General features: G+C 44.3%; 3 protein-coding genes across 8 annotated transcripts in view; all 3 read right to left on the minus strand.

Annotated features, from left to right (window-relative positions):
• Window positions 1–10,208: 10,208 nt before the first annotated feature.
• Window positions 10,209–24,761, minus strand: LOC102937755 (glyoxylate reductase/hydroxypyruvate reductase). 2 transcript variants are annotated; one of them, XM_043547284.1, is made up of 9 exons: window positions 24,507–24,761; window positions 20,741–20,871; window positions 19,618–19,690; window positions 18,882–18,998; window positions 18,016–18,104; window positions 16,538–16,642; window positions 15,269–15,404; window positions 14,004–14,134; window positions 10,209–10,964 (listed from the first exon to the last, which is right to left on the minus strand). In XM_043547284.1, the coding sequence occupies exons 1-9, from the start codon at window positions 24,569–24,571 to the stop codon at window positions 10,786–10,788; spliced, it is 1,026 nt and encodes a 341-aa protein (XP_043403219.1). In that variant the 5' UTR covers window positions 24,572–24,761; the 3' UTR covers window positions 10,209–10,785. The 2 variants fall into 2 exon arrangements, with proteins under 2 accessions (XP_043403219.1, XP_037758119.1); XM_037902191.2 differs by having other exon boundaries at window positions 10,209–10,500; window positions 24,507–24,756.
• An 8,285-nt stretch (window positions 24,762–33,046) lies between these two features.
• LOC102937531 (glyoxylate reductase/hydroxypyruvate reductase-like) lies at window positions 33,047–57,565 on the minus strand. The gene is made up of 9 exons (XM_007068705.3): window positions 57,318–57,565; window positions 48,564–48,694; window positions 46,772–46,844; window positions 45,252–45,368; window positions 44,327–44,415; window positions 41,733–41,837; window positions 40,095–40,230; window positions 39,437–39,567; window positions 33,047–33,727 (listed from the first exon to the last, which is right to left on the minus strand). The coding sequence occupies exons 1-9, from the start codon at window positions 57,482–57,484 to the stop codon at window positions 33,606–33,608; spliced, it is 1,071 nt and encodes a 356-aa protein (XP_007068767.2). The 5' UTR covers window positions 57,485–57,565; the 3' UTR covers window positions 33,047–33,605.
• Window positions 57,566–109,582: 52,017 nt separating this feature from the next.
• The window catches only part of ZCCHC7 (zinc finger CCHC-type containing 7), a 160,715-nt gene continuing 126,118 nt past the window's right edge, over window positions 109,583–144,179 (minus strand). For all 5 annotated transcript variants that reach the window (XM_037902195.2, XM_043546338.1, XM_037902196.2 and 2 more), the window contains exons 6-9: window positions 143,958–143,993; window positions 124,749–124,844; window positions 111,984–112,101; window positions 109,583–111,097 (exon numbers count right to left, since the gene is read on the minus strand). In XM_037902195.2, coding sequence (XP_037758123.1) covers window positions 110,637–111,097; window positions 111,984–112,101; window positions 124,749–124,844; window positions 143,958–143,993 — 711 coding nt within the window. In that variant the 3' untranslated portion in view covers window positions 109,583–110,636. The remainder of the gene's footprint in view (window positions 111,098–111,983; window positions 112,102–124,748; window positions 124,845–143,957; window positions 143,994–144,179) is intronic.

Here is a 144,179-nt window from a genome sequence, read left to right on the forward strand (position 1 = left end):
GGTTGAAGGTATGATTCCTAGAAAATGAAGTGTCTGAAAGGAGGGTGTCTGGCTGCCTGAGTTCCCATTCACTTGATTATTTTAATTGTACTGCTAATGCTATGCTAGGGTACTGAGATCCTTGCTCAGGTGTCTCTTGGTTATTTAAATAAAAAACAAATACAATCCTGTAATATTACCAACACGACCTTATTTGTCTTGAAAACGATGCTACTTGTTGCCAACTCTTCCTCTCTTGGGCAGAATGCTATATGGAAGTAAATAGCTGGAAATATCTGGTGAGGCGCCTATAGTGGAAGAAAAAGATTTTGAATCAGTTGTGAGTTCCTTAGGGTGCAACGTGAATTACTGGTCTGTTATGTCCCCTTAGATCTCCAGCCTGGATTGCCTTTTACACTGCCTTACTGTCAGAACAGCAACCTTTCCAGGCTCTGTTCACTCACAGCCCCCAACATGTAAAGTCATTCCTAGTTGAACACGAGTGCTATGCCCAGCCAGCCACGAACAGATACAAGGTGACACCAGCATATCCCTCGGTCCCAGCCTTGCCCCCCCAAAAGTCTTGTACTATTCAGTGGCCCACTGGAATGTACTAGCTCATAATTAGTCGTCATTCCAACAGTGGATAATGAATATGCACCAGCCTTGTCTCAAGTGTGGGTTTCCCAGACACTTCAAACAAACACACTGGTTTAGATAAAACAGTAAATCATATTTAACTAGAGAAAGACATATTTTAAGTGATTTACAGGTGATAAGGCATAAAAGTCAGATTCAGTTACAAAAGAAAAAGATAAAACCACAATCTAATTTCTAGACTTTACCTAGGCTAACTCTAAAAGCAACATCAGTTGTCTTCCCATTAGATGCAATATAGGTCACAGGCTGCTGCTTTTTCCAGCCAGGAACTATACTCCCCTTCGTTCAGTGTTCTTCAGATATTTAGTAATGTCATGGGAGAGGAGAGGTGGCCAGAGGCTTTCTCCCTCCCACTTCTTCTACTCTAACCCTTTGTACTGGAAAAGTCTTTGTGGGGTCAGCAGTTCCATTGTGAACTTGTTCTGCAATCTGTCCTGTGGCACTGTAAATGTCAAGGTTCCTCCCCCAGTCTGAACTCTAGGGTACAGATGTGGGGACCTGCATGAAAAAAAACCCTCCTAAGCTTATCTTTACCAGCTTAGGTCAAAACTTCCCCAAGGTACAAAATATTCCACCCTTTGTCCTTGGATTGGCCGCTACCACCACCAAACAAATACTGGTTACTGGGGAAGAGCTGTTTGGACACGTCTTTCCCCCCAAAATACTTCCCAAAACCTTGCACCCCACTTCCTGGACAAGGTTTAGTAAAAAGCCTCACCAATTTGCCTAGGTGACCACAGACCCAGACCCTTGGATCTTAAGAACAATGAACAAGCATTCAGTTTTCTTACAAAAAGACTTTTAATAGAAATAGAAGTAAATAGAAATAAAAAAAAATCCCCCCTGTAAAATCAGGATGGTAGATACCTTACAGGGTAGTTAGATTCAAAACATAGAGAATCCCTCTAGGCAAAAACCTTAAGTTACAAAAAAGATACACAGACAGAAATAGTTATTCTATTCAGCACCATTCTTTTCTCAGCCATTTAAAGAAATCATAATCTAACACGTACCTAGCTAGATTACTTACTAAAAGTTCTAAGACTCCATCCCTGGTCTATCCCCGGCAAAGACAAAATATAGACAGACACACATACACTTTGTTTCTCTCACTCCTCCCAGCTTTTGAAAGTATCTTGTTTCCTCATTGGTCATTTTGGTCAGGTGCCAGCGAGGTTACCTTTAGCTTCTTAACCCTTTACAGGTGAGAGGAGATTTCCTCTGGCCAGGAGGGATTTTACAGGGGTTTACCCTTCCCTTTATATTTATGACAGTAAATAATTCGTTTATAGCTCCCCTTCTGGTGAATCTGTTATTAAGCAGGCAGAATGACAGCATATTTCAGTAACAATCATAGTAAAATCTCATAGCTCCATGTACAATCTTGATATGTTAACAGGACAATGTTGTTCTGTAGACTGAGTTTTCAAATGATACAAGGCATACTTCAAACAAAATATATCATGACCATACAAAAGTGGTGAACATGGGGTGCAGGGTGTCACATGGGGTACAGTATATTCCACCAATTTAAAAAGTCCCTTGGTGTTACAATAATTTTTTAAACTTGCTCTCCTCTGTCATGGGAAAAGGTCTTAGACCGACTGATGCTAGGTTAGCTACTGGAAAAGTTTGACAAGTTAGAACACATTTGTTGAGTTCTCTGTCTAAACATACATAACACCATTGTTTGTCACTTGGTTTATCTGCCTGTAGCTTCTCTATAGTGATACCAAGAGAAAGTCTTACATTTAGATCCATCTGCCAGTGTCAATTTCTTATAATGCAAACTTGGCTTAAGCGCAACACAAACAAGCCAATGGTGTCTCTGTGCACTCCACACCAGGGTTATGGTGCAGGTGATGGTGGTTTAAACACCAAGAAATCCTTGGACATTTAATGGCAATGGCTGTGATACTCCCACTTCTTATTTGATCAGCTGCCCCTGGGATGACCAGATGCCTATGTCTACACTACAAAATTAGGTCAATTTTATAGAAGTCAATTTTTCAGAAGCAATTATATATAGTCAATTGTGTTGTATATAGTCAATTGTATAGTCAAAGCATATTAAGTTGGCGGAGTGCGTCCACAGTACTGTGGCTAGCGTCGACTTTCAGAGCGCTGCACTGTGAGTAGCTATCCCACAGTTCCCACAGTCTCCGCTGCCTATTGGAATTCTGAGTTGAGCTCCCAATGCCCGATGGGGCAAAAACATTGTCCCAGGTGGTTTTGGGTACGTCATCAGTTGCCCCTCCCTCCCTCCCTCCCTCTGTGAAAGCAACGGCAGACAATCGTTTTGCGGCTTTTTTCCTGGGTTCACTGTGCATGGAATAGAATCATAGAACATCAGGGTTGGAAGGGACCTCAGGAGGTCATCTAGTCCAACCCCCTGCTCAAAGCAGGACCAATCCCCGACTAAATCATCCCAGCGAGGGCTTTGTCAAGCCTGACCTTAAAAACTTCTAGGGAAGGAGATTCCACCGCCTCCCTAGGTAACGCATTCCAGTGTTTCACCACCCTCATAGTGAAAAAGTTTTTCTTAATATCCAACCTAAATCTCCCCCACTGCAACTTGAGACCATTACCCCTTGTTCTGTCATCAGCTACCACTGAGAACAGTCTAGAGCCATCCTCTTTGGAACCCCCTTTCAGGTAGTTGAAAGCAGCTATCAAATCCCCCCTCATTCTTCTCTTCTGAAGACTAAACATCCCCAGTTCCCTCAGCCTCTCCTCATAAGTCATGTGTTCCAGTCCCTTAATCATTTTTGTTGCCCTCCGCTGGACTCTTTCCAATTTTTCCACATCCTTCTTGTAGTGTGGGGCCCAAAACTGGACACAGTACTCCAGATGAGGCCTCACCAATGTCGAATAGAGGGGAACGATCACGTCCCTCGATCTGCTGGCAATGCCCCTACTTATACATCCCAAAATGCCATTGGCCTTCTTGGCAACAAGGGCACACTGTTGACTCATATCCAGCTTCTCGTCCACTGTCACCCCTCGGTCCTTTTCCGCAGAACTGCTGCCGAGCCATTCGGTCCCTAGTCTGTAGCGGTGCATTGGATTCTTCCGTCCTAAGTGCAGGACTCTGCACTTGTCCTTGTTGAACCTCATCAGATTTCTTTTGGCCCAATCCTCCAATTTGTCTAGGGCCCTCTGTATCCTATCCCTACCCTCCAGCATATCTACCACTCCTCCCAGTTTAGTGTCATCTGCAAACTTGCTGAGGGTGCAATCCACACCATCCTCCAGATCATTTATGAAGATATTGAACAAAACCGGCCCCAGGACCGACCCCTGGGGCACACCACTTGATACTGGCTGACAACTAGACATGGAGCCATTGATCACTACCCATTGAGCCCGACAATCTGGCCAGCTTTCTATCCACCTTATAGGCCATTCATCTAGCCCATACTTCTTTAACTTGCTGGCAAGAATACTGTGGAAGACTGTGTCAAAAGCTTTGCTAAAGTCAAGGAACAACACGTCCACTGCTTTCCCTTCATTCACAGAGCCAGTTATCTCATCATAGAAGGCAATTAGACTAGTCAGCATGACTTGCCCTTGGTGAATCCATGCTGACTGTTCCTGATCACTTTCCTCTCCTCTAAGTGCTTCAGAATTGATTCCTTGAGGACCTGCTCCATGATTTTTCCAGGGACTGAGGTGAGGCTGACTGGCCTGTAGTTGCCAGGATCCTCCTCCTTCCCTTTTTTAAAGATGGGCACTACATTAGCTTTTTTCCAGTCATCTGGGACCTCCACCAATCGCCATGAGTTTTCAAAGATAATGGCCGATGGCTCCGCAATCACATCCGCCAACTCCTTTAGCACTCTCGGATGCAACGCATCCGGCCCCATGGACTTGTGCTTGTCCAGCTTTTCTAAATAGTCCTGAACCACTTCTTTCTCCACAGAGGGCTGGTCACCTTCTCCCCATGCTGTGCTGCCCAGTGCAGTAGTCTGGGAGCTGACCTTGTTCGTGAAGACAGAGGCAAAAAAAGCATTGAGTACATTAGCTTTTTCCACATCCTCTGTCACTAGGTTGCCTCCCTCATTCAGTAAGGGGCCCACACTTTCCTTGACTTTCTTCTTGTTGCTAACATACCTGAAGAAACCCTTCTTGTTACTCTTAACATCTCTTGCTTGCTGCAAGTCCAGGTGTGATTTGGCCTTCCTGATTTCACTCCTGGAAGCCCAAGCAATATTTCTATACTCATCCCTGGTCATTTGTCCAATCTTCCACTTCCTGTAAGCTTCTTTTTTGTATTTAAGAGCAGCAAGGATTTCACTGTGAAGCCAAGCTGGTCGCCTGCCATATTTACTATTCTTTCTACACATCAGGATGGTTTGTCCCTGTAACCTCAATAAGGATTCTTTAAAATACAGCCAGCTCTCCTGGACTCCTTTCCCCCTCATGTTATTCTCCCAGGGGATCTTGCCCATCAGTTCCCTGAGGGAGTCAAAGTCTGCTTTTCTGAAGTCCAGGGTCTGTATTCCGCTGCTCTCCTTTCTTCCTTGTGTTAGGATCCTGAACTCGACCATTTCATGGTCACTACCTCCCAGGTTCCCATCCACTTTTGCTTCCCCTACTAATTCTTCCCGGTTTGTGAGCAGCAGGTCAAGAAGAGCTCTGCCCCTAGTTGGTTCCTCCAGCACTTGCACCAGGAAATTGTCCCCTACATTTTCCAAAAACTTCCTGGATTGCCTGTGTGTGCAGATGCCATAGCACTGCTAGCCGTGCTCATCAATAGTGGTGTGCTTGCTCCACCGCTTCCGCTGCAACTCTGCTATTCTGATCTCCTGTGAGCTGGAGGCTTCTGCCTCAGGCTGCTCTCCCAGCTGGCAGCACCTACCCCTGCCTACCCCTTGCTCCCACGGCTCATGAAGCCTGGACAGTAGTAGGAGCAGTTCAGCTATAGGCTGAGCAAGTGCAGAATGGTGGTAGAATGTGCCTTTGGACATTTAAAAGCTCGCTGGCGCTGTTGGTCAGACCTCAGTGCAACCAACATTCCTGTTGTTATTGCTGCTTGCTGTGTGTTACATAATATCTGTGAGAGTAAGGGGGGAGATGTTTATGGCAGGGTGGGAGGTTGAGGCAAATTGCCTGGCATCCGATTTTGAGCAGCCAGACACCGATTCGAAGAGCACAGCAAGGCACGCTGCGCATCACAGACTTTAAAAACCAGTTTCATGACTGGCCAGGCTACAGTGTGACAGTTGTGTGTGTTTCTTTCTCCTTGATGCAAACCCACCCCCTTTGTTGATTTTAATTCCCTGTAAGCCAACCACCCTCCCCTCTCCGAAATAAAGTAACTATTGTTTTGAAACCATGCATTCTTTCTTTATTAATTTCAAAAAATTGAGATAACGGACAAGGTAGCTGCTGGTGGTTTTGGGTACATGTCATCAGTGACCACTCCCTCCATCCACGAAAGCAACGGCAGCCAATCATTCCTCGCCCTCTTTCCTAGATTGCCCGCACATATGCCATAGCACTGCAAGTGGGAGCCCACTCAGATCACCGCTGCAGTTGTGAGCATTGTAAACACCTCGCATTTGCCCTTGGAGATTTTGGCATATATATTGGCATTACGTCTTTTGGAACGGAGTTTGATAGCACGGATTCATCTGCCCCTACAGCGATCAGATCCAGTTCCTCCTGTTTGGTCCATGCTGGAGCTCTTTTGTGATTCTGGGACTGCATGGTCACCTGCACTGATGAGCTCGCCGTGCTGGCCAAACAGGAAATGAAATTCAAAAGCTCTCGGGGCTTTTCCTGTGTACCTGACTAGTGCATCTGAGTTGAAAGTGCTGTCCAGAGCGGTCATAATGGAGCACTCTGGGATAGCTTCCAGAGGCCAATACCATCAAATTGCATCCACATTACCCCAAATTCGACCCAGCGATGTCAATTTTAGCTCTAACCCCCTTGTCGGGGAGGAGTACAAAAATCGATTTTAAGAGCCCTTTAAGTCAACCAAAATGGCTTCATTATGTGGACAGGTGCAGGGTTAAACAGACCTAACGCTGCTAAATTTGACCTAAACTCGAAGTGTAGCCCAGGGTTATGATCTAATTAAGCAGTGAGATTTGCCAGCTGCTGAATATGTTTCAACCAGGAGCTGAGGCTAGCAGAGCATAAAAATATCAGATCCCTTAGAGTTAATACTCTACTCCATGGCTCTACTTATCCCGCACCACTGGTTCCTTGATATGTGGCAATTTTAAGTGTGCTTATAGATTACTGTTTGAGGTTCCAAACCCTTTCTGATGGACTCAATTTCTCAGACTTTCTCCTGTTTACTAGGCAACAAGAGATGGAGGGACTATTCCACTTCCTCTTCCATTTTCAGGGGGAGAGAAAGCCCCTCGCACAAAAGGCTGTAAAAAAGAGCAGGAAGACAAAGAGATCAAGAAAGGACTCTGTAGCTTCTCATTCCTGGGAAGGACAGTTTTCTAAATCTGAGCTTAAGCCCCCAGAGGAGGAACCTCAAAACAAGTTGTTTCAAGAGGAGTGTTTTGTTTCCATCCTGGCAAGTAGTGTCAGGCACTGAACAACCACTGGAAGAACCTCAAAAGGAGGAGGCATCAAAAGATGAGATGAATACATAGAATAGATCTAGACGGAAAAGGGAGTGAAACCACTCAAATACTTTCTCTCAGTTCAACATCTCAGACCTATCTCCCTCTACATGCAACACTGGAAGATGTAATTAGGGCTGAATGCAAAACCCAGCAAGAGCTCAGAGGTTGGCCAAGATGCAGTATCACGTTCATAGATCCAATCCAGACCTAGTTACTCTACCAAATGTGGATGCAGCCCTGTCATCCCTTGTCAAAGACAGGATGATCCCAGTTAAGGGTGATTTCTTCCCCAAGACCAGACAGAGAGGAAGACAGATTGCTTAAGGAGGAATTCAGAAGCTTCCTCTGACACCCTCTAGGTATCCACAGCCTCCATCTCTTCTACTTGAGCCATCCTGGCATGGACTGATTCTCTTTCAAGATCAGAAAATATTTTTGTGTGGGAGCCATTCTGAGAGAGCTTGCATAGCAGCAGCCTCTGTAGCAGGCCCCTGTATGACAGCCTCAGATTCACTGTGAGGACAACGTGCTGTGACCCTGCCTCATGTAATCACTTATGGCTAAGGTCATGGACAAGGCTGATGCTCATGGCAGACGCTCATGGCAGACAGATGCTGGCCAAGGCTATTCAGTGAGCCTCTTGACAAATCCACAGCAGGATCCTCTAAATAAATCAATGACGACTTTCCTGACATCCAGGTCCTCGAAAAGAGAATGTAGGCCTTATTTATTACAGATCACATTACTCCTTTTGTTCCTGCTCTGCTAAGTATCTGTGGAGGGACACCCAACCAGCCCTTGGCAGATGGAACAGGTCCAGGGGCACAAGGGGCAGTCGTGATCATTCTGGAAAAACCCAATTTTTAATCAAGCATGACCTGGGGCTGACCCCATGACATGGTCACTCAGACAGGGAGCAGGCAACAAGAATCTGCAGCTGGTTGCATCCACACCACGTCAGACAAACGAGTCCTGGATGGAGTCTGCCTGGGTTATGCATTAGAGTCATAGGTGAGTCCCAAACCTAGGTTCTTGATCTCCTGAGCTTCCCCCAACTAGATGAAACACAGCTGCATGAAGATGGCTATAGATTACCTTGCAACCACCCCCAGACTATTTACCCAGGTGCTAGTTATCCCAGCCTCTCAGAGAGGAGGGTGCACGCATATCGTTTCCTGTATGGTCTTCTGATCAGGTCCCACTCCTTGGAATGAGTACAAGAGACAATTTTCTGCAGAGCCGAAGTTCTTGAGCAGCATGGCTTCATTATCCACCATACAGACAGCCCATTGAGTCCAGCACAGCCCAAGTTACACTTGGAAGTCATGAGAGATACTGAGCTACACTAAGTTTTTCTAACAACAGACAGGATATGCAGGATGATAGATACTATCCCCCAAGTCAGCAATCACTGAACTTTATTACAAGGTTAATATCATCCCTCGATATGATGGTATCCTGCACAGATGTCCTGCAATAGTTCTTGGTTTCTCTGGATCCAGAGGACCCATCAACTCTATCTACCTTAATCTCATGGCCCAAAGCAGTATTCAAATCTCTATCCTGGTGGCTGCAAATCAGCTACGCGGCAGACCACACGGTGGCAGAGCCAGAGAGAATTGTGGTGACAACCAATGCCCGTCTCAAAGCATGGGGAGCTCATTCAGGGAACAAATCCATCTAAGGATCATGAATGGACAAGGAGCTTCAACACAGTATCAAATGGCCTCAAACAATCAGGAATGCCTTTAAATAGTGCTAACCACAGAGTTGAACAACTGAGATGTTCTAGTGATGTCTGACACCACAGCGGCAGTAGCTTCTGTCAGCAAACGAGGATGCACCAGATCCACAGCCATCCTACAGGAATCCAACTTCCTACATTAATGGGCAGAAAACAACCTTCTGTCCCTTTAAGCTCCCTATATTAATGTGGAGTTGAACACCCGGGCAGATTGGCTGGGCAGACAGAAGATAGAGACGGGGGAATGGAATCTTCACCCAGTCCTTTGACTCAATAGTCAGAGCCCTGGGTCACCCATCATGAGACCTAGTTCCAGTTTCTTCTCTAGAAGGGATCTCTGAGCCATAGCCAGGGATGCACTTTCCCCCGCAGTGATCAGGACCTGCCCTTCCACTTTTTGCAACACTCTCCAAGGTAAATCAGAGCATCAGAGTCTAAATACTCAGTTGTATAAAGTTAATTATATTATACCCTCCCTGACTACACGCTTCTATTTGACATCCCACTCTAAGGGATACGCAGACCTTCTCTGGCCAGAATAATAAAAAAAAAAAAAAATCATATCTTACCAAAAACCTGCGGATCCCATCCCATGCGCTGAAAGTCATTCCTGGGAGACTAATTTTCCCTCTCACAACTATTCTGCCCACATGGGTTAAGGCAGAATTCATAGTTGCTGCATAGTAGGAAATGTTCGTATTGGAAATTCTGAATTTCACTCTGTTCAGCCACCTGTTAGCTAATCCAGAGATCTGAATGTCTGAGTAGCCCCCCTATGGAGGCGTTTGACATACGCTGATGTGACACCTGCCCTCTGGGCTGACAACCTGGAGACTGAACTGGGGACCCTCACTGCTAAAATCGTGAGCTGCTACAATTTGAGCTACAGAGCTTTGCTCTCAAGTTGAGAGCGATAACAGACCCATATCCTCTGCAGAACAGGCATGGAGGGGGTCACGTAACATGCCGGCCATTGGGTCACATCTGACATTAAGTATGTTTAAATCTTTTGCTTTATCAGAGCCATAAAGAATAAAGCCACCCATCTGATTATGATTGTTGCCTTCTTGTGAAAATAGGACCAACTGATGCAGGAAAGGCAGTGATTTCCTTTGATCTCTGAGTTTCCATCCACATACAGTTATGTGCTCTCCAGAGTCCCACAAGCATTCAGTTTTTCCCTTGAAATAGCACAATATACATACTGCTTCCACATAACCACCACACAGCTGTGCGTTACTCAAGCCTGGTTTAATAAGTTCTACTTGCAGAACGAGAGAGGCACATACACCAACTTTACAGCAGGAACAAGTCAGGATCTGTGCTGCTTCTCTGGGCTAAGAGACAACGGTCATTTCTAAGGTGTGACCTGGCCTAGCCAGCGATGTTCTTGGGATTCTCTTCACAGCTGGAGTTCACTTGGCATACTTTCCTCTTTCAAGCCAGCCAGAAGGTTGTTAGCAGCCAGCACAGACATGGCGCTTCTGGTGGCATAGGTAGCACTTCCAATGTGAGGCAAAATCACTATACAGGGGAGAGAAGACATATTTCAGAGATTGGTCTGTGCACCAAAGCAGTACGCTTGTTTACTCTAGCATGTACACTTTCCTTTTGTGGTGGCACGTCTCTGTAACAAGTCTCCATGTGGGATGGGTCTGAAGTTTACCTGGGTTAATGCACCAGCCATGGAGTAACATGGGAGAAGAGTTTGGTGAGGCTATCCTAGTCACCATGGGTGAAATCCTGGCTCCAATGGCAGTTTTCACCCTGACTTCAATGGGGCCAGGATTTCACCCCAGGTTTCCAGAATTACATCATCTCCCCAAACCATAGTCTATTAGCAGCGCTGGCTGTAGCTTCACCCGTGAACAGAAGAGCAAGGTGTTTCTGGTCAAGAGAGCGAGGGAAAGTGAAAGCCAACTCCAGAATGTCCTTGCTTTTGTTGGTGTCACGGCTACATGCCAGATGAGTTTGGTATCTGAGCAGCTCTGTCAATTAAATTAATAATACATTTTAAGCTTAATGCTTTTATAGGGGAGATGAAAAGCATTTGTGATCTTGTACCCTTAATGTAGTATAAAAGCTACCTCTTTAAAACTAAATATTAGAAAGCATAAAGTCATGACCTCTTGTTCCTAACACAGAATCACAGAACTGGAAGGGACCTCGACAGGTTATCTAGTCCAGTCCCCTACACTCAAGGCAGGACTAAGTATTATCTAGACCATCCCTGACAGGTGTTTGTCTAGCCTGCTCTTAAAAATCCCCAGTGATGGAGATTCCACCACCTCCCTAGGCAATTTATTCCAGTGCTTAACCACCCTGACAGTTAGGAAGTTTTTCCTACCATCCAACCTAAACCACCCTTGCTGCAATTTAAGCCCATTGCTTCTTCTCCTTTCCTTAGAGGTTAAGGAGAACAGTTTTTGTCCCTCCTCCTTGCAACAACCTTTTATGTACTTGAAAACTTATGTTCCCTCTCAGTTTTCTCTTCTCCAGACTAAACAAACCCAATCTAACATCTCACAGTTTGACAAGAACATAGGACTGGAAGGGTCTTCCTGGCTCACTAACTCAAGTCCCATGCTATCCCATTCCTGAATTTAGGAAGGGTTGTTTTTATATAACATAAAGGAACAAATTATAACCATAAATTGTTTTAATTAGGGCTGTCAAGCGATTAAAAAAATTAAAAACTGTTTAACAATAATAGAATACAATTAAATATTTTTGGATGTTGTCTACATTTTCAAATATATTGATTTGAATTACAACACAGAATACAAAGTGTACAGTGCTCGCTTTACATTTAGTTTTGATTACAAGTACTTGCACCATAAAAAAAACAAAAGAAATAGTATTTTTCAATTCATTCAATACAAGTACTGTAGTGCAATCTCTTTATCATGAAAGTTGAACTTACAAATGTAGAATTATGTACAAAAAAAATAACTGCATTCAAAAATAAAACAATGTGAAGCTTTAGAGCCTGCAAGTCCACTCAAACCTACTTCAGCCAATCAATCAGACAAAGAAGTTTGGTTACAATTTGCAGGAGATAATGCTGCCCGCTTCTTGTTTACAATGTCACCATCTGAAAGTGAGAGCAAGCGTTCTCATGGCTCTGTTGTAGCCAGCGTCACAAGGTATTTACATGCCAGAGGCACTAAAGATTCTTATGTCCCTTCATGCTTCAACCACCATTCCAGGGGACATGCGTCCATGCTGATGATGGGTTCTGCTCGATAATGATCCAAAGCAGAGCGGACCGACCCACGTTCATTTTCATCATCTGAATCAGATGCCACCAGCAGAAGATTGATTTTCTTTTTTGGTGGTTCGGGTTCTGTAGCTGCTCTTTTAAGACTTCTGAAAGCATGCTCCACACCTCGTCCCTCTCAGATTTTGGACAGCACTTCAGATTTTACACCTTGAGTCAAGAGCTGTAGCTATTTTTAGAAATCTCACATTGGTACCTTCTTTGTCAAATCTGCAGTGACAGGGTTTGTAAATCAAACAACGTGTGCTGAGTCAGCATCCGAGACTGCTATAACATGAAATATATGGCAGAATGCGGGTAAAACAGAACAGGAGACATACAATTCTCCCCAAAGGAGTTCAGTCACAAATTTAATTAACACATTTTTTTAACGAGTATCACCAGCACGGAAGCCTGTCCTCTGGAATGGTGGCCGAAGCATGAAGGGACATATGAACGTTTAGCATAATTGGCACGTAAGTACCTTGCAATGCTGGTTACAAAAGTGGCATGTGAATGCCTGTTCTCACTTTCAGGTGACATTGTAAATAAGCAGGCAGCAGTATCTCCTGTCAATGTAAACAAACTTGTGTGTCTTAGCAATTGGCTGAACACGAAGTAGGCCTGAGTGGACTTGTAGGCTCTAAAGTTATAGAGTTTTGTTTCAGTGCAGTTATGTAACAAAAAACAAAAGAAAAAAATTTATCTTTGTAAGTTACACTTTCATGATAAAGAGATTGCACTACAGTACTTGTATTAGGTGAACTGAAAAATACTATTTATTTTTTTTACAGTGCAAATATTTGTAATAAATAAATATAAAATGAGCACTGTACACTTTGTATTCTGTGTTGTAACTAGAAAAGGAGTACTTTTGGCACCTTAGAGACTAACAAATTTATTTGAGCATAAGCTTTCGTGAGCTACAGCTCACTTCATCGGATGCATTCAATGGTTTTTCCACTGAATGCATTCGATGAAGTGAGCTGTAGCTCACGAAAGCTTATGCTCAAATAAATGTGTTAGTCTCTAAGGTGCCACAAGTCCTCCTTTTCTTTTTGCGAATACAGACTAACACGGCTGCTACTCTGAAACCTGTGTTGTAACTGAAATCAATATATTTGAAAATGTAGAAAACATCCAAAAATATTTAAATAAATGGTATTCTATTATTGTTTAATAGCGCAATTAATTTTTTTAATCACGCGATTAATTTTTTTATTGGCTTGACAGCCCTACTTATAACACGCTCATCACCTCGGTATCTGAGCACTAAGGTCCCAATCCATTGATGTTAATGAGACTCCTCATGCTCAAAGCTAGACAATGTGCTTAAGTCCCTTGCTGAAATGGGATCTAAGTTCTCTGATGGAATACTGAGATCAGTCAGTGAGATGTTTGCAAATGAGCAAATACATTTTAATTAACACACACACAGCTGACAAGGTTTTCCCTCCTCAGTGCCCCTCATATCACACTGCCTTGCTACGGCGCAATGCTATGAGCAGCTTGCTTAAGGACACATGGTTTGACTTTCCCTTGCCTGTGACTAATTAGCCCCTCATATTAAACCCTTGCTAGACATGAACCATGCCAAGCTCACCAGGACTGAAATTCCTTGTCAGGTCAGTGTGGCAAACAGAATAGCAAGAACTACATGAGCCCCCTCCTCTAGCCACTAGAAGCCACTGCCTCCCCATTAGAAGTGCAGGAAGTGGAATGTCAAAGAAGGTGCAAACAGCTGCTGTTTGCAAAGACGGTAGCTTACCACAATTCTTCAGGGAAAGGAGAGGGTGGTCAGTAGGCAGCGGCTCCGGGGTTGTGACATCCAGACCAGCAGCTGCAATCTGGCCACTAACCAAAGCCTGGTACAGGTCTTCCTGGTTCACCACCGCTCCCCTAAGAAACACAGTTTAAGCTATACAAGAGCTAGATATTGTTACTGGTAAGCCAGACAAGCATGGGATACAAACACTGCCACGTGCTTAACTTTACACGCTCGAGTCATCCCACCGGCTTCAGTGGAATGACTCACCTGCCTGAGCGTTTGCCCCATCAGGGCCTTAGGCACGAATAATCAGCTCTGTATGTCACTCTGTGCCCGTTGTTCCATACCACTAACCATCAGGTTCTGCTTAGCTGTTCTCTCCATGCTCTGTACCGGGTTATCGTAACAGTCTCTGTACTCAGGTACAAACCTGGCTGTAGTCCAGGGGTTCTCAAACTGGGGCTCAGGACCCCTCGGGGGGGGGGGGTCACAAAGTTATTATATGGGGGGGGTCGCGAGCTGTCAGCCTCCACCCCAAACACTGCTCCACCTCCAGCGTTTATAATGGTGTTAAATATATAAAAGAGTGTTTTTAATTTATAAGGGGGGTTGCACTCAGAGATTTGCTTTGTGAAAGGGGTCACCAGTACAAAAGTTTGAGAACCACTACCATAGTCGCCCATTGCATTCTAATCCCATTTGGACACACATAATTTGAAGTGTGTTTAAGCACCGTTTTAACCCTCAGCTGTAACATCCATGTAGATGGGACCGTAGCATCTGGCCAATCCCCAGGCGGCTCCTATCTTCCCCGGTGACAGTCCGCACACCCATTCCTGGGAGAAAGGCCGTTTGAGTGTCACCACCAACACACACAAAGCTTTTCCACCCTGGAGAACAGCCGCAGCCACTTCCTCCCAGGAAGGAGAGACTCTAAGATGGCACCCGCTTTGCAGCGTTTAGAGCGGCAATAATCCCATGATGTTCGCTGAACTCCACCCTAATGGGGAGAAAAGTTACTTTCTTGTGTACATTAATATAGAATATCCATTTAAAAGATAGTCGCAGCAGGCCAAGCTACAAGGCTAGCAAGCACAAGCTCAGAGCTGGTGCCACAAGCCAATACTTGCCCCCCATGGCTATGGCAATTTCAGCATAATCCCTTGACCTCCATAACACCCGTGTATCAGGTACCTGAATATCACCCGCTTTTCCTTTTGCACCCACAATCTAGTCTTGTTTAAGATGACAGTGAAGACTTTCACCTGCTTGTGTTGATAAACACAGACGTTTTCTTCATTCGGCTGAAGAAATCCTTGTTGCACACTCCTTTAGTGTCAGGAGTTAAGGAACAGGTAACAACCACAAAGTCTGATTCCTCTGCTAGCTTGGCGAGTGGGACTGGGGGGAAAAAAACCAAAAAAACCCACATGTAATGAGTCTCCTGGGGGGGGAGGGGGTCTTGTTTATTTTCACTAGTTTGGGAACTACCCAATGTCCAGTAAATAGTCATTAGTGAGGGACTAGTGCTTCAGGAAGACCTTGCTAACCTCACCCCATGACTGGGTTGCCAAACCCAAACAAAAACAACATATAAACAAGGTGCCATATTTTAAAGGACCTTTAAAAAAAAATAGACCAGGTTTCATCAACCAAAAGAGGAAATTTACCTGTGCTTAGCAAGTCCGTCTTCCACCCCAGAGGTGGCTGCATTGTGCATTTCAGTGGTGGTACAGATTAGTTAGCAAAATATTACCATAATATTTTAAACAAACATTTAGAAGTTTAGGGATCTGGGGCAAAAATTGGGGATTGGTCCTGCTTTGAGCAGGGGGTTGGACTAGATGACCTCCTGAGGTCCCTTCCAACCCTGATATTCTATGATTCTAAATTCTGTAAGGCCTGAAGACAGATTTGACAACTCTTTCAGCTTTCACCCAAGGAAGGGAGGAGAGAAATAGGTAGAGTTCACTGGATTTACAAACCAAAAGACTGACCCCAACAGAAATTAATTTTTTTGGAACCGTTTATTTTTCAAACACAAGTCACAGCTGGGCAGCAGCTTAGGACTTTGCAGGACAAAGTCTATCAATGAGTTTGAACATGCAGAAAGGCACAGTACAGAGAATGTGCATTATTATAGGTAGGAAAACAGATACTTGATATAAACGTGACTGTATCTGAAGAGAGTCTCATTTGGGAATTGCCAGTTATTTCTAAGAGGTCTGGGATGAAATCTTGGCCCCACTGAAGTCAGTGGGGTCCAGATTTCACTCATGACATCGTCACCACTTTCAATCAACAACATACGAAATGCGGTTGTGCTCTACACTCAAACACCAGCCACTCTTTGGGGCCTTAATAATACTTCAGCACTGCTACCCTGCGCTTGAGGAATCCTTCCAGTTTCCAATCACCACACCCAAGGACAAGATCTTCCCTGCATCAACTCATTTGTGGGCTTTGTTATTCTGCACTTACGAAGAAAGTTTTGTTTCCAGAGCTGTCTTTCCAGCTTCATTTATGTCTCTTACCAAACTCGGCTTGAAACTCCACGGCGTTCTCCGGTTTTGGGCGACTTCCCGTATACAAAAATTTCTTGACCCCGAATGGCTTTAGACGGCGCGCCACTGCCTGTCCTAAAAACAAGACAAGGTCACGTCTCTGCACACAGAGATCACGCACTGCAGGAGGTATCTCACTAACCCTGCAATCTGACAGCCCAAAACCGAGCGTATTGCTCCTGCATCTTTCAGCAAGGCCGCAGGATGCATCCACTATTCCCTCAACTGCAGTGAAACCTGCCACTTTCATTAAGAGATTACTGTAACTTCCCCAGCTAGCATTGTCACTGAGGTTTCCCATTCATTTTGGAGGGAACATGCTCTCATTCACTCCGTGGGAAGTGAAGGAATTTTTGATTGGTAGGGCGGCTGCAGCAAAGGGAATGATGGGACATTAAATCTGAAGTGACATTTTGGAGAGAAAATTTAAGGGAGATTAAAAACAAAAACAAACAAAAAAAACCGGACATTGACCAACTCAACAAGCTAATAGACAAGCCAGCACTCCCGTACACCATGGACTTTGTCTGGGATATTTGTTTAACTGAAATAAAGCAAGAGAAAGTCCAGTTTGCTTTAGGAGTCTGATAAGGTGGAAATATGTGCATGTTTTACAAATTAAGGTCTAAGCCTGATTGCAATCGCACGCTGACTGGTAGGATGGAGAGATGGATTCCTTCTTAGTCAGCCTCGGGCTCCTGGGGGGCAGGTGAATGGGGGAGTGTCCCATCAGCCACTGGTTTGAATGTCCTCAGAATCTTTTGTCCTTTACAGTTCTCTTTATTTATTTTGCAGTTTCTGTGAATGTGCCCAGCACCGCTACCACGGGGCAAAGTTAAACACAAAATTGTTAGCATAACCAAAGAATGAAGTAACGTGTGAACTCCCCACCTAACGGGTGAGAGCATAAATGTCTGCTCAGCAAAAGCCTGTGTGAACACAGGGGCTGAAAGCTACACCCAGGTTTCACTGGATTCTATGAATAACAAGAAAGAGAACACTTGAGTCATGGGTTGTTCCCTGCAGGAAAGGGGGCTGGACACAAGTTCACATGCACACAAAAAACAGAGGCAGAGAGAAGAAAGTTTCTGGCGGTGATAAAATTGAGTAAAATATTAAAGCTACAGACAGTACACACTGGAGATCTAAACATCAGCTTACTGATCACTGAGTTCGTTATTTTAATCAATCATTCTGTTCTATACAGGTAGTTGTACTGTGCTCATCACCACAGTAACTGAGCACCTTCCACGAGTGCATTAAGTAACGACAGCTGGTCTGTATCTGTTCTCTCATCCTCTCCCCAGAGGGAGAAGTGTGTGCAATGAAGTGTCTTCTTTTGGAAAATTATATCTTACACACACACACGCGTTGCTATGTCAGTCAACAGTGCTCACATTATTGGGAGATAAATACTAGTATATATCTACACAAAAGAATACACTCACCTATTCTTCCCAGCCCTATGATTCCTACAGTGCTACCGGACAGCCCGTATCCACACATCCACAGAGGCTTCCATGTTGTCCAACCACCACTACAAAAGGAAGTGAAATACAAACAGATGTTAGACCGATTCCATTTTCCAGGTTGGCTTGGAGTCTGGATATGGATCCAACAAATTACAAATGGCACAAATACTTCACAACCCACGTGTCACATACTGGTAGAAATGATTTAGCACCCTAGAAACAGGTATGAATGGTGTGAACATGCAGCGACAGGGTCTATAATGTTCCTGCTTTAAGTCACCTTAGCGTTAATTAGAGCAGCCTCAAGACTGATCTAACTTTTGTTCCACTCCCCACAAGCCCTGGGTACAGCCTTTGTGCAGCGAACTCTGGCCATACCCACAACGTCCTTCCCACACTGGGAGCAGGTCCAGTGCAGGGCCCTTCTAGCTGCTCTCTTCTGGCCGGGGAGGCCCCATGCACAATCTAGGGGGCTCTTCAGGGGGCCATTTTCACCTCCTTTAAGGCCCCTTTATACTGCTACACACGCTCTAGCTGGATCACTGCCCAAGCACACAGAGTTATGCCTTAGATTTAGGACTTAAAACTGCCTCTTTGTTAAGGTGCAAGATAATTGCATTTAATTCACTGGGCTCACAGAACGATGTTGATCTCAGCTAGTCCAGTGCAAATCCAGAGTAACTGTAACTGCATCCATTTAAACTTCTCAAGGCAGGGACTGCCTTTACTTTGGTGTATTCGGGTCCAGGATTGATCAAGCACACAGTCTATGGAGTTACTTACTCCAGACTCACACTGACATCACACAGCTCAGAAGCCAGTCCTAAATTGTAAATACTCACTTCTTCACTTCCTCCACTGACTCCGGCAGCCTGCGACACACAGCTAAGAGCAAAGCTACCGAGAGCTCGGCCGTGGCATCGGTCAGGATGTCCGGGGTGTATCCCACACGGATTCCACTGCAATTTAAACACAGCACTTCGGTCCTCAAGTGTTAACACATGAAATGCTCGTTTGTTTACATTTGGATGAAATCCTGTTTGTATTACACTGCATTCTGCTGGGCATTTTTTCTACATGGGTTCTTATATCACCATCTTTTCGGAGCATCAACCAAACCATAATTAATCAATCACTGACCCTCACAACCCCGCTGGGAGCTCAGGCAGTACAGATGGGGAACTGAGGCCCAGAGAGACTGAGGGTCACGTTTTAAAAGCTATCTAGGTGCGTAAAGATGTAGACAGGTGCCAAATGGGATCCTTTAAAAATCTGGTCCTTATGCCCAGATCCTCAAAGGTATTTAGGTTCCACTGAAATCAATGTGAGTTAGGAACAGACATACCTTCAAGGATTTGGCCCTAAGTGGCTTTCCCAAAGCTGGGAGCTGAACCAACATTTCCCGAGTCCCAGTGCAATGCCTTACCCCCAAGCCGACCCATCCTCTGTTCCAATTGGTTTCTCTCAATTAACAGTTCGCCATCTCTTTCACCCAAGAGAATGGCAGGGGACACAGAAAACAGCGGAAGAAAATGCATTCCATGTTTACGAGTGAGCACACAAAGGAGCAAACAATACCGCTTTTTAATTTCTTCTAGAGCCAGATGGTCAACACCCACAGACAGCGTGCTGATTGTTTTAAGGTTGGACCCTGCAAAACATGAAGACAGAACCCTCAAAACCTACAGAGCTTAAAAAGAACGAAACACAACAACAGAACAAGGGAAAAATTAAAGGCTAAAAATGTCTTACAATTACTGGTTTGTAATTGTCTGAATCTTCGGAATCTACTCTAATGACCAGAAACACCTAACAGGGCTGAAACTGAAGGAGGTCAATGCTACTTTCTCAGGCAGCTGACTCTGGACATTTGACAGTGCTTTGTGTCTAGTCAGTTTCATTGTTTCCCCCTCACAGCTGGTCAGTTTCCTCCTTCACTGAGATTCACAGAGTTAGGCCAGAGTGACCATTATGGCCACCTGATCTGATCTCCTGTTAACACAGGCCAGGGAACGTCACCCACTTATTTCTGCATCAAGCTCATAACTTCTGTTGGATGAGAACAGATTTTTTACAAGACACCTTGTAAACATCAACTGGGAAGGGAAGCAGAAAATCCCTTTAAAGGCATTGAAACCAAAGTCAGGAGAATTTGCCAGAAATAGGATTTTTTTTAAATGCCAAAAACATCAAAGAAAGTTGACAGTGTTCCGTTAGCTAAGGAAAAGTCTCTTTAAAGATGCTGTATCTATACTCCTAGCTTCTTCTCCTTGGCTGGGATGGGAACAAGTCATTCTTTAGTGGTCATTTTCTGGGGAACTCTACGCTAGGCAGAGAAGTTTCTTTTTGCAGGGAAAAAACACACACCCAAAAGGGACTGACAGTGAATTCTGGCTAGTGAGGTTCACTGGATCCTGAATTTCTGGCCAGCGGACATCAGGGAGCTAGACACATCTCTTCATGTCTTACAACTCTGTGCCGCCATGATGGAGGGACACAGTGTGAGGTGGAATTGAAGTGGAAGATTCGTATTAATGCATGGCAGCAAAGGAAGGCTCAGCCAATCCACTTCTCAGGGCTGTGAGGGAGAGACACCGGGACTGAGATCCGGGCAGCACGGACACAATTCTGTATGTCCTCTCTTTCTTCGATGACAAAGGATTAGTTAGAGCCATTCACGAGAGCCGCCACCCATACCCACCTGCTGCATCGAGGACCTCTTTGTCTATCTGGTCAGACAAGACACAGAGCAGTCCATGCTTCCCAGCCACCCCAGCCAGCAATTCTGACCGCGGGATAGGTTCATCCGAATCCCATTGCTGGATGCTGCAGCTACAAGGATACAGGAAAGTCACAATCACATTAAAGCAAGAGAAAGAGGCCCCCTTCAAGCCAGCACTCCGCACTGCCCCAGGTATTCGTACTGTGTTTGCCAAGGGAAATCAACTAAATGGAGTGAGAAACACACTCTTATTTTAGGCAGGGAGATTAGGATTCCCTTTTTTCCTCCCTTGTGGATTGCCCTTTCACATCCAGGATGGTGGCACACAGTTGCTAAAATACAGCCACATGGTGTCCTGTGTAGCACACGCAAGCCACCTGTGAACTGGCACATGAAAGGCCCAGCACCTTCTTTCAATAACTGCAGCAGCGGAAGGAGGAAGAATAGTGGCGGGATCTCTTCAGACGTAGAGCAAAAAACATTAGTCTTGCAATGACCTGACAACACATACACGCTGCTCGCTTGGAACACCTTCTGAGCTCTGGCATCACTTTCAGCTTGGTCAAACCTTGCCTCAAGCCCGCATCAGCTGGGATCACTGCGTACTGGTCTGGTGTTCTTTACACAGGCTGTCTAACGTGGAAACCTTGGTTTTTAAAGCTCCAAATGGTACAGACATTAGGGCAGGTCAAGAACTTCCCCTTGAGCCTCAGCCTGGACAGTATCTGTGCTCAGAAGTGACCCGTCTTTCAGGGATCCCCCCAGCTGGACTACATCAGCAGCCCTTACTGTGGAGAGTCCTGGGATGCAGAACTGGCTTTCCCTTAACCTTTGCCCCAGTTCATCCTTCCAGTTTTAAATAGCAAATGAAACTTTCCCTGGGTAGCACTTGCCTCTCTAGGTTCTTATATGGCTCTCCCATCACTGGAATATCTGAGCACTTCCTAATCAACAACGAATTTATCTCCACAGCACCCCCATGAGGCAGGGAAGTATTGTCATTGCCATTTTACAGATGGGAAAACTGAGGCAGGGACAGACTAAGTGATTTTTCCAAGGTCACACAGGGCAGTCTGCATCCCTAGCCAGCCCCTTAATCACACAAACCTAATTGCCCACTCCTTTCTGAAGGCCTTGTTTTGGATGTTGGTTGATTTGCTCTTTTCATTTTACTGCCCCCGGCGCCCCAACAGTGCTCTGTGAACACATTTCTGCAAATCAACGTGGGGGCCTACAACTTTACAGAAGGCGTAGAATGCTGCAGGCAATTTAAATGAAGACACCACACAACCACTTACTGCCCATGCACTAGCGTGGGGGGGAGGGGAGGGCCAGGGGTCACTGAATTTCCGTAACCCCAGTAACTGATATTCTGTCATATGTGAAAGTTGCTTGTTTTCTTAAAGAACAAAAACAGGCACAAAACACAACTTAACTCATTTTAGCATATTCAATGCATGAAACGACGCTGAGCTGTCGGAATCTATGCGCCAGGAGAAGCGTAATCCAATGGCAGCCACAGCAGAGCTGGGGGGGGGGCAGGGGTTAATTCTTTTAAGGCACTGTTTGCCCTTTGGCTTTGCATAGACAAAATAATGAAGGGGGGGGGGGGTCAGCTGTAGTTAGGAAAACAACTTTCAGTACAAGACACAGGTTTTGTTTCTGAATGTTTTGCCTGGGAAAGACTGGAAGGCTGGAGATAGTTAAAAAACTGGTGATCTGAAGTTAACGTACAATGTCAAACTAAGGTTAAAACATTCAGGTAACCCATAGCCAGAGAGAGGGAGGGAGGACACATAACAGGCCTCCTTCTGCTCCCATTGAAGTCAGTGGCAAAACTCCCATTGATTTCCCTGCTGCAAAACATAGACCCTGATCCTACCAACACCTAGGCATGGCCTTAATTTTATACACGAGTAATTCCACTGATGTCAACTGGATTAACCAGGTGCATAAAATTAAGGATATACACAAGTGTTTACACAATTGGAATTGGGACCTTAGCTAGCTATATTCTATGCACAGCATAGTTATTGTTATTTTAACTTTTTGCTTCCTGGAATCAAAGGCACCGACCAGCATCGGAGATCAATTGCTTACAAAATAGTTTGGCATTTTTAAATGAATTTTTTTTAAAGCAAAGTCTTTTCAAGTCACAGGAAGGGGAAAAAAGGATTCTGGGCACATTTTTCAAAAGTGCCACAAATCCCAAAATCAAGGGGAGTTAGACCCCCCAGATCCACAGAGATAGTTACACACCTAAGTGATTTAGGAGCCCAAATCTTATCGAAAGTCAGTGGGACTCAGAGGCTTCAAAGGACAACATTTTCAGAAGTGCCTAACACAAGAAGGGCACAGCAGTTTGTTTCTTTCCTTGTAAATAAACACTAGCTCTCTGTCCCCCAGGCCTCAGCCTCTGACGGGTCATTTACAAGAAAAAAGGAAATTACCACCCTTCTATAAACGCCTCTCATCATCCGAGTTTGTCATGGAAAGGGTCAGAAACGGACGGAACTGCTGTAAAATAGATGGCTCCACACCAATCCGCATTGTAAACACCTGCCCTTGCCCTCTGGGACACAGAGCACAACGGCGCGCACCCTAGAGAATCACTCTGTGTGTCTCGCTGTCCGAAATAGGCTGTGAACTCTTCAGGGCCGGGTCTCTTGTCTTTTTACTAGGGCTCCAGGTCCACTTACAGAGTGACAAGTGATGAACTCAGCGGCTACATCTGGACCCAAAACCCTTAATTTCCCTGCTGGATCCTTCTCTCTAGAGCAGCATCTGAAGGTTCCTATTCTCAGGCTGGCAGCTCCTGGGGGCAGGGGCGTCTCTGTTCGGTGTTTGTACAGCGCCCGGCGCAACGGGCCATGGCGGGCGCTGCGGGGCACCATGGCCACACGCAGAGCAGATAACACCGCAACAAGGACCATCTGACAAGGCGTCTTCCGCCTGCCCCTGGCTGTCGGTGGCAGCAATCGGCAGAGGACCCCAGCGCATTTCAGGGGGGCTGTGCGCCCGTCACAGGCGCTGGTGACGGACTCCTCAGCCCCCGGGACGCAGACATGGGGCCTGCCTTTCCAGAAGCAGCGGCTGATCCTGGGTGCCCAGGCTGCCACCCCTCCGAGGCGCTGCCCGGGCCTCCCAGCAGGGCCGGGGCTGCTCAGCACCGCTCGGGATCGAGCCCCGAGTCGGGAGCCCCCGTCCCCCGCAGAGCCCCACTGGCCACGGCACCCGCCCGCCGCGACGGGCCCAGCGGCCCCGGGGGCGGCCGCACGTGGGGGGAGCCCAGCGCCCGCCCGGCTCTGCAGCGCCCAGCCCCGGCCCTGCCGCCTGCAGACCCGGACCGGGGGGCCCCGGCCCCGCCTGCAGACCCCGCCCGGGGGTCCCAGGGCCCAGCCCCGCCGCCTGCAGACCCCGGCCCGGGGGGCCCCGGCCCGGGGGGCCCCGGCCCCTGCCCAGCCGCCGCTTGCAGACCCCGCCCCGGCCTCGCCGCCTGCAGACCCCGCCCGGGGGGCCCCGGCCCCTGCCCCGCCGCCGCCTGCAGACCCCGCCCGGGGGGCCCCGGCCCCTGCCCCGCCGCCGCCTGCAGACCCCGCCCGGGGGGCCCCGGCCCCGCCACCGCCGCCGCCTGCAGACCCCGCCCGGGGGCCCCGGCCCCGGCCCCTGCCCCTGCCCCGCCGCCGCCTGCAGACCCCGCCCCGGCCCCGGCCCCGGCGCCTGCAGACCCCGCGCCCCGTCTTACACGCCGGCCTGGCTCAGGGCCGCCAGCCCCTCGCGGGGGATCCGCCGGGTGACAAACGCCTGCATCAGCCCCGCAGCCGGCCGAGCGGAAAGCGGGGGCCGCCCCGGCTTCCCTGCACCCTCGCCTGGCTGCCCCCGCGTCCTCTCTGCGCCTGGGCTGCCAGCCTCCTTCCCCGCCTGCGCGCGGCTCGCTCCGGCCTGTCTGCCCGGCGAACCCCGGGAGCAGCCGCCGGGTGCTTTGCTGGGCCGGGAGCGGCGGGGCCTTTGCCTCTGTCTGGATCCTTCGCTGCACGCTCCGATCACGGGCTCCTCCCCCGGGGCAGGCGTAGGCGAGGCCAGACGGGAGCAGCCTCCCCCGGCAGGTAGTTAACCTGGAAGAGCCATTTTGGGGCGCTTCACGGAGTGGCAAAGCAGACGTGGGACCTTCCATCCAACTTCTCTTTTCTCTTGTCAAAGGTTCCCTCCCGAGCAGCAGCGAGAGGGAAAGCTCCTGAAGGTGCATCCCTGGTTCATACTAAATGAAAGCGATTCGCCCGCCAAAGGGGTGGCTGGAAGGGTGTGACACCCGGCTCCAGAAGGATCCATGGAAGTGCTGTTGGACACTGCAGTTTCATCAACCTGAGAATTGCACCCTGGCCAGCAATCCATGGAGCGACTGGTCTAGCCTGTTTTAGGAAAGGATCAGCTGTTTACCTCCAAGAATAACATTGTCAGATGCAGAAACTAAGTCATAAAGTTACAAGGGATCCCAGTTCGATTGCTTCAGAGTCCGGAGCATGCACTGATCGGCCGGGGGGTTCAAAAGGAATTTCCCACCACTACACAGGATTGTACAGTCCAGTAGGTACCTTATGGGTTAGTTGTTTGTTCCTTCCTCTGAAACATCAGGGATAGGCCTGTTGGGGACACTGGGGCATGGCCACTAGGTAACTCGAGGGGATGGAAGACCACGAGTGTCGATGAAGCCCCCTCGCACTAGGCCCAAGTGTCCTTGGCCCCCCCTCCCGCCTGGAGGCACTCGCAGCAGCTCTGCGTACTAGGCCCAAGTGTCTTTGGCCCCCCCCGCCTGGAGGCACTCGCAGCAGTTATGCTGAGGGTCTGCAACAATATGTTGCAGAGTCAGACGGCCTGAAACTAAGCAAGGCCGAACAGGGCAGATATGGAAGAACAATGCTGAATAAAGCAGCTTTATGTATAGTTTAACAAATGATACAAAAAAACAAGGGAACTAGCTGCGAACTGGATTGGCTGGCTGTATGGATACTTAGGGTAGCTTGCTATTGGATAGGTATGCTGGGGAAAAGGATGTATAAAAGCCTGTGTAACTTCCTGCTTTGTGTGCAGGATTTGAGATTCTATTCTCCCTGTACCTTTTTGAAGCTTCAAATAAACTTTTCTGCTTCTCCACCCCATTGTGATTATTGGGTGAAGCACACCGGGTAGCGAACCAACCCCTGCTGTTGTTTTGCCTCTCGGCACTGGGTGCCGGCAACAGGCCTGAGACAGGTTATCAGACCACTTCAGTGTTTCACACATTAAAGCTGACTTCTCTCGGGCGCTGCAAATAAGTCAAGAGGGAACGGGGAAAAAATGTATTTCTTTATGGCATCCTTATTTTCAGTAGCACGCTGTGAAAGCAGGCCCAGCTTTCCTACACGCAGCAACGACGGGTCAGCAGTTGGTACCTTGGCAGAATGCAGCAGGGATTTCTGAACCCTGTTTCCGGGGCAGTCCCGGGCAATGGCTCTGTGTGTGCGTTAACTTGCATTTATGGCGTCTCTGCTGATATGTGAGCAGAGTGTGCTTCTTCAGCCGGCGTTTGACCCAGAACAGTCCCCTGGAACTCCAAATGATAGGAACTAACTGACTAACTTCTGCCCTGAGAAACCCCACTGCTTACAGAGCGGGAGCCAGGGGTACAAGGCAGGGTAGAATTTGCTTCTCCACAACTAGCTAATGGATTAATTCTGCTCTTAGCAGCAGCAACATAAGTCCAGAGGTGTCTTCAATGGCTTCCATGGAGTTACTCTGGATTCACACGGTTGTCAGCGAGGTCAGACTCGGTCCCTAACGAACCTATCTAACTAACCAGCAAACAAACAAGCAACAATATGTTTTGCAGGCAGCCATTCCCCCAGGATGTAGGCCCTTAGTGAGAGAGGTCTGATTGGATCGCTGAGCTGCCGGCTTACATCCTGCACAACATGGCCCAGTGCAGAGCTGGCTATTTCACGGAGCACATTGGCGCTGTCCTATTGATCTGCTGGCACCTCCAGAATCGCAGTTGGGAGCAGCATTTCGGTTGCCCTTAGTGAAAGCAGAACTCTGCACGCCATCAATAAAGGGCAAAACAACTGAAAGAAAAAACATCTGGTTTGGGGAAGGGAGGGGGTGAAACCACCCCCGCCTGCTTTCAGCCCAGAGCGGTTTGAAGACACCAAAATAGCGTGCCTTGAAAGTCAGTGAGAAGAGGATGCTGCTGAGAGAAGAAGGAGCTCCCTGGGGATTTCTCAGCTAACAGGGCCAGCCCTAGATAGATACCCTAATTGCGCAGCCATACTGTTGCAGGCCTTTGTTTTGTCAGCATTCGTCCCAGCATGCAGTGTAGATCATCCCCCTCTCGATGGCCTGACTCCCCTTGCTTTGAACTGTGCAGTCCCAACCCCCTCCCAGGAGTTGAAATCTTCCCTCTCCGTCTGCTCCCTGCTTGTGACACTACCACAGACATGACAAGTGCCGAGCCCTGCCCCTAGGGTGACCAGATGGCAAGTGTGAAAAATTGGGATCAGGGTGGGCGGGTAATAGGAGCCTGTATAAGAAAAAGACCCAAAAATCGGGACTGTCCCTATAAAATCGGGACATCTGGTCACCCTACCTGCCCCCCACCCCTTCCTTCCCATTTCCCTAATGAGCATCCTCCTCTTGCCAAGCAGTCCCAATCTGCCCGAGGCTCATTCACACTTTCCTTTGCACAGGGCTCTGCAAAGCCCAGGCCTGGCATGTGAATGTCATTGCTCCTCAGTGCCTGGGAGTTGCGATGTGCTCAGCTCTGATAGCAGGGTGAGCCTGGGCTGGCGGGGCATGGAGACGTGGTATTCAGGGATGGAGACCTTCACAAATTCCAAAGGTTTGGTTTGACACATAAGAATGGCCATACTGGGTCAGACCAAAAGTGCCAGGTGCCCCAGAGGGAATGAACAGAACAGGTAATCATCAAGTGATCCATCCCCTGTCGCTCATTCCCAGCTTCTGCCCATCCTGGCTAATAGCCATCGATGGACCTATCTTCCATGAACTTATCGAGTTCTTTTTTTGAACCCTGTTATAATCTTGGCCTTCACAATATCCTCTGGCAAGGAGTTCCACAGATTGACTGTGTGTTGTGTGAAAAAATATTTCCTTTTGTTTGTTTTAAACCTGCTGCCTATTAATTTCATTTGGTGACCCCCTAGTTCTTGTGTTATGAGAAGGAGTAAATGACACTTCCTTATTTACTTTCTCCACAGCAGTCATGATTTTATAGACCTCTGTCATATCCCTCCCTTAACCATCTCTTTTCCAAGCTGAAAAGTCCCAGTCTTATTAATCTCTCCTCATATGGAAGCTGTTCCATACCCCTAATCATTTTTGTTGCCCTTTTCTGAACATTTTCCAATTCCAATATATCTTTTTTGAGATGGGGCGACCACATCTGCACACAGTATTCAAGATGTGGGAGTACTATGGATTTATATAGAAGCAATATGTTATTTTCTGTCTTATTATCTATCCCTTTCTTAATGATTCCCAACATTCTGTTCGGTTTTTTGACTGCCGCTGCACATTGTGTGGATGTTTTCAGAGAACTGTCCACAATGACTCCAGGGTCTCTTTCTTGAGTGGTAACAGCTAATTTAGACCCCATCATTTCATATGTATAGCTGGGATTATGTTTTCCAATGTTCGTTACTTTGCATTTATCAACATTGAATTTCCTCTGCCATTTTGCTGCCCAGTCACCCAGTCTGAGAGATCCTTTTGTAGCTCTTCACAATCTCCTTGCGACTTAACTATCTTAAATAGTTTTGTATCATCTGCAAATTTTGCCACCTCACCTTTTACCCGTTTTTCCAGATTGTTTATGAATATGTTGAATAGAACTGGTACCAGTACAGACCCCTGGGGAACACCACTGTTTATCTCTCTCCATTTTGAAAACTGACCATTTATTCCTACCCTTTGTTTCCTATCTTTTAACCAGTTACCAGTCCATGAGAGGACTTTCCCTCTTATCCCATGACTGCTTACTTTGCTTAAGAGCCTTTGGTGAGGGACCTTGTCAAAGGCTTTCTGAAAATCTAAGTACAATATATCCACTGGATCCCCCTTGTCCACATGCTTGTTGACCCCCTCAAAGAATTCTAATAGATTGGCGAGCCATGATTTACCGTTCCAAAAAAACATGTTAACTCTTCCCCAACAAATTATGTTCATCTATGTGTCTGACAATATTGTTCTTTACTATAGTTTCAACCAGTTTGCCCATTACTGAAGTCAGGCTTACCGGCCTGTAATTGTCGGGATCACCTCTGGAGCCCTTTTAAAAATTGGCGTCACATTAGCTATCCTCCAGTCACTTGGTACAGAAACTGATTTAAATGATAGGTTACAAACTATAGTTAGTAGTTCTGCAATTTCACATTTGAGTTCCTTTAGAACTCTTGGGTGAGTGCCATCTGGCCCTGGTGACTTATTACTGTTTAGTTTATCAGTTTGTTCCAAAACCTCCCCATATGACACCTCAATCTGGGACAGTTCCTCAGATTTGTCACCTAAAAAGAATGGCTCAGGTTTGGGAATCTCCCTCACATCCTCAGCCGTGAAAACCGATGCATAGAATTCATTTAGTTTCTCCGCAATGGCCTTATCATCCTTGAGTGCTCCTTTAGCCTCTCAATCGTCCAGTGGCCCAACTGATTGTTTAGCAGACTTCCTGCTTCTGAGGTACTTAAACATTTTTTTGCTATTACTTTGCGAGTCTTTGGCTAGCTGTTCTTCAAATTTTTTTCTGGCCTTCCTAATTATATTTTTATACTTCATCCTCCAGCGTTTATGCTCCTTTCTGTTTTCCTCACTAGGATTTAACTTCTGCTTTTTAAAGGATGCCTTTTTGCCTTTCACTGCTTCTTTTACTTTGTTGTTTAGCCACGGTGGCACTTCTTTGGTTCTCTTACTGTGTTTTTAAATTTGCTCATATATCAGTATCCCCAGAATGAGATGGGTCTCTGACGCTTAGCCAGCCTTATCCCACCCCTGAGCCATGTCCCCGGCAAACTTTCTGGCTCCTTTTGCTCCATCCCCCAGCACAGTTCAGACTCCCTCCTGCGTTGACCTGTCTTTCTGCTGCTAGTTCCTCCCTCTCTCTAGCCTCAACAAGCTCCTGACAGACACCTGGCTTTCCCACCATGACACGTCCTCGCTGGGGCCCAGACAGTGGAAGAACTCAGTGAAGGTGCACCAAGGCTAAGCTGTTGAGCATTTAATAAATCCACTGGACTTCTAGCTTGAGGCCAAGTGCGGTAGAAAGATGCATGTTGCTCTTCATCTCATAATGTTCTGGCTACCACAAACGAACAATAGGCTACCAAAAATGCTGGGAGGTTGGGTGAAACCTCACTGAAGCTGGTGGAAGTAACCGAGGCCCTTCGTTCAGGGTAAATGTAAGAAACAATGAAGCTAGTTTATGGAACCAGGTTTCTGAAACAATAGGAGCCACCACCTAAACTAAAGCACAGACACGTGGCAAGGCTTGAGTAGAAGCTGAGCCATGTGGCCCCAGGGGTTTCCCCTAGAGACTGACATAGTGAATGCAGGGGTTGGGGCATTGGTTGGTGCAGGGGTGTGAGAGAGAGAGAGAGAGAAACAACCAACAGAAACGAACAGAAGGACCAAAGAAGCTCCAGACACAACCAGAGAAGCCCTGGTAGCAAGACCAAGAGAAAAAGCTAAGGGAGAGCTTTTGGGCTGAGTGCTGACTGAAAGAGGCTCGTAACTGTGTCTTGCTGTTTGATTCTTGCTGTGTTCAGGGAAACGGGACGTTGTACATAAACAGGATTGCATCAAAGAAGCACCTGACTCCATCAGCAGTTTCTCCTCCTAATGGAAATAACCAACTAGACCCTGAAAACTAGCTAATCGCTTGAGTTGAAAAGAGGTAACACCATACATGCACCAATTTACTACTAGATGTCTCCACTGCACCCATCCCAGCCACTCTTTGTGATGTGTCTACTAGAACTTGATGGAACATTTTTGACAAAATGTAGCTGTTTCCATAAAACTTTTGTCAGAGGCAGCGGGTGAGACTCATGCTTTACAGCTGTGGTTTTCAAACTTTTTTCATTTGTGGACCCCTGCAAAATTTCATATGGAGGTTTCAACCAGAAAATGGACACTTTGACACCATTCCAATGTGGAGACCAACTTTCAAACCTCGAAAGTTGCTGCAAAAAGGAATTGTCATTCTCCCGCTATCTCTTATGTCTAAACTTTTGGAATTAACATTTGATGTACTGATGGCATGCAGACTGTGATAGATGCAAACCAGGCAGGTGAATAATACATTACGTTGTCAGCAGGCATGAAAACACTGGCGAATCAAAATCAGCCTGCCTTTGCCCAGAAAGAACCTATGAAGAGGGAATGCACCAATGAGTAATGAGCCAAATTCTGTGCTGATTTGTACGCAGCTGAAGTTAACAGGAAGTGAGCAACTGTAAATCTACACAGAATTAGCATTAGGTCACCTCAGACATGGCTGGATGTTTAAATAATGAGCCACGAACTGGGACGCGAAGATAAAAAAATCCATCTTCTTTAGAAATTTCTCACTGTTTCAGGCTGATCTGGGATTAGGTTGCTGGCCTAGAAGCTTGGAGACCTAGGAGCAAGTCTCTGCTGTGGGGAGGCTTTGGATCAGGCACTTAGGATCTCCGGGTCTCAATTCTCTATTTGTTCAATGGGGATAGCGGCACTGCCCTGCCCCCCAGGGGTGCTGTGAGGTTAAATCATTACAGATTGTGAGGTGCTCAGAGACTACAATGATGGGAGCTGGATAAGTCCCTTAAACAGATAGTATTTCTCACTCCAAATATTCCAGGAGCTCCTTTTGGTTCAGGCTTTTCAATGACCGCTTTCCTTGAATGAGCAGTTCTGTTGACGTCCAGGGAGATTCCTCTGGGTTAGCAAAACAGGCAAGAGCTTGGGATTTCCAATGGAACCTAAGGAAGTGAGGCAGCCAGTCGGGTTTGGGCACTTAACTCCTTTGAACGTTCCAAGCTATACCTCTTAAGGTAGGTCTCCATTTCTGGTGGTGTGTAGAGGACACACACTGCATGCCCAGCTAGCACGGGTATAAACAGCAGTGTAGATGGTGAAGCACTGTGTAGGTGAGTACAGATACGCCAGAAGAACCCTAGGGTTTTGGCCAAAAGAGTTAGGGGACTTGTAAGGAACCTGAATCTCCCCACATGAGTGGTAGATTATTGAGATAACAGCCCATCGAAGGGTTTATCCTACTTGTGGACTGGTCAACAGTGGAACACATCCTGTTCCCTTACTCAGGTGAGTAGCCCCAGTGAAGACAGAGTGATCACTTGCACAAGGAAGGGGAAGCGGGAGTTGGCCACCGTGCTATGCTTGCAAGCATATGTCTTAGGAATCGAGTGTGTTGAAAAATTGATTTGCCTTGATTTAGTTGCTTGAGATGGGCTCTAGGTTTTCCTGTAGGGTTCAGTAAAACTACAACTTGTCCAGTCCACCCTCAGAATTCACAGTGCGTTTGTGATCTCGTTGGAGAACCTCACCTTAAAACTCCAGTGGAGGCATAGGCTGGGTGTGCACGAGACATTCATTTTGCACACACACTGAATGCCAGACTGGCCCATGGCTGCACTTTACACTCATTTCCACCACTTTACTCCTTACACTTATTTTCCAGTACACTTAAATCATGCATGGTAAGTTACACCATTGTTTAAAGTCCTTGATTAATTTGCTCCTCCCTCTCCCCCGCCCATATGTGTTCCTCTTCCTCAGACGACAGCTTCATTTTAGTCCTTTTTACACACTGTGACTGGAGAAAAAAAAGACAATAATAATTTCCAGTCAGAATATGATGAATCACATCTACTGTCAGTAAAATAAATATGCAGCAACCGAGAAAATACACATGGTGACTGGGGACAAATGAAGCACCCAGTATGAAAAATAAAACCCTTGAGAATCTTACTCTTAATGCAGCAGATGTAACGTACTGCACTGAAATAAGACACTAAGATATGAGGAACAGAATACAAGAGGTGGATATAAAGATTTCATTTTGGTTAATTAGGAACATCAAAACTTTTGCCGTTTGGCAACTATCTTTTTTATCGCAGTGGAAGCGGAAAGGTCTTTTCACGTCGTTAATGGACAGTAGCTTTCAGAGGTTCCAGCATAACGAGGAGAACATAATCTGAATTCACAAAGAAAATTAAACTAAAAAAAAAAAAAGTGCCAAGGTTGATAACAATGTTATACATTTTATTTCTGGGAATGTGCCCATTCTAAAAATGCAAATTTACTGGAGATCTTCCCTGCTGATTGCCTAATGCACAATAAGACTACAGACAGTTTTAATGAACCCTCTCCCCCTTAGAAAATGTCAAGTTAGCTTTGAGAAAAAAGGTCACGTTTGAAAGCGATTGCTTATCTCTTGGTGACATTCATGTCCAGCAACGAGCAGAACACACTCGCTATAACGAGCTGCTAATGTCGGGGGGGGAGGGTCCGTAGACGAGTGCTGTGGGGAGACACGGTGCAATATGTAATACATACGCTGAGCTGCAGCAGGTTGGTAATGGGAGGAGAGGGAGGTGGACACAGTACATCTGAGACAGCAGTAGAACTGGCCTATTCTTTCTCTTGGTGAAGAAAACAGTGGTGCTCTCGCCCTCCGACAGCTTGTCATGGGACCTCCGCTGCTCAAATAGCGCCCAGCGATGGCAGGCTGCATTCATCCAGGCCAGGGTGGTCTGCAGGAGGGCTTGAGCACAAGGAGAGTGTGTGCTTTGCGTCCCCCTCAGAGTGGCACCTCCTTGCCCATGGCTTTTCCCTGCAGGCCTGCCAGTAAATTGCTGGCAGCTAAGGCGGCCATGGCGTTCCGGGTAGCGACCGTAGCGCTGGCGATGTGGGGGAGAATAACTGCAAAGAGAAAGGGAACAAAGTCCCGAGAGATCATTTCTTGGTGCTGGAACCTGCAATAGCAATCAAAGGGCCTGCCCCAGTGTGAATTTCACCCTTTCATCAGCGTTCATCACCCACTGTGCAGATGTCCCCTGACAACGTTTGCCCTGGCCGTGGGAGACAATCGTTTCCTGGGACAGACTGCACTCAGCGCCTGAGCCATAGCCCAGTGAAGACACTAGGATTGTATTGACTCTGGATCTTGTTAGGGCCCTCACCTGCAGCTCTGCACTTTGGGTGGGAATACGACAGGCAGGGATGCTGCCTAGCTAAAATGATCCCAGGAGGACATTTAAGGACAGGAGGGGGGGGAAGTACAGATTGTTTGACGGAGGTGGGGAATGGGACTCTTCACAGAGGCCTTTTCACCCCTTGTAATTTAGCCAGCTTTGCTAGGGGGGCTGCAAGCCCGGAGGATTGAAAGGGCACTGCCAGGAATGGCCGGCTTAAGACTAAATCTACGAGCTGCATTTTGTCTGCATGCGAGTCACATCGACCCTCCGCTCTGCCTGCCTGCTCCATCCGTGTGAGCTGGCAGGGGATTGAAATTTACATGAATTCTGCAGGGGTTTAAAGGATTTTTTAAGTTAAGATGATGTTTTAGTCAAATCCTGCCGGATTCTTATAAATGTCACTCTCCTGGTGGCTCATAAGACCAGAAGAGGCAAAGAGACCAGACGGATAAGAACATAAGAATGGCCCTACTGGATCAGACCAAAGGTCCATCTAGCCCAGTATCCTGTCTTCCAATGTTGGCCAGTGCCAGGTGCCCCAGTGGGAATGAACAGAACAGGTAATCACCAAGTGATCCATCCCCTGTCGCCCATTCCCAGCTTCTGGCAATCAGAGGCTAGGGACACCATCCCTGCCCATCCTGGCTAATAGCCATCAATGGATGTATCCTCCACGAACTTATCTAGTTCTTTTTTTGAACCCTGTTATGGTCTTGGCCTTCACAACATCCTCTGGCAAGGAGTTCCACAGGTTGACCTTGTGTTGTGTGAAGAAATACTTCCTTTTATTTGTTTTAAACCTGCTGCCTATTAATTTCATTTGGTGACCCCTAGTTCTTGTGTTATGAGAAGCAGTAAACAACACTTCCTTATCTACTTTCTCTACACCAGTCATGATTTTATAGACCTCAATCATAATTCCCCTTAGCCGTCTCTCTTCCAAGCTGAAAAGTCCCAGTCTTATTAATCTCTCCTCATACAGAAGCCGTTCCATACCGTTAATCATTTTTGTTGCCCTTTTCTGAATCTTTTCCAATTCCAATATATCTTTTTTGAGATGGGGTGACCACATCTGCACACAGTATTCAATATGTGGGTGTACCATGGATTTATACAGAGGCAACATGATATTTTCTGTCTTATTATCTATCCCTTTCTCAATTATTCCCAGCATTCTGTTCACTTTTTTGACTGCCGCTGCACATTGAGTGGATGTTTTCAGAGAACTGTCCACAATGACTCCAAGGTCTCTTTCTTGAGTGGTAATAGCTAATTTAGACCCCATCGTTTTATATGTATAGTTGGGATTATGCTTTCCAATGTGCATTACTTTGCATTTATCAACATTAAATTTCCTCCGCCATTTTGTTGCCCAGTCACCCAGTTTTGAGAGATCCTTTTGTAGCTCTTCACAGTCTGCCTGGGTCTTAACTATCTTTAGTAATTTTGTATCATCTGCAAATTTTGCCATCTCACGGTATACCCCTTTTTCCAGATCATTTATGAATACGTTGAATAGGACTGGTCCCAGCACAGGCCCCTGAGGGACACCACTATTTACTTCTCTACATTCTGAAAACTGATCATTTATACCTACCCTTTGTTTCCTATCTTTTAACCAGTTACCAATCCATGAGAGCACCTTCCCTCTTATCCCATGGCAGCTTACTTTGCATAAGAGCCTTTGGTGAGGGACCTTGTCAAAAGCTTTCTGAAAATCTAAATACACTATATCCACTGGATCCCCTTGGTCCACCTGCTTGTTGACCCCCTCAAAGAATTCTAGTAGATTGGTGGGGCATGATTTCCCTTTACTAAAACCATGTTGATTCTTCCTCAAGAAATTATGTTCATCTATATGTCTGACAATATTGTTCTTTATTATAGTTTCAGCCAGTTTGCCCAATTTTGAAGTCAGGCTTACCGGCCTGTAATTGCCAGGATCACCTCTGGGGCCCCTTTTTAAAAATTGGCATCACATTAGCTATCCTCCAGTCATCTGGTACAGAAGCTGATTTAAATGATAGGTTACAGACTACAGTTAGTAGTTCTGCAATTTCACATTTGAGTTCCTTCAGAACTCTTGGGAGAGTGCCATCTGGCCCTGGTGACTTATACTGTTTAGTTTATCAATTTGTTCCAAAACCTCCCCTAATGATACCTCAATCTGAGACAGTTCCTCAGATCTGTCACCTAAAAAGAATGGCTCAGGTTCGGGAATCTCCCTCACATCCTCAGCCATGAAGACTGATGCAAAGAAGTCATTTAGTTTCTCCGCAATGGCCTTATCGTCCTTGAGTGCTCCTTCGGCACCTTGATCATCCAGTGGCCCCTCTGGTTGTTTAGCAGGCTTCCTGCTTCTGAGGTACTTAAAATTTTTTTTGCTATGGGTGGCATAACATGCACAGGGATGTCCCTGGGCCGCAGGCAGGTACATGCGCCGGTCGGTCTGCACATGAGCCTGGCTCTTTGGGGTGCGCAGGGGAAGTTGACGGCATGTGTGTTTATTTGTAATGCTCTTGGAAAGTTGCAGCCTAGGAGAATGCATGCCTCTCTTTAGCTACTGTCATGCCAGGAAAGGGCCCCTTTTCAGCTGGGGAGAGCTTTGAGTGAGTTCCATGGCCCAGCCACTCCTTGGGCTCACTTCTGGAATGACCAGCGAAGGTGCAAACTACTGCTAATTGTTGTTATTAGTTGTATTACTGTAGAGCCTAGGAGCCTAGCCGCAGACCAGGGCCCCATGGTGCTAGGCGCTGTACAAAGACAGGACAAAAAGACAGCCTCTGCCCCAAGGAGCTGACACCTGGTGGTTTGGTATGATGTGAAGCTCCATCCTCTGGACAGGGCAAAACTATTGCACTTCTTCTGCACGGGCATCTAACTGTCACCATGTGGTAGTGACTACACAGCTGGGCCGGTTTAAAATTGGCAACCAAGGCCCTGCCTAGACTAAGGAAATAGGTCACGCTTGACACCATGTGGGCCAATGCTTTTAGACATGACTTTACGCCTCCTGTAGACACAGTTCAACACCTTTAAAGATGGGTTGACAACGGCCAGTTAATGCTATTTGTCAAACGTGATCTACAGACCTGCCTGGCACAGGTCCCGGGGATCTGTATCCCATTGCCAGTCCAGCCCCCAGCCCCCTGAATGTTAGCAGACGGGGCGGTAGCTGCTATCGCTGTAGGTAAGTTCATATAGCCGTTTCCCTTCTAACACAGCATTTCCAGTCTCGCGTATCTCACTCAGAACTTACTGAAGCTTCTGGCTTTGGGGCTACAATGTTTTAGGTTTAGTCTCTTCTTGCATGGGATTTTTTTGTTTTGGTAGTTTGAGCAAACACAGTTCAGCCATTTAAGGAGGGGAGTAAAGCGCACTCAGGAGAGGAGGCAGAGCCGGGGCGAGGATTTAGGGAAGGGGTCCAGTGGGGCAGGGAGGGGGCGGAGTTGGGGCAGGGACTTTGGGGAAGGTGTTGGAATGGGGGCGGGGAAGGGGTGGAGTTGGGGTGGGGTTGGGGGGGGCGCGAGCAAATACCGCCCCCCCGCTCCCCCCGGTGGAGTGTCCTCTTTTTTGAATGTTCAAATATGGTAACCCTAAATAAATTCACTGATGCTACTGTGGGGATGGCATGGGGGAGCTGTATCACAGACAGTTAAGTCAGCCTCCTTGTGTGGATGCATTAACAATGTGCTATGCGAGTTGTCAAATACACATTTTGTAGTGTTATGTATTACTCTGAGTATGCCAGACAAGTGAGGCCCATGGAAATACACAGCAAGCCATACTTACACATCCAATATCTGTCTTAGAGTAAGGGTGAAAATGTACTGGCACATCTAAGCCACCAAATTTGTAGTTAACTGCTTCCTTCCCTGATTTGCCCCTAAAGGACTTTCGCTTCTGCTGATTGAAAAGAAAACACACAGTACACTAGTACTGACCAAATTACTAAATTAGAGGGAAGGTACCACATCAAGTCAAAGGATCAAATCCTCACGTGATGTAATTACCTGAGGATCTGACCCTAAGTCAGTACTGATTTACTGGCCCTTTATGACAATGAACTTAGTGGTCATAGAAAAATAATGGGGGAAATGATAAGATTTTCAAGGGTGTATATAGCACAGAAGTTTTGTATGATGTTGTACTACTTAAGAAATAAGGTGATCATGTAAGTCAAGGCTGGTTTAATGCATACGCTCCGGGGTGGAGTTAAGGTTGTGTCTTTATCCAGGCACCTTAGTGTAAACTGGTGTAACCTTTACCCAGGCACCTTGGTGTAAATTTTATCCAGGCACCTTGGTGTAAACTGGTGTAACCTTTACCCAGGCACCTTGGTGTAAATTTTATCCAGGCACCTTGGTGTAAACTGGTGTAACCTTTACCCAGGCACCTTGGTGTAAACTTTATCCAGGCACCTTGCTGTAAACTGGTGTAACCTTTACCCAGGCACCTTGGTGTAAACTGCACCAGTGACGACAGTGGAGTTATACTGATTTACACCAGCTGAGGGTCTGACCAATTATTTTTTATTCCAGGACACACGTCTTTCAAAGGAGGTTCATTGATATGCAGAATCCCCAGGATTGTAAAGACAATTGGAAAAACAAACACACAGAAATGAACCCCTGAGCTGGCTGGAAACTGGAATTTCTATTTTGTGGGAACTTTTGACATGTTGACATTTGATTTCATTCTGAATAGGTCAAAATTTAGAAATTCTGCCACAGAACAGAAATTTAAAAAAAAAACCATGTTAATTTGGAAACATCCAAACATTTTGTTTTGATAGGTTTCAGAGTAGCAGCCATGTTAGTTTGTATCCACAAAAAGAAAAGGAGGACTTGTGGCGCCTTAGAGACAAATTTATTTGCGCATAAGCTTTCGTGAGCTACAGCTCACTTCATCAGATGCTGTAGCTCGCGAAAGCTTATGCTCAAATAAATTTGTTAGTCTCTAAGGTGCCACAAGGCCTCCTTTTCTTTTTGTTTTGATAGTGTCAAACCATTATACTATAACACAAAATATTAATTAGTGTGTATAGTAGTAATTATGAGCTACAAATCCAATATAATATTACAATTGTTATTTTAATATAATATAAAAGTTTCACTGAAATGGATCAAAATGAAACATTTTGACCGTGTTGGAATGAAACATTTCGACCATACTGAAATGAAATGAAAAAAGTCTGAGTGATTACTGTCAACTTCCTCCTGTCAAACATGTCAAAATTCACACACTCTCCCGAAACATTTTCATATCCATGCAGCTGCCTTTTCCGAAGGAATACTGCTCCATCGGGACAGCTACACACCAGCGCAAGTAGAGGCTGCCTGGTCTGGAAATCAGGCCACAGGTTTAAATTCCCAAATCACCATTTTCCGCCCTGCTTTTCAGGTGACGGGGGCAGCTTCCAACACAGACTCACCACACGTTTTAAGTTTAAAAAGAGGATGATCCGTGGGCAGAGGCTCAGGCTCCGTGACATCCAGACCAGCAGCTGCAATCTGACCATTGACCAATGCCTGGTACAGGTCTTCCTGGTTCACTACACCGCCCCTTTTGGGAAAAGAAAAACAAAGTATCCATCAACTTCTGGACATCTCTGTGTAGCTGTTTTCACAGCTAAGAGCCTTAGTTATCTGGTGAAAGCTTTAACACCGGGGTTGGATAAAGTTGGAGTGCACAGCAGTCTGATCTTAAAGGCTGCTTTATAATAAACTCTGCGGCCAGGGGCTTACAGTTCTGTCCTCCGGCACGATTCATACAGTATTGTGTGTTGGATCAGCTTATCTAATGAGACCGAATCCTCTGGATGGGATTTGCCTGTGTCATGATACATCTCCCACAATCAGCGTGTTGTCAGATTACACCAACAGAAGCCTTTTATTTTTAATAATTGCTTGAAAGTTGATTTTATTTTATTGAGCTGGGATGCCGTTAGAGTTGGGAATATAAATCTTGTCTCCCTCTGTGCCCACAGGTGGATTTGTGTCAGAAGTTTATGTTCTCCAGTGTGACATCTGTGTGTTTATCTTGCTGAGCCTTGGCTCTAAGACGTTTCTTTCCCTCCTGTCCTAGCTCACCTGCTGGTGTTGATAAAGATGGCAGTATCCTTCATTCGGGAGAAAAGACTGTTGCCGCAGATGCCCTTTGTTTCAGGAGTTAAGGCACAGCACACAACGATGAAGTCCGAATGCCGAGCCAATTCATCCAGTGGCACTATTCAGAACAAAGCAGAAAGGCTGCAGAGATTTTTTAAAAAGGCACATACTATTGGAAATAGCTTGGATTTATCTTTACACTGAGTTGACCAGAGTCCACAGATAACAGACTGACCTAGGAAGAGGTTTCTGACCAGAGGGGCGAGGCTCTGGAACAGCCTTCCAATGGGAGCGGTGGGGGCAGACAACCAAACTAGTTTTAAGCTGGAGCTTGATACGTTTGTAAACGGGATGATATACGGAGTTGCCAGTGATAGCAGGGACTGGACTTTTGATGTCCCAGTAGGTCCCTTCTAGTCCTATGACCCTAGTCTGAATATTCTTGGGGGCCCAAAATATTTTATGTTTACTGTAAATTCATGTGAACAATTTCCGCCAAGTGGAACTGGTTAGTCCAGTTTAAGATAGCTATTGACCTCCTCCGAGTTCCATAGGCCTGCAGCTGTCTGATGAGCCCTCCCCAGCTGCATTCAGCGCACGTAGAGGCAGATTGGAGGTTTGTTGGGCCCTGGGCCAGAGCACGTGGGGGATCCTCCCCACCCCTTCGGCCTGCAGTCTCCCCCGCTCCTCCCCCAGTGGAGGCAGCTGATCAGCAGGTCACAGTTCAAAATGCCCAGCTGAGAATGGGCATGATGGCTACTCTGGGAGACGTACCTCGAGGCACAGAGCAAGGTACACCAATGAAACGCATTAAAAGTACATTTGCAGAAAGAGCCATTTTAGATTCTGCAGTCACGGCTGTTGGGGGCAAACTCTTTCTGTGTGTATTGTCTGGATAATACGGCATGGGGGTGATTGATCACATTTAATTACATCTGTGCTCAGTGACTTCCCTGGGTTTGAATCAACCATGTCATTTGCAATATGCTGATGTGACGGGCTATCCCTTGGAAATGATATAAAAAGGCTTGTGGCTAAACAAGTAGGAAGGAAAAGCTTTTTAACAAAACTGCTTAACCAATCTGCTTCTCTGGACTTAAGGGATGTCACGAGCTCTCCTGGTTTGATTTCGAGTCTCACAAAATTGAGTGTTTTCTTAAAGCCCCAGCTCGTGGAGTCATGTGTTTCCATGAGAATCTCAGCTTTCACTTAAAAATTTTACAAAAAGCATATTTCTGGGTCTCACGATTGCGGAAAAACATGAAAAGGTGAGACCCTTACAGGCTCAGAAACCACAACGCAAATAAAAAGAATCCGTTACTTATGATTTTTAAAATCTCACCATTTCTATGCCAATCTCATATTTTCTGGGGGGGGAGGCCTGTCTCCTGGCCTTTAAATGGGGGTGTTCTGCAAGGATGGCTGTGGGAACCTCAGTCTGCCTCTATTTTTAATCTGAACTAAAGCCTCCACTTCACAGCCCATACACATGCAAGGCAGGAAGCTCCCTAGCTGGGTAGTTAGGAAAACAGGCTTTCCGGCAGTTCAGCCTTTGCATTGGTGAGGTGGGATTCCAGCTGGATTTCTCCACGGTCTGAAAAACGCTCTGTTCCATCTTACCAAACTCGGCCGGGATCTTGGTGGCCATGTCAGGTCTCGGGCCAGTGTCGGCATATAGGAATCTCTTGACTCCAAATGGCTTTAACCGGGCCATGACAGCTGCTCCTATAAAGTGGGAATTACACCCGTGAGTTCCACCTTATCGCTGCTCATCTGCTGTGCAAATCCTCCCCCTCTGCAGGAGAAACAGTGTGTAGGGGGCTAAGGTGAGTTTCCTTTACATCTTCACATTGTGGAGAGGGACTTTCCAGCCACGTGGGATAAGGTGTCCACCTCCCTACACCTGTGAGGAGTCCCCAAAATCTACATGGATCTCAGGACATCCATGACAGGTTTCAGAGTAGCAGCCATGTTAGTCTGTATTCGCAAAAAGAAAAGAAGGACTTGTGGCACCTTAGAGACTAACACATTTATTTGAGCATAAGCTTTCGTGAGCTACAGCTCACTTCATCGGATGCATTCAGTGGAAAATACAGTGGGGAGATTTATATACACAGAGAACATGAAACAATGGGTGTTACCATACACACTGTAAGGAGAGTGATCACTTAAGATGAGCTAATACCAGCAGGAGAGCGGGGGGACGGGGGGAAGAAAACCTTTTGTAGTGATAATCAAGGTGGGCCATTCCATGGAGGCCCATGGCAGCAGTCCCCATGAGACACCACCCCTCAGCCCACTCTCTAGGGAAGAGGGACTTGCTGAGTGGAGAGGCCACTTTAGAACGACTGGGCCAGACTTACTGAGTACAGGGGAATAATCTGTTCAGTATTGAGATGGGATGATGCCCTTAAGAACAGGCATCCACATCCCAGTCTGGGACCTCTTCTCGCCCGAGTGTTTCGGCCATGGGGTTTCTGTGGGACTGGTGGGAGATGAGAGCCTGCTGCTGAGCCCCTACCATAACTTCCAGCCCAAGCGCACCTGGTCTAGGTCGCTTCTGTTTGCAAAGAACACCTCCTGTGGCTTGTTTAGTAACCAAATGGATTCGGTTAGTGCAGTTATTAAATAGTCTGGCAAGTAACCATGCCCTAGAAAATGCATCCATTGTCCTTCTTCATTGTGGAAACCTAATATCAATAGGCTTTTTTCCTCCAAACACTTTACAAACACCAACTCATTCTCATGACAACCTGACGGGGTGCATAAACAAACAGGATTAGGTCTGCTCTCCACAGTCCAGATGGGGAAACTGAGGCAAAAGGCTACATTTTTAAACCTAGGGCCAGAACTCCATATTTAGGTTCCTAAAAAGTGGCCCAATTTCAGAGGTGCTGATCCCCTGCTAATCCAGTTGATGCCAATGTGCAAATACAGCAAATACTTTTATAGTAATCCTAACCTGCTCTACACTGTGCCGTGAGGGCAAAATTCTCCCCTGTGGATTTAATAGGGCTTAAGTGGAATGTAGTGGTTTTTGAAAGGATTGTAGCAGACCAAGAGATGAAATAGCCACAGAAGGCTAAAAGGCTTTCCACGGCCCAACACTTTATGTTGTCACTTAGATGCAGAGCTGAGTGAATAATTGACGTTTTGCTTGGGGGACAGGAGAGCTGAAAAAAAAATTGGTTTGTTTCAAACCACAACTGAATTTTTTCAGTTTTTCTCATTGTGGGAGAAAAAAAAAACCCGGAAAAAATTAGTTTTGGGGATCACCAAAACATTTTATTTGACCTGAAACAATTTTTTACCAGTTTTTCATTTCATTTTGGGTCATTTTCAGGTGCTTTGAATCTTCCTTTTTGGTTTTTTTTAATTAGCTAAGTTTCCAAATGAAACATTGCTTCAAACGGAAAGTCTAAATGTTTAGTTTCAAAATGGCCAAAATGAACCATTTCAATTTTTTCAGGGAAAAAAAATAATCAATTTTTGGTTAAAACTATTTGCCAAATTTGACCAGAATTCTCAAGTAGTTTCAGGGCCTCGCAAAAATGCATTTTCTGTGGCAAATTTATTATTTGCCAAGCAAATTTTGCCCAGCTCTAATGACAAATGTGCAAAGTGTAGAATGCCACATAAGAATTCTTCGTTTGTTTACACCAGCGGTAGTGACATTGCACAGGTATAAACGAGGTCTTACGGTGCAAGGTAGTAGACTATCAGACCTATACAAAATCAGTTCTTGAAATCTAGATCTGTCCACCATTGTAGCATTAGAACAAGCAACAAAATGGAAGCACTTAATGGTGTTTTTATTAGAACTGAGCCAAAAAGGAAAATTGTTCATGAAACATTTTTTCAACGTGTTTCCTCCTTTCTCAAACTTCGAAAAATTTTGCCCAGCTCTGTAGACAGCCAAAACATTGGAGGAGAGGAATTTTGCAAAATTGGTCAACTTTTTAAAAACTGGCAAATTCTAAAATAGTGGCCAGATCTACTCTTTTAAATCTTAATTGATATAAAAACAGAAATGGAAAAAAAAGCAACCTCATGATTTTTTAAATTGCTGACACTTTTCAAAATTACTCAGGGTTTGAGTCTAACTCTGGTTGATTTTTGTGTGTGTCTTTTCATCAATTTGATTTTTTAGCAAAAGAAATCAAAATACAGACCATTTTGGCCAGCTCTGTATGAAAACGGATTTTGCAACTTACCTATTCTTCCAAGTCCTAGAATCCCCACAGTGCTGTCTGTCAGACCATAGCCACACATCCACAGAGGCTTCCAGGTTCCCCAGCCACCGCTGTAAAATAACATTGGAAGCTATTTCAGGCATACACAGGACAGCATCAACCCTTCCCCTGCACTTTGGAATGTGGAGACTGTTTCTGTTTAGCTCGGGTTGATCATTTAGCAGGAATTGCCAGCCTGGATCAGACCAAGGCTTGAACTAGGCCAGTAGTCTTGTCTCCAACACTGGCCAGGAGGAAGTTGCAAGAATCCTCATTAATTAGTGGTTGATTTTTGCTTTGAAGCGATAATGGTTTATATCCCCCACAAATCTTAGACTAGCCATTGTTGAGAGTCAAGGTGGGGGAGCTGACATCTTTTATTGGACCAACTTCTATTGGCGAGAGAGACAAGCGTTCTAGCTTACACAGAGCTCAGCTAGAACGCCTGTTTCTCTCGCCAATAGAAGTTGGTCCAATAAAAGATGTCAGCTCCCCCACCTTGTCTCGCTAAGATCCTGGGACTGACACAGCTACAACAATACAGCATACATGATTAACTCTGAACATTCCTGTTCTCTGTGTACATTGTGTGAATCCCGTGCACTGCAGCTTGCATTGCTGGTGTTATTCAAAGGAGCTGGATCAAAGCTAGCTTGGGTGTGTGTACACACATATCTCACTGCAGTGCAGTCATACCCATAGGCTATATTTTCTCGTCTCAGGACATGTGAAGGATCATCTATAAAAATCCTAACCACAGAGAGGAGAATATGCTCCTAAAATACTTGTCCAGCACCCCATCTTTTGGTTGTTTACTCACCAACAAATTGGTCTTTCACTTCCTGCCGACAAACTCGACATAAACAGTTTTCATTAGGCAGTTTGAATAAAGACAAAAAAAATTTACTTCTTAGCTTCATCCACAGCTTCTAACAGTCGACGGGAAGTTGCCAGAAGAAGAGCAACTGTGAGTTCAGCAACTGCTTCAGTCAATACGTCTGGTGTGTATCCTAACCTGATTCCTCTGCATCCAAAGACACAAATAACAAATACTCCGTTACATTACTGGAATCGTCTCAATGTAGGAATGGTCAAACCTGAACTGTTTCTAGACCATTAGGATATGAAGATTATGCCACATGTCCTCAGAAATAATTTTTTCTCTAGACTTACAGGAAGGTCTTGGATTGAAGCTATGATTAGAGCTGTGCGAAAGTTCAGTATGAAAACCCAGCACATCTGGTTGGGGGTTCGTGATGGACGGGAAACTCGCTGAAAGTAGCTGAGCCTCTACAAAAATATTTTGGTGAACTTTGAGACCACCACTGAGCCAAATTTTGCTATTCCCCACCCCCAGGACATACTTGAGACATCTCCAGGGGTCCGATTATCAGAGAGTGAGCATGCAACACCTTCTGAAAACTGGTCCCTCCCCCCACAACGTGTCAAGACAGATACCCAAAATCATTAGCCGCTTCTGAAAATGGAGATCTTTCTAGTCATTCCACCTGAGAAGGAGATTTCGGGGTTTAAATATAACAACACTGGGGTGAGGCATCTATTGACTCCTATTGACTCTGTTTCAGGAATTGGGTTTTTCCAGGGAACGTTGCAACTGCATTAAAAAAAAAACCCTCAGAAGGGCCGCTTGAGGAGATTGGGGATTGGCATCATGGCAGGGGAAGAGGTGAGGCTAGGGTTTGCAAGCAGGGAAGGGGAGGGTGAGGTGGCTGACTGTGAAAGAGGAAGGATGAGTGTGGTGCACAACAGATGCTATGTGGTTCTGTTTAAGATAATATGACTGTGGCTCGTTATTCATTTTTGTGCATTAGATAATCACACACTGAATGGTACTTTCTCTTGTAAAATGCGTTTATTGCTCCTGCAAGGTGCTAGTCTATTTAACCTTCAAGAAGGGGGTGGAGCTCCTGGGGAACTAGCAATGACTTCCCCTTCAGGAGATGGGAGGGGCCACAAAGACACGGAGGTCACCTAAGTATGGGAGAAAAGCAAATGTGAGGGGGCCAGATGTGGGACTGAGGTCCTTCATTCTACAAAGACCAGGGATTGCACGGCTGCTCTCCTTGCTACCTTCCTGTTGCTGACCTTGCTGAGCCATCAGCCTCCAAGCTCAGGACCTCCTTGGCTGTCTTGCTGACACGGCCAGGAAGGGTGGGGATGGTGACAGGAGTTAGTTCTAAATGAGGTGGTTTCCATGATGTCTGCTTTGGCATCGTTTATAATCTTGGCACCATGCTCCTACCAAAGTAGGGAGTGACTGGGATTCTGATATAACAAGGGGCTACTGAGCCAGCCCAAGGGCAGACAGACCTTTAAACTACCCCCATTTCCCTCCTTGTGGAGACGGGACTGCAGTGACTCTTGCATTTGTACAGCTTTTGACTAAACACCACCAGCACATTTTACCTCTTCTTCAGCTCCTCCAGAGACATGTGATCATAGCCCACTGACATCGTGCTGACCACCTGCAGGCTGGGCCCTGTGGTGGGAGGAGAGAACAAACGGACTGACGTTCACATCCAGCCAGAGCTCAGCTCCACGCTCGGTGAGAGCTAGGCCAGATCTACTACTGCACACATTCAATAGCTTGAGTCTTGAGAAGACTGAGGGGGGAATCTGATAACAGCAGAGGTGAAAGTAAGCCGGTATGCCCGGTACAGTGTACCGGCAATAGCCGGTGTGCCGTACCGGGGTGGATTGGCTTCTCCAGGTGCAATGTAAAGGGCCTGTGGCACCCAGCAGTGGCTGGAGCCCCGGCCCTTTAAATTGCTGCCGGAGCCCTGGGGTAGCGGTGGCTGAGTCCTGGGCCCTTTAAATCGTCCCCGGAGCCCCGCTGTTGCTTCCCCAGGACTCCGGCAGGCTCCAGGGATGATTTAAAGGGCCCGGAGTGGTAGTGGCGGCCGGAGCCCCGTCCCCGGAGCCCTGCTACCGGAGCCCTGGGGAAGCGGCGGCGGGGCTCCGGGGACGATTTAAAGGGCCCAGGAGTCTGGCCACTGCTACTGCCCCGGGCCCTTTCAACCGCTGTCAGAGCCCCCTGCTGCCTTTACCCTGAGGTGGGGAAAGGAGGCACTTGCCGGTACAGGGTGGGCCGGGGCTGGCTCTGACCTCCCCCAGCCCCGCCCCTTCTACCCGAGGCCCCACCCCTTCCAGGGGCCAGAGTTGGCCCCAGCCCAGCCCCATACCGGTAAGTCCCTAGACTTACTTTCACCCCTGGATAACAGTCTTCAGCTAGGATAAGGGCGATTGCAAAGAGGATGGGGATCCATTGTTCTCCATGTCCACTGAAGGTAGGACAAGAAGCAATGGGCTTAATCTGCAACAAGGGAGATTTAGGTTAGATACCAGGAAAAACTTTCTAATTCTAAGGGTAGTTCAGCTCAAGAATAGTCCTACAAGGGAGGCTGTAGCATCCCCATCACTGGAGGTTTTTAGGAACAGGTGGGACAAACACCCGTCAGGACTGGTCTAGGTTTACTTGGTCCAGACTCAGCGCAGGGGCTGGACTTGATGACCTCTTGAGGTCCTTTCCAGCCCTATAGTTCTATTCTATAATTCTAGTAACCTTCTATTACTCCTCCTGGAAACCACTACAGTGACCACTGGGCAGGGCATGGGTGGCTTATCTTAGCTCTGTCACACCCTCCCTATCCCCTCGCCACACCATATTCTGCAGACTGCTGTCTCACATTCCCACTGTGTTACACCTGCACAGCGCTCCTCAGAGAGTGAGTTGCATCAGATTCTTGCAACTGAGGATAAAAGCCTACTACTGCTACTTGCTGATGAATTTATGCCTTTAGCTCACAGCATTGGATTACAACAGGATCCTTATTCTTTAAGTGATTTTAAAAATCATTCCTCAGCTACCCAAACAGACCCCCGGCTACCCCCCAGCCAAATAGCAGGATGCAAGCAGAACCCTAATTCAAATCAGGGAAATGGCCACTCAGAAAGAAATCTGCCTCATGGACTGATTCCAGTGTAGATGTCTCTTTATATGTACACACTGGGAAGCAGAAGGGCCCCTTCAATGCGCATTTCAGCTGCTGAGCCTCCACACCAGACCATCAATAATGTAAAATGTGGACATGTTAGCATGAGTGGACATGAATGCATGATAGTTTGGGGGCATCTTGTTCGTCACTGCTCCTGCCATACAGACCATTTCGAAGTACTTCTGCAGTATTCAATGTCCTACCTGCCGCGTCCAGCACTTCGGCATCTATCTTCTCTGTCAGGAGGCAATACAAGCCTCGAATCCCAGCAACCTTCTCCAGGAGTTCTGAGCGTGGCACTGGCTCATCTGAATCCCACTGCTCAATGTTGCAGCTGCAAGAGGAGAGACGGGGAAATGTACCAGGGTTGTGGCTGTGGCTTGTAAAGCACACAGGGCTAGTTTGCTACAGCCCTTACCCTCCTGCTCAGATTGCAATGCCAGACAATGTCTGGCTAGTCTCCCAGCTACCCCTGTGAGCAAGAGGCCAGAGGGAGACTGAGCGGAGACCTGGGTACTCACCTTGTTTGACAATCAGAGCAGCTTGCTGGGCCCGTGGGCTGGGCGAGGGTAACCTGCAGTGATATTTTACTCTAGAACATCCCAGATCCAGGGGATAGCAGGGCAGGAAGCAATGGCTCTTGGAGGCACAGTGTGTTCTCTGGCCTGCTCTTGGAACAGCGAGCTCTGTGCCAAGTTACAGTGGAGCCCTTTAGAATCATAGAATCATAGAATCATAGAATATCAGGGTTGGAAGGGACCCCAGAAGGTCATCTAGTCCAACCCCCTGCTCGAAGCAGGACCAATTCCCAGTTAAATCATCCCAGCCAGGGCTTTGTCAAGCCTGACCTTAAAAACCTCTAAGGAAGGAGATTCTACCACCTCCCTAGGTAACGCATTCCAGTGTTTCACCACCCTCTTAGTGAAAAAGTTTTTCCTAATATCCAATCTAAACCTCCCCCATTGCAACTTGAGACCATTACTCCTCGTTCTGTCATCTGCTACCATTGAGAACAGATGAAGAACATGTCCCAGAAGTGCTAAGTATCTGCTCAGCATGTGCTATTTGTGAATTATTTTTTCAGGGCAAGCAATATCTAGTTCTCCAGACAGGATCAGAAAATGAAGAGAACCGCTAAAATTAAAAGTCTGGGTTTATCGTATACCTAACCGGTACATGAGGAAATTTCAGAAGAGCTACCATTACCACTGCAGTGTTTGGTGTCAAATCTTGAATGGTCTCTAGCGAAAGGCTTCCTGTCATTGTACTGCAACCAGTTGTATGGTCCTCCTGGGACAACTGTCATCTCAGTTACCTGGGTGTAAATACAGCGTAAGTCCACTCACGTCCTTGGGGTCAGTCCAGCATTCCAGCATTATTGGAAGCAGAATGTGTCCCTACGTGTTGAAATAGGGACTTCATTCAGTAACACAAGTGGGAAAGGTGTAAAAAGACAAGGCTGTGGAGGGTGATATCAGTTACACTGGTGTGAAATGGAAACACTGGGACACTTCATATGGACAAACAGGATGGGCTCAGTAAAACTGAGATGTGTGGTCACTTTATTCATGTAAATCCATTAGCTTTGCTGGAGTTACTCCAGGATTACACTGGGGATAAGTGAGCACGGTAGATACAGTATGGTTCAACTACCGTGGCAGTCAACTACTGTGTATCAGCACACTACAAGTACGCTGCATGGCATGCGATGTGAGCAATGCAACCATGTCGGGAAAGTAGTGAGGTAAAGGAGGTTGATAGACACGTGGGGCTTGCTCCTGCTCCTCTTGACTTCAGTGATGGCAGGATTGTGCCCACAAATTCCACCTCCATTCCTATGTTTATTGCAGATCAGGTATTGCCAAGACTTATCTACCTACCTCCCCTTCCATCCCACCATCCTCTGGGTGCTGTAGAACACCCTGATGGTGTGCGCATGCCTACACCCGATCTGACACTGCTTTGTGCTCGGTAGCGTCTTTGAATGGAGGCTCTCAGAACGCTCTGCAAAGGTGCAAAGGTGCATTCATCATTTTACAGACGATGAAACTAAGGCACAGAGCAAGTAGAGGCCAAATTCTGCAGTCTTAATCAAGCAAAGGTCCCGGTGCACCTGAGCAGGAGCGAGTGAAAGGTGCGTTTTGCTCGATTGCTCCACACCCCCTGCAATGGGCCAGCTGCTCTGAAGTCAGTGAAAGTTTTTCTCTGTAAGACGCAAAGAATTTGGTCTGGTGGGCCCTTCCAACAGTTACACAGCGAGCCACGGCTGAGCCTGGACTGGCACTCACATCGCTGGACACCCTGTCTGCTGTTCTACTTACCAGCCCATGCTGCCTTGCACCCTCAGCAGGTCTGCGGATGACACTAAGCTGGGGAGAGAGGTAGATATGCTGGAGGATTGGGATAGGGTCCAGAGTGACCTAGACAAATTGGAGGATTGGGCCAAAAGAAATCTGATGAAGTTCAACAAGGACAAGTGCAGCGTCCTGCACTTAGGACGGAAGAATTCCATGCACCTCTACAGACTAGGGACCAACTGACTAAGCATCAGTTCTGCAGAAAAGGACCTAGGGATTACAGTGGATGAGAAGCTGGCTATGAGTCAGCAGTGTGCCCTTGTTGCCAAGAAGGCTAACGGCATATTGGGCTGCATTAGTAGGAGCATTGCCAGCAGATCGAGGGAAGTGATTATTCCCCTCTATTCGACATTGGTGAGGCCACATCTGGAGTACTGCATCCAGTTTTGGGCCCCCCACTACAGAAGGGATGTGGACAAATTGAAGAGTCCAGTGGAGAGCAATGAAAATGATTAGGTGGCTGGGGCACATGACTTACGAGAAGAGGCAGAGGGAACTGGGCTTATTTAGTCTGCAGAAGAGAAGAGTGAGGGGGGATTTGATAGCAGCCTTCAACTACCTGAAGGGGGGTTCCAAAGGGGATGGAGCTTGGCTGTTCTCAGTGGTGGCAGATGACAGAACAAGGAGCAATGGTCTCAAGTTGCAGTGCGGTAGGTCTTGGTTGGATATTAGGAAACACTATTGTACTAGGAGGGTGGTGAAGCACTGGAATGGGTTATCTAGGGAGGTGGTAGAATCTCGATCCTTAGAGGTTTTTAAGGCCTGGCTTGACAAAGCCCTGGTGGGGAAGATTTAGCTGGGGTTTGTCCTGCTTTGAGCCGGGGATTGTACTAGGTGACCTCCTGAGGTCTCTTCCAACCCTAATCTTCTATGATTCTGTGAATCACCTGTCATCATTGTATTGCGTTTAACTGCTATAGGAATTGAGACCTAACCCCACTCTCCACCTGAGAGGCCACATTCCTTCCTAGTGTGACTCCACAGGAGCCAGTGCACTTACTCCAGGGATGAATTTGGCCCTTAATCCCTGCAATGCTCTAAGACCCCATCAGCAGTAAGAGCAAGAATGCATAACCCAGTTATCCTAGACAGAAGCATATTCCCCTCCTGGCTAGGTCACCGGCCCAGCCAGAGGCCAGGCTTTGAATTTAATTTTGTGTTGAGGGTTTGGTGCCTGTCATCACTCTCAGTTTTGCATTGCTCAGGCATCTACAGCATCATACCCCACTCACAGCCGTGATTCGTTTCCTTTTGCAGGTTGCACTGCCAGAGATTTTACACGTGGATCAAAAATTGGCACCATTGTTTCAGGTTTTGTGACATTCGGAGTCTGTTAACCAGATGCAAGTCTGTGCTCACTGGAGTGCGAACACATGTGTTTTGGCTGTTATAAAAATAATCTTGCAGGAACAGTCTAAGAATTCGAAGATTTCCTGTAGGGGAGAAAACAACATATTTTCTCCATTAGGGATTTTAACCAGCCCAGTTTATTTAATCCTTCTTAAGGCAGGGAATTTTGTAATTAGTTAGCTGCAACCAAAATCTTTGGGTAATTGTGTTCTAAGGAGCAGCATTTTAATTTTCCTTTATTAAAAGAACTAATATCACTTAGCATGCGTCTATTGCAGGGGTGCTAAGGAGCTCTAGCCGCGGCCCATGACTCCATTGTGCAGGTGCTGGTCAGACACAGAAGCACAAGATGGTCCCTACCCCAAATACCACGTGCTTTAGATTCTAGTGGCGTGATCTCAGGTGGATACTCACGGGTTGAGTCTTTCCTTACTCTTGCTTCCGGACTGCATATTAAACAGCAGCAGTGAACCGATCAACTCCCTATTTGTCAAAGTGAGTGACTGGACTAAAAGTGGGAGGAAACACCTCTTTCTTTACACAGGAGGGGGATGTGGTAACGTATGTTTGTGTGAGGCAGTGCAAATTCAAAACACCATTGAAGACACACAGCCCAATTCTTCACTTTGCTCCATCATTCTTAGACCAGGGTAATTCCACCGAAACCAGTAGCTGCGCCAGCTTAAAACCAGGGTCACACCATAGGTGTGGGAACTAGGGGTGCGGGGCGTGCTGCAGTGCCCCCAGGTTTTGCATGGGGTTCCGGCCGCCAGCCCCGCACCTGGAGCTCCGCTCCTGGCCCCGCGCCCGGGGTCCCGGCTGCGGGACCCACACCCGGGCTTTGCTCCCGCCCCCAGCTGTGGTCCCAGCCTCAGCCCCCTTACCCCTGTCCGCGTCCCCCCACCTCCCGGAGCCACAGCCGGGTCCTGGCCCCAGCTCTGGGGAGAGGCGGCACCCCACTGCAAAAAGTGTTCCAGCACCACTGGGTCACACAGTGGTGACTTGGGCAAAAACTTTAGTTTGACTTGATGGCCACCTGCTGCCTCTCTAGTTAGATCACTATGGGCTCCTCAGCAACCAACGCAGCGTATGGGAGGGACAAGCTGTACAACGCCACGTGGCCTTGTGGCCCTGCCCCATTCCGTATTAGCCTGGCACTCTAGGAGGCCAGTGCTTTTGCCGAGCCCTGTGCCTCTAGCAAACTGCCGTGACGCTGTGGGGAGGGCCAAGCTGCTCTCTGCTCTGTTAGGAGAAGCCCTGGGGTGAAGCCTGCCACCTCCAAGGGAAGGATTCGGAGGAATCTCTGCCAGGGAATTGTGCCAATCTTTCCTTTCCCCCGGTACTCTGTTATGGTAAATCATACGTCATAGCAGGGCGTGCCTGCCTTGGAGCAGTCCCTGCTGGCCACCCATGGCTCTCCCTGCCTCAGTTCTCCTCAGCCAGATTTCAGGCTCTCCCAGGGTTCATGTGGCTCTCAGATTTCAGTTCCCTGCCAGAGTCACAAATATCCAAACAACTGAAGAGTTCTTTCCCCACTGGGGCTCCTCCTAGCGCTCCCTGAGGGCTCCATTTAAATGTCTCTTACTCGGGGGGCAGAACACTGAATTTCAGGCACGTTCCCTGGAGTCCTTCCAGGCCCCCCACAGCCCATCCCCTGCAATTCCTCTACCCATCTGTCTTTTCTCAGCCCTTTCCTGAGGCCCTGGTGTCTCAGGCTGTCACCTGATCCCAATTAGTCCAACCCTCTTAGGCTGGGAGGCAGCTGATCTGGCGTGGGCTGGGCTGATTGAACAGGACTGCCAGGCTTGCCTCAGGCCTCCTGGTCCTTGGAAGGGTAGGCCACTCCGTTACAGGGCAATTCCCCCTTATCACCGTTTCCATATACAGGCTAGCACTCATTGGAGTCACTGGGAGCCTCTCTAGTGGCTTCAATGCGATTTGGATGGGCGATTTGCAGGGGGAAAACCTCCATATCCATTTGTTTTAACTAAAAAATTCTAATTTCCTATGGGAAACTTTAAAACCGAATGAAAACATATTTGACCTCAAAATGCTTTGGTTTATTAAACCCTCAAATTCTGTTTTAAAAAAACTTGGGTGTTTTCCCCAGCAGTTTTCCCCTTCCCCCCCAATTTCCAAGGGGAAAAAGGGGGGAAGTGGGGAGAAAACCCCCTTTTCAGTCTTATTGTTTTTTAATTATAACAATAAAATGGCATGAAGAAGCAGGGTTTCTTTCCAACTTTTGGCAGTTGGAAAACAGTATTGGAAAGTGTGTGTGGGGGAGCTCCTTAATTTTGAAATGAACAATTGGGTTTCGTTCCCCAAAATATTTCATTATGAAACACTTACGTCTAACAACATTTTTTCTGCAGAAAAATACATTTTGACAAAACCCTATTTTCCTATGAGAAAAAGGTTTCACTGGAAAATCTTTGACAGGCTCTCCCAGCAGTGGACAGGGTCTTTCCCAGCAGTCCCTTCCTCAGCTTGACATGTGTTAGAAATGGCTGTCATCTCTCTCCTCCATAGGACAAACCATCAGGCAAGCTGGCACCTGCTTGGGAGTGGGGTGACCCTGGCTGGGCAGCACTGCAGCCAGGTCAGGACTGCAGGGCATTAGCAGAGCCTGAGTGTTTGAGATGGCACCGTGCCTGCCTTTGTTAGGCCTGTCTTGCCAGCACGGTGAGGCTCTGGCTTTCAGGAATGACACAAAATTGCTTCATTTTCCCAGACATTACCGAATAATGATGCTCAACCCGAGAGCTCCTCTGGGGCAGGATGAGAAGCAGCGCGTTGTGTGTGATGGCAGTGATCAGCGGGGCCAGTGACTGTTAAAGTTTACTCACATATCACAGATATCGCTCGTTCCATTGTCAATATCACTTACAATCTGGAGCTGCTGCACAGATAGCTGTCTTGTGCCAGCCAGGGCTGGACAATTCGACAGGTTCCCACTTAGGGTGATCAGATGGCCTGATTTTTTCTTAGATAGGGGCCAATTACCCCCTGCCCCCCGTCACAATTTTTCACGCTTGCTATCTGGTCATCCTATTCCCACGTGTGTGGGGTGCCCAAATTAGACCCTGCAGTTCAAAGGGGGTGACAACAGGCCAAATTTGCACATTTACTTAGAGGTTCAAGTTTTCACATGCTCTTTCCCCAGGACTCCTTCCCACTGACCTTAGCTCCCCTCTGGTGTGTGTGGAGGGAAGGGAGTGACCTGATTTCAGCCTGACTCTCTTCTGAGGCACCTCATCCGCTTTCTCCAGAGCCACTGACTGCTGCTATCCAGTCATGGCCTTGGCATGGGTCAGGCAATGGTTTGAACTCCCCAGTCGCCAGCAAGAGACACAGAAATACGCCCCCTCCCACAGCCACTGATGTGCTGATAGCAAGTGGAGTAGCAGCCTCTGAAGTTTAATGTGCAGTTGTTAGTGACACCACTGAACACTCATGGGTCTGGGGTGACATTCATGGGTTTTGCTAGAACTACAAACAGTGCTCCTAACTCACTTAGGCAGCCTTGGAAATACCCCCCTTCACCGCTACCCTGTTCACTGCTGAATTGCGTGGTGAGGTCTCTCTTTCTCCTGGCCATTCGAACTCCATGTAGATTGTACCCACAGACGTGAACACGTCCGTTGTCAGAAGCATCTCACCATGTGTCAGCTACGGATGCACTTGTTCATACTCATTAAATAGCTCCTTTAGCTCACTGTGCCTAGTTCCAACAGAGCTGGTCAAACAATGGCGACTTTTTTCAAGTTTTAAAAAACAGAATTTTAAAAACTGTTTAAAACTTCAAATTTTCAAAACACTTTGACCAGCTCAGAAAAAAAACGGATTTCCCACTCCTCACCCGATTTTGTAACTCAAGAATTCCAACCAGCTTGGATTTCCATATTCCACTCCCTTTTTGCATAGACAATGCTTTCTGTTGCCACACAAGGCTGCAATTTCTAGCCTCAGGGCGGGTTGTTTGACTCCTTTGTGCCCCATGCCGACCTGGCCCAGAGATAGGTGGACACAGTCCAGTCACCATTCATGGCCTTCTGGGTTTTGACACCACTGAAGGCTGAGTAACTGTATATAGTTCTGAACTAACTCTTTGAAAGTTAAATAATAAAAGAGTCACCTATTAGGCACTCAGCCTATTCATCCATTCAGCATCTAATTCCCACTTGGATCAAACGTTCTTTAATTAAGACTCGCTATTTTTTCTGCCCTCATTTAACTTGGCTTCTCAAAGCTCAATATTTTGTTTTAGAAAATCCAACAATATCTAATTTTTTCAGAGAGATTTGTCATGTAAAGTCAGGTTACTGTTGGTTCGAGGCATGAAATGTATATTTGGTTAGAATATTAAAATTATAGTTGCAATCATTTGGAACACTGTCTGATTTTTACATTGTAAAGTGACATTGTTGCGGAAGAGAGCTTTATAAATGCCTTAGCCTTTCACTGACTTAAATGTAAGGAATTTTATTGAAATCTTACATTTTTGTACTGTTTTCCCGAGCACATCTAATAAAAACAACAGTAGTCACACATTTTGGGATGCCTGTGAATTCCAGCAGGCATTCTGGTTAAAGGCTACTGCTAAAGACTATGGTAAAATTTCCCTGGATTTCAATGGCAAAATGGCACTTAGAACAGTAGTTTTACAATGCAGGCGAATCATTGCTAAGGCAAAATGAGTTCCCAATAGCCACATTGCTACGAACTTTGTGATTCCATCTGTATCAAACCCAAACAGCAGCTTTGCAGTGAGATGTCCAAGCCCATGCGTACAGTCTCGGAAACAACTCTGCATAATGAATTCATGGATGCCGAACAAATTCTCACCTCACCTGGGGTGAAATCCTGGTCACACTGAAGTCAATGGCGAAGCTTCCATTGACTTCAGTGGGGCCAGGATTTCAGCCTCAGAGACTGCTTCCAAGCTAGTTGGGGGAGTCAGACAAACCTCAAGCATTCAAGAAATGCACCATGGACCTGTTGGAAATCTAGCACCTTCTTCTTCTTCCTTGGAAGTTAATGATTCATTCAGTGCTACAGTCCACATTCAACCCAACTGGACTGACTTCAGAGACATTGACATACTGGGGGCAGGGGATTCCTTTCAGTTACTCCAGTTTTATGTTACTATTACTCCACAGACAGCAATGTTTGAGAATGGTGTGTGAGGTGTGGGCTTTGCTCTGCCTTTCTTTTCCCAGGGGAGGTTTTGGAACTAAAAGGAATACTCACAGCCCTGACTGGCGCAGGATCTTCATCCCATCCGGTGGAATCCGCCTGGTCACATAGATTCTAGGTAACAGCTTCCCACCTGCATTTGGCGCCTGTAATTTACACCAGCTGTGGAAATCTGGCACCAGCGTCGTCTTCAGACGTCTCAAATGACAGAGCGTCCCCATTGCAGAGCAAAGGCACCGACAGTGTCCGAAAGCAGGACTTTGGATGGGATGTTTTCGTGCCAGTCAGTTCAGCAAGCTTGGGTGACCAGGGAGTGGGAGGTTGTGTGATAAGATCCCTTGGACCAATGAGTGGTAGGGCCGGCTTCTCTTTACTGAGCTGACCTGTCACCGCTTATGTTTGCACACTCTTCTTTAATCTAGCAGTTTAAATAAGACAAGGACTGTGAGGAGGGAAAACCTAGTTAATAAGAAAACACGCTCACACCAACCTTTGTGACTTGGTGAAAAAACTGAACTTCTGCAGAACAACTGTTGGTTTATGTTTCCTGTTGCATTAAAAAGAGCTTTGGGGGTTCTCCACAGTTCTATTTGAAATTGAGATCCCATAGCCGTTTAAAAACAATTAGCTTTTTAATTGTGAAGTAACAAAGACTGAGACTGGGGGTCCCAAATATTTACATGGGACTATGTCAAAAAATATATTGGGTGAGGCATTTTCTCAGCAGTTCCCAAATTGTGGGTTGCAACCCCAAATGGGCTCACACCATCAGCAGATCCAGTGGGTCAGATTCGGCCCATGCGACGATGCTGTTTGCCCCTAAACGTGTCCTGACCTGCTCCACGGATGCCGTGCCAAGAGCATATGGTGCATGCGAAGTCACATTGTGACATTTTGTAAAGTGGCAGCCTCCTGGTGCAGTGTTTGTGGAGCAGGTCCAGACACGCCGGCCGTGCAGAGGTGGCTGTGCGGACACCAGTTTGCCATGCCATTCACTGAGAGACCTGAATGCAAAAGATCCTCCTCGGTGGGCAGCAGCCTTATCAATAGAGCATCCTCTCTGCTTGAGCTGGTAGCAGCCTGTGTTGGCCTTTTCTGAGATGGGAATCTGCTGTGGCTTGTGAGCTCCTTAAGGCAGGGCCCATGTCTACTTTTATGCCCCACTGAGTACCTTGTTGGCACTGAAGGACAAAGAATCATTGCAAGGCACTGTCTCCGTGCTGTCCTGGTGCCTTCCTCCATCCTGGCCTCATTTCTTACCAGTGAATTCCTCCTTCTGATGTGTGATCAGAGGAGCAAGGGAGTCGTTTTTACACAGAGACTCTGCTTCAGCCTCCAGCAGAGAGTCTCACCATGCAGTTATGAACGAAAAACAGGAGCATAAGAAACGTGCTCACAGATATGACGAGGCTTCCTTTGCGCATGGCTTCACCAGTGGGATTTTGTCAAGAATGAAGAAAGGCTGGAGTGTCGGCTGTATCGCAGTTAGCTAGCGGAAGCATGAAGCCTCAGACTCTTAAATCACGCTAGGAAACCCTTCACAAAGAACACCAAGGTCATTTTTCCAGCTCTGGAAAGAACTTCCCCATCAACAAGTGCACTTCAAGAGATCCATGTCCATCTCTGACCACTCTTAAAAGGTGACATCTCATCGCACAGGCCAAGAAGCTTCACACCATTGGAGAGACGTTGATTTTTCCAGCTGCAATCGATATGGTGAAGACAATGTGTGGGGAAACTGAGGCAAGCCAACTCACCACTCTCCAACACCGCAGTGAAGCTAAGGATTGAGGCGATGGCAGAAGATCAGGACAACGCACTGGTGGAGCACCAGAAACACACGGATGCTTTTGCTCTTCAAGTTGATGTGAGCACCGAGGGTTGAGATGCACATTTCTTGGCTTTTATGAAATACATACAAGAGGGTGCAGTTCTTGAAGAAGATATTCTGTTCTCCTGCCTCTTCCCAAACATGAGATGGCACAAGGAATGTTTCATGTGCCACGTGCAAGACAAAAATATCCCGTGTGATCGCAGAGTGAGCTTTTGTGTAGCTGGAGTGCTGTCTATGGCAGGCCACAAACCAGGTCTGTTGCTCCATCTGCTGTGTGGACTCACTGCATGATTCACAGAGAACACCCGGCAGCTAAAGCTCTGAGTCCAGGTCTCGTCTATTGTGTACCACATGAAGACTCATCCTCTTCGCGTACAGCTGTTTGCAACAGTGTGTGAAAACCCAGGGTCTGTTCACGACCTGGTTTTGTTCCACACTGAAGCTCATTGGCTCTTGAAAGGGAAAATACTGGGATGATTTGCTGAACTGTGAGACGAGCTGGGTGGCGAGGCAAAGGATTGCACAAAGAGCGGATTCATTGATTTCCTGGGTGACCAAAGGAAGAAGTGTCGTCTTGCCTATGTCACAGGCATATCTGGGAAAGTGAATGAATAGAGCGCAGATCTCCAAGGAAAGAACACCCACATCTGTCAGCTGAGTGATCGAACCACAGGATTCACGAAGAAAATTGATTTCTGGAAGAATAATCGATTGATGACAACAAATGAATCCTTCCTGCAGCTCTGCAAGTTCCTGGCTGACAGTGAAATTATTCAGCCTCCCACGCAGGTGATGGCTGAGCATCTCCGCCACACAAAGGAAGAGTTTGCATCCTTTTACCCTGACTAGGACATGACAGAGTCTGATTGGGTGCGAAACTCCTTTCAGTGCGAGCCTGACGCCAAGAATTTGCCAGTAGCTGAAATTGAATAGCTCATCGAAATGTCCTGCGATCGATTCTTGTGAGGAACCTATGTCCAGCCTTTCCTGTTAGAGCTCTGGCTCACTGTCGAGAATGAATGGCCTGCACTCTCAACCGGCGCCTTGAAACTGACGGGGCCATTTGTGAGCGTGTATTTGTGAAAAGCTGGATTCGGTGCACTTGGGTCCATCAGTATCCATCTACCGCTGCTCTCATATCAGAGATTAGATTTTTACCCTGCCGCCGGACTTCAAGAGGCCGTGTCGCAACACGCGAGTCCATGTGCCAAGTCAAGGAGCATTAAATAATGTATTGAATGTGTAAATTCTTCAGATTTCTTGAGCAGTATGTTCCTTTGTTGCTGTCTGGGGTCACAGGAAACAGTTAGTCTCAAAATGGGATCACGCAGGCAAAAAGTTTGGGAACTCCTGTAATATCTTTAATTGGACCAACTTCTACTGGTGCAAGAGACAAGTGTTTGAGCTACATGTGAATGCTTGTCCCTTCCACCAAAAGAATTTGGTCCATTAAAAGACATTACCTCACCCACCCTGTCGCGCTCAGAGCCTGGGACCAACACGGCTACAACAACTCTGCAGACAAAAAATACCCTAGCAGGGCCTGACTCACTACTGTGTTGCCCTAACTGTAGGTAAGATCGAAGTAAAACTGGAAACATGCAGTGGTGGAATCGGACCCCTCCCCGCCAGCTCTGGCATTTGGCTTCAGTCCCTCCAGTCCTGACCCTCGGCTTGTTTCCTGGACTCTGCCCTCCTTGGACCCAGCTCTAACCACTAGGCCGAACTCTCGCTTCCATTACCAGGCCCCCACGGCCAGCGGGCTACAGTGACACACCAACTAGTGGTGATGGGGCAGCTGCATCGGCTATTTCTCCTTTCTTTTCAAATGTCTCTGTAATTCTCTCTTCCTACATGTGGTGCATGCATATGACTATAGCCTGTTTGGCTTCAGTGGTTCCATCCTAGGAACTCTATTTATTTTTGTCTTTGATTTAAATCTTTCCTTATTGGTTTTTCTTATGTGCCCTGTTACTTACAGCTTAGAAAGGGGGCTAGTACCTTTCCTCTCTCCTACAAATGATTCATTTGATCTTGCAACTTCAGATTAACATGGACCTTTCTCTCATCTGGATTCAACATTTTAGAAATGACCAAATGTTTCTCTCTCTCCTCCCCTTTTGATGATTTTCTGATTGTAGTTTGGTTGCCTGGCCTTTCGCTTCTTCTTTAATGTGGGTCACGTGATCGTATTGTAGGGCCAACAGTTTATAACGTAGGCAGCTTCTAAACCAGACCTTAGCGCTCCAAGTCCTTGCTCAGCAGCTGCCTGGCTAGCCCAGTTCTGTGTTTCACAAGGAAGTTACAACCTGGTGGACTTACTTCATTAGTGTGTGTGATTCAGCTGGTCTGTGATCTCTGCCAGGACAATTGTCCGACTGGATTTGTGTTCTTAGTGTGATTTAGCCTACTGCGAGTTTGTATCTTGGTTTTAGTTAACTGAATCTGCTTTGACCTCACCCTACTGTAAATCGGGAACAACTCCACTGAAGTCAACATAACTACACTGATGTAGCTGAGATGATCACTGGACCGCACTATACGTGGCTGATCACATGTGGGCATCTTCCCTTGCGTACGTTCCCTAACCCACCCTGCTTCACGCTGATGCAGGAATTGGAATGACATTATTGAAAGTAGGTTTCTATCTGCCCAGAGCAGGAATGAACCTGACTTGTGCAGCAGCAGGGTGTGGAGCAGTGCAGACAATCACCGCCCAGGGCAGGGAACATGCTCCGGGCTCAGGAGAGCTGGAGCTGGCCTCAGTGCTCATCTGCCCTTCTGCATGGATGCACGGTGCCCCGAAAGGGTGCAGCCTGGCCTCACGGCATTGCAGCAAGATGAGCAGGTTTCTCGACTTCTGCTCCCTTGACAATTTTCCATCCAAACTGCTTTTCAGCAGAAAACTGGCGTTTTGACCACATTACATGTTCCGTGGGAAGTGTCTGCTCGCTGCGGAAAAATGACTTTTCATCAAAAAACGGAGAGACCCTAAAACTTTTGAGATGAAAATGGACCTTTAGGGTTTCACGGGAAAAATCAAAACTTTCTATGGTGTTAAAAACCATTTTCTGACCACTCTAGCGCAAAGCAAAAGCAGCAGGCCATGCGATTAAAAGTAAAGGGCCCCTGCAGCAGAGACTCATTGAGCTGCCCACTGATGTTCAGGTTTATTTTCTGAGATCTTTCTTGTGTAACCCACCTGTGAAATCTGTGGCCAGCTTTCTTGCATGTGGCTGAGGGCCAGATGCTCTGCTGCTGTAAATCAGCATCACTTCAATGGAGTAACACCAATTTATACCAGGAGAGGATCCGGCCCTAATTGTTTACCAGGGCCAGGCAAAGAATGTGAATCCCAAACAATCTTAATAGGGCAGCTCTTATGTATTTAGAGCTCCCTCTTCTGGCTTTTTGTCAGCAAGCTTCTCTGTTGTTCTGCTGAAAGGAACTCAGACGCTTTTTAAGATTTAGGGCATGTCTGCACTGGAGCTGGAGGGGTCAACTCCAGCTCGGGGAACCAGACCTGTGTTTGCTTTGATTTCGCTAGTCGCTAAAAATAGCATAGCACAGGGGCCGGATGGATGAACAATTCTGTCTGACGCATGAGGTCTGGCTAGCCCCTTCTGCTGCCTGCATTGCTGTGGCTACCCTGCTATTTATAATGCACCAGCTCCATCAAAGATAGCATGAGTATGTCGATCCAAGTTGGAAATGTCACCTCCAGTGTAGACGTACCTGGAGACTAACTAGGCTCAGTTGCACCTGTTGCTCCTAGATGTGGAAGCTAGGATACAACTCCACAATTTTCATGCTATTAAAAGCGAGCTCTCATTAGAGGCCCTGTAACGGCGTGAGACTCACCCCATGCAGCGCCTCCTGCTGGTTGTCCAGGGAATTAGCGTTTCCAGCCTCAGAGCGCCCTCTGCAGGCCGGTGTCTTGCGGCTTCTTCAGGCCCCTGTGTCCCTCCCAGACCCCGGTGCCCCTTTCACTTGAGTGCTGCCCCCTGGCAGTACCCCCACTGTCTGGGTCTCCCCTCCCAGGGGAACCCTCACTCACTATCCCCACCTCGCCTCAGTCTTTGACTACTGCCAGTCACCATTTAGCCCCTGCACACTGGGGCAGACTGCAGTGTACAAGCCACTCATCACAGGCAAGGGGGGTTTGGACCTGCTGCCTCTGCCTAGCCTTGGGCTGTCCCCTGCAACCCCAGTACCTATTCGGCCTTACACTAGGCTGTGGCCTGGGGGGTTTCCAGGCCAGAGCTCCCCAGCTCCCTTGGCCTTCCCCCAGCCCTGCTCCACTCCAGGTACCTTCTCAAGCTCCCCAGCAGCCAGGCCCATCTCCCTCCACAGCTAGAGGAGACTCTGTCTGCTCCTGGCCCACTGCCCTCTTATTTTACAGATAGGGAAACCGAGGCACGGGGGAGGAAGTGACATGGCACGTCAGTGTTGGGGCCAGGAACAGAACCCGGGGATCCTGACTCCCAGACCCACGCTGTGGCCACTGGACTGTGTGAGGCTGTCTTTAAAAATAGCCTTTGTTTAAAAAACAATCCATGAGTTAACTCAACTACAGGATATGGGCTTGATGAAGAATTCAAAATGAGGTTGCCTAGCCTGTGCTATAGAGAAGGTCAGACACCAGTAGATGATCATAATGGTCCCTTTTGGCCTTGGGATCTATGAACTAGCCCCAACTGTTGTAATTTATAGCTCAATCTCTGACAGTGGGTAAAGATCAAACAAATGTATGCTTTCCAAAAGGAATAAATATCCATGTCACTTGGCTAAGTGCTGTTTGCTGTGTAAAGCGCCAGATACAAAAAAACAAGCATTCCTAGTTTTAATGCATTTTCAATATAAATGTAACGGTGTGGGCTGTGTCACCGCCCGCAGTACCATGACCAAAGTAGATGGAACAAATGCAGCAGAAGAAAATAAGCCATGGTTAACAATGGAGCATTTAAAGAAAGGAGAGAAAGGAAGGCAGATGGCATGAATATTAGTGCATGAAAATGACTAACACTCTGAGAATTTCCCAGTGTACTTCTCACTTGTTTTGCCTTGCTTCTATAATTAATTTATGGAAAGCGCCTAAATTGGGAATAAACACAATCTCACAAATCCCTTCTAATCTCTGCCTGTATTTTGGAAATGATACCCTCAAGGTATAGTTTCTTACCATGATTAAACTGTTTTCTTTTTAAAGCATTAACACGGTCTGATTTATTTATTTTACACAATAGCACAAAGCGTCGGTGGTCAGGGCTGAGCTCAGCACTGGTTCAGAAGCAAGCTATTGTTATCAGTTGCCGTGTACTGCTGTATCGGGCAAGATTTTTGTCTCGGATGCACATACCTGTTCGCAAAATGTGACGCCGTGAGCTAAGCCACACAACGTGACGGCACAGACAGTTAGAGGGTGGCGTGTATTTGGACACTGCTTCGTTTTTTAAAAAACATATTTTTTCATCAGGTCGTTTCCTCCAATCGAAAATAAAAGCAGAGGTGCTCCCGAGCGTTAAGGTATCGGAACCCTCTCCTTTCGTCAGGAAAAGGATGGGGGCAGCTGTACGGCAGGAACAAAGGGAGCTCTGCATTTGCTCCCATCCCGTGTTAGCAATATGGAGACACATGTACAGCAAGCTGCTCCGTGGCGTTTGGAACACTAGAACCAGCCTGGAAAAACCTGGGCTTAGCCCTGTATTTGTCTGTGACATGTGCATTGGGGAGAGTTTATCTGATTGCTTCAGCTGATGCCTGCTGGGACACTTGCTGCTGACACAGACCATATGTTCCCCCCATGGAGGGGAAATGCATGGAGGGGGCAGATAACCACAAAAGGGCCTGATCCAAAGCCCACTGGGCGTCTTTCCATTGGCCTCAATGGGCTTTGGATCAGGCCTCAAAATGGCGCAGTATGTTGCCACGCAGCTTGCCACCCATTCCCCAGGGAAATGAAGCTGGAGCAATCCACTAGGAAGAGCTCTATGGATCCTTCTTTGGGAAGATGCACAGCACAAGGGACCTTCATACGTACTACCTGGCTTGGCAGCAGCCCTGCTGAGAAGGATCTGGGAGTTGTGGTGGATCACAACCACAACACGAGTCAGCAATGGGATGTTGTTGCAACCAAAGCAAATGCAATGTTAGGTTGTATTAACAGAGGCATAGCATGCAAGTCACAGAGGTGAGAGTACCACTCTACTCGACACTGGGTAGACCTCAGCCACAGGAGCATATGACCCGGACCCACCGGGAGGTCTGTGAAGGAAGAGCAATCAGCAAGAAGCAGCACTGGGCAAGGATGGATTTTTCTATAAAACTGCTCAGATCGTCTCTAGCTCAAACAGGAATTAATGTAGGGAAGTTCTATGGCCTTGGTTATGGAGGAGGTCAGACTCACTTGGTGATCACAATGGTCCCGTCTAGCTTTATTATCCGTGAAGCTATTCCTTGTGACTGAAAGGCAGGGCTTGGGGCTGGATCCTACAGTAGGAGCAAGAGAGCAGCCATAAAGAAACTGGATTTTTATTATACCTCGTGTCACAGTGCAAAGTGGAAATCAAGTTGGGAGTTTGTGGATGACACATGCCATCCCTATGTTTTATCCTTTGTAGATCATGCATGCATAACAGAAAGCTTTGCCTTGTTTCCTTCCATGGCATCTTCTTGTAATGTCTGTGGGAGAAATATCACAGCAGTGAACGCACGCCCTCTCTCTCCCCTCGGATAGACAGGGACAGAGCTACTTGTGCCATCCGCAGGGTATACCGGCTAGATAGCTGGGCTGTTGTTCAGACGAATGCTTTCCATTTTGCTGGCAGATTGCTTGTATTTTATGAAGTTCAAGAGTGAGTCGGGGGCTCACAGTGTTTTGCAGGGAGAGGATGTTACTTTCCCCATGTCTAGCCAGCCCTCTGTTTGCAATGTCATCGTGCGGAAATGACCAGAAGAAACCCTCTCGCTCATATTTTAGGAATTAACTGAAATCATGGCTGTCCTGACACAAATAGCCACATCAGCCATAAACACCGAGAGGTCAATAAAACGGATGACAAGCTTGTGCTGGCAACTTTTGGGGGCCTATGATTTGCCCCAGCAGAATCCATGGTTCATAATTCGTATTTACAGTAGGAATTGCTTTTAAAATGGTAATTTTCACTTATGGGTGATCTCATGAGTGAGAGGGAACCTTGTGTTCCCTGGTGTCACAGACAAACGTTTAGGCTGATTTCGATCTCAGTGGGAATGGAGTAGAAGCTCCTTCCGGAGCCACAGTGCCGCCAATGACCTGCCAAGACACTGAGTCTCTAGCCCAGTCAGCTCCATTCATGTTAGTGGAGCACTGGGAATCTCAGTCCTGGGAATCTGGGCGCCCCAGTCCCATTTGATTTGAATAGTAACTGGGGCCCAGAGCCTCAAAAGTATGTAGGTGCCAAACTCCCATTGCAATCGAAGTGTCCAAAGGCCTTACATAGCTTTGAAAATCTCAGCCTAAACTTCTGTTTCCTTCAGGTTTTTATATCACTCTCCAGACTGGGGGGAGGGATAGCTTGGTGGTTTGAGCATTGGCTTGCTAAACCCAGGGTTGTGAGTTCAATCCTTGAGGGGGCCATTTAGGGATCTGGGGCAAAAACTGGGGTTTGGTCCTGCTCACAGGGGGTTGGACTAGATGACCTCCTGAGGTCCCTTCCAACCCTACGATTTCTATGAACATTGACTAAGCTTTAGGTAACTGACTGCTAGGCCTGCAAGGGTTGAAACCATACCTCTTTTTTGCTAGCAGTCTTCATGAGGGTGTCTTGACTGCTCTATGCAGGACGGCTTATTTCTGAGAGCTTTGTGATAACATGCTATGGACTATGTCAGGCGGTTCAGCTATAGTGCAGGCAAGTGCTAGGGTTCAGACTCAGTCAGCTGATTCTGAGGACAGCCAAGGCCAAGGTGAGGGGATCCCAGGGCAGCGCACACAGGCCTCTTGTGTTTAAAGGGAACGTAAAGAAGCAGCTTCAAATTCTGCAGCTGATCTTCATTTCTCTCAGTCCCGCCATTCAAGTTCTATGGAGTTCCACCGTAACCCTAGTAAAAAGGACAATCAGGTTCCTGGGCTGGCAATATTTTAATTCTCTCCCACGTGAGACTAGATTGCAGAAACAAACATATTGACTTCACCTGGGGGACACATTGTGGTCCTGCAAAGGCGGAGATAGACACAGCCAGCCCCATGAAAGAACATTCTGATGCAGCTGAGCCCTGAATTCCATGACCCAGCATAGCTGAAGAAAGTCATATTTATTTTGTATATTCAGACTAATTATTTTGATATTGATGGCTGTGTTGTGGGCAATTACTGATTACTTCACGTTCCACCAGATGATATATTTTGTTTATTGCATTATATTGTAGATAAATAAAAAGTTCCAGACCACATACTAGCTTTTAATAAGCCTGTCCTAGAGTACTTCTGAGGCACCTAGCTATAGAATCATAGACAGGCAGGGCTGGAAGGGACCTCAGGAGGTCACCCCCTCACATGCTGTGGCAGGATTAAGAATACCTAGGCCATCCCTGACAAGTCTTTGTCCAACCTGTGTTTAAAAATCACCAGCAATGGGGATTCCACAACTGCCCTGGGTAACCTCTTTCAGTTCTTCACTGTCCTTGTAGCTAGAAAGTTTTACTTGATGTCTGACCCAAATCTCCCTTGCTGCAAACTTAGTGGATTACTTCTTGTCCTCCCATTGGTGGACAAGGGGATCAATTGATCACCATCTTCTTTATAACAACCAGTACAGTCTGTTAGCTGTGTGGCTGCTCAGAAGTCTATCAATTCTGTTTTATTGACTTTTTCTCCCTTTTCAGATTGACTCACCAGGTGTTAGATTCGTTTTTATGACAGGTTTCAGAGTAATAGCGGTGTTAGTCTGTATTTGCAAAAAGAAAAGGAGGACTTGTGGCACCTTAGAGACTAACAAATTTATTTGAGCATAAGCTTTCGTGAGCTACAGCTCACTTCATCGGATGCATACTGTGGAAAGTACAGAAGATCTTTTTATACACACAAAGCATGAAAAAATGGGTGTTTACCACTACAAAAGGTTTTCTCTCCCCCCACCCCAATCTCCTGCTGGTAATAGCTTATCTAAAGTGATCACTCTCCTTACAATGTGTATGATAATCAAGGTGGGCCATTTCCAGCACAAATCCAGGGTTTAACAAGAACGTCGGGGGGGGGGGGGGGTTAGGAAAAAACAAGGGGAAATAGGTTACCTTGCATAATGACTTAGCCACTCCCAGTCTCTATGCAAGCCTAAGTTAATTGTTGTTAATTGTTGAATTGGAATTCATTTGCAAATTGGATACAATTAACTTAGGCTTGAATAGAGACTGGGAGTGGCTAAGTCATTATGCAAGGTAAACTATTTCCCCTTGTTTTTTCCTACCCCCCCCCCCCCACGTTCTTGTTAAACCCTGGATTTGTGCTGGAAATGGCCCACCTTGATTATCATACACATTGTAAGGAGAGTGGTCACTTTAGATAAGCTATTACCAGCAGGAGAGTGGGTTTGGGGGGGGGGGGGGGGGAAGAAAACCTGGATTTGTGCTGGAAATGGCCCAACTTGATTATCATACACATTGTAAGGAGAGTGATCACTTTAGATAAGCTATTACCAGCAGGAGAGTGGGGTGTGGGGAGAGAAAACCTTTTGTAGTGGTAAACACCCATTTTTTTCATGCTTTGTGTGTATAAAAAGATCTTCTATACTTTCCACAGTATGCATTCGATGAAGTGAGCTGTAGCTCACGAAAGCTTATGCTCAAATAAATTGGTTAGTCTCTAAGGTGCCACAAGTACTCCTATTCGTTTTTATGTTGCTTGAAACGGACAACTTCCATCGTTGTTTTTTTAGAATATAACAACCAAAGTAATTAAAACACTTTTGCAGATATTCTGTTCCCTTAAGTAATAAGTGGTTTTGAATGTTTTCTCTAATTAATTACACTATTAGTTAAATATGTATTTTGTATAACATGCATATTCACCCAACTACTTACTCAAACAGTTAAATGCGTATTTAAATATGTATTATACACTTTAATGCATATTAATTATTTGGTAGCGAGAGAAAGCTCATTCTGAGCTATTCCTGTCTGGGGACTAGATATTTACGCATAAAGTATATTACTGACTTGTTAGACGATAGCTGCTTCAGATTTCTTATGGTCTATCGTGCCGTAAATCCATATTTAGTATTGTGTTGATCTGTGCACCTCCACAACAACAGTGTGACAATGTGCAGTATATTGTGTGGTATAAAAAAGAACGCACTGCCCATGTTCCACATTCATTCCTTTCAAAGGCCTTTTAATTGACAAATATACAGTCAGGGCTTAATAGCTCTATGGCCTGATCCAATGGCCATTGAAGTCAATGGGAGTAACATGTTAACACTTTTGATATTTAAACTCTTTAGGTTTCAGAGGAGAGATGTGGCAGGATGGCCTAGTGGTTAATGCACTAGACCGGGACTCCAGAGATCAGTCTTCAGCTGTGCCAGAGACTTCCTATGTGACCTAGGGCAAGTGACATCTCTCTGGCTTTGATTCAGTTAAGTAAGTGCTTAAGTGCTCTGCTGGGTCAAAAGTGCTTAATGGAGCAATTAAGGAGGATAAGGACATTACACAGAAACTAAATGATTTATTGGTACCAGACACTGCTACAGAGGAGATTGGGGCGATACTTATTGTTTCCAAGTAAAAAAAGAGGTGCTGGAATATCAACCCATTAAAACCTCCTGGCTAGAAGCTCCTGCATCCACGTGTTCTGAAGGAAACCTGAGTTACTAGCTACAACATGCCACCTCTCATTAAATCAGCAACAGTACTAATATAAGGGGACAGGAGGGGAACAAATCTTGCTCTATCTTTAAAACGCTGTGAGGAGTGGCCCTGTAAATTACAGACCAGGGAGCCTTTCTGCCGGGGCTAGTTAAGCTGACTAAAACAATTAAAAATAGAATTCTGCAACACCTCGATGAATGTGAGGTACGAATGAACCAGCCACCTTCTGCCCAGGAAAGCCCCAGCTCCCTAACTTATTCCAGGTCTTTGAGCATGCCCACAAAGTAGTTAATAAGGGGTGATATTGTTTATTTGGCCTTTCAAAAAGCTGGGGACAAAGGCTCACCTGAGGCAGTTAAAACACGAAGCGGTCTCGGGCTGAGAGGAAGTACCGTCATGGCTCAGAGCCTGTTAAGAGACAGAGAGCAAAGGGTAGAAATGAAGGGTCAGCTTTTCTGCATGGTGGTGCAGTAACGATGGGGTGTCCCAGGGCTCCAGGCTTAGTAAACAGAGTCGTGACCTGGAGAAAGGGGTGAGCTGGCGGTGGCAACATTTGGAGATGACAGATGATTTGGGGCAGTCAAGATAAGGCAGGGGTGGGCAAACTACAGCCTGGGGGCCGCATCCTGCCCTCCAGATGTTTTAGTCCTGCTGTGGAGCTCCCGCTGGGGAGTGGGGTCTGGGACTTGTCCTGCTCCGGTGCTCCAGCTGGGGAGTGGGGTGGGGGGCTTGCCCCGCTCCACACGGCTCCCAGAAGAAGCGGCATGTCCCCCCTCTGGCTCCTACATGTAGGGGCAGCCAATGGGCCCCCGCAGCGCCCATTGGCCGGGAACCGTGGCCCATGAGAGATGCAGGGGCGGTGCCTGCGGACAGGGTGGCACACAGAGCCACCTGGCCATGCCTCCGCGTAGAAGCCGGAGCGGGGACATGCCGCTCCTTCTTGGAGCTGCTTGAGGCAAGTGCCACCCAGAGCCTGCATCCCTGAACCCCTCCTGAACCCCAACTCCCTGCCCCAGCCCTGATCCCCCTCCCTCCCTCTGAACTCCTTGGTCCCAGCCTGGAGCACTCTCCTGCACCCCCACCCCTCATCTCCAGCCGGAGCCCTCACCCACCCCTGCACCCACCCCCAATTTCATGAGCAGTCATGGCCCACCATACAATTTCCATACCCAGTTGTGGCCCTCAGGCCAAAAAGTTTGCCCACCCCTGAGATAAGGACTGTGATCCTCTGAGGAACCAGACAAAACCAGGTGAATCTCCCCCCCCACCCCAGATTCTTCTCCCCATGTATTTAAACACATGGCCTGCATGCCACCGTGGCCCTTTTTCTTACCTGCATCTCCTTCTGCAGTTCACAAGGGATCCTGCTCCCAGCTGGCTGCAGCTCAGAGGAATGGGGAGGGAGTGGGTACATGTCTGATTTGATCTAGGCACCTGAGTCCTTCCTGCCAGCTTTGGTGCTTTGCATGTCAACTGCACAATGCCTTGGCTTAATGAAGGCTCCATCCCAGCCTGCCCCATCCTTGGTCTCTGCTGCTAAGTCTGAGAGATTAGGCCTCTTCACTAGCCTTTCTCCCGTGCCCCGGTCCCAGCTGCTGCCACCAGCCCCCCAGCAATGGAGTTAGAGGAGAATTTTTTCTAGCCCTTCCTCCTGCTTCTCTGCAGCTGCCAGGCCCCACAGGAGCAGGTGCAAGGAAGGAACTGTCCCTCCCTCCAGGGAACAGGTGGGGAGAGAGGGAAACGTCTGAGTGGTGTGTGCGAGATTCCCAGAGAGGTGAACCTCTCCCATCAACCAGTTTGTTTCTGTGCTTCAAGTTTCCCACTGGAGCTTGGGTTGCTAGTTTGGTTGTCATGTTAGCTGCTGGTTTGCCCTGCTCCAGAAGAGTCACCATGCCACCAAGTCCGATCAGCATGACCACTGTGGAGACCCGCTCCTTGCAGGAGATGCATGACCACGTGCTTACCATGTGATGCTAGAGGCCACTGGAGCTGCCTCTGTAACAAGGAACACAAAGCGAAAAGTCACCCAAGAAACCAGCTGAACCCTCTTGCTCTGCCTCCTTTCAAACGCCACAGGATTCATGGCCAAGAGCTTCAGAAATGAGGGCCTAAAACGAGGCTCCTAAATAGATTCCTAAATAAGTGGCCTTATTGTCAAAAAAGCTGCTCCCCCACACATTCCCTTGGAAGGTGTTGGCTGTTTAACACTCCTGTGTAAGGCTTTCTAGGAGAAGGCTGTGGTCTAGTCCTCCTTCAAGCACTCTTCTGGCCCGTGTGCTAAACACTGCTTTGAAGGCGACCGGCCCCATTCAGCTCAAGTTGCTCATTGAACATGCTGCAATCGGGAGCAGCTTAGCGCTAGCCGTATTGATTTCCTATTGAAACTTAAACTTGCAAGCAGACTGGCTAGCTGTGCGAAGTGGTTTAACAGGGCAGCTGTCGGGGGGAGGCCGTTCATTCATGCAGCCCTTTCTCCCTTGGAGGTTTACCTGGCTGGCTGGTGTGCTTAGCTGTGCTTTGTAGGGTCATAGGAGCTGCTAGAGTGGATCAGACCAGTGGTTCGAAGTCCAATGTCCTGACAGTGATCAGCACCAGTAGGAGTTTATGGAATAACCTGTCCATCAGGAAAGTTTCTTCCAATTCCCAGGTATTTAGGAGTTGATTTATGCCTTGAAGCATGAGGGTTCATATCACTTACAAATATATTTTAATTTAATACAACTGTGGATGGTTCTTATTCATATAAGGGTCTAATTCTCTTTTTCATTGGGGGGCAAATTGTGATTACCGACTGGCTACGAAATGTATACTCAGCTAGTCTATGCTATGAAATCCTAGTTTTGTTACCCTGTCCTGTCTCACTCCCCTCTCCATCATCCACTCGCTTTTTTCCTCTACCACTTATGTCTTGTCTTGTAGACTTTACTGGGGTAGGAACTGCCATTTGCTAAATTTTTATATAGTGTCCACCGCAATGATACCTGATAGAGGCCTTTAGGTGCTCCTGAAATAGAAGTGATTAATAAGATCCTGCTCAATTCATGCCTTCAATAACATCTTGTGGCAATGAGTTACACAGGCTTGGGGCTTTAAAAATCCACTTGCCCAGGTTCTGGAAAGCAAGGGGACCTACCCATGAGATTCCTGCCTCTATAGAAGTTGAGTGTCTTGCTCTGGGCTAGGAACAGTTCTGATGGGCTTGGCTGAATGGGGTGAAGTCTAGCTATGCCTGCTCCACATTTGAAACCAACCTAGCATTCAGTGCCAAGTATGCTTAGTAGTCATAGCTCATGCTGATGGTGAGTAATTCCTGTCATAAAAATTATTACCATAGTAATTTGTCATAGCTGAGCCTATTTAATGAGCAGGAGTCAAAGACTTAACTTGAGACCAGATTGTTACTTATTCCCCATTGAGCTTCTGTTAAGATGAGGTCTTGACTTGCCATCCTCTCTCTGGGAGCCCTGAGCCGCACTGCCAAGTCATGGCTGCATATTTGCATGCAGGAACGGCTGGTGTTTAGCTTTGTTTTTAACAATGGATCTGGCTGCAGTCTTTTTTGAAACAATGCACTTTTACTGTATAGTACCAGATTGTACATCAAAACTATTATTCCACCATCGCAGGCTTAATTATAAAAGTATAATTCAAACGACACTGGGGGTTTGCTGGAGTTAAATTTTAATGGCAAGCCAGTGCCCTTTTAATGGCATTTTAGACATTTAAATTGGGCATGATCCCTTTGGGAACAGTCACTTTATTCATGGAGATTATGTCTAATTTGAATATAAAAATACCACTCAAAAGATATGGTATAGGCTATTTCTCACTTGCAGGAGTGCCACAGGCCAATCTTCCCAACTGATTGGGCATCAGTGGATTAAAAAAAACCCCTTACTCAAGCAAAGCACACTATAGAAATCTATGTGCTCATAAATATGCCCCCAAACCTTTCAGTTTGTTCCCTCAGCATTCTGGGTATGGCATGCAAATGAGAACACCAAGCAACTTACTTCACAGTGAAGATGTCTACTCTCCAGTGTATACATCTCATGTAGCTTTGAACATTGGTAAAAGAACTAGCGAGCTGTGGGAAGTAAACAACAACGAGGAGTTGTCAGCCTTACTCTAAAAATCCCAGGCCAGTCCCTCAGCTGGTGTAGATCAAGGTTGCTCCTCTGAATGCAATGCAGCTACACCAATTCACCCCAGCTGAGAATCTAGCCCCAGGTTTTTCTGTTGCAATCCCAAACCTTACCGTTGATCATTGACAATGGACAATGTGTATAACACAAGTATATCTCCCTGTGCATCCCCTTGCTTATAGATATATGGTGCATCTATAAAATTTGTAGCAAATATCTAGGGCCTGATCTTGCAAACACCTGTGGAGTGAGTAACTTTACTCAGTGGACTACCTCCATGAAACTCATTGGGCCAACATGTGAGTAAAGTGTTTGAAGGACTGGCTCCACCTTTCCATCTCTTTAGGTTGAAGCTTTCGATTGTCTATAAATACCCTGAATTTTGGAAGTGGTACAATTCTACCAAGGGTTGTGTATTCCGTTCCTTGGTCCTGCTCCCTTTGAAGTCATTGGGAATGTTGCTACTGACTTGAACAACGCTATAAAGGATGAAATGGCTTGGGCCCCCTGGAGCCCCCTGTTGAGCTGCCATCCTACATCGAGCGCCGCCTATGAATCAATAACTGGCTGGGCGAGAGCTGCCTGGAAAGGAAACAGGCTTCTACCCATCCCCAGCCTAGTATCGAGGGCCCCTACGCACGCCTGTTGCCAGTTCTGAGCCAGACCACATGCAGATCGACACCACCAGGAGGTGCTGTACAGACCAAGAGCAGGAATACAGGCACTGCCCTGGCCTCTGCTGTACTGCGGAGAAGGTGGCCACTTTGACTCAGGTCACCCCATAAACCCAGATCCACTACGGTTACTGGAAACCACCTCGCTCAGTTCTGGTAGAACGGTTGTGGCTGGACGTAACCTGGAGAGCAATCTCCCAGAAAAATCCTCTTGCTACTCACTTGCTGCAAAGGCGGACGCCTGCCAACCACACCTACAATCCCCCCTCCAGCTCCCAGACCCCAACCACAACTGAAGTAAGCTATACCCCACTCGTTGATTGACTCTGAGGCATCCATCAACTTTATGGACTGGCCGTTGCCCAAGCCAACCACTTGCCAATCCAGAGGAAGTTTGTCCCTGAGCAGGTGGAGGCTATTGAGGTGGAGGCCCATTTCCCATGAGACAGCACCTCTCTAGGTCGTGATCTGAGACCACCAGGAGATTATGCAGTTTGACCTGATCGCTTTGCCATGCTTTTACATCATACATTAAACAGTAATAAGTCACCAGGACCAGACGGTGTTCACCGAAGAGTTCTGAAGGAACTCAAATATGAAATTGGAGAACTACTAACTCTGGTATACAACCTATCACTAAAATCAACCTTTGATGAATGAAGGATAGCTAATGTGATAACAATTTTTCAAAAAGGATCCAGAGGTGATGCTGGGAACTACAGGCCAGTAAGCCTAACTTCAGTACCAGACAAACTGGTTGAAACTATAGTAAAGAATAGGTTTATCAAACACCTAAATGATCATGATTTGTTGGGGAAGAGTCAACACAACTTTTGTAAAGGGAAATTGTGCCTCACCAATCTACTAGAATTCTTTGAGGGGGTCAATAAACATGGGGACACGGGTGACCCAGTGAATATACTGTACTTGGATTTTCAGAAAGCCTTTGATGAGGTCCCTCGTCAAAGGCTCTTAAGCAAACTAAGCTGTCCTGGGTTAGGAGGGAAGGTTCTCTCATGGATTGGTATCTGGTTAAAAGATAGGAAACAAAGGGTAGGTATAAATGGTCAGTTTTCAGAATGGAAAGAGGTAAATAGTGGTGTCCCCCAGGGGTCTGTTCTGGAACCAGTCCTATTCAACATATTCATAAATGATCTAGAAAAAGGGGTAAACAGTGAGGTGGCAAAATTTGTAGATGATACAAAACTACTCAAGATCGTTAAGTTGCAAGCAGTCTGTGAAGAGCTACAAAAGGATCTCATAAAACTGGGTGACTGGGCAACAAAATGGCGGAGGAAATTCAATGTTGATAAATGCAAAGTAATGCACATTGGAAAACATAATCCCAACTATACATATAAAATGATGGGGTCTAAATTAGCTGTTACCACTCAAGAAAGAGACCTTGGAGTCATTGTGGACAGTTCTCTGAAAACATCCACTCACTGTGCAGCGACAGTCAAAAAGGTGAACAGAATGTTGGGAATCATTAAGAAAGGGATAGATAAGAAGATAGAAAATATCATATTGCCTCTGTATAAATCCATGGTGCGCCCACATCTAGAAAGTTGCTTGCAGATGTGGTCGCCCCATCTCAAAAAAGATATATTGGAATTGGAAAAGGTTCAGAAAAGGGTAACAAAAATGATTAGGGGTATGGAATGGCTGCCGTAGGAGGAGAGATTAATAAGACTGGGACTTTTCAGCTCGGAAAACAGATGACTAAGTGGGGATATGATTGAGGTCTATAAAATCATGACTGGTGTAGAGAAAGTAGATAAGGAAGTGTGGTTTACTACTTCTCATAACACAAGAACTAGGGGTCACCAAATGAAATTAATAGGCAACAGGTTTAAAACAAATAAAAGGAAGTATTTCTTCACACAACACAAGGTCAACCTGTGGAACTCCTTGCCAGAGGATGTTGTGAAGGCCAAGACCATAACAGGGTTCAAAAAAAGAACTAGATAAGTTCATGGAGGATACATCCATTGATGGCTATTAGCCAGGATGGGCAGGGATGGTGTCCTTAGCCTCTGTTTGCCAGAAGCTGGGAATGGGCGACAGGGGATGGATCACTTGATGATTACCTGTTCTGTTCATTCCCTCTGGGGCACCTGGCATTGGCCACTGTTGGAAGAGAGGATATTGGGCTAGAGGGAACTTGGCCATTCTTTAGTTCAAACTCACATAGCCCTGATTAGGCAGGAGTGGTTAAACAGGTGTATCCTAAACAAAGGAATGTGTATTTATCTCAATTTACATATAAGTAGTAAACAGGGCCCTTGAGACAGCAAGAAGACAAGACAAATCTGCTTGTCAGCATACACAGGTATCATAAATATAAAGGGAAGGGTAAACCCCTTTAAAATCCCTCCTGGTCAGAGGAAAAATCCTCTCACCTGTAAAGGGTTAAGAAGCTAAAGGTAACCTCGCTGGCACCTGACCAAAATGACCAATGGGGAGACAAGATACTTTCAAAAGCTGGGAGGAGGGAGAAAAACAAAGGGTCTGTGTCTGTCTGTGTGATGCTTTTGCTGGGGATAGAACAGGAATGGAGTCTTAGAACTTAGTAAATAATCTAGCTAGGTATGTGTTAGATTATGATTTCTTCAAATGGCTGAGAAAATAGCTGTGCTGAATAGAATGAATATTCCTGTTTTTGTGTCTTTTTTGTAACTTAAGGTTTTGCCTAGAGGGATTCTCTATGTTTTGAATCTAATTATCCTGTAAGGTATTTACCATCCTGATTTTACAGAGGTGATTCTTTTTTTTTTTACTTCTATTAAAAGTCTTCTTGTAAGGAAACTGAATGCTTTTTCATTGTTCTAAGATCCAAGGGTTTGGGTCTGTGGTCACCTATGCAAATTGGTGAGGATTTTTACCAAACCTTCCCCAGGAAGTGGGGTGCAAGGGTTGGGAGGATTTTGGGGGGGTAAGACGTGTCCAAACTACGTTTCCCAGTAAACCCGGTTAAAGTTTGGTGGTGGCAGTGGAAATTCCAAGGGCAAAGGGTAAAATTAATTTGTACCTTGGGGAAGTTTTAACCTAAGCTGGTAAAAGTAAGCTTAGGAGGTTTTCATGCAGGTCCCCACATCTGTACCCTTGAGTTCAGAGTGGGGAAGGAGGGGAGAAGAAAGAGCATGGGCCCACCTTCACTCCCAGACTCTTCACTCTGGTTTGAATAAACTTTGCTTTGAGGGGTAATCTTCAGAACAATCCACTGAGGGGGGTTTCTCTCTCTCTTTCACCTAAGTAGATAAAGGAACGAGCCCTGGAACTTTGAGGGTGGGATGGAGAATCCTTGTTGCTGGAATTAGTGGTAAGGATTTTACCTGGGACCAAGTCTAGCTTGTTAAGTTTTAGTTACTATAAAGCCTTTCAGCTCTATTTCTCTTGTAACCATTTCTGACTCTAATGCCTTATACTTGGACTCACTTAAAATCTCTTTCTTTGTAGTTAAACTTTTTTTTATTTTCTTAATCAAAACTTATCCAGTGTTGTGGATAAACTGAGCTGTTTGGTAACTCCAATTAAAGTAGCAGACCTTTCACAGGGGCAAGGGACCTGTAATATCTGAACTGCTCAGGAGTGGGCAGGCCAGTGCAGAATACAGATTTGGGGGAGAAATTCAGGTCTGAGAATGTGCTGGGGTCACCCTACGGGTAGTAACCAAGGCTGCAGGAAGCCAGAGAGTAGTTGGTGTGTTGTGGACAGGCTGCTGGGTTCAGAGTTGCTGGACCAGGGCACATGCAGAGTGTGACCTGCACGCTGTTTGGCTGTTTGTGAGCAGCCCAGGTGGGAGCTGCAACAGTAAAGCATTGTGAGGCACCCAAGGTTGCAGGGAAGGCACTGACACAACCCCTCGCTGGTCTGGACAGCACTGCAGAATGTGGTAGCAATGAGTGGAAGACAGCCTTCTGCACCAGGTATGGTCACTCTGAGTAGCTGGTTGTGCCCTTCTGCTTTTCCAGTGCCCTGGCCATATTTCATTTAGTGAGTGATACCTTCAAAGACATCCTAGACCAGTTCACTGGGACCTACTGAGATGACATCTCAACTTTTTGGAGAACCAGTCTCTGCATAACTAGCACATCCGACCAGTGCTGGAATGCCTCAGGAAAAATTGCCAATAAGCCAAACTGGAAAGATATGAGTTGGACTGCACCATTGTCGATTGCGTCATCTAGATCATCTTTCTCGACAGGATCAGGAAGGGTCCACAGAAATTTTTCGTCATTGTGGATGGGGCCCCACCGAAGACTACCTGACATTCAGTGCTTTCTGGGATTTGTGAATTTTTATCAGAGATTTATCAAGAAATTCTGCCCAGTAGTGGCTCCAATTACCAAACACCTCCATAAAAATTCCACCTTTATCTGGGTGTCGGAGACGCCGTGGGCTTTCAAGCAGCTAAAGAAGGCCTTCACCTCTGCACCTATATTGAAGCACCCCGACCATCCAAGCCCTTTGTTGTCGACGCAGACACTTCAGACTGTGCCATCAGAGGGGTACTGGCAGAATTGCTGGGGTCACCGAGCAGTCTCCACCCAGGCGCATTCTACCCCAGAAAGCAAACTCCCACGGAACGGAACTATGAAATCTACAATAGAGCTGCTCTCCATTGAGACTGCCTTTGGGGGTGGAATCAGCACTTGGAGGGCGCATGTTTCTGTGTCCAGGTATTCACCGACCATAAAAACTTAGAACACCTGTGATCCCTGAAGACCCTCACCCAATGCCAGAGCCCACGGTCCCTGTTGTTCTCCTGTTTTGAGTTCACATTACATTATCGGCCTGGAGGAACATTCATGGGAGCCAGTGAACCACATCCATGCCCCCTCTGTGAGTTCCACCAGTCCTATCCCCACAAACCCAGCCCAGGGGCAGCAAATAATGCCTGGGCTACACTAGACAATTAGGGCTAGTCAATTAGCATAACTACATCACTCAGGGCCTAGTGAAACCGACCTCAACCCTGTGTAGACAGCACTAGGCTGACGCTACCTCCAGTCGGGGAGGTGGATAACCTGCGCTGACGGGAGAGGTGCCGCAGCTATACCACAAGCATTTAAATGTAGCCAAACCCTTAGTCTGGGCAACAGCACAATGTGGCCAGGAACTCTCCTGCTGCCTCGCAATGCTACAGACTCCCTAGGCTTCCAGCCGGCCTTTGAGCTAGTTCCTGTCCCGGCCTGGCCCCACCCTTGTTCCAGCCTGCTCCAGACTTGTCCGTGCCCTACTCTAACCTTGCTCCAGCCCTACACCTAACCCCTAGCCTGACGCCCACCCAGCTTCAACCATTAGCCTGCATCCAGACTCCGACCCTGATTTGGCTTGTCTATTGACTCTGACCTCGGTTCTGACCCATGGCGTGTCCCCCAGCTCTGCTTTTGGCCTGCTCCCAACTCTACAGCCAGCTGTGACCCTTGGAACCTGTTCTAGACCCTGGCTCCATGCCTGACCCCCTGGAACCCAAGCCTGACAAACAGAAGCATGATTAGACCCTATGACTGATTTGCTAATCATTAACGCATTTCCTCTCACATAGAGCGCTGGTGCAATCATGCTTCGTTGTACTGGCTCTCTGGTTTGGGGTAGCTGTGTGACCTTTTACTAAAAAATGTCGTCCGCTTTTGGCAAAGGTGTATTAGGGCTGACTGGAGGGGAACAATTCTGTTTCATGGCGACTTTCAGGGTGTAAAAATGTGTTTGTGTTCCATACTGGCCTGAAAACAAAACCTTTTCACAACAATGGCCTTGTGTATGTCACACTCCGTGCCCTGGTGGCTAGGGTACCGGCCTGGCAGTGGGGAGAACCCCTGCTCAAGTTTTTCTTCCCCGATCGCTTCAAATCAGACAGAGCCAGGCCCCAAACCCAGGCTAGTCCCGCTAGCCCCAAGCTGTAGAGTCTCTCCCTCTGTTGCTGCCTCTCGCTGGCTCTCTGTAAGGGACCAGGGCCTAGGCAGTCTGGCCTAGCAGTCACAGTTGGGCTGGTGCGCACAAGTCGGCGAGCAGGGATGGGAATAATCGCTAGAGCTGGGATCACTAAGCAAGAGACAGGGTCAGCGTGAGGCTGGGGTGGAGATTGGACATGGGAAAGCGAGGCACGGTCTGGAGTCACAGCAGGGCAGGAGTCTGCATGGTTACCCAGACAACACCCTGGGCCACCCTCCAGGGCTAAATAGTGCGCATGGGCCAATCAGAGGCCTGCCATGCTGGAGCCTTTGGGAGGCACTTCCTGCAGTGTCTAATCTCCACAGGGCGCCATGGACGGGGCTGTGCATGGCTGCTGTGAGAACATCAGCTGTCCAGGCTCCGCAGAGCTGGGCTCTCGTCCCAGGGATCCTCATGCTATCAATCTGCCTGATGGAGATTTGTGGAAACCAATACGTCTCTGCCAGTCACTTCAGCTTTGGAACAGCATATTTTGGCAAAAAAATGTTCCGACCATCTCTAATGTTTATCTTTTTATTTTAGCTCGGTGACTGTATTTTACTCCCCTATGCTGGAAGGGAGCTGACGCATGAATATAATAGATAATATTGATGGAGAACTGTCTGTGCGCTCAGTATGATACTGATCCCAGTAACTAAGATGCAACTCCAAGGAGCTTAAAACCTAAGGCCCAGATCCTCCACAGCAGTGCACAATGGCAGACCTTTGTGCCTGGATAACTCCGACTGGAGCCTTAGGCGGACAAAATGGGCTGTGTCCACACCGTGGTCATTCATTGCTTGATGTGTGTTAAGCTGTCTAGAGTGGCTTAGGAGCAGGAGTACCAACTTCAGGGCACAAACCGCAACCTGGCTGTCAGTTCTATACTTAGATTTCACCAACCAAGTATCAAGTGTAAGCTCCTCAGACTCTATAACAGGCCAACCATGGAGTCACAGACAGTCCCCTTGGGTACTCTGGTCTAGCCTGCCGGCTAGGCAAGCCTGCCTTTGTGATAGATGGTCCCTTACACCAAAAATCACAACAATATTCAGGTTACTCCCAATCTTAAAATACCAGTCACTTACCTCAGGTCAATTACACTTTAGATCTTACACCAAAGACAACACTTGTAGCCAATCCTACAATAAACTATCTAAAGATGTATCAACTAAGAAGAAATAAGAGATTATTTACAAGGTTAAAGCAGGGAAACACACACACAGAAATGAGTTACAGTGTTAGGTTCCAAAAGGTGCTAAACGCTGCTGTAATGTGCAAACTCTATATGTCTTTTAGGGCTAATCCAGGCAAAGCATCTGAGGATCCCTTGCTTATGCTTGGAAATCTTGACCTCCCAAAGTCCAAGCAGCACAGAGATACAAGTTTCTTCTTGTTAGGGATTTTTATTGCCTTTCCCACAGAGTTCAAGCTGATGGGATGAGTTCATATGCCCATCTCCTCTTCATGGAGTGCAGGGAGGGAGGAACAAAATCAACAAAGTCTTTGTTCTTTGATGGTCCATAATGGCTCATTTGGTTTCAGTGGGCCTTCTTGGTAGGCAGGACCTAACACAGGGGTTCTCAAACTGGGGGTCAGGACCCCTCAGGGGGTCACCAGGTTATTACATGGGGGGTCGCGAGCTGTCAGCCTCCACCCAAACCCCACTTTGTCTCCAGCATTTATAATGGTGTTAAATATATTTAAAGTGTTTTTCATTTATAAGGGAGGTCGCACTCAGAGGTTTGCTATGTGAAAGGGGTCACCAGTACAAAAGTTTGAGAACCACTGACCCACCACCTTCTTTATGAAGCTAGCATTTTACATTAATTAATGTTTCTTTCCTGTTTGATGACTTACAAAGGATTACACTGCACAAACACTTATCACCACCTTAAAGCATGGGGTGCAGATGCTATAAGTGAGATTAATGCATGCAGCAATGTACAAGCATTCCTAAATATTGTCTACACTACAGAGTTTTGTCAACAAAAGATATGTGAATAAATAACATCAGTATGCACAAGGTGGACAAGCCTCTGAACTTGGCTCTGTTAATGTAACTCAGCCCTGGCCTAGACGGAGTGCCCTCTAGTGGATTAAAGGGTATTGCCATCTTCACTTGAAAGAGCTCTGACTTATTTTTCTATGCTGAAGTTTCAGTACATTGAACTGAGCTGTCTGCCATATGAGGCTGTTAGCTATGGGTGAATTCTGGCCCTATGGAAGACAATGACTAAACGCTCATTGAGTTTACTGGGACTAGGATTTCACCCTATATTGCCAAAAAATGTAAACATTTACCCAAACTCCTGTAGTGATCCCCCCCCACTCCACTCCCTGGTATTTGTTTTCACGTTATTGTTGCTTTGCACATTCGGATTATCTATCTGTACGCTACTCTCAGTAGAATGTCACTAGTGGCTGGGAGCCCCCTGGTGAATTACTGAATCATGCGATTGGTGAGTAAGGAGAACTCACACAATACAAAAAACACCAAATATGCCTTGTTGACTTACTTTGCCAATTTCAGTTTAGTTTTGATGATGATGATACTGCAGAGAATACAGTGAGGGTCCTGTCATGCATTTGGTAACATTACCGAAATTTTAGTAAAGAGCCCCAAACATTGTGTCAGCTATTGAATCTATGTTGAGAGTTGGAATCTCCAAGTCTTTTGTGTGGCTTGCAAAGTGTGTCACATAGTGACTTGAACCTTAATGAGATCTAATCTGATCGATGCTCCCTCTTTTTGCTGCCAAATTCTTTGTGACGCAGTGGGTCACATCGCTTGTGCTGTACACTAAGTCCCATTCACACAGCTCCAATGCAGGATTCATGGGCTTGCAAAATGTACACCTCTGACTTGCATAGGCACCTAGCTAAGTAGCTGAGCATTTAGCCCTGGGAGTGAGGAACTGGCTATTTGAATGCACACATCAAGCAATGCATGCACAAGGAGGCATAGATTTATTTGCAGAAAATCAGGCTCCATAAGCACCACCACATGGCTTTGCCCTGACATGGGCAGTGCGAAGGTTGTTTAGGTGATGAGAATTGCACATTTCAGTAACTTCTCATTTTAAAATGATACAGCAACACTGCAAGCCCCCATTGTTGTTGGTGCTGCATGTAGTCATACTGAGAAGCACTCCCTATCCCCAAGAGCTTACTGGCTAAGTAGACAAAGCAGTCATTAGTTTCCTCCCTTTACAGCTGGGTATCGGAGGCACAGAGAGATGAAAACCCCGATTCTGTGCTCATTGGAATTACTGGGAGTTTTGACAAGACGTAAATGGGAACAAGATCAGGGCCTCACAGACTTGACCAAGATCACAGAGGGAGTCTGGCACAGGTTCAGGAACTAAACACAAGTTTCCTGAATCCCAGCTAATGCCTTACGCACAACCCCACCCTTCCTCTCACTGCAAAGTGCACCCTAACTATTCATTTCCAGGCTAATGCTTTTCTTTTGAGAAAGCTGCCCTTGTCCCTTGAGTTGAAATATTTTCCCCCTTAAGTGGCTGATCGAAATCTGCAAACTAAAATCCAGCTTACCTAAGTGTATTTGGGGTTTTTGGCATCATAATGATTACAGTGGGCACCGCTTGTCCGTCACGCCCTTTTGATGCCAAACACTGCCACCGGTGCTATATAAGGGAGAGGGACAGAGGGCAGGTATAGCCACAACAGGTACAAGCCGCAGATTTTTGGAGCTTTCCTTTAGGAATCAAAATGGAATGGACAGATCGTCAACAATACTTAGGCCCAGCTCCTCAAAGGGAGTTAGACACCTCAGTATCTTTGTGGATTGGCACCAAGTGCTGATTGCATTGCTGGGCCACTTTAAAAGTGATGGAGAAGAGCTGTATTAGCCCTTGGGTTTCCCTTTAATCCTCCCTGATCACAGCATCACGCTCTCCAGCACTGGTAGCTTGACAATGGTAATGGCACTGCTCTAGCCTTGTTCCCTAGTCAGGATAAACTATTTGGCCTGTGGACGAGATTATTTCTGTACGGAACAGGATTGTTATCACTTAATTGAAAATAATTATCCAATGCAAATTAACTTCAACTTGCCTAGCTGAGTAGAACGAAGGGAGCATTTCAGATCAGTGTAAAGGGGGATCGAGGTGGATGTTTTAGCTATATGTAACAGTAGAGATAAAGGATGCTTTATAAGACCGAGGAGTATGAGGCCTTTCACAGTGTAACTATGGGAGAGAGCCACGTGAAAGTGTTTATGTTATCGTAAGCGTTGAAAATAATTGTACACTCCAATGAAGCAAGCATGCTTGTTAGAGAGCTGGAAGACGTAGCAGCAGCGAAGAACCAGGCTCTAATGCAGTCAAAAGGATTTTAGTAACGGCTGCGCTTGCAAAAATCAAGCTCCAGAGGTCTGTCTGTGTGGTTGTTAGAGGCCCATCAGACAAGGTTTTGTGTCTTAATTCTAGATGATTCGTAGAGCCCTCAGTGAAGGGGGTGAGTAGGGGAGAGAATTCAGAGTAGGGCTTCAGATGTGGAGAAAGGGGCAGACTCAAGGAAGAAGAGCAAACTGGCTGATTTCTCTTTGTCTAGTCCTTCCAGGAGCCACCTGCTCTAGCTGCCAGGGCCGGGAAGCGGCGGTAACAGGTGCAGCACTGGCCAGATTTTGCTCCTTGTTGGGGTTTGCCGATTCCCTGCTTTCCCACAATGCTCCCGGGAGTTGCCAGGTAACATTGCCCCTTTGAACTATGGGCTGCTCCTTACATTCCCTGTAGATCCAAGCCATCTGCCAGACCCTGGTCCTCTAGGGATTTTGAAAAAGTTTTCCCCTCCAAAACTCTTGTAGAATAATTTCAGTGTGTATAAATGTGAGGGACCAATGACACTGACCCAGGGCTGAGCTTAGTGCAAGGCTGGGCAGGGGAGCAAAGGTGCATTCAAGCCTGCTTTACAGAATCATAAAAACCTAGTGCTGGAAGGGACTTCGCAAGATCATCAAATCCAGCCCCCGGTGCTAAGGCAGGACCAAGTCAACCTAGGTCACCCAGGCAGGGGTTTGTCCAACTTGCTCTTAAAAATCTCCAGTCCTGAGTCTTCCACAACCTCCTTGGAAGCCTGTTCCAGAGCTGAATTACCCTTAGAGTGAGAAAGATTTTCCTAATGTTTACTCTAAATCTCCCTTGCTGTAAACTAAGCCCATTATGTCTTGCCCTACCGTCAGTGGACATGGAGAACGGTCGCTCCAAATCCTCTTTATCCCAGTGCTTCACATATTGGAAGATTGTCATCAGGTCCCCCCGTCAGTCTTCTTTTCTCAAGACGAAACAAGCCCAGTTTTTTAAACCTTTCCTTGTAGGTCAGATTTTTCTAAATTCTTTATGCTCCTGTGATGCTGGGCCCAGCTAGGTGACAACAGTCCCCAGTGTAAGTAAGAGTAGTCTCTGGGCTGCTCTAAGTCATACTTAATTGCCCCATTCCATTGTTGGGGTGCCAGGATACCTTGGACACACCCACTCCCACCCACCCCCAGCACACCCCCTGTACACCAGTAGCTGGAGGCAGGGCTAGCATGAGAGATTTTGCGGCTGTTCGGTGCCACACAAGGGCTCCATCGGCCTGGCACAAAGCAGCTGGATTGAGTGCTGGATTTGGCTGGGCATGGTGCAACTTCCCCGCGTGTTGCTGCCGATGCTTTTCACTCTTGCCCTGATCGTCCATCCTTGGGCCCTTCTGAAGCAGTAACGTCTGGTTTACCGGTGGCTTGATCTAGCATGACATTCCCTTGCCAGTCAGCTGTTCCCCAGGGTCCAACAAGAGGTTAGAGGCAGCGAGGCTGGCCACACACAGGTGTGAGCTCTTAAAATGGCAGGATTGGGAGCATCCGGCTTTGTAAAGGACCACGTTATACACGGCAGTGTTAGTGCTTCCTCTCCTGTGGCATGAGCACTAAGTAAGGGACAAGGAGCATGACTGTCTGGGTCTGAAAGAGGTGCCGAGGCTCAAGCAATTAGGTCCTGGGGCTCAAGCAATTTTTTTACTTGAATAACTGATGCGGCAAGCCCAGAGGTGCCGGGGCTACGACCTGCCTGAAAGTCCTGGCACAAGTTAAGCCTTGACCTGGGTTAGTGCCATTTGTATCACATCTAATTTGACACTAAATAGATCACAATTTTTCTAAGGTGGATATTTTTAGGGTGGCTGAAATTTCTTTCTCTGTCACTCCTTTCACACCTGCAAGGGGGAGCTGTTCAAAGTGCCAGTAGGCAGCTGATTCCATAGACCGGTTCGGGGCCCTTTGCACTCAGTGACCACCGGCTCCTTGGCAGTTTCTCTTTTCCCCCCTGCCTGACGGGTTTGGATTAGATGAGCCCTTCCTGAAATGTACCCGGAAGCTCTGCCAACGTATTTATCCACAAATACACCACAGACTGCTGCTGAGTTTCTGCAACTTATTGTTGTTGTTGCACATTTACCAGGTTGGTATTAGGTTAATTTCTATGTTTAAAATGGTTTAAATACTGTCTCTTCAGAATAAATGTAGACACCTTAGCAAGAATCTCTGTCAGTACTTTTCAGGAGATAGCATGCTTTACGCGGCAAAGGACAATTAGACACAGTCAAATATTGTCCCGGTTAAAGACTATTAATTTTCCTCACATTTGTCACGAATTAATTTTTTCTGCCTGTATCAACAATATAGCTTTTATGAATGCAACTGGCTCCTCTACATGGAAAAATTTAATTTGCTTTGATAATGAGCGGAGGGGCTAATCATCATTTTGCAATGCAAAAAAGCCCAATTACTGACTGTCAGGCCGTGCAGTGTCACACTCGGCTATAATTGTTTGAAAGGACGTTTAGTTGTGGGAGAAGGCGCTTGAGTGCTGTGGGCGGGAACGTGGGGCGAGATCAGTGGTGGATGACACCCTGGGGGTTGTAAATGTGTCCCTTTGCGGGTAAGTGTGTTTCATGCAAACACAAGTATAAATGTTAAATTGAATGTCAAAACAGCAACCTAAGATTCCCAATCCATGGTGATCTTAAAGTTGCTCTAATGCCAGGGGAGGCTAATATTGGTCTGTCACCTTTGATTTTGCTTCCTTTCAATCTGCTTGCTGTAGCTGTGAGCTGTCCCTGCTACTGGCTTTTAGTGACACATCTTCTCCAACATTTTTCATGTCCTGAAGACTGTCACCCGTAACCCGTAAGGTGCAGAACTTACGCATTTTCACTCCATGGGTCTGCCCCCTTAACTTTCAATACATGGTGGCACTTTGGCTCCTTGACACTTTTGTGTTGACTAACCAACCATTATTGCCATTATATTTCCTTCCCACGAGGGGCTGAGCTGCTGATGCACAGAACTGTTGATTCCTGATTGGAAGACTGAGGGAGAGTGCCACTGGGTCTAATCTGATTGGTTGAATATATCCATCGCCTTGCCATAGACATGCAGAGCAAAGAACATGCAACCCCTTCGGCAGAATAGCTGCAGCTCTGTTAAGACACAGCAGAATAAGTACCGGCATGAATGCAAATAGTCCACACGGCAAAAGGCAGGTGTGGTCCCTCTTCCACGCAGGGCAGCACATTGGATCTAATTAAACATGACACTGGGTGATCCTAGATCTCTTGCATGGGGGTCTGAACCGACCTCCCCAGGCTTGGCCAACTTACTCTGTTAAGAGTTAGTACCACCACTATCATTGCCTCTAAGAGTGGGCTTCTTAGTCCAGTGGTGTAGATTATTCCCTTCACCTCCCAGTTAACAAGCTTGGGGGACTGTGGAGGGGTCACTCACCGGTTGGGGCCCCGCTCCTGGCCAGGCATGGTCCAGCAGCCTCTTGGACGCTGGTGCTTCCTGTCAACAGCCGCTCTCACAATGCCGCCCCCCCAGTCAGGTCAGTTCTAGGGCTCACCCCTTCCAGGGTAGTGGAGAGTCCAACAAACAAAAAGTTCAGTGAGCTTATGTCAGGTCTTCAGCCTGCCCCCCAGCTCCATAGTCCTTGTCCACAGGCATCAGGAGGGCAGCAGCTTTGATCTGCTTCCTCAGACCCTCTGCTGTTTCCCTGGGCCACGCTCTACCTTTGTCTGCCTGCAGGAGCCTTTTGCAGAGCAATTCCTTCCAGCACTTTCTCCCCAGAGGGTCCAGCTCCTTCGGCTGCTTCCTGCCATCTTGTGGCTGACACAGGGTCCCCTCAGCAGCTCCCTCCTGCCTGGTCTGCAGGCTCTGACCCAGCTGTTGAAGATCTGCTAATTAGCCTCCGCTGGGGAGGTATCTACTGTCTCTTAACCCCCTTAGTAGCTATGGCAGGCTTAGGGTAGTCAGGTGCCTGGTTTTTCACTGGAAAGTCCAGTCAGATCTACTGACTGGTCAACCAAAGTCCAGTTACTTTGGGCAGGGGAGGCACTGGGTCATCATCTGTGCCAGCCCCTACTCAGCCGGGGCTGACTCCTACCTGCGTTGAGTGGGTGCAGCTCCCAGCCCCGGTGCTGCAGGCAAGTCTGTCCTGACCCAGGTGGGGAGGTAGGGTGTGGGAGGGGAAAAGCAGCGAGCAACAGGGGGGAGAGGGGAAGAGGAGTGGATGGGGGCGGGACCTCGGGGAAGAGGTGGGGCTTTGGGGGGAAGAAACAGGGCAGAGGTGGGGCCTCAGGGGGAAGAGATAGGGCAGAGGAGATTCCGGCACTTCTTCTGGAGTATCCGGTTTTTAAATATTACCGATTTGGCAACCGTAGGCAGGATGGGGCTTATACCTCCCATCACAGGGACAATAACCCACTTCAGTCCAAGTGAAACCTACAATGACTCTCTTTAATAATGACTCATCGTGGATGCTGCTAACAGCTGCTTGGCTGCCCTCACACCAAGCCAACCCATTCTCCTGCCACCCCCCTCCACCAAGACAGGACTTGGGGCCTGATCCCAAACCTACCTAAGCCAGTGGGAATTTTTCCATTGACTTCAATGGGCTTTGGGTCAGGCCCTGTCTCCAAAAACTAAATATTTCAGCAGAGGCAAACTCTGCCAGGGTACATCATCTCTGGTAACTGGGGCTCCTCAGTAAAGGTACAGGTTAGCGAAAGCATTCTGCAATCCAAGTCCTTTCTGGGCCAGTTGTTCACCATGGAAGGGTTGGATCCCCTGTAAGCCTTTATTTAAAAATATGTTACAGTGGAACAGAAGCCCTTTGAGTTTTGGTAAACTGGGAATAGATTGAACAAGAATAGCGCCGGCTGTCGTCTTACTCAAAAGAGGCAATTTATCATTCTGAACAATAGCGAAGGGGGAAACAGAACTTGGAATTCAGTGTTGTCCTATGTCCACACATATATATTTGCTTACATAAGGGGGGTCTTACACCCAGCCACGGATACTGAGGAACACTGACAGACCATCGCTGTTAGAAATGGCCAGGAGATAATTACATGACATAGAGCCCCGGGCAGCATTATATAATGTTGCTGATTCTTTTTTGTCAGAAAAATGAAGAGAATGAATACAAAAGCTCCCCATTTTTATGGGCTGAGTGACTGTTAGATTATAGCTATGAAACTTTAAAAAATCACTGTTTGAAAGTTAGTATATCCAATTCATTCAACCCCCTCTTCTGAGCCCATCTGCTGTAGTGGATAGAGATATATCACGGAACGGCACAAGGAAACCTGGACTGCTTGTCTGAAAGCTGTAGTACTGAAATTCAAAGGACTGTTTCTGGAATTGTTACAACTCTGTTATATATTGTAGCAATTGCCTAGAAGATAAGACAAGTGCTGAAAACAGGACGGTTTGGAAAATTTGAAACTCTGGAATATCATCTCAATTTTTAAAATATTTTAAGTATTTACAAATTTTATGTAGATTCCCCCACTACTCTTCCCCTTCCCGTTCCCACACAGTACCTTGTGGTTAATTCCACTCAGAACTGACTATCTCAAGAACCCTAGTCTATAAAGGAGGAAAAATATAAGAGCAAAGAAGTGTTTGAATGATACAAAAATACTATTTAAAAAAAATTGATTAACTTTTTGTAACTGCCCTAAGAACTCTCTTTCCCCCCAAATCAGTCTATTTGTATTGACTGGTTTAAGGAATTCTTTTTTCCTCACCATACTGAGTTGTTTTGAATACTACAGTGTAAAGCACATACAGATAAAATACTATTTTTATAAAATAAAAATCTGTATCATTGTAAAGGAGCTTACAGACCATAGGCCTAGAATAAGTGACAAAGTTGGATACACTCCAAGAACTTCTGCCTCTTTGGTTCTCTTTTTACTGTAGGATACAGCTGAAAACAGAATTGGGTTCATTTTGGAGGCCTTTGTTCTGTTGGGCTCACACACTCTGATGCCAAGATACCTTTATCTGTTTGAATAGGTACAAGTTATCCATTAATCTAAAGTCTCCCCATTCTATAGCACTCACATACCTTCTACACACATGATAACTGCCAGATTTCAGATCAGCAATCTAAATAGATGACAACAGAAGTCTGACTAATCTATACGCAGTATGCAGTTAAGGTGGAATTTTCTAAGTTTAATTAAAGCAGAATTTTGCTGAAGCTAATTTAAAATTTAAACAACCCAATGTCTGTGTGAAGAGTTTTTTTTATTATTATTTTAAAGCTTTGTGGTTACTTTGTTCTTTTGTTAAAAGTAAGTCATTAAAGTAAAAATTAAAAGGCAAAATGGAAAACCACTGGGCATAGAAAATCCACCAAGAGTTCAAAAGAACCTCTTAAGACACAAGTTGGGTGGAGGAGGAGCGAGATGTATCTGGGCTGCTCAGTCAGTGGCAAATTTTCCATACACCAGGGTTCCTGGAGCTTACATTCTGTTTAAGCCTGAACAACAGGATAAAAATGTATTTTTATATGAGTGCTGCCACGTTCTCAGGGTGATTAGGGAGTTGTAATGTTGGAGATTGGCCTTCACAGCATTGTTAGTCCTCATTAACTTTGTTTTAGAAAGTACACGCAATGAGATTTCAAGTGGTAACAGTCCACAGAGCAGCGTCTTCAACCAAGGCAGCTTTCATGGCTAATTTATAGCTGGAAATGTGTTTTTTTAAAAAGAATTCTTATGCAGATAGATGTTCTCACCCGGCAAACCTGCATGAAGGTCTCCATTGGGAAACCATGCTTGAGTCATCTGGGCCAAGGTGTCAGACATTACAAAAATCACAAGAGCTTTCCTAGTTTATCAAAAGAGCCCTGTTCATTCTGACATAGCACTTCAAACTTCCGTGGCAGTTAGCCCTCACAGAAGACCCCCAGAGGCTTTGGGTCAGGCCCTATGTGAACTCCACAGATGGAGTGAATGACCAGAGTGGTGAGAGCTGGGTGGGCGTTTGACAAATTGCATTAATATGTGAGGGAGAAAACAACGCTTATGGAAAAATGATAGGTAAGGCCCTACTTGAATCGCAGGATGGTTGTCAAATAATTGCGGCTGAGTTGCAGACAAGACATGGAAAATGGTGGAAAAGTAATAATGGACCTTTATTATTTGTGGTAACTTTGAAAAGCCAGAGAGGACCTGTTTAAGAAAAATTTGCTGGAACAATATAAACACTCAATTACTAGGTTATGCCTGTTAATTTTTTTTGATAACCAGACATTTTGCTGCAGCTATGTTTCAGTCATTAATGCATGGGGCTGACAGCGGGAATCCCACCACGCTCTGCCAGTCCTGGGCGGCTGACAAAATTGCGATGGAAACATAATATCGCGGGATCTGCAATTTCCGCAATATCGCAAATTAAGTAAGCCCTTAATGACAATGGGAGGTGGTGGGGGCAGACTGTTATTCTTTGTTTGGTGCTTTTTTAAAAATCTGGCTTTATCAATGATGGACTTTATTCATTGAAAAAAACAAACTCTGTTGAATGAATATTAAAATTCTGTCTTAAAAGGCAGTTCTACTCTGGAAAATATCCGTGTACACTTGACATCTTCTGACAGAGCCAGCCTGAATCCTGTGTGTGTTCAGATGCCTATCTGCCGAGGCATGTAATAAAGTACCATCACCACATTTTACACCTGCTAGCCCTGCAGAGCTAACACAGCTACAAGGAAGGGAGGTGGATCCTATTCCTTCTTGTGCATCATCAGCAGAACTGTTTACTTAATTCCAAACAGAAACAGATTTGCAGCCTCATTGAAGAGGTTTGCACAGGTGGCCTGGAGGGCACAGTTTGGCCTGCAGAATGTTTATCAACTGGTGAAGGCAGGCGGAAGGAAAGAACCCAGACTGACTTTCAGCTCCCAGGTTGTGAGGCTTGCCATTAGAAAAATGTCTCTTTATATGAAAACTGAGCATATTTGATCCAGATTCACTGAGACCCAATTAACCTGGAATCCCACCGTGTCATTTTGAGTTGATTTGGTGAGTTACAACCACGCTTTAAACCTCTAGAGGAGTGAAACTCCTCTAGGGTTTGAACTTCCAACATGCAGGACACAGGTAAATAGTAATAGTCGAAATAACATGTCTTTGTGAGTAAATATGGGGGCTTAAAGGTATGATTTTAAACCAGTTGTTTGTGTGATGAGGTCCTTTCCCAAGGGACAATAGCTTAGATCCAAAATTTGACCTTCAGCACCTAAATATTGTTGTGTTCAGTGTTCTTCAGGTCACCTGCAGAAGAGCTCTGTGTAAGCTCAAAAGCTTGTCGCTTTCTCCAACAGAAGTTGGTCCAATAAAAGATAATATCTCACCAACTTGTCTCCTTAATATTGTTACAATTTGATAAGGAATATCTTCTGGATTGGTCCATGTGGGTTCTCTCCCTATCCTGCCCCAGCCCATCATAGAAAATGTTGGAGTTAGCCTATTTTGTTGCTCTTTCTCCTGGGACAAGCTTATTCTTTGCTGCTGTGTGTAGTTTGCACAATTTTTTGCACAAAGATTGCCTGATTGAATCACTCCTTGTATTGAAGCAAGCCATTGGAAAAACTTTTCTCTTCCCTAATGGAGGCCATACTTTGTCCATGCAGATCCAAGACAGCTTCTAACTAGGAATTTAACATTTTTTTTAGTAACAGCTCAAGGAGTCTTTTGTGCCCTTAACCCACTCATTCAGAAATGTACTTTTGAATAACTAATAAATGGCAGCAATCAGTCTGCAAGAAACAAATTCTAATGCCCTTGGGCACGGTTTTCAAAAGCATTTGTCTTTCCTTGGGACTTGTGCTCATAAATACTTAGGCACTCTTCAAAAATCTCATCCTTCATCTTACCTATGAATCATAGCACCAGACCTGAACTGGCTACTAGGATTTTCTCTCTGTCAACTACATCATCAGGTTTTCTTCATAATGCAACAGTTGAGCTGATTCCTTTACTTACTAAGAATGTGGCCTTTGTGGCAATTTCCACAGCCTTTATATTTGCTATTGTCCTCAAAGATTCTACCTGATTATCCTAGACTCCTGCAGGAAAAGGGTATTTGGGTGTCTCTTCAACTAGGCAGCTAAAGACCTAAGTGAAAACCTGGCCCCATTGAAGTCGATTGAACTTTTGCCATTAACTTCAATGGGGCTAGGATTTGATCCCTAATGGGCAACAAGGATCCCTTGTTTCTATCTAAGATCTGCTGACAAGGTTTAAATTAATGGATTTTTTCCCCTTATAGATAGACGTGGGCAGGAGAGAGTGGTAGGAAAAAGATCTCAAGGACACCCAACGAGGCAATGGATGGAGTGCATTGAAGAAGATGGTAAGCAGTTATACCTTAATGGCTCCTCAGGCACATGAAGATGCGGGATGCTTGCTTGACATCCTGACCCTTAGTTGATGGGATAAGGGGAAGAAGAAGAAGATGTAAGAGATACATAGACAGGAAGGACCAATTCATGGATTTCTTTCTCATAAATGACTATTGATTCTCTCACCCTGACCCTGAAAAGATTAGAGCTTTGAAACAAGTGTATATATCAGATATGGAATTAGGTTAACTATAGGAGAAAAACTGGAGCCCTTCTAGATCTCCACATGAAGACGCATCAATTTCCCAAAGGAACTAATGGACCTTCTGTCCAGCACAATGTTCTTTATCTTCAACACGCACAGGGATGGTGCCAAGGATACATCTGTAATCATTCTCCTCTCCACAGGGGTTTCACACAGGCCTTCTTGGGACCCACACAGTGAATGATCTTCAGCCCAGGACTGGACACTGAGGACATCTCATAGACTTTAAGGCCAGAAGGGACCATCATAATCATCTTGTCTGACCTCCTTCACATTGCAGGCCACAGAACCTCACCCACCCACTCCTGTCTCAGACCCCGACCTCTGGCTGAGTTACTGAAGTCCTCCAATCACGATTTAAAGACTTCAAGTCACAGAGAATCCACCATTTACTCTACTTCAAACCAGAAAGTGACCCCTGCCCCATGCTGCAGAGGAAGGCAACACCCCCACCCCAGGGTCTCTGCCAATCTGACCTGGGGGAAAATTCCTTCCTGTCCCCATATATAGTGATCTGTTAGACCCTGAGCATGTGGGCAAGACTCACCAGGCAGACACCTGGGAAAGAATTCTCTGTAGTAACTCGGAGCCCTCCCTGTCTAGTGTCCCATCATCGGCCGTTGGGGATATTTGCTACTAGCAGTAGCCGATGGGTCACATGCCATTGTAGGCAATCTCATCATACCATCACCTCCATAAATTTATCAAGCTTAGTCTTGAAGCCAGTTAGGTTTTTTGCTCCCACTGCTCCCTGTGGAAGGTTGTTGCAGACTTTCACTCCTCTGATGGTTAGAAACCTTTGTCTAATTTCAAGCCTAAACTTGTTGATGGTCAGTTTACATCCATTTGTTCTTGTGTCAGCACTGATGCTTAACTTAAATAACTCCGCTCCCTCCCTCTGATATTTATCCCTCTGATGTATTTATGGAGACCAGTCATATCTCCCCTCCCCGTTTGTTTTGTTAGGCTAAACAAGCCAAGCTCCTTGAGTCTCCTCTCATGAGGTAGGTTCTCCATTCCTCTGAACACCCTAGTAGCCATTCTCTGCACCTGTTCCAGTTTGAATTCATCTTTCTTAAACATGGGAAACCAAAATTGCACAGATGAGGTTTCACCAGTGTCTTCGATAACGGTACTAACACTTCCCTGTCTCTGCTGGAAATACCTTGCCTGATGCATCCTAGGATTGCATTAGCCTTTTTCATGGCTGCCTCACATTGGAGGCTCATAATCATCCTGTGATCAACCAATACACTCAGGTCTTTCTCCTCCTCTGTAGCTTCCAATTGATAAGTTCCCAGCTTATAGCAAAAATTCTTGTTGTTAGTCCCTAAGTGCATGACCTTGCACTTTGCACTGTTAAATTTCGTCCCATTTCCATTACTCCAGTTTTCAAGGTCATCCAGATCTTCTTGTATGATATTCTGGTCCTCCTCCATATTGGCAATACCTCCCAACTTTGTCTCATCTACAAATTTTATTAGCACACACCCACTTTTTGTGCCAAAGTCATTAATGACAATGTTAAATGAGACTGGTCCCAAGACCAGTCCCTGAGGAACTCCACTAGCAACCTTCTTCCAGCCAGACAGTTCACCTTTTAGCATGACCCACTGTAGTCTCTCCTTTAACCAGTTCCTTATCCATCTTTCAATTCTCATGTTAATCCCCATCTTCTCCAATTTAACTAATCATTTCCCATGTGGAACTGTATCAGATGCCTTCCTGAAATCCAGGGAGATTAGCTCTACTGCATTTCCTTTGTCTAAAAAATCAGTTATCCTCTCAAAGAAAGATCAACCTTTTGTAAAACCATGTTGTACTTCATCCCAATTACCATTTACCTCTATGTCCTTAACTACTCTCTCTTTCAACATTTTTCCCAAGACCTTGCATATAACTGAGGTCAAACTAACAAGCTTGTAGTTTCCTAGATCACTTTTTTTTCTTAAAAATAGGAACTATCTTAGCAACACTCCAGTCACAGGGTACGACCCCCAAATTTATGGAATCTTTGAAAATCCTTGCTATTGAGCTTGCCATTTCATGTGCCAGTTCCTTTAATATTCTTGGAGGGAAATTATCCAGGACCCCTGATGTGGTCCCATTAAGCTGTTTGAATTTGACTTCCACCTTGGTTTAGGTGTTGAGCCAGGCCTAGGTTATCTTTAATCTGCACACCATCCTCAGTGTTTAGCAGTCCCACTTCTTCTTTCCTTGTTTTCTTCTTATTTATATGGCTAAAAAACCTTTTACTATTGGTTTTAATTTCTTTTAATTTCTTCTCTGGACTTCTCAGAAAAGAGCAAGCCAGTTTTCGGAAAGGGCGTGGGTGCACAGACCAGATCTTCATTCTACGAAACCTAATAGAACAGTGCTTTAGAATGGCAACAGCAGCTCTACATAAACTTCATAGACTTTGAGAAGGCTTTTGATAACATTCACAGGATCAGCCTATGGCGCATTCTGCGGGCATATGGAATCCCTCTCTGTATCATCAACATCATCAAAAGCTTCTATTTAAACTTTACATGCAGTGTTGATCACAGTGAGCTCAGTTTTGAAGTCGAAACAGGAGTACGTCAGGGGTGTGTCATGACTGCAATCCTCTTCAACGTTGCCATCGACTGGGTAATGCAGTGTATAACAGAAGACATGTCAAGAGGCATTAAATGGACACTCGTCTCATCCCTTGAAGACCTGGACTTCGCAGATGATCTCACTCTCCTATCACATACCCAACACCATACACAAGAAAAAACTCGACTCAACGCATTCAGCCAGAAAATTGGATTGAAAATCAATCCAATAAGACAGATCTCATGACCTTTAATATTGCCTCACCATCACCAGTACGGATAGAGGATTATGTTCTCACCAATGTGGAAACATTCACGTACTTGGGCAGCACCATCAGTCAGGATGGTGGATCAAGCCAAGACATCCGGAACAAAATCAGTAAAGCCAGGGACACCTTCAGGAGCTTAAATAGAGTCTGGAAATCATCAAAATACACCACCAAAACCAAACTCAAGATTTATCAGAGCTGTGTACTTTCAACACTACTTTATAGTGCAGAATGCTGGGGAATGAGAAAGTAGGACGTGTCCAAATGGTCTTCATTCCATACAACCTGCCTCGGAAAAATCCTCCGTATCTTTTGGCCCAAAACAATCTCAAACCAACATATATTGACACAGTGCAGCGAAGAAGATCTGAGTACCATCATTGCCAGGAGGCGCTGGAGATGGCTTGGCCATGTGCTTCAGATGGAAACTGATTCCATCACCAGAGTAGCAATAAGATGGACACCTGAAGGCAAGCGAAAACAAGGCTGCCTGAAAACAACATGGCGAAGAGCTGTGGAAGCCAACCTGAAAAACCTGGGGCACAGCTGGGAAACCATTGAAAGACTTGCCAGAAACAGACAGGAGTGGAGGAGCTTCGTCACTGCCCTAAACGCCAGAGGCGTAATGGGAACATGATGATGATCTCTGGACTCTCTCCAATTTGTCCACATCTTTCCTGAAATGTGGCACTCAGAACTGGACACAATACTCCAGTTGAGGCCTACCCAGCGCAGAGCAGAGTGGAAGAATTACTTCTCGGGTCTTGCATACAACACTCCTGCTAATACAGCCCAGAATTGTATTTGCTTTTTTAGAAACAGTGTTACACTAGACAAGTCCATCAGTAGATCTCAAAGCCCTTTACAACCCCATTACCTCCATTTTACAGATGGGGAAACTGAGGCACAGGGAGGCCAAGTGGTTCTGCAGCAGGCCAGTGGCAGAGCTGGGAATAGAACCCAGCTCTCCTGAGGCCCAGTTATCTTTCCACTGGGCCACACTGCACTTGGTCTCGGCTGAGGTCTTTATGTGCTGCAGGGATACCAAAGAATGACAGCTGGCTCCTCGAGGAGGCCTGTAAAGTCGCTGGATGTTGTCTCCTCTCCAGAAGCATAGTGCTCCTGACAGACAAATACAGCTGGACAGTCCGCGTGCTTCCAGCCTGAATGTCCTTTCTCCTCCAGAGGGATCGTTTCAATGAGGGGTAGCCATCATGGGACTGACAGTAGTTTATGCTTGTAACCTGGCCCAAGGCTGGGTAAACAAACATCTCCACCAGGTGAGGGGAAGCGGCAGCTCTCACCTGCTCGAATATGAAGGCCTTTACACACGTAGGACCCAGATCCTTAAGGCCATTTAGGGACCTCACTGTCACTGAACCCAACTTCAGTGGGACTTAGGCACCGACATATATCCGGGCCTAGGTTCTTCCTAAGAGTGTGGTGGGGTGTAATGGTCTCCCCCTAGCTTGATTTCGCTTCAACTAGGAACCCGGGTTGGATGCGGGTGCAGGGTGGGAGGGTGCTTTTCAGGGCTGACATGGTGTAACACCAGCCCTGGGAGGTGCCGAATGCTCCGCCGTGCACAGGGGCTGGTGCCCCCTTGGGTGGGTGCAGTGTATTCCTCAGTCTGCGCTGATCCCATGCAGGGAGGAGGGGATTCCTTGCAGCTCCTCCCCCGTAGCGAGCTGACCAGGCCCCAGCGAGTTTGCCAAAGAACCAAGCAGCCTGCTAAGGGGCATATGGGGTTGTGTGACCCCGCAGGACCCTCCTCAGGCGCAGAGGGAGAAGGGCGGCCCGACCCAGGGCTCCTCTGCTTGGCTCCCATCATCCCCATGGCTCCTGTGAAAGGTAGGGAGGTCTCAGGAGGCCCAGGCTGAGCCTACCTCCAAAGGTCCTGCTTTAAGCCAGACACTGTGCAGAGAGGCCGTGGCAAAGCCAAGGCTCCTAGGTGCCCTGGCCACACAACCATCCTCCTCTTTACCAAACCCTACTTAATTCACTGCCCAGGCCTTCCTTTGCCTCGGTCTCACAGCACAGCGAAGCACATAGATCTGGCCTAAGCTTTCTGAGAGGCAGCGTGGCTAAGGGTTGGTGCTGCAATACGAGGGGGCTAAGTTCTATTCCTGGCCCCGGCAGAAATGACCTTGAGAAACTTCCCGCCTCTGCACCATACCCCGAGGGTAAAGGTAACGCAGTGCAAGCTGTGTGCCCTTCCCTACTCTCTGGTCCACAAAGGAGGACAAGCGCATACTGCTGCTGCCAAGTAAAGGCGTTAGGCTTGGTCTGCACACAGTTTTGGTGCTGGTATAACTAGTTCAAGTAGGGGGTGTGTGGGGTGATGATTCTTTTTGCTGGTAGTTATACTGACACAAAGCCAAGGGTGGATGCTGTGACGCCCTAGGGGAACAGACTATATGGATATCAGCTCCTTTACGCTGGCATCACGGCATCCATGCGGTGCATTGTGGGAAGTAGTACTTCCTTTCGTTTGTTTTAAAGCTGCTGCCTATTCATTTCCCCGGATGACCCTTGGTTCTTGTGCTATGTGCAGGGGTAAATACCACTTCCTTATTCACGCCACGCCGTTCGCGATTTTACAGACCTCGGTGGTAGACTTTAAGGAGCAGCTAGCTTTAAACAGAGACTTGGCTGCAGCCTTTGCTGTGGAGAAGCCAGCACCTCCCCAGAGTCCTCCCCAACAGGCCCCTTTCGTTCCTCCGAATACACACGCTGCTTTATTCCCCCCACCCCCAGCCCCGCAGGGTCTGCCCTGCAGTAGCTGCAACAAACGGAAGACGGAATTCTCTCTCCCCCCCTCCCCACTCTGGGGCCAACTGCCCCCATTACTAGCCAAGACTCGGAGCCTCCCGCCCAGCCCCTGCACCTCACACCCCAGGCTGAGCTAAAGCCCTTTATTTATTCACACACTGTAGGCTTCCTCATGCTGCTTCACCAATGCATATCGACTGTGACCTTGAGACACCCTCCCCTCCTGGGATGAGCATGTTTTCCAGTCCCAGGCATCTCTGGAGTGAAGACTGACAGCTCTTTAAAAGGAGAAAAATAGCAGGTGGGAGGGAGGACATAAGGACGTGCACTTTGGTTTAACAGGATAAAATTGAGATGGGTCAAACTTACTCTGGTCTGCAGTTCCCTTGGCCGAGCTGAGGATCTTCCAGAGACTTATCCTTTAATTAGTGCACCGGCTGAGGCTATCTTTGCTCGTGGACAAGTCACTAAATATTGCTGCCGGCATTGTTTGCTCTTGTCTAGGATTTCCCTGTTCCCTTCCTACCCTGCCTTTTGTCCTGTGTAAAAATGTTTTTAACTCTATTATTGAAATTCCTTTGAAAACTCTTTAGTGTTCTACGCCACTCCACGGGGCACTGACTGAAAAGGTGAGCCTTGATTAAATGCTCCTGATTGATTCTGAATGCATCCGATGAAGTGAGCTGTAGCTCACGAAAGCTTATGCTCAAATAAATTGGTTAGTCTCTAAGGTGCCACAAGTTCTCCTGTTCTTTTTGCGAGTACAGACTAACACGACTGCTACTCTGAAACCTGTGGAATGTAAGAGGATGATCTTATGCTTAGGGGCCAGGAATGGGGCAGGGAAGGGCTTGGTCAAATCTCCAGCTCTTCCAGACTCTTCGTGTCTCAGTGCCCCACTGTTGATGGAGAAATAATCCTCCCTTTGTCTCGTCTATTTTGACTGTAAATTCACTGGGACGAGGACTGTCTCTCACTATGGCCCGGTCTACACTACGGCCCTGTGTCAGTAGAACTGTGTCGCTCAGGGGTGTGAAAAATCCACCTAGTTAGACCTACCTAATCCCGTCGCCAGCACTGGCCGTAGGAGAGTCTCTCCCGTCAGGGTAGGAGCATCTTCACGTAAGTGCTGCAGCAGCACCAATGCAACATTTTAAGTGTAGATCTGCCCTGAATGTATATACAGCACCTAGCACATTGGAGCCCGGATCTCAACTGGGGGTTCCTAGGGCCCAGATTCACAAACGTGCACTAGCTCCCACTGAGATCAATGGTGTTAGGTGCCTAAACAGCTTTGGGGATCCAGGCCTAAGTGCTCCAGTAACACAGTGGGTCCTGCTAGATGGGGCACTGGACAGAGACTCAGGAGACTGGGTCCCACTCCTAGGCCTGCTGGGAGACCTTGGGCAAGTCACCTCCCCGCTCTGTGGCTCAGTTACCTGATCTGTGAAATGGGGCTACTGATGCTGACCTCGGAGCACTAGTGTGGAAAGGAAGGATAGAACAGCTGTGATTGTTAATATTAACCGGTGCGATCGGAAACAGATCAAGCTACCTTTAATTACCTCAAAGTAATACCACCCAGAGGAGTTAAAACAGAACAAAAATGCTCATTATCCTGCAAGGAAAAAATTACAGCAGGGAAAAAGCCAGCAGCATTTGGGCACCAGGTCTGAGACAGAGGGGTTGAAAAAACTTAAGTGAAGGTCATGTTTTAGACTTACAGACTTTAAGGTCAGAAGGGACCATTGTGATCATCTAGTCCGACCTCCTGCACATCGCAGGCCACAGAACCTCACCCACCCACTCCTGTAACAGACCCCTGACCTCTGGCTGAGTTACTGACGTCCTCAAATCTTGATTTAAAGACTTCAAGGTGCAGAGAATCCACCATTTACACCAGTGTAAACCAGCAAGTGACCCCTGCCCCATGCTGCAGAGGAAGGTGAAAACCCCCCAGGGTCTCTGCCAATCTGACCCAGGGGAAAATTCCTTCCTGACCCCAAATATGGTCATCAGTTAGACCCTGAACATGTGAGCAAGACCCACCAGCCAGACACCTGGGAAAGAATTCTCGGTAGTAACTCAGAGCCCTCCCCACCTGGTGTCGCATCACTGGCCATTGGGGATATTTGCCGCTAGGAAGTTGCAGTTCAGCTCCATACCATTGTAGGCCGTCCCATCATAAACTTATCAAGCTCAGTCTTGAAACCAGTGAGGTTTTTTGCTCCCACTGCTCCCCTGGGAAGGCTGTTCCAGAACTTCACCCCTCTGATGATCAGAAACCGTCACCTAATTTCAAGCCTAAACTTGTTGATGGCCAGTTTATATCCATTTGTTCTTATGTCCACGTTACCTCAGTCTGGATACTGCAGGGAAAAATATGGACTATCCTGCTAGATGCATGTTAAGTACAGGCTCATTGGCTATTGCAGCAGTCCTGTGTCTAATCACAATCGCAACATCACAATCTGGATCCTGAGCCAAAGCTGACTGAAATCAGTGGCAGACTCCCTCTGACACGGACAGGAGGTGGATCAGGCTCTGAGAGAGCAAGGAGTGCAGCCGAGTCTCCCCTGGCCCATCAGCAAGTGCTCATGTTACACAGTTGGTAACACTGCTCCGCTGTGGGTTACTGAGCCCCAGAGCCACAAAGAGACTTAGGCGTTGCAAACTTTTAGGCACCTAGAAAATCACTGCAAGACTGGGATCCACCAAGCCTGAGTGAGGTGCCCAGGCTCCCTGTACAATGCACGGGGAAAGAGAGGTGCCTACGAATGGGACCCACCAAACCCAGCACGCTAGGGCCAAGGGGAGAAGTGGATGAGAGGGGTGTGTGCGCTAAGCCCCACCCCTTTTGTGGACGTAGGCACCTCTCTCTGGTAGAGATCCACTGCCAGGACCCCCTCTCCTGCATGCAGGGGCTAAGCGACCAGGCTGTTTCTTGTAAAAACGAGTTAGATGTCTGCCTCACTCCACACAGACAGAACTCCTCTCTGGTAACCATTAGCCCTGTGATTACAGTACTCATCGGGGCTGTGGGAGACCCTGGTTCAATTCCCCCCTCAGCCTGAGGGGGAAAAGGGATTTGAACAGGGGCTCCCCCCAGGCCCTGCCAGAGGATGGGTGCACTGTGACTCTTTTCAGAATGGTTCAGCAAACTAAGAACTCAGCTGTGCCAGACCCAGTTTCCCCCACAGCCAGTGGACCCCCTCCACAAGCCAAGTGAACAATGTAGGGTCAAGGCTTGGAGCAGGTCACAATGGGCAAATAGTGGCTAGAATATGCCAAGCACCACTGAGTGTTCAGCGGACTGCAGGGTGGCCCAGGACAGCAACCGAACCCACGTTCCCCTGGCGGGAGGAGGAGGAGGAGGAGGGATGCAATGAAGATCAGGTGGAGGACTGGAGGTCGGATGGCCTAGCACAAGTGACAAGAACTGGAAGTGTCAGTGCAGACATGAACCGGGACTGGGATCTATTGTTGAAGACACTTAAAACTAGATGAGACAGGGTCCAGTAGAGTGTGAGGGATGATCCTGCGCTGGCCTACGAGGTCTTTTCAATCTCTACATTCCATGACTCTGCTCCAGCCCTGCACCGTACGCTACCTCCTGCCGTGCTGGGGCGTTCCACTGGCAATCGGTAGGAGCACTGTTCATCTGAATGGAGACAGCAAGGCTAGCATGCTCTATACAGCAACGCTGGGCCAGGGGCCACACTGTGTCCAACACCCATCCTTTCCTTCCTATTCCTACTCTCTTTTTCTTCCCCTTGCCCCCAGTGTTCTGCTTCCTCTCGGTGCGTGTGGTGTAAAGGGTGCTGCTTATTTGCCATCCGTACTGCCAGGTCTATTCCACACGCAGAGGGAGCTGAGCATCAGTCAGAGTCTACCGGTTGGGTAGAAGCAGCAGGAGCAGCGCTCTGATGCTCCTCAATTTAGTGGCAAAGGAAACTGCCTTAGTCCTTGGGTTGCACTTTCACCGCAGCTGAGGGGAGGGTGCTCTCTCACCACCAGTCATTTCCTTCCCAGCTGTGTGAGCCAGGGCTTGAGAGCATCACCACCACTGAGAGATAACGGACACATTTTTTAAGTTATGCGCCTGATGTTGGGCCCCAATCAGTATATTCAGACACCTAAATAAGTGGCCTGATTTTTCACATCCACAGGTCCCATTAACTTCCAAGACAAATCAGGGCACTTTGCAGTAAGGCACCAGACACCCAAAACTGAAAACATGGCAGTAGAATCTAGGATAACACAGAGTTGGCTGATGTCACTGAGTCTCTGAGAAATCACCCAAATAGGCTTCCTCTAGAGCTTCAGTCACTCCATCGCATAGTATCTTTCCAGCACAGTTTATAAAGCCCAGACCAATGATGTGTACACTTGGTGCTTAAATAGGGCCAGTTCACAAAGCTGGAAACAATCATGAGCCACATGACCTGGAGGAACGATTTAATCAGAAAAAGTGAAGGATCATAGAATCATACAAATGTTGGGCTGGAAGGGACCTCAAGTCCAAGCCCCCTGTGCTGAGGACCAAGTAAACCTAGACCACCCCTGACAGGGGTTTGTTCAACCCATTATTAAAAGCCTCCAGTGATGGGGATTCCACAACCTCCCTCGGAAGCCTGTTCCAGAGCTTAACTCCCCTTATATTTAGAAAAAGCTTTTCCTGACATCTAACCTGAATCTCCCTTGCTGCAGATTAAGCCCAGGTTCTCCTTGTCCTGCCTTCGATGGACATGAAGAACAATTAACCATAATCCTCTTTGTAACAGCCCTTAACATATATGAAGACTTATCGGGTCCCCCTTGGTCTTTTTTTCTCAAGACTAAACATGCCCAGTTTGTTTGTTTTTTACCCTTTCCTCACAGGTCTGGTTTCTCAACCTTTAATCATTTTTGTTGCTCTCCTGTGGGCTCTCTCCAATTTGTTCACATCTTTCCTGAAGTGTGGCACCCAGAATGAACACAGTATTCCAGCTGAGGCCTCGCCAGTGCCGAGTAGGGCAGAACAATTACCTCCTGTTTCTTATGTACGGCACTCCTGTTAATACACCCCAGAATGGTATTTGCCTTTTTCACAACTGCCTCACATTGTTGACTCATATTCAATTTGTGATCCACTGTAACCCCCAGATTCTTTTCAGCACTACCACCACTAGCCAGTTATTCCTCATTTTGTTGTTGCGCATTTGATTTTTCCTTCTTAAGTAAAGTACTTTGCACTTATCTTTATTGAATTTCATCTTGTTGAATTCAGACCAATTCCTCAAGGTCATTTTGAATTCTCATTCTGTCCTCCAAAGTGTTTGCAACTCCTCCCAGCTTAGTGTCATCCACACATTTTATAAGCTTACTCTCCACTCCATTATCCAAGTCATTAATGAAAACATGGATCCAGGACTGATCCCTGCAGAACCCCCTTAGCTACTCCCTCCCAGTGTGACAGCGAATCATTGATAACTACACTTTGAGTATGGTCTTTCAACCAGTTGTGTACCCATCTTATAGCAATTTAATGCAGACCACATTACCCTAGTTTGCTTATGACAATGTCATGTGGGACTGTGTCAAAAGCCGTACTAAAATAAAGATACATCATGTTTACTGCTTCCCCCATCCATTAGATCAGTGACCCTGTCAAATAAGGAAATTAGGTTAGTTTGACATCATTTGGTCTTGACAAATACATGCTGGCTATTCCTTATTCGTATCCTCCACATGCTGACAAATTGTTTAATATTTTGTTCCAGTATCCTTCCAGCTACTGAAGTTAGTCTGATTGATCTGTAATTCCCTGGGTCCTCTTTGTTCCACGTTTAAAGATAGGTACTCCTACTCTACCCCTTCTCCAGTCTTCTGGGACCTCACTCGTCCTCCAGGAGTTCTCAAAGATAATTGCTAACAGTTCTGTAACTGTTTCAGCTAGTTCCTTAAGTATCCTAGGATGAGTATCATCAGGCCTGCCAACTTCAATATTCTAATTTATCTAAATATTTTTTAACTTGCTCTTTCACTGTTTTTGTTTGCATTTCTTTCCCCTTGTTAATACTAACTGTGTTGAGTATCTGGTCACCATTAACATTTTTAGTGAAGACTGACACAAAATACACATTAAACACCTCAGCTTTCTTGATGACATCAGTCTTTAACTCTCCTTCTCTGCTAAGTCTATAGAGGACCTACATGTTCCTTCATCTTTCTCTTGCTCCTAATGTATTGCCTTTTATTTTCCTTGCTAGGTGTAACTCATTTTGTGCCTTAGCCTTTCTGATTTTGTCTCTACATGCTTGTGCTGTTCTTTTGTACTTCTCCTTGGCAATTTTTCCATGTTTCCACTTTTTGTACGTTCTTTTTTGATTTTCAGGTCATTAAAGAGCTCCTGATGGAGCCATATTGGCAGCTTGCTATTCTTTCTATCCTTCCTTCTCATCAGGATAGTTTGCAGTTGTGCCTTTAACACAGTCTCCTTGAGAAACTGCCAGCTCTCCTGAACTCCTTGGTCCCATTGGAAGAAAATCTAAGGGATATTCTTACTTACCAGTTCTCTGAGTTTGTTAAAATCTGCTTTTTTGAAGTCCACTGTCTTTATTCTGCTGCTCTCACTCCTTCCTTTCCATAGACTCATGAAATCTATCATTTTTTTGATCACTTTCACTCAAATTGCTTTCCATCTTCAGATTTACTACCAATTCCACCCTGTTGGTCAGAATCAAGTCTCAAATGATTATGCCCCCGGTTATTTGCTCCAGTTTCTGGAACAAAACATTGTCCTCAATACATTCCAAGAACTAACGGAAATGTTGTGTTTTCCCGTATTACTTTTCCAACAGATGTCTGGGTAGTTAAAGTCCCCCATTACTACCAGGTCTTTTGTTTTGGGTATTTCTGTTACTTGTTCTAGAAATGCTTCATGTATCTCCTCATCCTGATCTGGTGGTCTATAGTAGGCCTCAACCTTGACATCACCCCTATTTTTTACACCTTTTATCTTACTCAGAGACTCTCAACTGGTCAGCCTCCCACATCCTTTGGCACCTCAGAACAAGTGTCTTTAATGATAATTGGGCATCATTGATTAGGTGCCCAAAAAGGAAATCTATGGCCAGCAGAGTTGAGGACAATAAAAAGGAATTTTAAAAATATACTAGGAACAAAAAGAATCCCAACAATAGTATTGGTCCATTACTAGATAGTAATGGTAGAATTATCAACAACAATACAGAAAAGGCAGAAGTGTTCAATAAATATGTCTGTTCTGTATGTGGAAAAAAACAGATGATGATGTCTTATAATATGGTGATAACACACTTTCCATTCTATTTATATCTCTGGAGTATGCATCCGATGAAGTGAGCTGTAGCTCACGAAAGCTTACGCTCAAATAAATTTGTTAGTCTCTAAGGTGCCACAAGTACTCCTTTTCTTTTTGCGAATACAGACTAACACAGCTGCTACTCTGAAACCGGTAATTAGACAGTGGAACAATGTACCATCAGTCGTGGTGGATTCTCCATCAATGACAATTTTCAAATCAAGATTGGATGTTTTTCTAAATGATCTGCTCTAGGAATTATTTTGGGGAAGTCCTATGGCATATGTTCTACAGGAGCTCAGACTAGAGGTCACAAGTGGTCCCGTCTGGTCTTGGAATGTATGCATCTATATGGTTATTTAAAGGACACTTGTAGTTACTAAGCACGATAATTGCTAGATTTTCTATAGCATTGCCTCATTAGTATGGTAATGATAGTGATGCTATAATTTGCTTTTTTGAGTATTTTTATTGTACTATATTTGTGGAATCCCTGTGTTACATGTCAGCTATGCCGTTACATAAAGTTTACACATCTCCACATTGTGGATGGGTGAGGAATGCACTGTGCCCTTTATTTCCTTGTGGGTGTCTTGAAAACGAGATACAATGCTGGAGTCACACTAACCAGAAGTGATGGGCCTGAGGCAGGAATCACCGAATAAGATTCTGTGGCCTGTGTTAGGCAGGTCAGGCTTATTGATCGTAATGGTCACCTCTGCTATAAGATCTATGAATTATCGCCTGCTAACCTCTCTCCTTTATGACAACCCACATCACATCGGGGCCTTTTACTCATTGCTAGCTGCTGAGGTAATTCTGGATTCTCCCATTGCAGGGAGGGTCCCTGAGCCTGAACATCTGCACTGCAATTAAACAATCTGGTAGGCTGAGCCCCACAAGCCCAAATCAGCTGACACAGGCCGGATGCAGGTGTTTAATTGCTGTGTAGACATACCCATGGTGCTCAGTTACAACTCATTATGCTGAATGTTGTTTCCTGGGCTTTGGGAGCTGACTGCATGAGAGTGAAGAGCAGACCACTTCATGCTGTGCAGAAAACTCTCCTCTTCTGAAGGAGCCCAGCTGCTTTGCTGTGGGCTACCTGGCCATATCCTCACACCAAGAAGACAGAACAGAGGCTAGGGGGTTGGCTGATGGATTCAATCCAAAGCAAGAAAAGCTCCTCAATTTGGTGTCCCACAAGGGCCTTTAGTCCAGACTGGACGGTCTGCTGAGAAGTAAAAAGGAATGCGAAATGCAGCAGATAGGGAAGGAGGCTCAGAATGAATATTAGGGAAAAGTCTTTTCAGGAGTGAATTAAAAAAAATTACATGTGATTAATTTTTTCCAAAAGTACCTCTAGAGAACTGTCATTTCAATACAGCATTGAGTTAAACAAAAATCAGTTTGGAACCACCTCTGAGGACACATTTTACATGAAGTGGAATTGGGGCCTGAGATACATGAATTCCTATTTGTTTATTTTTGCTCCAAATAATCTCTGATATGTAAGAATATGGCTACTGAAATCCTTACATTCACCCAGGTGATCCCTTCAACCTAAAAGCCGATGAATTAAGTCTTTGTCTACACATGGAAAATTACCGGCATAATTATCCTGGGATAACAGTGTCCACATGTAGAATTTTACTGGCATAATTATACTGGTATAGGTATGCAGGCAATTCTCCCCATGTAACTAAGGGCTTGCCTGCATAGGTTAATACACATCCTGTTCAGTTTCAAAATCCAACAGGTTTCAAAACTAGTAGAACTCTCTCAAGGAGTACGTACCAACTCTATGAAGCCATTATTGTTAGCTACTGTTTTGCTCAGGCTAGAAAAGGGGCTTAGAGGAGGGTATCTATATTATTCTATAGCCGAGAGCCTTTTGGTTGGAACTGACATAATTTAATCTTGTTAACAAAAACCAGGCATTGTTTTCTACCTCAAAAGAAAATGTATAACCAACGTATTGTTTCATGTATCCCCACATAAAACTTTATTTGGTTGGTTCCTTTGATAAAGTATTTATCCTTACAAAGTTTTTAATTCTTTGAGTACAAAAAATACTTCATTTCTTAAAAAAACAAACAAACAAAAAAAACCCCATTAAGTCATTAAACTTAGGCATTATATTTCTGGAAGCAGGTAAATTGCTTGCATTCTATAGCTTGGTTACATAATTTTATCTTTTAAAAAGCAGGACTTCCACACTGTGGAAAACAATGGCATATTTAATTCCAGATGTCAACCCAACTGCTTGTAACATTTTTTAAATGAACTTCTCTTGCTTACCAGTTAGCAAAAAGATTTGTTATTCAATCAAGGATTTGCTTCCTCGTAGTTCATCTGCTCCTGATACTTAAACTTGCAATGCTGTGATTATGATGAATTTGTGACATCACATGAGTTTCCAGGGCAGAAGACTGTCATGTCATAAGTACAATACAACAATTTCACTGCAGACTCCAGCTGGGTGAGAAGCAAGAAAATGCTTCTCCAAAAAGATTGTTTTTTGTATTGCTGTTTACTTTCCCCTTCCCTGCCCCTTCTCCAAGTCTCCCCAGTGTGAAAGCCTCTCTTTAAAGTCAGGCTGCAAGGGAATCACATTTGCTTAACTACAGTACTTTGACAGGTGTAGCATTCTTAAAAGGAATCGCTCAAAGGAAAGAAGGCCAAACCTCCCCACTATGGACCTTTTCCCTCATTCATCCAAACAAAAAAAAACCCCAAACAAAAAGAAAAAGTTCCCAACCTTTCATCGACTTACAGAAAAAGAGGGACTGCCAAAAAATACAGTATGATTTTACTCGCGTACATTAACCACTTCCTACCCATTTGCAAATACTCTCTTTAAGAAGCTGAGAGTCACAAGCTCAGTTTTCTTTGTCGTATTGGTTTTACACATCCATGCCTGTATGCAAAGGTGGATTCAAATTCTACATCTTAGCACAGGGTCAGAAAAATACCATGGCAAAATGGTGGTGAGTTACACCCCCCTCCCACCATAGCTTTCTGTTGACAAATTAGCAGCTGGATTCCTGTTTTGATTTCTTTTTCCTCTGTTTTATAAGAAATAAGCTCTCATCAATGGTGGGACTACTGTCTTTCTTGTTTCTTTGCCTTCTCTTTTTCTTCTTCTTTTTAGCTGCATCCAGCAGCTCCTGGCCATTTTTTGTTTTCCTGCTATGTGGACAGAAGGCAGAGCCGTGATGCTTTTTGCTGCCCTTAGGGGAGTGTATTCTACACCCCCTAGGAAAGTCCTCCTCCTGGTCGTTATTCCTTTGGACATCTTTCTTGTGTTTCTTCTCTTTGCGTTCCTCTGCCCAGGACTTCTTATTGGCCTTTTTGTGGCGCTTTTCTTCTTTAGGACTCTTTACATGCTCTTTCCAAAGGTTTTTCTTTTTCTTATGACACTGTCCCCTACGCTCTTCCTCCTTCCGCAGTCTCTTGAACTGCACTGGCAAAAGGCCGGCTTCTTGAAGTTCTGTAAAATAGAACAGTGTCTTTTAATCGTCACTAAGAGGCCAGAACCACAACGCTTGAAAACCACAGCTCTGTTTGCAGTTTGGGGTCAGCAATGGACCTGGTATGTAAAAATCTGAGGACCTGGATAAAACTCAGATATTCTGGCAAACACTGGGTAAGCCAGAAGTTTATCATCATGTCATTTTAAAGTGCAGTTGCAGCCAGAAAAGTGATATTGTGGGTTTCCATAATCATTTTCTCTCTGCTATGAAATTTGCTCAGTTTAAAAAACAATTATCTTTGGAAGACCCATATATTCAATCGGGGATTGGAAAATCAAACAGTGTCATTTTACCTCTGACATTTCTATAGTCAAGATTCTGCAGTCCAAAAACTGCTGATCTGGCTGCGAAGCAGATATACCTGTTCTACAGATGGGTCTTCAGAGATTTGGACAGAGTAAGGACCAGGCCCTGCCAATTTTACTCATGTTGAGTAGTATCTTCCTCCACAAGTGGGCTCATTGTAGAAAGTGGCCATTCATATACATTTTTTTTTTTGTAATTGTGTTTTGCAAACAGATTTTTAAAAACATAATTTACAATTCAGAGAACGCTCCCCATGAGTTTATAACCATTTTAAGGTCAGTGAGATTTTGGGGGTTAAAGTACTTCCAGGTGTCCTTTTAGAACCATGAATTTCAGGAACAGACTGAGGTTACTAAACTCATTAACCTTGCCCTGCTTGTTGATTCAGATAATCCCCATCATCATCTTACACAACATGAAGAAAGCCAAGATTACAAAATGCCTAACAAAAAGCAGTAAATATACCAATGCACCCTGATCAAAGACCACTTAAAAACGTGATGGTCAGTAAGAAGTATTTCACAAAATATACCATACCTTCAACCTTTCTCTTTGCCCTCTGAGCTCTCCTCTTGATGTCATACTCATCATCATAGTAGTAGATGAATGGGGAAGAAGGGAATGCCCCATTGTACATCCGCTTCTCTGAGCACTCCTGCAAATCACATTTTAGGTTACTACATGCTGTGACATCTTGTTAAACTTTGGATTATTGATTTCAGAGTTAAGGAAATAAACCAGAACCTCAAAGGGTATGAATCAGGTTTATCCCACTGAAGTCTATGGATCAATGTTGATTTACACCAGCTGGGGAATCTGGCCTTCAGTTCTTTAAATCCTGATAATTGTATTAGTTTCCAATAGCCCTGCTTATATTTGTATCACAATTGTGCATATGCAGCAACATTTATTTAAATGTTTATTTAACTTCTTTGTTACTATCCTTTGATAGCTAGGGGTGTGACAGATGGAATCCCATGTCTCCCATCAGTTATTACAAACCTGCTCTTATTTTGATTTACAAAGTTATGTAGCAAATGTAGTACACATAGAAGTGAAGGGCTAGAGTCAGGCACACTGTAGGCAGGTGCTGTACAAAAAAAAAATCAATCAGAATTAACTTTCTGAAAGATACTGAATCAAAACACATTCTGCAGGAGACTTCGTCTGCAAGGAGACATCAGACTTGGCATGAAGAAGAGATGAGAAGGGAAAGTCTAGAATCTTGAGTCACAGGAACTGATTGGTTTAGTTGTACTCAGAATCTCACTTATAGTGGGGCTTATTTCTCCGTCACACAGATTGGCAAATATGAATCGTACAAATTAAGCGTTATTGCAGTCTTGACAGCCAATCTGGCTAAACTTCAGGTGATACTAACTGCTGCTTTTTTTGCTTGTAAATTTCTTGGAGGTGTGATTCTTTTCCTCTCTGAACACGCCCAAATCTAGTTAAATCTGTCTTCTTGTTCTCATGAAATCTTCAGTGGCTTTCACTTTTCTGATGTCCCCACCAGATGCTGAGCAGCTTTCTTTCAAGACTTTGGTACTGCTAACTCTACAATCCCCTCTTCCTATGCGTCCTCACACTTCCTCCTATATACTTTAGATCTACAACACACTAGAAATGTCTTCAGCTAGGACTTCCTTGGTCTTTGAGCCAAGATTAAATGAGGCACTATATCCTAAACTGGCAGCAGTGGACTTGGCAACTGAATGCATTTTTTTAAATTTCTAACTACTCTGGTTCCTATTCAGACAAAGAACTTGGCTGAAGTAAAGCTAAAGTTCAGAGAACACTTCAGTAACTTAAGAGTAAAAATCCTTATAAGCACATTGCAGTTAGGAAAAAACCCACATACAAACAAAAAAACACATTAAAAATCAGGAAAGTTAAAAGATCAAATGTCCAAGAACCCCAAACACTTGAAAATATGCAAATTTACAGATAAGGAACTCAAACCGCCCTTATTCTGCCATTTAAGTGATCTCACCTTCCAACCCTCCTTTCTTTATTCCTTTCTATAGATACTTTGCAAGTTGTGTTGGTCTTGGATCAGGGTCTTTTTCTCTGGTCTTTAAGACTCCAGTCTGCAGTCTATAGCTTAAGCTTTCAATGTTATTAACTATCTGTTAAGGTGAAATTTGCCCCCATACCCAACTTTAAATCCCACTCAAGACTTGTGCTGGCCCTCTGCACGGCTAGCTGGGAAAATATGCCAAAATGTTTCGTCTTTGACTTTTTTTCTTTTTCTGCTGAACAACTCAAAACATTAATACTGTCAAATATGCAGCAAAAGTCTAGAAAGCACTCTGTGCAGATATGACATATCAACACTGACATCTCTGATATCCTTCCCCCTCACCCCCACCCCCAGGACAACATTATCTTTGTGGTATGTTCCCTGAAAGTTTGCTAACCGTGACACTATGTACAAGCATGAAAACTGACTTACAGGCAGGAGCTGGTGAACAGAGTGACCAACAAAAAAAGCCCTCAGACTTTAGGGTTATGTGATTCAGGTAAAATGATTTCAGGTATGTGGGCTCTATCTCGAAGGACATTTAAAATGGTAGCTAGGGAAGCTTAGCCATAGTGTATTCAGTGCTCATGTAAATGGAAGGCAGTTTGGAAAGAAAAGCGTGTGTCAGTGAGAACGAAGATTAGACTAGCTTACCGATGCCTGGTGTATAGTAAGAAGTTAGGTCAACCCAGCTATGTCACTCAGGGATGTGAAAAATCCACACCCCTGAGCAGTGTAGCTAAAATGACCTATTCCCTGGTGTAGCCAGTGCTAGGCTGATGGAAGAGTTCTTTCGTCGGCCCAGCCACCCCGCCTCTCAGGGAGGTAGATTACCTACATCGACAGGAGAATCATTCCCATCAGGGTACGTAGTGTCTACACTGAAGCGCCACAGCACTATTGTATCATTTCAAGTGTAGACAAACTCTAAGACATATTGCTGTATGTGGTTGCAATAGTCTCAAAGCAAGAGGTAAAGCAGGGAGTTATTTTAAGCATAGTGCTATTACTGCATGCATTTACCAAGAAGAAATCCTCCCAAACCAGCTTGATTTCCTTCTTTGACAGGGTAACTGGTTTGGTGGATGAGGGAATGCGGTGGACATAATATACTTGGACTTCAGCAAGGCTTTTGACACAGATATTCTGATGAGTAAGATGGAGAAATACAGGCTCAGCAGAACTACCATTAAGTGGATACATAATTGGTTAAACGACTGCGAACAAGTAACTATTAATGAAATGATGTCAGATTGGAAGGAGGTCTCGAGTGGGGTTCCACAGAGCTCTATTCTGGGTCCAGTATTATTTAACATCTTTATTATAGGGCTGTCAATGAATTGCAGTTAACTCATGTGATTAACTCAAAAAAATTAATCGCGATTAATCGCACTATTAAACAATAGAATACCAACTGAAATTTATTAAATATTTTCGGATTTTTTCTACATTTTCAAATATATTGATTTCAGTTACAACACAGAATACAAAGGGTACAGTGCTCACTTTATATTATTTTTTTATTATAAATATTTGCACAGTAAATATGATAAACAAAAGAAATCGTATTTTTCAGTTCGCCTCATACAGGTACTGTAGTGCAATATCTATCATGAAAGTGCAACTTACAAATGTAGATTTTTTTTGTTACCTAATTGCTCTCAAAAACAAAAGAATGTAAAATTTTAGAGCCTACAAGTCCACTCAGTCCTACTTCTTGTTCAGCCAATCACTAAGACAAGTTTGTTTACATTGACAGGAGATATTGCTGCCTGCTTCTTACTTACGTCATCTGAAAGTGAGAACAGGCATTTGCATGGCACTTTTGTAGCTGGCGTTGCAAGGTATTGACGTGCCAGACATGGTAAACATTCGTATGCCTCTTCATGCTTCAGCCACCATTCCAAAGGACATGCTTCCATGCTGATGATGCTCATTAAAAAATAATGTGTTAATTAAATTTGTGACTGAACTCCTTGGGGGGAGAACTGTATGTCTTCGGCTCCGTTTTACCCGCATTCTGCCATATATTTCATGTTATAGCAGTCTCGGATGATGACCCAGCACGTTTGTTTTAGAACACTTTCACAGCAGATTTGACAAAACACAAAGAAGGTACCAATGTGAGATTTCTAAAAATAACTACAGCAACTCGACCCAAGATGTCATCCAAAGTTGAAGTGCCGTCCAAAATCTGAGAGGGACGAGGTGTGGAGCATGCTTTCAGAAATCTTAAAAGAGCAACACTCTGATGTGGAAACTATAGAACCCAAACCACCAAAAAAGAAAATGAACCTTCTGCTGGTGGCATCTGACTCAGATGATGAAAATGAACATGTGTCAGTCTGCACTGCTTTGGATCGTTACAGAGCAGAACCCATCAACAGCTTGGAGGCATGTCCTCTGGAATGGTGGTTGAAGCATGAACGGACATAGGAATCTTTAGCGCATCTGGCACGTAAATATCTTGCCATGCAAATGCCTGTTCTCACTTTCAGGTGACACTGTAAACAAGAAGTGGGCAGTATTATCTCCTGCAAATTGTAACCAAGTTTGTTTGTCTGAGTGATTGGCTGAAGTAGGACTGAGTGGACTTGTAGGCTCTAAAGCTTTACATTGTTTTATTTTTCAATGCAGTTATTTTTTGTACATAATTCCACATTTGTAAGTTACACTTTCATGATAAAGAGATTGCACTACAGTACTTGTATGAGGTAAATTGAAAAATACTGTTTTTTACAGTGCAAATATTTGTAATCAAAAATAAATATAAAGTGAGCACTATACTTTGTATTCCATGTTGTAATTGAAATCAATATATTTGAAAATGTAGAAAACATCCAAAAATACTTAAACAGATGGTATTCTATGATTGTTTAACAATGTGATTAATCGCGATTAATTTTTTTAAGCGTGTGACAGCCCTGCTTTATAAATGACATAGATGTAGGAATACAGAGCATACTGATCAAATGTGCAGATGACACAAAGCCGGGGGTGGGGGCTGCCAACACTTTGGAGGATAGAGTAAATTCAAAGGGGTCTTGATAAATTGAAGAATTGACCTATCAATAACAAAATGAAATTCAGCAACGACAAATGTCAGGTGCTACATTTAGGGAAGAAAAATCAAAAGCACAAATACAGACTGGGGGAAAACTGGCTTGGCAGCAGAGCTGCTGAGAAGGATCTGGGCGTTGTGGTGGATCAGAGTCTCAACTTGAGCCAGCAATGGGATGCTGTTGCAAACAAAGTAAATGCAATATTAGGTTGCATTAACAGGCATAGCATGCAAGTCACAGGAGGTGATAGAACCACTCTACTCAGTGCTGGTTAGGCCTTATCTGGAGTAGTGTCCCCAGTTTTGGTCACTAACATATAGAAAGGCTGCAGAGAAACTGGAAAGGATCCAGAGGCAAGTGTCAAAGATGATCAAAGGATGGAATGCGGCCAGATGAGCAAAGGCTGAAGGAACTGGGTATGTTTAGTTTGGAAAAGAGGAGATTAAGGGGGGACGTGATAGCGGTTTTCATATACTTGAAAGGCTGCCATAAAAGAAGATGGAGAAAAGTTGTTCTCTCTTGCCACCGAGGGCAGGACAAGAGGCAGTGGGTTCAAACTACACAATAATAGGTTTAGATTAAGTCTCAGGAAAAACTTCCGAACTGTATGAACAGTAGGACAATGGAACAGATGCCTAGGGAGACTGTGGCTGCTCCTTCACGGAAGGTTTTCAAATGGAAGCTGGGTAGCCATCTCTCTTGGATAGTTTAGACACAACAAATCCTGTATCTTGCCAGGGGGTTAGACTAGATGTCCCCTGCGGTCCCGTCTAACCCTGTGGTGCTAGGATTCTATTACATAATACGAATATTCAGGAAAGAGATGCATATTGGACCACAAGACTTCCATTCCAGATTAGGCATTGATTATTGGCACAATACATTTAGCAAGCTGCTTCCAGCAGTAATCAGTACCTGACATGTCAAGAATGTAACCCTACTGCCAAACTCCTCAAAACACATATTATCAGAATAAATGCGGGACAGGAGGCTGTAGAATGGCTAATGAAGTGGTTACTGCTGGGAAAGATCCAGAGGAGGACACTCAAGTATTTTTTCAGCTGAATCATAGAATATCAGGGTTGGAAGGGACCTCAGGAGGTCATCTAGTCCAACCCCCTGCTCAAAGCAGGACCGATCCCCAATTAAATCATCCCAATAGAATCACAGAATAAAATAGGCCACTTGAAGGGAGTGTGATGGGACAGACAGCAAAGACAGCTGAAATGCTTACAAACAGATCAGAACTACTTATGAATTTTTCTACAGAATTCTAAAACAGTTTTCTTTTTTGAGACGGGGGGAGGCATGTCTGGCCACAACCACAGAGCTGCTGGATAAGCACTCCAATATCGCTGTTCTTCAACAGAAATTTGTAGGTCTCAGAATCAATCTACTCCCTTTTTTGGCATGCAATATATATTGTTGCAATTTGTAATCTGTGTCTAACTACTGATAATTACAAATCCCAAACTTTTTCCTATTCTTGCCTCCCAGATGGTGCTTTCATGACTTAGATGCTTCTGCGTATTGAAAAGTGCAAGGCAGACCCTGAGAAAAGGGAATAAAGGACTCCCTACCATGATAAGCAACTAACGCTCCTCCTCTTCCTATGAGGTCTGTTTGATACAATGCCTATATGATGAAATGTTAAGACATAGGTAGGAAAAAAACATTTTTTAAATATGAGTGGCATGAGTCAGTCATCCAAATGCAATAATTCAATATAAAACTAAGTGGTGGAGAGAGACAGTTGGAGTCTCCATAAAACACAGGATTCTGCCCTTTGCATAATCCCAGCTCTTACATGCCCCAATACCAGTTGCTCCACTAAGGTAAAAGGGATAGAGAAGCATAACTGCATCTTTAGTACATAAAAAGGCTTCAAAGATTAATATTACACACTTGGCCAAGGTTTAAGATGGGAGAAGCCTAGGAAGAGGCGTTTAGGTTTGGCACTCTATACTGAGTAAGTGAAAGGAAACATTAAGCCAAAAAATTGCCAAATATTTACTCAAAAGCAGCGGTGATACTGTTTTAGACAAGTAATGCAAAGACACAGTTATCTTCTTTGATGGCTGTGAAACACACTCCCTCAGGTCTGTTCTGAGATGCTGCACAAAGTCTAGGGCTTGTGCCACAGACAGATGGCCCTTTCGTTATTTTTCATGTTGTTAATATGTTGACAGTAAAGCCCTAGTGGATGAAATGCACATGAGTCCAAAACCAGCACTTCTGCTTCCTCTTTTAACTTCACTGTATTGAATAATCATCTCAATAGTGTACAACATGCACTCTCCCACACCCCTCTCTCTCAAATATACTGCCACTACTGCTATACACTTTGTGCCATTAAATACCCTTGGGACATTTTTCAGCACTAGAGGTAACCCACAAAGGACTGAAAGCACAGCCTGCTACTAACCCAGAAGAGGCATTTTCTATTTGATTGACACATTTGGATGTGAATGCAAGGCACATCTGCAGACACTACCCAGTTCCTTAGGTTTGTTACATGCAAAACTTGCTGCAAAGTCTGAATAATGCAATGGGTTGCCACTGATTAATGTGGGAAGTTGTTACACTTAATAGTGAGACCCTAAAAAATTAGTCCTCGTTATGGCTGTTCCAGTGGATGGCTTGGATGTATAGATTGTAATGAAATGGAACATTCTTGGAAGTCCAGCGAAAAGAACAGATTTGCCATCAACACTGACCCTTTAACGGAAGCGACAGTTTTAAAAAATGTATTCTGAGTAAACAGATAATATGGTAACTTAAGTCTACGGCAATTGTGACCTCAAGGCATCAATGCTGTATTAAATATATGTCCAAGTATTTCCACATCTAAAAACAATGGAGGAAGTGTGTTGGTCTATGATGATCTTATGGATGGAAATGGTCCTGTTCATGCTAGCAATTAACTAAGTTTTTGCTGTTGCTTCAGTTTTTGGGAATGGTGAAAGTCCAGTGAATCCCTAAATTTCTAGCAAGTACTGAGTATTTCAGATTTCATCAACAGGAGTAAGAGGTAGCTTAACATATGATGGACTATTGTGAAAAACGTTGTCTGAGACAGTTTTTTACAAAACCATAATCTGAGCCTTCTCTCTCCTTACACCTTGGTACACTTCAGCTTTAAAGGAAAGGAGCACTCTGCTGTGTGTCATTTATTTCTTGAGGTTTGGAAACAGCAAACTGAGGAAGACCATGCAAATCCATTTATTTGGGAATTCCTGCAGTCTTTTTCTGTTCTAAAGACAGACTTTTTAAATCCAGGCAGAGATGTCCATCTCTTAGAACCCTGAGTTGAGAGGGGCAATGGTTTTTGCACTTGCTTTATGAACAGCTCTCTTTGTTTGTGGGATTTGTAGATTTGAACTCTATCTACTGACTACACGTGTCTAGGCGCAACACTACCAAGATGTCCCCGCGGCCACTATCCGTACTTTCAGCCACTTCTGAGCTGGAATTTTTACAATAGAGCAACTTAAGCCAAAGTGTGAATGACACACTCTTTAATTACAAAGGACTGAATTCTTAACTGCTCTGTCGATGCACAAGGCTCAAATGCTGCAAACACAATACCCTTCTGCTGCATTGGGGGCAAAATGTGTGGAAAACTGTGCATGGGGACTCCACACTCTCACAATTGCCACAGAACTCATTTTTGCAGCAATCTTTCACAGGGAAATGTGATTGGGGGTAAATGGGTCACCCACAATGGGGTCAAGACCAGTGGGTAAAAAAACACAGATCGCATCCTCCTGGCTCAGCCCCTGCTAAATGGCTGCTAGTCTCCCATATACTTTGCTGCAGTTGGCTGTGGGTTGTCTACATGTGTCCAGGCCCTAGAACAAGTCACGACTGAAGATTCCTTCTCGGAGCCCCACCTTGTTTCAACTCTATTTTGAGTGAACTAAGTCCTTTCCTTTGGGTTTTGCTAGCTTACAGGGCTGTGTCCCATGGGAGTTTACTCCTGCCAGGCGTGGTTAGCTCTGTTTGCGGGATGGAAAACTGTTCTGGTGTTGGGATTGTTCTATCAAACTTTAAACAAAGGTAATAGATTCATAGATTCTAAAGTCTGCGGGGACCACTGAGATAGTCTCATCTCAACTCCTGCCTAACAAAGGCCGTAGGACTTTCCTGAATTAATTTCTGTTTGGGACAGAGCATCTTGTTTACAAAAAACATCCAATCCTGATTTAAAAGTTTCCAGTGATGGAAAATCCAGCATTACTCTCACTGTTGAAAATTTGTGCCTTAATTCTAATCTGAATTTGTCTAGCTTCAACTTCCAGCCATTGGATCTTGTTATATCTTTGACAATTTAAAGACTGCCATTTTAATTATGTACCATTCTAATTTCTTACTCAAAATGTTGTGTGATGCCAAATCAAACACCTTACAGAAGTCTATTGCATCAACACTATTACCTTTATCAGCCAAACTTGTAATCTCATCAAAAAAAGGTATCCAGTTTATTTGACAAGATCTATTTTTCATAAAACCATGCTGATTGGCATTAATTATATTACCCTCCTTTAATTCTTTATTAATCAAGTTCTGTATCCATTATTTTGCCTGGAATCAATGTTAGGCAGGTAGGTCTACAATTACCTGGATCACCCTGCTTTCTCTTTTTAAAATGTTAGCTATCCTTTAGTCCTCTGGAACTTCCACAGTGTTCCAAGATTTATTGAAAATCAACATTAATGGTTGAGATAGCTCATTGGCCAGCTCTTTTAATACTCTTGGTTACAAGTCACCCAGTTCTGCTAAGTTAAAAATGTCTAGCTTTAGTAGCTGCAGTTTAACACCATCCTTAATTGCTGTTGGAAAGGAAATTAATTCATCATCATTATCTGATATGAATATTGTGTCAGGGTCAGGCCAGATGGCCACAGGAGAGTGATAGATGGCAGATATATTAGGTTGAGTAGGTCCCTTTTCCTTGGGTAAGGCAACAGGGAAGGTTCCAGAACAATCAGGAACTTTCTGGAAACAATTAAGACAGACAGGCTGGTTAGAACACCTGCAGCCAATCAAGAAGCTGCTAGAATCAATTAAGGCTGGCTAATCAGGGCACCTGAGTTTAAAAAGGACCTCACTTCAACAGTGTGAGTCAACAGTGTGCCCTTGTTGCCAAGAAGGCTAATGGCATTTTGGGATGTATAAGTAGGGGCATAGCCAGCAGATCGAGTGACGTGATCGTTCCCCTCTATTCGACATTGGTGAGGCCTCATCTGGAGTACTGTGTCCAGTTTTGGGCCCCACACTACAAGAAGGATGTGGAAAAATTGGAGAGAGTCCAGCGAAGGGCAACAAAAATGATTAGGGGTCTGGAACACATGACTTATGAGGAGAGGCTGAGGGAACTGGGATTGTTTAGTCTGCAGAAGAGAAGAATGAGGGGGGATTTGATAGCTGCTTTCAACTACCTGAGAGGTGGTTCCAAAGAGGATGGTTCTAGACTATTCTCAGTGGTAGAAGATGACAGGACAAGGAGTAATGATCTCAAGTTGCGGTGGGGGAGGTTTAGGTTGGATATTAGGAAAAACTTTTTCACTAGGAGGGTGGTGAAACACTGGAATGCGTTACCTAGGGAGGTGGTAGAATCTCCTTCCTTAGAAGTTTTTAAGGTCAGGCTTGACAAAGCCCTGGCTGGGATGATTTAATTGGGGATTGGTCCTGCTTTGAGCAGGGGGTTGAACTAGATGACCTCCTGAGGTCCCTTCCAACCCTGATATTCTATGATTCTATGATTCAGTTTGTGGCGTGCGTGAGGAGCTGGGAGCAAGAGGCACTCGGAGCTGAGAGTGAGAACGTGTACTGTTGGAGGACTGAGGAGTACAAGCATTATCAGACACCAGGAGGAAGGTCCTAGGGTGAGGATAAAGAAGGTGTTGGGAAGAGGCCATGGGGAAGTAGCCCAGGGAGTTGTAGCTGTTGCACAGCTGTTCCAGGAGGCACTCTAGACAGCTGCATTCCACAGGGCCCTGGGCTGGAACCTGGAGTAGAGGGCGGGCTCGGGTTCCCCCAAACCTCCCAACTCCTGGTCAGACACAGGAGGAGTTGACCTGGACTGTGGGTTCACGAAAACGGCAAAAACTGAGGGCTGCCATGAATCTCCGAGATGAGCAAATCTGCCAATGAATGCAAGACCCACCAAGGTAGAGGAGGAACTTCGTCACAGTATATTATAAATATGATTCGAACACTTCCATCTTTTATGCTTTATTATTGACCATTCTACCCCATCCATCTAATAATGGACCGATACCATTGTTAGTATTCATTTTGTTCCTAATAGTCTTAAAAAGCTTCTTCTCTTTGTCCTGAACTCCACTGGCCATAATTTTGTTTGTCCCCTTTTGCTTCCCTTATCAATTTTCTGCAATTCGTAATTATTTGATTTACACATTCATTACTACCAACTTCCACTTCCTTGTTTACAGTATTTTATTTTTTCACTTCCCCTCTAAGCCAGGTTAATTTTTTTTATCCACTGTGGTCTTCTCTCTTGATTGTGACTCTTTGGGCCTCAAGAACATTTTAACACTTCCCAATTATCATTCACATTTTCTGTTTAAATTTTTTCTCCCAAATGTTTCGGCTCATAATTATTTTCAACTTTGTGAAATAAACTCTTTTAAAGCACCAAGTATATATATATTACTGGTTTGGACTTTATTCTGTTTATAGATAACAAATGTGACCAATAATTTCAACATTTCCTTTGTCGAAGGTTCTGATAATTACAGTCTGAAATCCGAGATTGAACAATGACAGAACAAACTACAGAAATAAGTGTTGGTGTGTCATACTATCAGCAGATTTATCAATACATCTTAAAACAGATGACTTGCACCTTAGAGCTATCGTTAGGCAGACCGCTTTGTACCATCTGAGAACTATTGCCAAGATTGTGATTGCTGCTCAATATGAATGACATAGGGCTGATGACCAATGCTCCTATTTTATCTATATTGGATTATTGCAGTTGCCTATTTTCTAGGGTCCCCCTGCCCCCAAGGACACACCTTATCCAGAGTGTAGCAGATTTCTTAACAGGTACATGTTTGTCACAATACAGCCCTCCAATCTAGAAATCTTTACATTGGCTCCAAGTAAAGTTGTGCACCAATTTTAAAGTTCTTCATTTAACATTTAAGTCTGCTGGTGGGTAGCCCTAGCTAACCCGATTGACTTTTAACTGCCTTATGTCCCCATACCATTCCATATGAGGCTTGAAACTCCTTGAAAACAACATACCCTGCTCTGTTTGTGATGCTGTAAAACACAACTACTGTGGCTACGTGGACATGTAAGACAGTTAGGAGGGAACGAAGGAGTGTTTGGGTGAATACTATCCATAGGATGTAGAAAAGGATGAACCTAAAGCTTTCAAGACACTTGGAATGCAGATTTTCTATCAATATTGTTTCTCACTGTAAAATTTCCCCCGGACATATTTCACAGCAAAGTTAATAAGACAACACCTGTTTTGTGTGGTTACAGGTGCAGAGCTGCACCTGTTGTGTAAGGATACTGACAGTCAAAATATATATCAAGGAACTGATCCTGTAAGGTGTTAAATGCCCTCAATTCCCATTGAAGCCAACATACGTTTAGGATGCTCATCATCCTGGAAAATTGTTTCCTAATGAAGAAATTATATGAAACTCAAGAAGAAACATTAAGTTACAGGTTAGAAACCATCAATTTTTTCTGTATGAAAACTGGTTGTTAAATGGCCTGGAAAGTTGGCTGGGGAGGGGGAATTTCTAATCAGATGGCACTGCTTCAAGACATGGTTTTGGGACTCCTTCTATGGTACTTTATTATATACCTATCCCAATGTCAGAACAATTGGGAGTACCAAATCTTGTCAATTTGAAATAGTCTGGCTGACTAAAGTGGAGACACTGAACATTTCAGCAATATTCCACGCCACACCCACAGGAGAACTTAACATGTTTTTAAAAATTAGCCTAAGGTATTTCTTCTTCTTTTATCTGTTCCAGATCATTTTACAGTGGCATCCAATTATTTTTAACAATGCTGCAAGATCACACATATTTAATTAGCACTGTTCTTTCTACAGTGTTAGCGTGAGTCTTTCAGCTCATTCCTCCAACCACACACCACAGTGAAGATAAGCATATGTATAAGATGGATACATTTAACATTTAGCCAGAGACTACTGAGACTTACATATCCATAATGTCCTTTCTGGGAGCAGTTGTAGCAGTACACCAATGCAGAATGCTCAGAATACGAACTGGACCTCTTGATTGATCCTGGTCTGGTCTGCAATATGGAAAACAGGTGAGCATTAAGTCTGGTGAATTCCAAATGTTTCAAATAATCTAAACAAAAAGCTGTCTAAATCAACAGCATTCCAGCTGCAAGCAAGAAGCTTGGAAAAAGGAGCAAGTTGCTCATGTAATATTACAGAACAAATTAAACCTTGATCACCAAAATCAAGTGGGATAGGAAACTTCAGTGTCCGTTCCATACAGCCATTTTATTTCGACTCTCAGTGCAGGAAAGTAGGCTGCTGATTTCTCGCTCTCTTTTTTGCAGATGTCCCACTATCCTCAGGGAACAACCAGGGCCATCAGATATTACATCCACCAGCTGGATAGAAGCATTTGTGAATTGCAAAACGAGTCCCTCCCAGCAGGACTCACTTAAGGCAATATGGGGAAGGTCTTCTGAGAGAGATACACAGCCTAAATCTACCACACTCCTATTTCCTCTCACCCTCCACCTCCCCTGCCCCCTTCCCCTAGTCACTGAACAGAATCTGCCAATGTCAATTTTCAAGTCACTAGTGGATCTGAATCTGCACCAACCACCAGATTAAATTATTGTGTTTGCTGTTTGAAGTCAGAACTGCTTTTTAACGCAAAGAAAGTTTTGGAACACTAAGCTGAACTCAACGGGTCAGGCAGATTTATTTTTTAAATCCAGAGCCAATAAATAATAACTTTGCTCAGAGTACCACCACATACATTTTGAACGGAGTGCGTGAGCGCACATGGATATGTTCTAGGTTATGTACACACACTTATTCGATAGAAAACAATAAAAAATAAAACCTTTGTTTAATCAGAGTTAGCATATCTGCCGAGGAAGGGGGATGCAATCAAGGTTCTATGAAAACTGGTCAAAACAGAATCCAGTTAATTTAAAGGTCCACATATTTTCCTTTATTATTCATTCTAGTGGAACACAGGAAAATGTGTGTGATTTCAAAGAATTCATCAATTTTTTTTTAAATAGCAGTCTATTATTGCAAAGGATGCTTTTTTCTTTTAAACCTCTCATTGTGTTTACATCCCATTAATACTTCTAATGCAACTGTATATTCTGTCTTTACAGAGGAATTATAGTGATGCTTGTAAAATAGATAGAAACTACAGGATTATTCCTTGATCATCTTTTATGCATCTGATCACATTTTTGGTAGGACAGGACAAGCTTGTATCACCATATTTTGAACCCACATGGCTTTAAAAGCGCACTTCAGATTCATGTAACTCAGTTCACATTTCATTCACTACATGCTGTGAATGAAGGATCAGAGAAGGGACATGGCCATTGAAAAACAGTATAAACATGGAGCAAAAATCAGAGAGAATGAAAACCAGTGTTTGTGACAAAAGGAGCACAAAGACAAAAAGAGAAAATCTCATAAAACAACAGATATATATTCTATCTCTCTCTGTAGATAGATATAGAGATAGTAATGTGTTCAGGCCACTCACGTGTGCCAACCTAGCTTTTTGGACATTCTTTCTACTACACAGAACAGGCTAAAAACCCCTCCCCCATATTTAATTTACATGAAAAAAAAATTCATAAATTCAAACTGTTTTTGAATAGGAGGTGTGCAAAGCCTTCAACCCTAGTATGTTTGGCCAGCTCCCGTTTTTGGATCCCATACTCTGCCACTCACGGGAAATAAAGTTGCATAGGTTCTAATACAGAGTTCCTTAGAAGTAGACATAAATTAAATAATCTGGATCCTTCTTCCTCTGCCTTTATACAGAATTTTGTGTGTATGAAATCCATTTTCTAGGCTTATGTCAATTGAAGCTCACATTGTGATGCGACCAAGAAACTGCAACAGGTCACTATCTCTGGTTACTTCAGTCACCACTTGTCTACTAGAGACAGCTCTTCATCTAGAATATCTGTGGAATGTATCTGTCAAGGGAAGATCAACTGAATTATATTACAAATGACTCTATATTTCTATTAAGCCTTAAAGGGTTATATTTCAATTGGAGAAATTTGATTAAATGGTCTTATTCTTATAGTTTGTCATGTATTTGGAATGCGAAATCGCAACTGTGACACATCAGACACACATATATGTTAACCTCAAAGTATCTGTTACAATGTTAGTGGGGTTTTTCACCTTGAACTGTCAAATGGTGTTACACGGATTTAGCCAATAAAACAATTTAGACTACTAGTGTTGTATGTATTTAAAATCTCTATTAAAATTTACATGATGCTTAAAACAATATAACTTTCTTTTGAAAAAGAAAAATCAGGGTCTCTTCTCTCTTGAGATATGATTTGTTAAATAAACACCAGATTTAAGGATCAGAATGATACTGCTAGCATAGAATTTATCATGTCTGCCAGTGATAATGCTAGTAATTTATATGACTGAATGAATAAATAAAAAGTACTTATAGACTCCTTCACTCTAATCCAGTAGTTAAATCTTACAGTTCAAGATAAAAGTAATCCTCCCAGCTCATAAATTATGTGTGTACTTCTGTAGTTTGTGTCTTTTCTTCTATTTAAAGATGGGTCAACACTAGCACTTGAAGTTCTTAGCAGTTATAGCCTCTAACAGCTCTCCTCAGAAGTTCATGTACTGCTGACTTGACTGATAAACCTCTGGATGTTAATCTGAACAACACTTTGAGCTGAAAACTTTAATTACTATGATAAATGTTATCTGCATGCTATCTTTTAACCAACTATAGTACACCATGCTACTAAGAAAAGAGGATGGCACTCTGAATAGGTCTTACCTCATTAGAAAACAATTGTACATCAGAACTCGGTAGTGGAAACAGAGGGATGTTAAGCTTTTCTTATTGTACTGTACAAGGTCTAACAGGAATCCTTGAGAGTATTCACTGCATTAGGAATGTATGCTCAAGTGACATGAAAAAAGCTCCACACAACATTCCCTTGTGTTTAGCAAATAGAAAAGGTCAGATTTAAGGAGACAAATTAAACTGAATACTTACAGTTCAGATTACAACTATACACATCTCTACGGCTTTCCAAAAGCCAAACACAAGGGGAACCTGTATGTTTTTAAGCCCTCTATTTTATTATTATTTAAGGTTTAAAAAAGCATCTAAGGACTCCAATCCAATGGGTACAAAATAAAGCATTCATGAAAGTAGCTTCTCTATGTTATTTTTTTTGTTACAAACATTTAAATAATCTATATTTGTACGGAGATATCTAGGAGATTACTTCACTATCAATATATAGAAGTAATAACCTGGTAGATAGCATTACCTATGAAAGGTCCATCCCATCTGCTATTCTTGCTGAAAGCTTTTCATGCACCAGTAAACTCAGTAAATATCAGAAGATAAAGCATAAGCCTACCACGCCATGGATTTACTCCTAATGTCTCCTCAAAGTGCAGCCCGATGCAACGATTACAAATGATTTTTCTTCTAATGTCATTTTACATAACCCTTTTTTCTGCATGAGTAGTTAGTGCGGAATGAATGAATGAATGCCATTAAAACAGTTAATCATTATCTGGGACACTGGCCTTCCTCCCTTCTCAACCAGGAATCTCCATGACAAAGGCCAAGAGATCAAAATGCCAGGGCTGCCTCAGTGGCCTATTTCTGACAGTAATTTTTTATGCAAATTGGCCTGCTGGGCAGCTCCCTCTGTGACCTTGAGCTGCCCTTATCTAAACTGACTTTGATCCAATGAGGGTTTGCTTATATGAAGCTCATTACTACCTAGGATATGCAATCTGACTAAATCTCACTAATTAAAGAGAATCTTCCAGTCTCAGTTTTATATTATATGCATGTGTGCGATTACACACACACAGAACCAAAACTACACTAGAATACGCTATGTGAATTGAACATTGCATTTTTGACAAGTACAGTATATTCATTCCACAGTCAAGCACATAATGTCACTTTTAAAGGAAAATACAGTGCTTAACTGCATAGTCCATAACACCGATTTATACAAACACACATATCAAACTTGAATAATGCATAGAACTGTGATGATTAAATAAAGTTTAGACCTGACACTTACAAAGTCCTTCCAAGCCCCATTATTCTGTAATAAACTGCATGAAAACATATTTTAAAATATGGGATTCCCACTTGATTATCAGAGAGAACCCCATCCAAACAACCAAGTCTACTATGATCCACAAATACCTAATGGAATGATTTTGACAGTTGAGTAAAATGTGAGAAGTTTCAACTGCCTATTAATAACCTTGAGCTGAAACCAAGGTCACTGTCTCCTTACACAGATCAGTTTTTACCAGCCACCATTCTGCCTCTGTTTTAGACTAATGCCTATTTTCCTGAGTACACTAAACAACCCTGTAGGTTGAGTCCACTTTAGTACCCAACCCACAAACTCTCTGGAAACTATCTGTACAGCTTATCCTATATAACGGCCCACTGCAAGTTTTCTTGTACCACCACTGAAGCATCTGGTACTGGCCTCTGCTGGTCACAGAATACTGGGACTAGATGGGATGATCCGGTATGGCAATTGCTGTGTTTCCATCTCACTGGCAGATTCCACTTTCTGCTGCTATTCCTTACTTCATTCTACTGAGAGAGTATTTTCTCTCTCTAGTGCTCAACAATTAAACTGATAATTAATCAGACAAAAACCTTCATCTAGGCAACACGGATGATCCTGCAGTCCTTACTCAGGCAAACCTCCTATCGAAGTCAATGCGTGTTTTGCATGAGGACTGCGGCTCTAGGCCCTAAATGTGTGACTCAAAAAGACAAGTAAGGAAATGTGAAACTGAGGGTGGAACTCATTTACATCAGTGCTGCTACGTCTGCTTTCTGAGACCAGGGCATGATGGTCTGACTGTATCATTACATACTACAGATGTCACTACAGTTAGGCAAAACACAACAAGGGAAGTGACACAACAACTGCATTACTGTAAGAGCATATTTCATTTCTCTTTAAAAACAGATCATAATCTATTTATATTTTAGCAGAAGAAATAGCAACTATGGGTCATTCCCCTGCATTCAAAACTGCCCGTAACAGCTAACATGTAATGTCGTAATTATACGAAGATTTTTTTTTAAACCATGTCATGTACCCAGTAGACTTCCACTCCACTGGGTAATTCCTTAATTAGGCAGATTTTTGAAACGTGTATTATGTACACAACAGACCGGAACGTCTCCTTCAGAGTATTCCTAGTCTATCGCGTGATTGCATCATTAAGTCGCACATGCTACGTAGTAAAAATCCTTATGAAAATTCATGAAAAAAATGTACAGAGCATATTTAGTATGCAGGTGAAGTACATAACTTAAATATTTTGGCTTAAAAATCTCACAGCCACCAAAGCAATTAGACTATTTTAGTGGACCAATTCCTTGCGAAATTTATTTCTTAAATTTTAGCCATTTTAAACCTGTACACATCCAAAAATTCATTTGCTCAAATCCATCAACCATTAATTTTTTCTTTTTTAAATTGCACATGGCTTGTGACCTCTTCTCACAAGTTATACTTTGTGAATGAGTATATTTAGGTGTGTTTATAACCTCAGAAAAATAGGCTACATAACAGAAACAATGAAATAAGTGTTACTAAAGCAGAGCGAATTATGCAGTTATATTTTCTCTAAACAATACCTAGTAAGTCACAAATCAATGGCTAGATTTTTTTTTTAATTGGATAGCCTGGAAAAGCAAACACTTGCAAATAACCACAAGGAAAAATATAACTTGTTCAATCCACAATACAAGGGGTAAGACATGATAGTCTTCTACAGAAGTAGACATTTATATAATGCATTTTAAATAGATGCAAATGGCAGCTACAATTCACTGTGTGAAAAGATGAAACCAAGAGACAAAAACTAGAAAATTATACATATGAAAGAAATGAATGTAATCTTTTGATACTCTTACGAGTAGGGAAAAATACTAAATATTAATTTAGGATGTCGCTTCTGTAAAATGGACAAAAAAAGTCTTCAGTGAGTTCAGAACAATGAATATATGCAAGATTGTATGGATAACAGCAATTCGCTCCCTGAATGCTCCAACGTCTTCCTGGCTTAAAAAGCATCCCAATTTTCTCCAAAGGTGGTGGCATTTATTCACTGGTCCATGGCTAATTTTACACGGAATGCAAAACGTTATTTAAATAGGGTGGTGCATTACATTTCAACTATTTCCTATGGAGCTCTCAATCGACAGACCGATCTTTCCTCTATTTTAATTTTAAAGTAAGTTAGCAAAAGCTTCCTTCTGAATCCCCAGAGACTACCTATATAGTGACACAAATGCACAAATTTATGACAGTAACATAAATGCTCCTCTGAAGTAATGTGCAACATTAAGTGAAATCGTTTCCTGGAAGATATTATAGGGATCTATATTTTATTTGCCATCTTAAACATATCTGGGTCTTTATGACCGTATTTTTAAAATGCATTTCCTTTTTATATTTCTTGGTGCAAATGGACTGCATAAATAAGCAATGTGCTATGAGGCTTCAGACTAGCCGATAAACCCTTTCAATTTTCATGCCAGCTTCTTCTTTTGTAATTCAAATCTGGCTGGAAACTGGCAGCTCTGAAAACTGAAACAAGCACTGCCACAAATACCTTGTAATGCTATCGACCTTGTCTGCCCATGCAGTGAGAAAGGGGGATGCATATGTGTCTGCAGTCATCCAGATAACACAACTCATTTTTTTTGGGGGGGGGGGAGGGGAAGGGGGGAATAACAGAAGCCAGCCCCGGACTGTGCACCAAAAGCAGTCATTACCAGGCAAGCTGGAGAATAAGTCTCTTCAAAATACACAGCGCATTTAAAAACCATATACAGGGCTCAGCCACTGCTTTCATTACCAATTTTAATTTAGCTCCTTCAGTTTGCCAGCCAGATAAACTCTTTAGTGCTGTTTTTTAATCTATTTGCCACATTTTCTGTTTAAGATTATAGTAATATGGGGCAGGAGAAGGAATCACTCTTAGAGGAAATAAAGAAATAGATCCGCTTATCAGCACCCATCAGAAAGTTCATTAATCAGCCAGGCTTTGTGCCCCCTAAATTGAAAGGTTAAATAATCCTCTCAGGAATATTTCTAGGCACCTCCACCAATTGTCCGGAGAGGAGCTGCCATTCACAGCACTCTGGATCGGTGACAGGGTATTTTACTACTGTTTGGACCCCAAACAATGACGGACAAATGGCCTGGCTTACAAAGAAACCTTTTAGTACAAGGATGGAAAAGGACCACAAGCTTTGATGTGGTGGGGGGGAGGGAGGAAAGGAGGGTGGAGGGAGAGGGAGGAGACATATATGGATCCCTGTATATTTATTTGAATGTTTATTAGTGTAGCTATCAAATACATTTATAGGCAGGCACACACACACACTATATATATATATACACACACACACACACACAATATGCACTCACACTACTAAGAATATGTATGTTTACACAAGCATTTGTACATTAATCTGAACACAAACATTTCCAATGCTTGTAAAATTAGGAGTTGAACAGAACTGAAGCTTGGTTATATTTATTAGCTAATACACTAGGGAGCTAAACAAACCCCAAGGTTTTAATTTTTACTGTCATTCTAAATGATTTACAGCTTCCTTTTTTTTTTTTTTCCTTCTAAGCTATATCTGGCCTACTGGAACACCCCTAACCATGACTAAAGCTTTTTTCAAAAAAGGAATTATTTCTTTAAAATATGGTAGAATATGAAAACCAAGCCTATTATGGTAGTACTTGAATACAACTGATTCTGAGAGAATGTGTTTCAGTCCCTTATAGCTGTGTTTTTGGAGTGTTATCTTGACATCAGATACTCAGGAGGAACAAATTATAAGTAAAGATTCCTATTTTAACGACATATCAACTAGCTGTCAATCTGTATTGCCTTTGATTATATTGATGAGTGAATGCATACAGTACATTTAAATAATCAGACTATTAAAAAGACAAGGTCATTTCCTTATACCTTTGGCACTGGCACATGACCAGTATGATTACTAACTATCCAAGTTAACATTCATTTGGCAGGAAGCAGCGTCTACAATTTGATAGCTACATCCCTTAGGCATTCCCCCTTTAAAGATACCATATATATCCCAGACAGAAACTTTGTAATTATTTTTATTTGCCTATGCAATGAACTCCTCATAACTATAAATTTGATACATGTAGCGAAGATAATCCCTGGTCAAACAAATTCAAACCAATCTGTACATGAACTTCTTTGAAACTTCATATGGGGTTCAAATGTCTTTCTTATATACCCATTTCTATTGAAGAAGTCTAAATACCTGTAGCTAGATTTTACTTTGTAACATGATTTGGGGCATTTCTTAAAACAAAGCAGAAAATATTTTAATTTCCTCCAACACCAATTAAATAAATACCCCAGACAGTAATCATGTCCCCAAATCATCCTTCTGAAAACTTCTATGCCCGCTGCCTCTCTCTCTAACACCCCTGTACCACCATCAGAAAAGCAGCATCAGTGGGATTGCATTTAACCAGGTTCTCTGAGCTGCCCATCAAAAAGTCAAACTGAAACCATACACCACTGTCAAATTCAGTATATCTAAATAAATAGAATAATTTAAATTCAATCTCTTTACAGACAGAAAATAATATAATCCCTAACATTTCAGAGCCATTATGGCAATCTTCTGTTTCCGAGAAATCCAATGCTATATCGCTGGTTATTTAAAATGCCAGGGCAACAATTTACTAATAGAATTAACAGCACTGTCAAGACCCAAAACAAAGCAAGACGCCATGTACAGTCAGCATTGTCAGCTAAATAACTATAGTATGAGAATTTATCATAGGTACAGTTATATATAACAAAATGACTAGAATCTACTGCAGATGCACAGATGAGGTACTAATAGAGAATATCCCATTCAAGTAGATATAGACCAAACTGCAAAATCAAACGAGCAATCAAAAAAACATTTGTAGAGTCCTGGTGGTGGCGGAAACAAACAGCCAATGGCAGCAATGTCATGGGCTGTTTAAACTTGAAGCACTGCCAAAGTAAAGGAAAATATATTGTATAACTATGCACATTTGAGAGTTACAGTCATGGCTTTTTGGAATAAATTTACTATACATTACAAACAAAATTAACATACTAAAATAAGTTAAAAGATGAAGGTCTAACTTCAATCCACAGAAGCCAAAAAATTCAGAGCCAAGAGACTTCTGACTTTGTCATACATATTTATTTTAACACGTGCTCAATCAGATCACCCACTGTTCTGAGACTTCTCTAATACTGAAGTAAAATGGTGCCTATTCAGCCTGGAACTAAGCTCTTTAACTCTTAATATATGGTGCTTGGGGTTATATTTTAATCACTTCTATGTTTTTCTTTTTAATTAAAACAAAACCAAGGTAAATCTGTCAGAGATAGTAACTTCTTCATTGACATGACAGGCCATACCTAGATGTGGTGGTGTTATTATTGACACGACAGACCGCTCGGAAATAAGTCAATAAATATTTTTAGGGAATCAATCTGTAGATGATTAACATGATCAAGCATAACTTTAGAAAGTTATGGTCTAAAGTATTTGAGTTCTTAGCTGCTCCTTAATACATGGTTCATTGACAAGATAAACTCACAGCTCCTAAACAGCAATTACGGTCTATACATGACTAGTAAAAGAGAGTTAAATACACATATTAATTGGTGCAATACACCATATCCTCTTCTTCTGGGTCACTGAATATCACAGACTTTTTAACATGCAGATTATTTATATGATATAGTGCAATAGTTTTAAATGATATTAAACATACTATTTACAGACCATTACTCAGTGGACAACTGACAAGCAAAGGAGCCATTATTATCATGACAGGCAGACTCAAAATTCTTATGAATCAGAACAGGATGTCCTTGTTTGAGTTAGCAGTTTACATCTTTAAACTTTTGTTTTAATTTTGCAATATTCAAAGGCATTTATCCACTTAAAACAGAAAAATGCAAATATTTTAAATTAAAAATATTTATATCTAGATTTTATATAAAACCAATGTAAAACCACAACATATTTTTTGTTTTTTCATACAGAAAGCTTAGACACAACCTCATATATTTTAACCAAATTTAGTAAACTTTGTTTCTGCACTCACAGCTTGTATGTCAAGATTCAACGAACATACATTTACAGTAACGTAGATAACTTAAAGGATGAAAATGTACACCTACACTTTACTGTAGGTGAACTGAACAGAATTATTACATACTCTCTCAGACTAAAGACTGTAAACATAAAATGCAGGAAATCTGACACTAATCTTCCACCCTATTTATTTTACTGTTCAAATCATTAATACTTGTCAGCATAGAAATTAGCTAAATGAATGCTTAAATGTACCTTTTTTATTTTTAAAAAACAAAACAAGTGAAAGTAATCACCGGCACCATAAACATTACAGAAATGATAGCACATGTTAATCCTTTTAGTTAAATGAAGCTGCTGGTGGTTATATGAGGGAGAAGGCTTTTGACAATAAGATCTAAATAAACATTAATCATTCTTTTTTCTACTTAAGGAACTATTTATCCAATAATTCCAGTGCATCACAAAAATAATGTGTGATGAAAAGAGATTAACACAGGGCAGTTTAGCCATTAAGAACACAGAGATTCCTACTCCAGTTTTTAGTAAATATTTGGGGTACTTGTCATCCTTTCCCAGTTGTGTGAATGCCCTACCATTGGGATCATTGACAGTTACATGCATTGAACAACAGCCTTCAGAATAAAAAGGTGTTATTGTTAATTGAAATAAAAATACATTAATTTCACCCCTCGTAAAGCCAGGATCCTAGTCTCCCACCCCACAGAAAGTACAGAGTTCCTTAAATATCTTTATTATGCATTCAGAAGACACATGGAAGTCTCAGACGTACTGAAGGATGTATCTTAACAAATGGAAATAGTTCAAGGGGCTACTGTCCATAGGTGCACAGAAGTTAGAAATGAAAAGGGTCCGATGAGATCAGTCCATCCGTCTCTTCCGCCATGGTGTAGGACTGTTTCCTACAGCACATCAAACCACAACTTATAATCAAGGCTTAAGCTGTACCACATCACTCCCCTACCCTAATCCGTACCATCACCTAGTTTCAGCATAAAATGTTATAGAAAATATTCAGAAAATAACTCTTATGGTTAAATGGTTCAAATAAATGACAGTTCATTATTGTGCCGCTTGCAGGTTCATATTCCAACAAGGTTAACTTTCCCAGGCTCTAACAACAGTTCACAATTCTTAGAGTGCTTCAGCAAAGCTCACAGTGGACAAAGCATACGGCTAAGGGCCAGATTCTCAGCTGCTGTAAACTGACAGTGCTCCACTGAACAGCTAGGACAATTTACATCAGCTGAGGATCCGGCCCTAGGTATAGAAAAACATTAGGAACAGCATCAGCAGCTACTCCTCAAACAAACATAGTAACATGGGTACCACTTAAATAGATCTGCAACTGGAATTTTCTACTCTGTCTTTACTAGTAAAAACAAAACCTGATTATTGTGTACTTCAATTATTTCCCCTTATAAGCGGTTAGTTGCATCTAGTTCTAAAATTATATTTTCCTGAGAAGGTAAGTATGCAAATAATACATGTTTGTAGACAATCAAAAGTTTAACATGATCTTTTTTATTATTTATGAAGATCACCCATTTTGCCTATAATACTTTAAATGCAGTTTAAAGTAAAAACTGGAAAACACTCAATCATTTTAACAATCAATCTCACCCACACCTGTAGTATATATTTTGGACTCATTATACAGTTAAAGTCACTTTGTGTAGAATGATCTAACTGCTAATTTATATCTCAAAGCTATCAGGGTAGCCTTTTGTATACTTTGGCTATTTGGAAATAAGACCAGCCCTAAGCGTTCCCTACTGTGACAGCAGTAAACGTACTCTGAATGAACCTTGCAAAGGAGTCACAAGTAAGGAAGAAATAGCCATTAATAGGAAAACAATACTATATACTGCAAAACAAAAACTAAATGAAAAAAGTTTCTATTTTCGCTAATAAATCTGACAAACCAAACCACTCCTGACTGATTTTTTAAATTTTTTTAATTAAAATAATGGAACGCTTATGAAGCATAATACCTTCATGGAAACATCTACCAAAGGTCACACACGTGTAAAAGCAGGCGGGATGAAATTTTCATAAACATTTGATAATTAAAAAAAGTAACTCTACCAATTATTATTAAAGGGTTGGAACTTCTTTCTCCTAAACTAAACATGTTTCAGCATAAATTTTTAAGCCATGTGAGAACTTCACGCAACCCAAACATCATAAACCACTTTTTCCTAAGTGCAGATGCTCTTGTTTTTCCATTGCACAGAACATCACAAAGTCATCCTTATTTCAAATTCAAATGCCTTGCAATTCTGGGTTATCTTCACTGTAAATCATCCAGTAAAATGGCTATGTGAGTTTTGACATACAACTTGTGATGGGATGCCGTGTCTCTCCAAAGTATGTGAAAAATATATAACCTATGTCCAACAAAAGTAATATATTTACAGTATTTTCTTAAAAAAGAAGATGACACTGATCAGTTGGTGACATGTAAAATAATTTACATAATCTTTACAAAGTTACTGCTCTAGAAACCTTAGGTCAGGTAATTCTAGAGGAGTTGATACTGTAGTCATGTCCCAAGAGCCTCAAATAATGCTATCCACGAGTCAGAGAACAGCAAGACTGGAGAGTAGCAAGACTTAATCTCTGCACCAAAATACTTTTTTCCAACCTTCATCTGCACAAAACCTACAAAGCCTTCTCTAGTTTCTAAATTTCCCAACTCTCAAGCTTAAATATTTTTTCACAAACACTATATTTTAAAAACTCTTTCTGAAAGTCACATTTTTAAGGATTTAAATTGATTTGAGGCTAGACTGCTTACATTTTTATTTCAGAAAAAAGGTGGCAGGCCATGTAGAATTGTAATAATGGCACACAAAGAAATCAGAGTGCAAAATTTAAACACAAAAGATGTATTGTCCCTTCATGTCTTTTACGCACACAGGCCAAAACAGTGAATTTCTGGTTCACCTTTTTTTATGTAAGTGGATTAAAAGTAAGATTAACAAACTGTCAAAAAATGTGTTAAATGATAGCCTCAGCTGGTTAAAAATTCTGATGGCTGTAAAACTCTGTTGGTGGCCATCTTGGACAGGGGTTGTAATATAAATGAAACTAGCAGAGACAGGAGATGGGGGAGGGGACCCTTACTGCTTGAACACTGGAAGAGGAAGGGAGGTATTATCAAGGATGAGCTATCATGGAAAGAACCCTCCTAAAAACAGCAGGAATTTTTTTTTAAAGTATATCTACACATCTGGAAAATACATTAAAAAACAAGAAAGAAACTATGTTTTGTCCATCGGCTGGGATTTACCTTTCCTTAGTCTTTCTACATGTATTTCCTGAAGAAGGCCATATTGATATTTGAAAGATTAATTTCTGTTTCTTTATTGTATGTAGATTTTATTCTTGGATTGAGCTTGCTATATGCTTCAGTGTATGAATGAATTAGATTACAATATGCTATGATAAAGTATAACGTACGTAGTCAGAAAAAAATGAAATTATATAACGTGAACGCAAATTTTATTTTATGCCAAAACATTATAGTGGCTGTCCACGTCTTTCCTGGTGCTTAATGTCTTGTGCCCCATATCAGGTGAATATAGGATACATTTTGTCCCATTTTTCAGCTTGAATCATAAAGATACAAATACGTGCTTTTGTACCTTAAACAAAATATTGTGGTTTCAGAGTAACAGCCGTGTTAGTCTGTATTCGCAAAAAGAAAAGGAGTACTTGTGGTTAGTCTCTAAGGTACTCCTTTTCTTTTTGAAAATATTGTGGGTTATTTAAAAATAAGCTTCGTCCTACATTTTTCATAGTTATCCCTTATTTGACTGAAAGGTAAATGCTCCATTAAAAAATACGCACACACGCTATACCCACATACACACACTATACCCACACACACAGAGCCGAATCCCACTCATTTTACTTACTTTAGTAGACCCCCTAACCAGAGGTTCTCAACCAAGGGTACGCAGAGGTCTTCCAGGGGGTACATCAACTCATCTAGATATTTCCCTAGTTTTACAACAGGCTATGTATAAAGCACTAGCGAAGTCAGTACAAACTAAAATTTCATACAGACAGTGACGTGTTTATGCTGCTCTATATATTATACATTGAAATGTAAGTACAATATTTATTTAAATAGACTAATTTTATATGGTAAAAATGAGAAAGTAAGCAATTTTTCAATAATAGCTTGCTGTGGCACTTTTGTTTATTTATGTCTGATTTTGTAAGCAAGTAATTTTTAAGTGAGGTGAAACTTGGGGTTCACAAGACAAATCAGACTCCCAAAAGGGGTACAGTAGTCTGGAAAGGTTGAGAGCCACGGCACTAAGCTATTCATAGATTTACAGATTCCAAGGCCAAAAGGGACCATTGTGATAATCTAAGATGACCTATATAGCACGGATCAGGGAACTTCTCCAAAATAATTTCTGGAGAAGATTTAAAAAAAAAAAAATCCAATCTTGATTTTAAAATTGTCAGTGATAGAGACCCACCATGACCCTTGATAAATTGTTCCAATGGTTAATTACTCTTGACATTCAAAATGTTTGCATTATTTCCACTCTGAATTTGTCTAGCTTCTACTGCCAGCCACTGGATTGCCTTTCTCTGCCACAGTGAAGGTGAACTGGATTCAGCCCAAAGCCACACGCATGTAGATACATATAAAGTGCTGTGGCATTTTTTTCAGAAGTATTCTACAGCAGTAGTTATCTTCTGAAGCGGGTAACATTGCTATGTAATAACAGGGCTACCTGCTATTATTATTGTTTAAGGCAGCGCTCACATAGTGTTCAAGGAATTTTCCAGACTCTCCAGAAGGCCTAGTCTCGGTCCCAAGCACTTCACAATCTAAGGATATAGTCTATACAGTCAAGATTGAGTACAAATCTGTTTGGTGTATTTGTAGGTGTGGGGGTCTCCAAGAAGTGCAAAGTTACCTAAAAGGGGAACTGCCATGGGGAAAAAAGAAAGCTGATCAGATTAAATATACAATGCATTTTTAGGTCAAACAACAAAGCTGAACAAAATTATCCAAAAATGTTAGTTAGAAGATAAACCCCGTTTGTCACCAGAGCAGTTCCACTAACTTCAGTATGCACTATTTTTGCAACTAAACTGGGAAGGATTTTTCCTCGGCCTATATCTGTCCAGAGCAAAATATTCTACAAACACATATACAATTCTGGTTTGGGTCGTGAGTAGTTTATAAACAGAAATGAAAAATAACAGGAAGATAGAATTTAGAGAGAGGCTAATATTCTTAAAATGAATTGCTATGACTGAAAGTGCTCTTACTAGTCCTGATATGAAAGAGATGAGAGCGATGGTACGTTCTTCGCATCAGAGACTGCATCTTTCTGAGTATTTGTAGCTCATCTTGCACAACCAGGCCACCAATCCCAATAATAAAATCATACAACCATAATAAAATCATAAACGACAATATTATTTCTTCAGTCAGAGTTATAGATAGGTTTCCTAAGGCTCAGGGACAATGCACTGTGGGACAGAACTTGTCTCAGGGGCCCTTAAAAATTCTTTTTTGTAGGACTGTGATTCTTCATATTCTAACATTATTTATATCTGGCCAAAATATTGTAAAATTATTTTTATTGGATTTTGAAAATCAACTTCTTGTATTATTACCCTACTACTATGAGTTCATAATAACAAGTTTGCTAACTGTAGAACTGTGTATCTGAGTATCATTTATTGCATGCAGGAAACAATGAGGGAAAAAAACCCATAAAAATATGTTGACAACTTTATTTTATCTTTTCTGAAAAAAGAAGAAATATACAGAATAGGCACAATGAAAATTATTTAATCACATTTTAAATCATCATCAAAACTGGTCATTAAATATTATGCTAATTCACAATCTGTAATGTGATTAATGTTTTGGTGACTGACTGATTTTACAGAGTAATTCTAGTTATAGTTGAAAGGAATTTCCAGAACCTAACCTTGCCCAGTTATAAAACTTTGATTATCACAGAGCCTTTCAATTTAAGCTTCATTAATATGATTTGTCTGTTTTTTTCTGACAAGGAACAAACTAAAATATTCTGCTCATCATTCTTTTTGCCATTTCAATTGCCTCTTAAAATATCTGAAATTCTAACAAAAAGAAGCTGCCAGCAAGACATTTCTGACAATTATTACAAAGTTTTTTTTAGTGTTTCGAAATTTCCAACCGTAAGAGTTTAAACTAAAACCTATCACCAACCATAACAGTAGCAATAGAATTATTATGTACTCATTGTTCCTACTGAAGCTACACTGAAGTGCAAGAACTACTATGAGTCAATAGATGGCAGTCCACCTCTTAGAAAAGAGACAGATAATGAATAAAATCATCAAAAGCGTCACAAAGAGACAAGAATTGGGTTCTGTTGTTTTTAACAAGCTTTCAGAGTCATTAATTAGGAACATTTAAAGAATGTATGTGCATTTAAACACAATTTTTATATGGACCTTTGGCAAAGTGGTATGATAGAACTGGTTTTAAAAGTTCATAAACATGACACATATTTGTATAAAATATAACCGTTGCTCTGCTTGGGTTGATGTCTATATATGTTATGCACATTATCAGTTTACAATTTTCCCAAATTCAGTTTGAACCCAGTTGTTAATTTGCTATATATATTGGTAAGGTGTGAAAAACCTGAATCTAACATCAATACATATACCTGTAAAGATACATGCATATTCTCCAAAAATAATAAATGCAAGTATATTTCTTCTCTTGCATTATTTGTTTAGAAATCTGTATTTATAGCAAACTATGATGGAATTGTAAATTGAAGACTGCAGTTAAACAGTGGAATGCCTATTTGAGAGCAAACAACTTCTACCTTTTAGTCATACTTTTGTAAAAGGAATAGACAACAACTCTATTCTAACACAACAGTTTCAGCATCATCTGTGGATATTATTTGCTTCTGTTGCAGTTTAGATCTAGAGAGAATTCTTAAGTGAAAAAAGAAAAGTTGACCCTGACATGTTTAAGTAGTTTAAATAATATAGATTCTCTTGAACTATAGCCTCTATTTTAAACGTCAACTATGTCTGTTGTCAACGAAAGTTTTTAAAAAAGTATAATCTGATTATGCTTCAATTAATGTAGTTGTCAAAATTGATCTTCACATGAAAGATGCTATGCAAAATATCATCGTAAATTAAATACCTGGATAATTTATAGTACTAAATAGTAAAGGCATTTATAAGAAACAAGGTAGGGACTAAATATTTAGTAATGAAATAGGAAATATTTATATGTATGTATATTTGATCACATTTCAAAATATTCTCTCACAAGCAGAGAGTACCCCAAAGCAATATTTTTCCAAATTAATTAATTTTGCCAATATGACATTTCCACGCATAGCTCCAAAAATTTTAAAGTAGATCTTCTGTTGGTGGATATTATTAATTTCACACCATTGAAAGTATAAAGTAAAATACTTTCCCTGAAAATTAGTTGGCTACAATTCTTCATGGTGAAACAGCTCGGATTGCTTGTCAATGACTGCCAGGAAGAATCTGGTTTTAGCCTTTTAAAAAGTAAGAATTTTTTGTAGTGTTTATTATAACTCTGAGTAATTGTTCAATGTCCAAAACAGGCCCGAACGACAAAATATATTTTGACATATTAGCTGAAACCTAATTCATCATCACATTATTGCATAAATACATCTACGTTCCATAAGGGATCTAACAAACCATTTTAACACTTCCTTTTCTGGAGTATAAAAAATTATAAAGGATTGAATCTTTTCTTTTGAGTATCTTTAAATAAATAAAGCAAACAACAATATAAAGTGAATGCAACTAAACCTATTCTTATTACATCTTCTTTAATCTGGTAATTTAAGAGCAAAGAAAATATTCATATAGAAATGGAGATTTCCAAAGTGAATGTTTAAAAAAAAAACCCTAAACACAGGAAAGGTTTTCAACAGAGTGTATCCTTTACTATTAAAATTAGCTGCTAAAACAGAAAAGAGAAAGTTCCAACATGTTGAAAAGGCACGTGGAACAGATTTTAAAGTACATCCTATAGCAGTATTCCCTTACTGGAAAGAAAAACCTCAAAACCACAGCACAACCAAAAGTACTGGACAAACTTTTCTGCTTTGTTTAATCGTACAAGGATGACAGTGGTTATTAAGTTATTCCAGTTACACACACATTTTCCTTATGTTGAAAAGAAGTCATAGGCAAGGCCTAATTTTTTATACATAAATGTGTGTATATATAAATAGTATTTAAGGTTTGTAGTGTAGATCAATTAGACATTATTCTAAACAAGTTAAATATTGTTTTCAGACTTCATATTAGTTAATGTAGGTGCAGTTTGTTTAAATTTTCCCTGTGTTTTGCATACAAAAAATTTAAAAACTGAATAATTTATTTGTAGTCTGTAGTAGTTATTTTTATAACTAAAGACCAACTAACCAGGTGCCAAAGAAGAAGTGGCAGTTGATTTCTTCTTTAAGAATCATTTACAAAGATTTCAAAGTTTATTTCTAAAATTCACATTCCATTCTCTAGGTAACGTTCTTTAATTCAAAGTTAAAGAAACTGCCTTGTAATATATGGGGATTTGACAACCAAATCTGGGAAACACTGAGACAGGAATACTGTTATACCCCAGTATAAAATTAAACTTTTTTTTTTGCAATGTATACACTAAATGCAGTTATGGAGAGGAAAGTGATAGGATGCAGTCATTAAATTATGCTAGTAGTAAAAACAATCAGAACTTCTAAGAACGCATAAAAAGGGACAGTGTATTATTGCAGTCTCCAGTTCAAAAACTCTTCAGATGTTTATTATCTTCCTGAAGAAGATGCTTGTCTATATTTTATGGTCAGCAGTTCACAGAAGAGTAAATAGGTTGAGTGTACAAGAAAATAAAAAAGGTGTCTCTACTTACTGTTAGGTGATACTGCCTCCATATTTCTGGGCAAGCCTGGAAAATAAAAATATTGATCAGCTGGGAGCATGAAACAAGGTGCTTTACAGCCTGTTGGTTTTGGCATAACACAGTATCCACCGGTGTCGGTCACAGAAAAATAAGAAGCTTAACTGAAAGGGTCTGCATTTCAGCTTCAAAAACCTGGCTAGACAGTTTAATTGAATTTTACACTGGTTTAAC

Source organism: Chelonia mydas, chromosome 5 (assembly GCF_015237465.2).
Source record: "Chelonia mydas isolate rCheMyd1 chromosome 5, rCheMyd1.pri.v2, whole genome shotgun sequence".
NCBI lineage: Eukaryota > Metazoa > Chordata > Testudines > Cheloniidae > Chelonia > Chelonia mydas.

Bases quoted from the DNA above. Each gene is read 5' to 3' on its own strand.
- LOC102937755 (XM_043547284.1), bottom strand. From the start codon at position 24,571: ATGCAGGCGTTTGTCACCCGGCGGATCCCCCGCGAGGGGCTGGCGGCC. The intron at 20,872-24,506 runs GTAAGACGGGGC...GTATCCTTGTAG, and splicing joins GCCCTGAGCCAGGCCGGCGT to CTGCAGCATCCAGCAATGGG. The intron at 15,405-16,537 runs GTAAGAGACATA...TTTTCCCCCCAG, and splicing joins GGAGTTTCAAGCCGAGTTTG to TCCCACTCGCCAAGCTAGCA.
- LOC102937531 (XM_007068705.3), bottom strand. From the start codon at position 57,484: ATGGGGACGCTCTGTCATTTGAGACGTCTGAAGACGACGCTGGTGCCA. The intron at 46,845-48,563 runs GTAGGACATTGA...CTCCCACCACAG, and splicing joins CGAAGTGCTGGACGCGGCAG to GGCCCAGCCTGCAGGTGGTC. The intron at 39,568-40,094 runs GTGAGCTAGGAC...TTTTCCCAAAAG, and splicing joins ATCTTTATCAACACCAGCAG to GGGCGGTGTAGTGAACCAGG.